At 36.9% G+C, this 144,179-nt stretch overlaps 5 protein-coding genes across 6 annotated transcripts in view; 3 read left to right on the forward strand and 2 right to left on the reverse strand.

The window, feature by feature from the left end:
* Positions 1-3,750: 3,750 nt before the first annotated feature.
* On the reverse strand, positions 3,751-9,354 carry LOC140326835 (uncharacterized). The gene is made up of 5 exons (XM_072405795.1): positions 9,081-9,354; positions 7,512-7,664; positions 6,417-6,545; positions 6,192-6,329; positions 3,751-4,587 (listed from the first exon to the last, which is right to left on the reverse strand). Exons 1-5 carry the CDS (start codon positions 9,081-9,083, stop codon positions 4,498-4,500), a joined length of 513 nt encoding a protein of 170 aa, XP_072261896.1. The 5' UTR covers positions 9,084-9,354; the 3' UTR covers positions 3,751-4,497.
* On the forward strand, positions 9,346-14,245 carry BBS12 (Bardet-Biedl syndrome 12). The gene is made up of 2 exons (XM_072405793.1): positions 9,346-9,540; positions 12,013-14,245. The coding sequence occupies exon 2, from the start codon at positions 12,034-12,036 to the stop codon at positions 14,035-14,037; it is 2,004 nt and encodes a 667-aa protein (XP_072261894.1). The 5' UTR covers positions 9,346-9,540; positions 12,013-12,033; the 3' UTR covers positions 14,038-14,245.
* A 25,243-nt stretch (positions 14,246-39,488) lies between these two features.
* FGF2 (fibroblast growth factor 2) lies at positions 39,489-77,710 on the forward strand. The gene is made up of 3 exons (XM_072405796.1): positions 39,489-41,627; positions 55,743-55,846; positions 72,260-77,710. The coding sequence occupies exons 1-3, from the start codon at positions 41,450-41,452 to the stop codon at positions 72,443-72,445; spliced, it is 468 nt and encodes a 155-aa protein (XP_072261897.1). The 5' UTR covers positions 39,489-41,449; the 3' UTR covers positions 72,446-77,710.
* Positions 70,535-89,094, reverse strand: NUDT6 (nudix hydrolase 6). The gene is made up of 5 exons (XM_072405794.1): positions 88,867-89,094; positions 87,022-87,225; positions 81,752-81,807; positions 74,839-74,893; positions 70,535-73,146 (listed from the first exon to the last, which is right to left on the reverse strand). Exons 1-5 carry the CDS (start codon positions 89,048-89,050, stop codon positions 72,749-72,751), a joined length of 897 nt encoding a protein of 298 aa, XP_072261895.1. The 5' UTR covers positions 89,051-89,094; the 3' UTR covers positions 70,535-72,748.
* Positions 89,095-91,972: 2,878 nt separating this feature from the next.
* Positions 91,973-144,179, forward strand: part of AFG2A (AFG2 AAA ATPase homolog A) — a 210,471-nt gene continuing 158,264 nt past the window's right edge. Inside the window, exons 1-13 of one of the 2 annotated variants that reach the window (XM_072405798.1) lie at positions 91,973-92,135; positions 97,796-97,920; positions 98,164-98,321; positions 100,659-100,720; positions 101,347-101,919; positions 103,327-103,456; positions 105,055-105,111; positions 106,110-106,233; positions 107,886-108,141; positions 123,135-123,289; positions 127,040-127,249; positions 135,586-135,639; positions 138,112-138,191. In XM_072405798.1, the coding sequence (XP_072261899.1) occupies positions 92,012-92,135; positions 97,796-97,920; positions 98,164-98,321; positions 100,659-100,720; positions 101,347-101,919; positions 103,327-103,456; positions 105,055-105,111; positions 106,110-106,233; positions 107,886-108,141; positions 123,135-123,289; positions 127,040-127,249; positions 135,586-135,639; positions 138,112-138,191 (2,108 nt within the window). In that variant the 5' untranslated portion in view covers positions 91,973-92,011. The remainder of the gene's footprint in view (positions 92,136-97,795; positions 97,921-98,163; positions 98,322-100,658; positions 100,721-101,346; positions 101,920-103,326; positions 103,457-105,054; positions 105,112-106,109; positions 106,234-107,885; positions 108,142-123,134; positions 123,290-127,039; positions 127,250-135,585; positions 135,640-138,111; positions 138,192-144,179) is intronic. The other variant, XM_072405799.1, reaches the window with a different exon arrangement.

The following is a 144,179-nucleotide window of genomic DNA, read 5'->3' on the forward strand; positions in this document are numbered from 1 at the left end:
TGCAGAAGTCACGTCATGTCATTAAGTCACTGTTACTAGACTGTGGGATAGAAGTATTAGCAAGTTATTTGCAATGAAATAGAAATTCATACAAATAGGTTTGTTTGTAGCAGCTTGTTAGAAACAAGAAAACCACATCCTTCTACACTGAAATATAACTGAATCATGAAAAATATGACTGCTTATAATAAAATATAACACAGATACATCAAAACAAAAATCTATATTTTTATGATTGGCAATATGTCACACTGTATATTGATTACTTTAAGTGGAAGCCCCGGGGTTCTACAATATCATACAATATGCACAGCAGCAGATTCCCCAAAAAATAATTCAGTTTGTTAAAGGAGTGTATACAGAAAGGGATGATGCCAAACATAATATATATATACATATATATATATATATATATATATATACATACATACATATATATATATATATATATATATATATATATATATATATATATACCGTATATATAATTTGAGTGGGGAGCAGGAATCTTTGATGGACCCCAGATTTGGAAACTGATAAATGATTCAAATTTCACAAGTTACATGACTGCCTGGCACAGCTATGTCATGGTTGTCAAGAACTTCTTGAGTAACCATAAAATACAAAATATAAAGAACTGGCACAAAAATTGCTCTTAAACATTAAAAATGTGGGTGCTACTATGAGCATAAAGGTACCATATTTCCATAGCCATTTGCAAAAATTTGCGGAAAACCTTGGCAATTTCAGTGAGGAACAAGGAGAGGTTCTATCAAGATATAAAGGTGATGGAAGAAGGTATCAGGACACATGGGATAGACACATGATGGCAGACTACTGCTGGAGCCTTCAATGTGATTGTCCTGATCATCAGCATAAAAGGAAATCATGCAAACTGAGTTTTTCAATGAATTATAATCAGTAACTATACTGAATATAGAATATATTGACATTAAGTATTTCAAAAATTTGATTTTGTATACGTAGGCATATCTAGTTTATTTTTGCTTTATTTTCATGTTTCATTAGGTCTTTGAGGTTATTATTGAGGTCAATCTTTGAAAAACTAGTGCCAATCTAGCAAAACCAATACCATATTTGGAATCTGTGCATCAAATATAACCTTTGTAATTATGACTTAAATCTGTTTGGCAAGAAAATGTTTGTTGACCAGTGAAATACATGAAATACAGTGAATATACATGGCAAACATGGCATTGCTCTCCGGCTCCCCCTAGTGACTAATTAGGGATGTGCCAACAAAATTACCTAAATGTGACTGCAAGAAAATGAAAAGCAGATGTCTAGGCAAACGCACGCTTCTTTATCCAACCATTACGCACCACAGATATGTCATCTTTTTAAAATAAGGTTTAATTGTCTTTTAAAAGGAAACCCTAACAACAAAAAATTCACCTTTTATCCCAAAACCCAACATTGGTATCTCTAATGTGAAATACCACAAAACAGCACCTTGTTTTAATAATTAACATCATAATAATAAAAAGTGAATTTAGATGCAAAAGAATCAAACTTCAATTCACACATTTACATCTCTTCAGATTTGCAGCTTCCACAGTCACTGTAATCAACCCCTAGCAGTACTGGAATAGTTTGGGGTATCCCTAAAGGATATAGAACGTGTCCACATCTGTCACAATAAAGTGCATGGACTGCACCAGCAGGATGTAGAATTTTCAGAGTGCGATACTCTCTGGCCAATATAAAAAGCCATTGAAGTCTTTGAAGAGGATAATGAGACTTAAGGGACCAATTCCAGCTCATGGATTCATAGATCACTGGAAACAGTCAGCCTCTGCTTTCCATTTCACTTTGCATTGCATTTCAATTAAATTTGCAACTTAAGCCAACCATAAAATTCAGATATTAACCCTACAGTTGTTTTAATGGGAGTCACCTAAAATTTAGTCCTTTACTTGAATAAAAAAATGTACAAATGTCCAGCACAATGCAGAAGAGTCATTTCGGGAGATTGGTGACTCAAAAGCTCCTAGGATCTTGATGGAAGAACCATGCTGCCATACTTGAGTATTAGCTGGGTAAAGCATGTTACAGATATAATGCAGTTTTTTAGGTGGGGAAAGGGGCTGTGTGTAAGATGTTGACTGTGCACTTAGGAAAAGGTTTGCTTTATTGCATTAAAGGTTTTAGCACGTCCCCAAGCTCATTGGCAAACGCTTGGAAGAGAAAGTTAAGTATTTTCAAGTCTAGTGTGAAAATAAGAATTTCTTTTCTATGCATAGTATATATATAGGGGAAAAAATGAGTGGAGGGGGGAAAAAAGGATTCACTGTTCCAAAGCTAAAAGCTAGAAACCATACAAAAGCAGAATCTGAATCTATGTCCTGTTGGTACCTATTATTCAGCAGTGTAACAAAGCTCCTCTCCAGACCCCCTTTAACATGTTTTATCCCACAAAGAGCTGACCTGGAGAGGAAATGATCTGTTTTTTCTCTTTTGTATGATAATCTGTTATGAGGAGCCAAGGACAGACCACATAATTCAACACATACAGTGAGCACAGAAGCCAGTTAGGTGGAGCTTAGGAATAGCAATACTCTGTTCATATTGAACATCAGCGGGCACAACATTCTCTTTTACAACCCTGAATAGCCTGGTTAGATGCAATATTTTACATTCTGTTTTGTGTTTAGTTATCCTTTGAATTATCACCTCCCTAACTGGTGGTCACACAAGCCCATATTTCTGTTTGTGAGTTCATTTGAGAAACTACTTGTTTACTTTGTGATGAGCTAATGAACACAAAGGAATTATATAGATGCACGCCATTCTCAATTTAACCACTAGGCAGTGTTGTGTTCACTTATTTACATAGAATACAACTGTACTACTTGTCAATCTTAAAAAAAAAAAAAAAAAAAAAAAAAAAAAAAACACACTGTACAGCACTATTTAATCCGTATTTCATGTACTGCGTTGTGTATTATGTTTTTGCTATATAAATACTGTTTAATAATAATTGTACATACACTAGGGATTTAAAATAAACTTAGCACCACCTAGTGGGAGAATTGAGAATGACCCAAAATTAAACCAACATATCTCTATTTTTGATCAACTCTGGTAAATAAATTCAAGCATATTAAAGTATATCCTACCATCTCTAGTTAAATGTTACGTTCATTTTCCTATTTCATTTTACAAATAATGATACAACAGAAATTTTTGATAAATAAAGGACTATAGTTGTTTATAAATGCACCCCTTGGTGTGGACGGTGTGCTGAGATAACAGTGTGGGTATTTGGGAAGTGATGTTCAATTGGAAGCCAGGCCCCAGAATTGGACATTACAGTCCAACAGATGTTTGATGTTTTCTCAAGGAGGCTCTAAGTTTGAGTGTTTTGTCAGGGTTTGTAAGCCTGTGTGCCCCAAGAAAAGGTCTTCTCTGTGCTTCAGCAGTTCCATCAGTGATGATGTTGGATGAGTTGTTGTGTACTCCCATTGGGAGGAAAACCTTGCACTTCTATAGGTCAGGTGCAGAATTATATTGTATAGTATAGCTTAGTGAACAATATGTAATGTAATTCTGCACCCTAGGTACTTTCTGTACCTTAGGCTGGTGGTAAAGCTTTATTTATTGAACCTTTTGCAGTGAATAGAAAAAATGTCTGGATACCAAGAGCCACAGATAAAGAATTGCTTTGAGAGCAATTATAGGTATGGGTACATACATGCAAGATAGATACCCCATTTAAGTACTCCACAATTAACATATCTATAAAAATATTTTATTAGAAAATATTTAATCAATATGCTACAATATACTTTAACAAAAACCTAAAACAAAGCTAAATGACTTTCAGCCATCTACAACAATAAATTTAGAAAAAGAACAAAAACAACATTCAAAAATAGACAAAAGTGATCCCTACAATGATTCATGGATACATTCAGTTAGTGTATCTACCTACACTGCTGGATCTTTGCACACATTACAAGGTGTCAATGGTGTTCATTCATAAAAAAACAATAGCAAAAAAATTAAATATGTTACCCATAATCACCAATGAAATGCTGAAACGCAGCTGGTTGCAATGGGTAAACATATCTACTGTTTCTTTCTATTTTGAAATGCTATTTACCAAGGATATAAAAAATGCTAAATGAAAATATAATTTTATTTAATATAGATTTAACTTGCCTTTAGTTGGGATTCAAATGCAAAGATTTAAGTAAGGAACACATCAAAGTAGCCAGAATAAACTTTGTATTGGTTTTACCTTATAAAGAACCAATTTTGATTGGTTGCTATGGATACTGCATTTAGGAACTCTTTATTGAATAAAGCCAACTGCACAGAATGTCTGGACATATTTATATAGAGGCACATTTCAGCAAAAATGCAGGATTTTAATAAACTTTCAAATGCTAGTCCTGAAATGATGTCATGACACGTGTTTTTTTTCATCATAGTTTGTATGCAGAGAGTGTTTTGGCATACCCTGTTTTTTTTCTAATAAAGACTGGTTTTTCGCATGATCCTAAGAAATTCTTGTTCGTTAATTTCACCATCACCATCTCGGTCAGCTTCATCAATCATTTCCTTGAACACATAACATTTAAAATCAGGGTCAGCAGAACTAACATACAGTTGCAGTCAGAAAATAAATATATTCATACACAAACACACTTACAGTATATACTCTAGAGACACCTGTATATTCATCTCCAAAGGGGATTGCAAGAGATTGCAAATGTATCCAGTTAACCATTTATAAAGAAAGTATAATTCCCATTATCCCAATTACCAGTCAAGGGTGTTTTTTTGCTTTTTGATTATTGGTTTTTTTACTCAAAAACATTATTTGTTTTGTGCAGTACCCAGAATGTCTGTAGTGTTTTCTTAGAAGTATCCACCACCTTGGACTATTTACAATGTTTCAGTGTTACATTAAAATGAATTAAACTTATGTATCCCCCTCCTTTATACAATATAGACCATATTGTGTAAATAGGGAAAGCAATCACTTAGACCAGGGGTGTCAAACTCTGGCCCCCAAAGGAAGTCTAAATATGAACTGCAGCTGCACCCCCGGCTGCTTTGAAATAACCCTGCTACTACAAATATCGGCATCCCTCTCGTCCATAGACAAAGCGGGCTCTCTGCCTATTTGCGTGGCCCCGCATTGAACTGTTTTATAGACGCAAATAATGCGGGAATTTTAGTAGCGGTGCTATTTCAATGAAGAGGGACAATCAATAAAATTTAGCTGCACACTGGACATGTCTGAGATTTCCAGCACTCCTCCTTAGCTGTATTTTTTCTTGCTACTCCAAGGAATGGACATGAATAGTTGGATTTTCATAGAAGAATATTGGTATTATTATTGTTAGCCTGTGCAGAAAGGTTACCACTGAAATTTACCTCAGAAGGCTACAAACAGAGAAAGTGGCATAAGATTTTTTTCCTAACAAAAATAAAAAATATATATTATATATATGCCTCTTTCTCTATTATAAGCTTTTTCCAGATTAAATGTGAAGCAAAACCTCTTTGTTTCCATATGAAAAGGGTTTATATCTAATGAGAAGGAAACATTTCCTAAATGTTTTCAATAAATTTCAAGGTTGGCCCGCAACTTTGTATAAGTTTTTTAATTTTGGCCCTTTGTGTATTTCAGTTTGACACCTCTGACTTAAGACACTATAGGATATTGTATGTATTGTATTAAAGACCCACAGAGTCATATTCTATCAAACTTCTAAGTATAATCAGTAAAGAAAGACAACCTAACATTTTTGGGTACCTTAAAGTGCCTGTTCAACCCTCAGAAAGCAAGGGGTTTATATTAGGGCTGTCCAACTTTAGCTTTGAGGTCCAAGAGCCCACATTTTTTTTAGTCTGAAAACCTGGCCTGTATGTGGTCCTTAAGGACTGTAATTGGATAGCTTAAATTTTCCTTTTCCACTTGAGCATACCTGAAGCAAAGGCACTCAGAATACTATGTAATTGCAGCAGTGAGTGTGTGAGCCTCCCATGTAGACAGAAGGGGAGAGAGTCACATGCTCCCCATACCTGAAGTATCAAGTATTACTCTTTTTTCCAAGTGGTAAAATGGTGCAATGGGGAACAAAGGTTTGGGAAGAGCATACAGAATGCACCAAAAAAGGTCAGTTTATTTTAGGTGAATATCTTTCTGAAATTACCTGCAATTCCTCATCTGTAAGGTTCTCTCCCAACTCCTTGGCAACCCTCTTTAAGTTTTTGAAAGAAATTTTGCCTGTGCCATCATCATCAAATAGTCTGAAAGCTTTCATGATTTCCTCTTTGGAATCCTTCTCACTCTGGGAATAAATTTAAAAAATTGTGATAAGTATTTTTAATTGACAGAAAAAAGTCAAAAGCATAATAAACAACATAGCAGGACTTGCCATTTTTTGTGTCATTAAAGCCAAGAAATCTTCAAAGTCAATAGTGCCAGAGCCATCCTTATCAATATCAGAAATCATCTTCTTCATCTCTTCCTTCTTTGGCTCAAAACCTAAAGCACGCATAGCAACCTGTTGAAGGATAAATGTATAAAATAATATGTAACCGTACTTTCTACCAAAGGGTAAGCAATAGGCCATATGCATTATTTTTTACTACACCTGGCTCTTGCAATGGCCTGAATTAAATTTACAGTGTACCTCTTCGAACTTAAGCTGCTCTCCATTTCACTTGCCAAAGCAAGAAATTGGATTTGGGCTCATGCTGTGTGTTCATGCAGTAGGACCTCAGCTGACTAAAGTGAGGAAAGGGGTAGAATATTTTCCTTACAGAACAGGAGAGAACTGCCCAAAGAACTATTAAAATAGTTGCCTAGTGTTCCTTAAGGATGGAAGACTGGTAACAGAAACTACAATGTTTAAATAGTAGCCAGGTAAAAAGACCTCTCTGCTTAACCCTTATATACATGTAACCCCTATATACATTGACATGTAATAGATGGCAACCAGGTACTACTGCTCTAATTAGAAAAACAAAATCAGGAAAAAATTCAGCCACAAACTGCTATCCTGATATTTTCTTCTAAATGATGATCTGGGCTGGTAAAATAAAAGGTTGTGAAGTCTATGGGAACCCGTTTTCAAAACAAATTTTAATTATGTCATATTATGTTAGCCTTGTAACTATGCATAGTTTGCAATAATAGGCAAGTACAGGAACGATGACTTTCATTCATTAGTTGCTGGGCTATCCATAGGTTTTACCCAGTTTATGATTTAACAGTTGTCTGAATCTGACTATGTGTTATTATTGGGTATTATCAACAATTACCTTGTACCTGTATGGGCCTTTAGATAGCTGGCCTAAACTGTAAGTGGCTAATAAAGCTACAGATAATGTAGAAAAGACTCCAATTTGATGTGTGCATACATAATTCTGGCAGACAGAATCCATACTGGGCACATTAAAAAAATAAACCCCTAGGTTAGCTATTGTTAACAGCAATATCAATGTGCATTCAGAGAACTCCACCTTACCTTCAATTCTTTGACATCAATTGTGCCAGTTCCATCTGTATCAAACAGGTCAAAGGCTTCACGGATTTCTTGTTTCTGTTCTTCTGTTAATTCAGGCTTTGCACCAGTTTTTCTACGGTGGGCAGCACCCAGACCAGGTTTTCTACTTGTTGCCTAAAACAAAAGCAATGTAACCTAATTAAAGCATTTTGCTACCGTTTTACAAATAATGGCCAACCATTAGTGATATTACTACCCCCTCCCTCAAAAAAAAAAAAAAAATTACTTTTTGGTCAGGATACATTTCTTAGATCAGATCTGGAGTAACTGATTCATAGTTGCTGAGGCTACAAGTGGCAGCTTTCTCTTCCATCGGGCAGCATTGCAAACTGAAGTACTACCACCGACTGGTAAGTACTGCCATCCATTTATAAGGAAAATAATTCAGGTATGTGCAATGGGCTAATATACAAATATAGATAAAACTGCCACTTCTGAAATGCATCATCATTTAGTCTTTGTAAAAATACAGAATTACCATCATTCCAGGATACATCGGTCGTATGGGTGCCATAAACAAACGCGGAGGAGGATCAACTGGTTGGGAATCACAAAATAGTGATGACGAGGATCCCATATTGATTCTGTGGTGTGCTAGGCTCATTTATAGTTGTACAATGATACTCTGCTGACTTGGAAAGAATTGTTCCATGACTCCACAATCCTTGGGGATCAATAACTCCAAGCAACTAAATCACTGACAGTTCTGAAGGTTGCAGCTATGGCAGCCTAACTATATGCTGTATGAGCCATACGGAGGAGTACTGTGTGCAGAAAAGGCAGACGCAGAGAGGGACTACAGGTACGACTGTCCTAGAACACTGGGGATTGAAGAAGTGGTTATGTAGCTTCTTATGGGAATTATTCTCTGTGATCCGATAACATACAGAAATGCAGGTGGCAATACAATGCACTTCATTTATACATCATTTACATACTATACATATTTTTGTTTCTAGATTACCTAAAAACACTCTTTATTAAAAAAATGAACATTTTCAATAATTTTTAAGGGGCGAATGGGAAAAGCATCTTATTTGGTGGAAAGGATCCCCCATACAATGGTGCTATTTATTTACCTTTATAGACACCTAAACACATCATTAGAGTCATGCAGCACCAAGGTGGTGGCCCCAGAGATAGGCAGCCATCTTTACATGGAAGGTCAATCAGTCACTGTTCTATGAAGCCCTAGAAAGTTCTGGAAGAACTCTGGAGTTATACTGGGTGAGAATAGCTTTAGATGAAGAAACTGATGCAAGTTCAGATGAAATGCCTGGCATGATGCCATCCTATATATTGGGTACATGCCATGTGACATGTCTTGTTTCTGCCAGCCATATGAATACATTACATGCAAGTTATATAAAGCTGACCCCCATACTGTCAATGCACACGTCATGTATCCGTTCATCTCAGTAAGACATGGAGGAGAACACTTGTCTATGCCTCTAAAGCAGCCATGGGGTGACGATGCATTCTAATACAATCCACAGGCTGCCCATTACAATGTACTGTGATGAGACCTACCATTTCCTGGACAGCAGCTGTGCGCACAACGTACGAATGGTGTGTCAGCCTCCTCACACTCGGTGCACGGATAACTCTGGTCTCTGTTACTGGGTTACGGACACCAACATACGTTTACCCCGGGGAGGCGCCTATAGCTGCAGCTCCCGCCCCGTCCCGCGTGTTTACGTCTAGGGGCAGCACGCCTGGGGCTCTACTATATCGCAACAACAATAGGCGCCCATTCTGCCCGCCATATTAGCACAACGTTAGTACAACAGACGCTGATTGGAACGTATCCATGGCAACACCCCGCCCACACAACATGCCTGGCGCAGGCCTGACCCGCCTATCTTTTATGTAGCGTTCCTAGGCTCGGGCGGACTCCGCCCATTGGCAGATTTACAGGGGGAGGAGTTTGTTCTGAGAATGGAGGAAGATGTGAGGATGAGTGATTAGCGAGTGGTATTTTACCGATCAGGTCAGTCCTGGTGCTATGGTGGTTATCACTACGGAGTGTATATAATATATAATCACTACATATGTGCTACTTAGCGCCTGGGCATGTTTTTCCTGCAAATACATGCAAAATAGTTGCAAAGTACAGACAATAATGTAATATTGCTGTGTGAGGTTATATGGGGGTATGTTCTGTTGGAAGCTTTGCAGCTTAATATTATTATTATTATTAATAAACAGGATGATGTGAGGGAAGTCCCCTGGGTTCCGATGTGGCTGCTTCTCAGGTATGTACTGCTTTAAAGAGAAAGTAAACTGAAAAATGCCCAAAACTAAAAAAGATTCCACTTACCTTCAATGCTGCAGTGTAGTTGATTGATCCAGAGGTGTCTTCCATCGAGTCCCGTGTCATCCTGGTACCCGCCCACGAGCCAGGCGCCGCCATTCTCACCCCTTTTTCCGAGTTCTTCTTATTACGTCACACGACCCAGATGTGAGATCCGGTGACGTAGTATGGGAAAAAACTTGCCAATCTCACTGCGCATGCGTGGGATTGGCTATTTTTTTCCCTTTTCACGAAAAGGCTCTTTGTGCACATGCCTGAGATGCTCGGGCATGCGTAGAAGGAGCCGCCAAGAGCCTCCCGGGATGTGTGGCGTTGGTATCCTGGGGGCCTCTACGCTCTGATTCATTCTCAATCGGTTGTGTACCCTTTTATGTAAAGTGAAGTTTCTGAGTTTAGGTATGCTTTAATATGTGGTACAAACTACAGTTACATAAAGCTGTCTATTGAGATGAATAAGAAATGCAGGGTAACACACCGGTTATATTACATTGTAAAGCCCAACCCCAGGGTATCTCCCACCTCAGACATGTATTTACTCCAGGCATGGCTGCATTACCTAGGGTGTGTTGTCTGACGACCGTATGCCATACCAGAGGAAAGTCTTCATCACAAGCCTCTGTGACAACCCTGGATTCCTATAACAGGAAATGCCTGAATAAAGATGTTTAGGGCAGGATCACCAAGTATTGTACAGTGCTGTATATCATGTTGGCAGGTTTTTAGGGAATCTGCACAAACCATGAGCATCAGGGACGCCAAAGGGTTGGTATATACCAATCAGATCTGCTGCAGTACTTTTTATATAAGTGCATTACGGTAAAGCAGTGTGTTCATTTGAATGGCCTGTATATTGTGCCAAAACATGGCAAACATCAGATCTGCATTTTTGCTAGTACATCACATTTGTAAAATAGCTCTGCAATGCCGGTGTGTTAGGGTTCCACATGCATATGCAGTGCTATAATGGTCTGCATGGATCTTCAATGTTTTGGGGCCAATAATTTTTTTTATAGCTTTTTAAATAGCTATGTATGAATATTTGTTTTGTTTTACCAATGGCAAAGTATGGCACAATTGTAGCTGCCTACCTGTGGGTAAGACAACTGATTAGGCAGAAGTCACTGGTATGTATGTAACTGTAACCTGAGCTATGTACAGATACACTAAGCAAATATCAAATACAATAAAAATGTATAGCATGTTCCAAACTGGCAGTGGGAAGAGCAGCATGCCAGTGAGCATACAAATGTGTTGACTATGGACATGCTGCTTGGATGAGTGAGCAGAAAGCTGACCTACATCAGTCTACTTCTGCTTTCACTTTCCAGCAAGAATGCTGAAAGTGGAGCGAGGACACCACTGCATTTCCTATTTAGTTTTAAACTCTCCAAATAAAACTTGGTCATCGTTTTGCCTTCACCTCCGGAGCTGAGGTAACCTGTTCTCACTCTCTAAACTCCTATATATACCAAGTCATTCCGGTCTCCAAAATCGATGGGGTTTACAACGCACATGTTGACAAAGGACATATATACGAAATCATTATACATTTTAATATTTAAATTGTTGGATGCACATTCAAAATTTAGGATCAAGCTGGGTTTTAATGCAAAATGAGATAAAACATACCTGCCTCTTCTGTCTGCTTCTACACTCTCCTCATCTGTCAAATATTGGTAAACTGCATGGCACATTCCAGCTTACGTTGCAGCTTCTGGGACTTAATGAATGACTTTATCCCAGCCTGGCTATTCAAGATGGCCAAACATCAAAACCAATAAGAGAAGGAAGAAGATAAAAGTACCTGCGATGGAACAGAAAAGAGTAAGTGCATGTTTAAAAATTTGCAATCTAGCAGGTAAGGATATTTTATTGTACAAAGGACATCACCTGTTTTTCTTCAACAAAAAACCTGCCTGAGTTTTTTTTTTTTTTTTTATATATAAGGTATTAGTTCTACTTTAAGGCAATTTTAAATAAGAAGTACTCATAACACAGGAGGGCTAATTGTTCCCAGTTTTCTTATATATTTCCATTCACTAGAAAGACCTTTAGGCTCAGCCAAGTTAAGTATGTGTTGGGCTGACCCGCAAGGTTACTGGAAACGGAATCTGCTGTTTGTAATAATTGTTTTCTGTTTAATGACAGGTATAAATTGCAAGCTATACAATGGCTGCTATGACAGTCCGAGCTCATATTGGACTCAAAGAATTATGCACCCTGTCCTCCTCAGTAAAGTCTTTCCTTGGACCTATTAAATCATACAAGTTTATTTATGACCAAGATACCCAAGAGAGTGCCCTAACTTGCTCAGCGTTTCGACTTCTAGAAAATTTAGATTTGACTGGGGCGATTGGTCAACTTCTTTATGAAACAATTCAATCCCATCATAAGGCTTACCAGACTGGTACAACAACTTTATGTTTTCTTGTTGGAGCTTGGAGCAAAGCTGTACTAGAATGTCTTCACCAAGGAGTTCCTGTTTCACTAATTGTTTCAGTAATGCTAGAAGGACTCAACTCTTGTATTGAAATTGTTGAATCTTTATACATAAAACTTGATAATGTACATCTATCCAACATAAACTCAAACAACCAGGTACTTGTCAAGGATGAAGGCAATGCTTGTGTTACGAGTAGCAAAAATCAGTCCGTTTCCTGCACAGATCAACCTGTCCCATCTGGTTTTCATCATTCAAATCACCTGCCTAAAAACAGGATGCAAAGGCAATTTACATCTCACGCTGGAAGTGTGGAAGGAAAGACTTGTCACATGAATAGGCTCTCTCATAGCAGACACTTTTCAGTCCCAAACAGAAGCTGTTTTCTCAGTTCAGCATCAACACTTCCCACCAATTTTCATACTTTATTAGATCTGACACAATCCTTAAGTCATGGAAATTCAGAAGCCATGAAGCTGGTGCAAGAAGCTGTACATCATCTCTGTGAAAGTGCTGAGACAAATTCTGTCACTAAAAATCTGTTTGGGGCATCACAGCTTGAACTTTGTGTTTTAAAAAGTCAATCGGCATTCTCAAATGCTTTCCTTGGCTTCACTACATTAGTGACAGTGGATAATTATGCATTGGTCAAAAATCTAGAAGGCAAATCGTTAAAAGCCATTCTTGTGGATGGAGATGTGAGTGAGAATTATCGACATATAGGTTTCAATAAGGCAACAAATGTAAAGTCAATAGCTGAGTTCAAAAGAATTGGGAAATGTGAACATGATCAGTCATGGATAAGTATTGCATTTAAGAAAATAATTGATGCCAGTATTGATTTAATTTTAGTGAGAGGTGATGTCTGTCAACAGTTTCTGATGCAGTGCCATGGTAGAGGTATTCTGGTTATCCCACATGTACGACCAAATGTTCTGCAGGCATTCAGTGAATGCACAGGCGCAGAACCTGTGACTTACCTAACACAGATTAATTGTAACAGTTTAGGCTGTGATGTGTATATAAGTTTATGTATGATAGGAAGTTCCATATTGGAATCCAGTCAGAAGATTGCTCTCAACCTGAAGGCCAGAGGTTTGAATCTTGTCACAGTTGTTATAAGCTGCAGATTGCCAGCAAAAGAGCAATTACTAGAAGATACATTTCGGGCCTGCTCTTTTAGATTACATCATGCTCTTTATGACCAAAAAGTGTTTCCTGGTGGGGGTGCAGTTGAACTGTTGTGTCTCAGCCATCTTAGAAAACATGAAGAAACAGTTAAAATGTTTGGTTTGGACTGTAAAGACTTTAATCCTTCATTATGGCTTTCGTATTCTGCCATACATTACAAAGGTTTTATATACAAGTGCCTTGCTGATGGTTTCTACAAATATCTTTCTGCTCTTCTCTGTAATATGAGTGAATATTCTTCAGAGCTGGAAGCCATGACTTTCATAGAAAACCAACTAAAGAAAATTAGGGATTTTTCCTCTCCCTCTTCCTATATATTAAATGAGTATGTCAAAAGTATTGTTACAGTTGATGATCAAGAACTTCCTTCATCACATAGACCCATAGTATATGATAATGTGACACCAAAGGTGGAAGCATGGCGTAGAGCCTTGCATTTAGTTCTTCTTGTTCTTCAGTCAGATGCAGAGATCATCACAGGGTCAGCTGCTCACACGCAGATAGTAAAGGGAGATCTAACTGGAGAGCTTCTTTTTTTGTAACTTGATGTATCAGGGATAAGTGTTCGTATATATAGGCAGATATATGCTACTGATCTGGATTTAATCCTGTAGTTTATTCCAAGGTCTTATTTTATTTTTTGTTGTAAGGTAGTTTCCTACACAATTTGGTATTTCCTTTAAATATATTTGCAATATTGGATTTCTCCTCCCTTTAAATACATACCGTATTTTACGGCGTATAGGACGACTGGGCGTATAAGACGACCCCCAACTGATTGGTTAGAGTGGTCTGCCAATTAATTGGCAGACCACTCTAACCAATCAGTTGGGGGTCGTCTTATACGCCCAGTATTGTACTGTTCCTTCTGCCTGCCAGATCTCGCTATTGTGCGAGAACTGAGAGGCAGAAGGAACAGTACAGTACTGGTAATTGGAGGAGGGATACAGGAGGAGGTAACAGCCACTCCCGCGCTCCACACTCCTCCTCTGCTGGAGATCCAATCCAGGCTCATGTTCTCCTCTGTGTACAGCTTGCTTCCCCTTGCTTCATACTCCCCGCACAGAGTGGGGACTCGGCCGCACTGGACATATGAAGCAAGGGTAAGCAAGCTGCAGGTAAGTACCCGACGTATAAGACAACCCCCGACTTTGGCACAGATTTTTCGGGGTTAAAAATTTGTCTTATACGCCGGAAAATACGGTAGTTTTTTTAAGCTGTGTACCTTTTAAGGAAGCAAAAAAAAAAAAAAAATACTACTTCTGCTGCTTAACACTCCAAACTCTGCTCTGTTCAAATGCTACTTAATCTTCACAGTTCCTGGGACCCAGGTGATCCACACCCCTAGAAGTGTTGGTCTGGGAGGGCACTTAAGCCAGGAGTTACTCAGCATCAAACTGGTGTTTGTTGGTGTGGCCAGTAGACTAGGTACATTATCACCATTACAAAGAAATCACCTGGCGTAAACTCGCAATTATTGATTGTGGCATGTTTTCTATGGGGTTTTTCATCTGTCACAGGAGGACATTGATGGAGACAGTAAGCAATAATTTCAGTCAGCAGTTTGACATTTGGTGTGTAAAATATGCTAGGTTTTTATATTAGTTTTATAACGTTTTATTAAATTCCACCACTTGACATTTAGATGTAACTGATGTTATTCTTCATTTTTCTGTAACTGTGTTTCCAGACCTAAATGTTGTACTCAGAGTTGCAAGTAGTCTCTAAAAATTGTTAAAGCATACGTGGACTTAATATGTGTTGTTTACCTAATGGCCAGGTATATGTTCTCCTCTGAAGCAGGATCACATACATACTTAAATTTATTCAGTTTCTAAATATTCCGTAGATTTTCTAATTTCCTGGTTCTCATATCTGTCCTAGACAGTAAGCAGAAAGTAACACTGTACCTGCCCTCATCTTGTATGTCAGCCTTTTCAATTTTACAAGCATGAGACACAACTGGGGGCATTATATGGGTATGGGTGGGTTTACTGCAATGGTTTTTTTGCAGATGCATTGACGAATGCTCTACTATGGTCCTGCTACTTCAGGTAATATAGGAAATACAACAGAGTGAATTTGGACTAGAATTGCAACAGTATGGGTTTGCTTTATATAGATGTAGCCTATAATAAATTAAATATATATTTATGAGATCAATTTTGTTTAAAAAAAATTGAAACAAGTAAACGTTAATAAATAAGCTTGACTGATAATCATATAAATTCTGCTTTATTGTTATTATACTGCCTAGGGGGAATACATTTGGGGGAGTCAGAAATGGAAAAGGATCTGGGGGTTCTGGTAGATCATAGACTTAATAACAGCATGCAATGCCATAAACTTGAAAATGACATAAATGACATCAGTTTACCTATATCAGTTACAAAGATAAAATAGAAATACTAAAACAAGAAAAAGACAAGAAAAGAAAAGAAATAAAACAACAATACAATGGCTAATATTTTTAACATTCTATAAAAAAAACAGACCTAGGATATTGTAAGAATAATTTGTTTGTATTGATCTAAGCAGGCAGAAATTTTTCCCACAGCTTCCAGTTATTATGAAATTTATGTGCTTGAAATTGGCTGTAGGCCAATGAACGTTCATAAAAATAATTGGTATGAATCATTGAAATAATATCAGAAATATTGGATGTTGTAGGGTGGTTCCATTTGGTAACTATAGATAGTCGGGCTGCAATCAAGATATGTATAACAATAATACGTAAATTAGAAGGGAAACGTTCAATTCCCAGATTAAGTAGTGCCAATGCTACATTAGGACTAGTGAAAAAGCCAGTCACTTTCGAGATTAATACAAAGATTGAGTTCCAGAAGCTTCGTATATTTTTACAATCCCAAAACATATGTAGAAATGTACCTAAATCACCACATTTCCTCCAACACAGAGGTGAATATTGTGGCACATATTTAGAAAGTCTAAGTGGTGTTCTATACCATCTATATAGTATCTTCTGATACGATTCCCAGTGGGAAATACATTTAGATGCCTTGGAAGCATAGCCAATTGCAGTTTTCCACTGGTAAAGAGTAAATACCATTTGTAAATCCTGTTCCCAAATAGAGAAAATATAAATTCTCTGCCATTCACTTTTCTTGTGAAATAAATTATAGTATACAGAAATACCTCCTTTACTTAGGGTACTCTTTTGGCTTCTGTTCCAAAACACTGTAGGTACTTCAATTTCTTTTTTTGAAAGAGATTTCTGAAGATGATTTATTTGACAAAGTTTATATAGGTTAGTAAATGTATGAAACTGTGGTAAGTCAGACAAATATTTATATCCTGAGTTGTACCAATTTTGAATATTAAAGTTTGGTATAAGAAGTTCAAAAAATTGTAAGGGTACAGGAATTGGTGTTATGCTAGAATCAATACATTTTTTACTTTGTATTTTTTTCCAAATAAAAATCATAGCATCAATCGTTGGTAGACGTTGTTGTAAGGATATGGTAGTATGCAAATTAGCCATTAAAAAGGCTAAATAATCCCCAGTGGGTATATACCTTTTTTCAATCTCTAACCAGCTTTTATCTACCTCTGGTTTAATACTGGTTTCCAAGTGGTCTACTAAGGAAGCTAAATAGTAATCTGTTAAATTGGGTACACCCATTCCTCCTACTTTCTTTGCTCTAAAGCAATAGGATTGGGCTATGCGTGATTTCTTGTCCTTCCAAATAAATTTGTGCATCAAATTTTGTAAGAAAAGAAGAGTAGTGTTAGGAAGGATCACTGGCAATGTTCGAAACAAATATAGCACTTTAGGTAGTACTGCCATTTTAAAGGCCGCTATTCTTCCTAACCAAGACAGTTCCACCCTTGCTAGGCCAAGAATATCCTTCTTTATCACTTCAGATAATGCCGAAAAATTAACCTTAATCAGATCAGTTAAAGAGGAAGTTAGTTGAATACCCAAGTAGGTAACACTGTTTTTGGCCCAGCAAAAATGAAACTTCTTCATAATTTGCTCTTTTAATGTCGAAGGCACTCCCACTGGTAAGATATTACATTTAGCATCATTAATTTTATAATAACTCACAGCCCCAAATAATTCGATCATTAGCTCAACGTTAGTAAGTGAAGACAGTGGATTTATCAATGAGAGAATCACATCATCTGCAAATAAACTTATAACATACGGTGTTTTGTCTACTAGGATTCCCTTTATATGAGAATTATGTCTAATAATATATGCAAAGGGCTCTATAATTAGTGTGAAAAGCGTAGGGGATAAGGGACAGCCTTGGCGTGTTCCATTCGTTATGTTAAAAGGAGAAGACATCATACCTGACAAAAATACCTGAGCTGAAGGGTTAGTATATAATGCCATAATAGCAGAGAAAATAAAACCACTCAGTCCAAATTTTTGTAGGACCGCACTCAAGTAACCCCAATGTACTCTATCAAAGGCTTTCTCCGCATCTAATGTGAGAAATAATGTCGGGATTTCAGAATTTTCCGCAATTTTCAAGAGATTTATCATGCGGCGAGTCGCATCTGAGGCCTGTCGACCTTTAACAAATCCTACTTGGTCACTATGAATCAAGAGGGGTATAACCTCTTGGAGTCCTATTGCAAGTAATTTTGCAAAAATTTTAAGATCAGTGTTTAAGAGAGAGATAGGTCTAAAATTTTGAGGGTGTGCCGATGACTTCCCCTCTTTAGGAATAGTGATGATAATAGCTTTAAGCATTTCTTCTGGAAAATAACCATCCACAACAACATTATTAAATAACGTAAGTAAATGTGGTATAAGTACTTCTTTAAAGGTTTTATAGTACTCAGCTGTAAAACCATCGATCCCTGGTGCTTTATGAGCTGGTAAGCCTTTAATAATTTTTTCAATTTCTATGATAGAGATCGGCCTGTTGAGAATCTCCCTCTGTTCCTCGGAGATATTAGGCAAATGTATTGATTTCAAAAATTTATCAATCATTGTGGGAGTAGGATGGTTGATCTGTAAATCTTCTTTGAGATTATACAGTTCCTGATAATAGTCCCTAAAGGCATTGGCCATGTCACGAGGATTAAACAGCTGAGTCTTCAGTTTATGGTGAAATAGAAAGGGTACTGAACCTTTGGAACGTTTAGATTTAAGTTTTGATGCTAATAACTTACTTGCTCTATTACCTTGGGCATAATAGGTAGTTTTGTTACGCTGGAAAATTTTCTCTTGTTTTTCTATAAGAACCAAACGTAATTCTTGCCTATATTTAAACAATTGTTGGGAAAGAAGGGGAGTTATCTTATTTTTATGAAGACTTTCCAATTCCCTTATTTTCTCTAATAATTTGTTTATATGATGTCCTCTCCTTTTTCTTTCAATTGATGCAAGTTGAATTAGAATGCCCCTAATACACGCTTTATGCGCACACCATAACATAGTTGAAGTTACATCTGGAGTCTCATTAATTGCAAAGAACTCCTTTAACTCATGTAGAATTTTAGTTTTAGTAGGTGAATGTGCAAACAAGGATATATCATTTCTCCACCGCCAAAAATTCGGAGGCTTGTTCCCTACATCAATACACATAGACACCGGTGCATGATCTGACCAGGTAATATTATAGATAGAAGATGATGACACTTGCTGTAATGTCCATTTATCTACAAGGAACAAGTCAATTCTCGAGTATGATTGATGAGGAGAAGAAAAGAAGGTATAGTCTTTCTCTGCTGAGTGGAGACAACGCCATGCATCATAAAGATCCTCCTTTCTTAATAATGAACGAAGCGTTGGTCTTGTGTATTTCTTGCTGTTGGAAGTGTCTAAAGAGACGTCTGGAATGCAATTAAAATCACCACAGATTATAAGCGAACCTTCCTGAACTTTCTTTGTTTTTTTGATGATCTTAGCCAAAAATTTTACTGAAAAGGTATTTGGGGCATACACAGAAACCAATGTCCTAGTTACGTTGTTAAATTTAGCCACAAGAATTATATACCTTCCTTCCGGGTCAATATCCTTATGTATCAGGGAGAAGGATATATCAGACTTAATTACAATTGTCACTCCTTTTTTCTTCTGCAATGATGTGGCATGAAAAATATATGGAAAGTCCTTATGTGAGAAATATGGCAAATTATCTGATTTAAAATGTGTCTCCTGGATACATATGATGTTGGATCTATGCCGTTTCACTTCAGCCCAAAAGGCATGCCTTTTAAAAGGACTGTTAAGTCCTTTAGCATTTATAGAGAGAATATTAAGACTCATTGTCCAAACTTTTTGTTTCTAATATAGTAACTACTGGAAGTACAGACAGTTGCCTGGTTGTCAAGCTAGTCACCTTTTCACTCTGGTTAGGGAACACACATATAAGCCATTGTAAAAAAAAACAAAAATTAAACAAAGATAGAATTAGAGGAGAGTACCTCTTATTGTGGTACAAAAAATAAAAAACAAGATCCATAACAGATCTATAAAGCAGTAACTCACTGCACATTTGGAAATTTGGGGAACAAGTCGTGGCATCGAGCTCCGGGTGTATTTCTCCTCTGACCGCCTTCCCTCCACGCAAAGCTTATATTCAGGCTACCTTCCACTCTGGTGATAGGCGTCCCAGGGTTTGCCCTGATTTAGAGGTGATAGGATGAGAGGCTGGCTGAATGCCCCAGCTTTCAAGTAAATCACATCCCAACTGAGGGTTCTTCACCGTATGAGTAGCTCCATTCCGAATCACAATCAGTTTCACTGGGAATCCCCACCGGTATTGGATATGATGCTCCCTTAACGCTTGCGTAACTGATAAAAACTTTTTCCTCGCTAGTATTGTAGCTTGAGAAATATCTGAGAATAGGGTAATGTTAGAATATGGATCTGGAAGTTTGGATTCCTGTCTCGATTTGGCCATTAGCTGCTCTTTGACATGAAAGAAATGAATACGTGCTAAGACATCTCTAGGAACTTTCTCTGCCAAGTGCGCCGGTTTAGGTAGCCTATGAGCTCTGTCAATCAGTAATTCAAAGGGAGCAGCCCCAGGAATCAATGTTGAGATAAGCTGTGATAAATAACTACCCAGCTCTGAGGTGGAAATGCTTTCAGGGATCCCCCTAAATTTGATGTTATTTCTTCTTGAGTGATCTTCCATATTGGTCAATTTTTGTTGTACTTGTTGCAAGGTATCTTGCGATTCAGTAATCGAATCAACCAACTCATTATGTGCCTCTGCGTATTCACCCATTTTATGCTCAATATGATCCACTCTGTCTCCTATTTTATGTACATCATTCTTAATTTGATGAACTAATGCTAGAAAATCATGGTGTAAGGAGCTACGCAGGGAAATCAGCATTTCTTTAAGAGTAGTATCCGAGACTGGACAGTCAGAAGTAGGAAAAGTTCCTATGGGATCATTAAGTACTGTTTCTTCCGAAATGGGAAAAATGGCAGTGCTTACCCCATTCACGTTGTCTTCTGGGATCATCAACTTCACTTTAGACTTAACAGGGCTGTTGTGAGTAGAAGAGGATCGAGATGTGGTCTCCGAATCGCCATCTCTCCCTCTCATTAAGACTCCTTCAGCATGCTCACTGTTAGCGTGTGTACTCCTGCTGTGTCTGGGGGCCCGCCTACCCGCGCCATCTTGGCTAGTGTGGTCCGACTGTGTAAAGAATTCTGTTAATTTTCGCGGGGTAGCTCCGGTTTTCCGCTTGCCCATCTTAATCACCGTGTGCTAGGTGATTTAAGGAGTGAAGCTGGGGAGAGAGAGGTGCTTGCTAATAGCCGCTATTTGTCCCGGTGCTCGGTCACGCTCTGGAGCCTCAGGCGAAAGCTACCATTCGCTTCCGCTTCCGGCCACGCCCCCCTTCTTATAGGGTTTTATATCTTGGATATGTTTATTTCCCTAGTGGTTGAACTTGATGGACTTATGTCTTTTTTCAACCTAACCTACTATGTAACTATTGAAAATGATCAAAATGAGCAGTAAAATACTTTTGGGAGTGTCCATCTGCTGCGCCTCCCACAACTGTCACTGGTTCCCACTATTAACATCGACATAACTGCTGTTTTGATTTCCTAGTTGACAAGCTGGTTAATGGATAAAAACAATGAGAGCCCGCTGGTCAGCCCATAAATTTTATCTGTGGAGCGATAAACCGGGTAGTCTCTTGGTTAATAAACTCACCCCCTGACCCAAATCACAAGCGTTCCCCAAAATTAAGGTCAGGGATGGCAGGCTATCTCAAAACCCGGAAAAAATACTGGCGGCTTTTGAAGATTTCTATGGTCGTTTGTATAGCTCTGATGACTCCATCACCGATATAAGCATTGACAGGTTTCTTAATAGGCTCGACTTACCTAAACTGCATCCTAAACACAAGACAATTTTGGAACGACCATTTACGATTGAGGAAATGAATAGGGTGCTTAAATTTCTTAAGTTGGGAAGTTCACCTGGCCCGGATGGCTTTTCTAATTTATACTACAAAACGTTCAGCCCTATTTTGGCGCCACACTTGATAGCCTACTTTAATTATCTGCGTGAAGGATACTCCCTTTTAAGAGACGCCAATAGAGCATATATTAGTGTGATTCCTAAGCCTGGTAAAGATGCATCGGAAGTGGCCAATTACAGGCCCATCTCGTTAATTAATTGTGATCTTAAAATTATGACGAAGATTATGTCAATGAGACTGGGCTCATTTCTGGGAGTGTATGTTCATCCGGACCAGGTGGGCTTTCTGCAACACAGACAGGCCCCGGATCAAACGAGAAGAGCAATAGACCTCATCTCAGTAGTTAATTCCAATTGGGATGGGGGGCCTCCCACGTAAGGCTATGTTGCTTTCCCTCGATCTTCAAAAGGCATTTGATAGCATATCTTGGAAATACTTGTTTCAGGTTCTTACTAGGATGGATTTTGGGGTCCACTTTGTTAACATGTTGTTGGCATTGTATGACTCACCTGAAGCAAGGATATCGTTAGGGGGAATTCTTTCCACTGCCATTCCAATCAAAAGAGGGACCAGACAGGGCTGTCCGCTTTCTCCACTCCTGTTTGCCCTAGCTATTGAGCCCTTGGCTATTACTATGTGTACGGACCCTAATATTAAGGGGATTAGCTGTGACCGGGCAGAGCATAAATGTGCCCTCTTCGCTGATGACATATTGATGTTTATTACCTCCCCAACCACCACTTTGCCCAATTTATTGAAACTATTGGATGATTTCTCTTTGTGCTCTGGCCTGAAGGTGAATAAATCTAAGTCCCAGGCCCTCAATATAAATATTCCCTTGGGGGCGCTGGAGGGCGTGAAGAAGAGGTTTGATTTTAGTTGGCAAGAGGAGTCCATTCAGTATCTGGGCATAAGGTTGACTCCTACGTACAATAGTCTTTATAAGGCTAATTACACAATTTTGTTTAAAAAACTCCATGCGGATATTCGTAGGTGGTCTCTTGCCCCTCCATCGTGGCTGGGACGGATAGCGGCTATCAAAATGAACTTACTCCCTAGATTACTTTATTTGTTTCGCACTCTCCCAATTCAGGTCCCTGTAAAGGAGTTGGAATTCCTACAGTCTAAAATAATGCAATTTATCTGGGCTGGGAAGAAGGCCAGAATACGAAAGAACACTCTTTTGGCACCAAAGCAAAGGGGGGGTCTGGGGGTCCCAAATCTGAAGTATTATTATGTGGCGGCACAGGTCGCACAAACCTCATTGAGCACTTTGTACGGAGCTCGTCCCCAATGGGTGGAAATAGAGAATCAAGATAAATTCTCGGGTTCCATAGAATCCCTTATGTGGTGTAAAAAAAGTGGGCGAGGGACTGTGTTCGGTTCGGCTTTGTCCCACTCCATTCAGGTATGGGATAAATTCAAACACTGTCCGCAACTAATCTCACCTCATAAACCTCTAACCCCATTATGGAATAATCCGGAGTTACCGCCGGGCTTAGGCTTAGCTAACTTTCATTGGTGGATCTCCAAGGGTTTCAGGAGGGTGAAGGGTTTGATTGATGTTCGCGCAGTATTTTCCTGGGAACATTTAGTCAGAAATTTTGAAATTCCTCAAACAGAACATTTTCGCTATAGACAATTGTCCTCATACATCAATATGGTAATTAAAGCAGCCCCGAGACCCATGCTCTCCTCTGTATTTGAAAGCACGTGCTTCTCTTTAGCTTCAACCAAAGGGCAAATCTCAGTGATTTACTCGGCCTTAGTAGCCCCTACCAGCAAATTGCAATATATGCGGGACTGGGAATCTGAATTTGGCATTACCTGGGATTTGGAAGAATGGTGGGATAGGATGGATTCCCTCTCCAGGATCTCCCTGGTGGTCATGTCCAATAGCCAGGAGGTTTTGGGACGAGGTATTTAACCTGATCTCTAGAATTTTCCAACAAACGATTGGTAGCACTGTTGAAGCAGCCCTGTTTGGAAAGCTTGACATGTCCCTTTCCGGTCCCTCAAAAAGGTTGATTAGACTGATATTACTAGCGGGCAGAATCTCCCTAGCCAAAGCATGGAAGTCACCTTCGATATCTTTGGATCCTATACACACAAAATTGAACTGGATTATGGTCAATGATAGACTAACTCACACCCTAAAGAACTCGTTGGACAAATTCGAAGATATATGGGAGCCTTGGATTGTATTTAACAACAAGTAATTTACGGTTTCAGCTAACCTAATGGGATATAACACACTAGTGTTAATTGCCCGATCAACTTCCTCTTCCTCCCCCCCTCCCTCTTCCTTGTAGTCTATTCGTTCTATGTTTGTTCATGTCTTTGTTTCATAACGGGGACGCTGGCTTGGTTTATTTACTGTTTAAATTTAGCTGTGTATGGCTTTGCCTTTTACTAATGATTTCAGATGGTATATCACGTTACCTACTTATTTGATTCCAAGATGTTTCCCTTATTAGATGTACCAGGACTATAGAAATTATATGGTCCAGGCATTGTTTGTTTTGAAAATCATTGTTAAGTTGCGTACACACCATATTTTGTCCCTCGTTATAATTTTGTTATTGTCTTGTTGTTAATGTTTTATCTATTTGTAACTTCACTTGTAAAATTCAATAAAAATATTGAAAGATAAAACAATGAGAGCCATGGGGGACCTAAAGGATTTAATTTCATTGAGGTGTCCATTTCCAGCAGACTTCACAGGGCCAATTCTCATAATCAAAGCAAACTCAGTACAACATGGACCCATAAAAAGATAAATATGTACCTTGTTGTTTTACATGTCTGTATAAAGGTACAGGGTAACTTTAAAAGCATATTTATTGAAACAAACAAGCTTCAGATTTAATTGCAACATTTAGATGTGTGCACACATTTAAGTACAGTATTTATATATTTTAGTAGCAAAACTAATCCCATAAATCGTAGTGCAAGGCATTTATTGGGCTTAAAGCTTGCTTTTTATAGATTTAGTCCATGAAGGGTTGTATAATGAAAGGTAGATAAAAAATTTTTCTCTATGCTGGTAAAGTATTTCTTTCTGGGTATCTAAAGAGACCATTGTCCATCAGATATGGGTGCTTTGGGTGGGAAACCTATTTTTGGAACGCCTTTAATAGCATCTTCTAAATGTTAAAGGGTATGTAGGCTGGAATTAGGATAGCTGAAGGCTGCAGACATTCACCATTTCCCACTGTAAAAAAAAAAAAAAGATATCAGCAAATCCTATATAAAATTAAGCTTTGAGTTATAGAAGAGGCATGACTTTCACTGGTGAATGTGTTTATGCCTATCTTTTAGCAAGAATTTCTAGATCAAAATAGTTAATACTGTATTCAAAAAAATGTTACAAGGAATGCAAGAACTGGGGTGCCACATTAATATTTATTCTAAGTTAAACATACAGTAGCCATAGAAATATTGATGATCGACCTGGAAATATAGAAATTTCACCCTAAATGTTTGTTGTGTTGTATGTGTTTGTTACCACTGGGTGGTGCAAATCCCAAAGTTAAATTAAAAACAATTTTTGAGTGATAACCCTAAGCCTATACTGCCTGACTGCATGCAAGTGTAGGACAACAGATACAAAAGGTGTGTATATCCCAGAAGTAGACAGTTGGTTGGCAGACCTCCTCAGCTGACATTGCCTAGACCTGGTACAGTAATCACTATATTTGGAGGTGTTTCAAGACCTGTGTTGCAGGTAGGGAATGCCAGCTGTGGACCTCATGAACAAGTTTGTCTCCAAGTTCAGGGGTCCTCTAGTGGAAGCAGTGTATGTTCTGGTTGCTCAGTGAGATTGGTACACCCATATTATCCTTTGCTCCCTTTAAGATTCTTCTAGTAAAATAGAAGAAGCGTTTATTAAAATACTATAAAGCTTTACTGGGTAATCAGGTTAAGCCTAAAGTGCTGACCTACATGTACTGTATAAGGCAACACATACTGTAGACAAGCAAATTTTAATTTGACCACTGAGTGTGAATCCCATACTCCTGCACAAAGTCCCACTGCATTTATTTTTGTCCTCTGGTAGATGGAGCGCATTTTGGTGTTCAATGATCCAGACTGGCCTAGGCAGATGAGATATGTAGACTTAAAAAGACATCTGCCAGCCATGCCATGGGTTCTGCCAGATTATCAGCATCTTCTGTAAAGGTACAGATAGATTTACAGATAGGAACAGATAGAACATACTGTTTCAGTCTCTGGCTTTACCAGCTTTGCTGAGACAGGAGCATCTCAGACTTTGTAATGTATAGAATGATAATGGCTCAGAAGTTAATTTCCTATGAAGTGATTTATTATAAGACACAAAAGGTGTACCTCACTTGTGAGCCTCAGGACTTCCATCCTAATTTCTCCATGAATACATCCTCTCCTTCCCGCTGTTTGATCCAGACCAAAATTGGCCTCCAGTTAACCCAAATACATTTTCCTCTTCATTGTATGTGGTTTGAGTTGAGAGGTTTTCAGATGCTGCCATCTTAAGAAAGACTGATTCTCATAAGGATGTCATGGTCCACCATCTGTAGATGGCTCGGGTGAACCATCATTTGAGCCTATGATTTTAGGAATCAGGTTTGACTGATCTGAAGCAACTATTTTCCAGATTTTTAAGGGTGTCACTTGGCCACCAGTTCACACATTCTGTAAGTTCTGTATAGTGGTGGGCATTTTGGCTGCAACCTTTAGGTACTTCAGGTAACCTTTTGAGCTTCAGGCGTTTTTTTTCTTTGGCCTGTTAGTGTTTGTCCTGTTGCTTTGAATGTCCTAAAAGTGAGGGACACTGTTTCTTCTAATAGATAATAGATAATGAAAATTGGATTTCTGTTCTCACAATAAAACCTCTTGAAATCTATTAAGGGACACAGGTCCCACCCTCTTGTTTTTATAATCATGCTTTCTCTATTTTTTCTACAAAATTGAGGCATATCAATATTTATAATATTGTTGAATATATAGGTAAAGTCTGATGTCCATAAAGGTTGTCTTTTATGGTCAGGTAGTGCCTACAAATATATGAACATTAAACAGCTGGAGCAGGAAAATGTTTCCAGATTGTAGGGGATTGCCTAATGCACACTGAGGATGTTCAGTGCACACTGCCAACAAGCATGTAGTGAATGAATCCTAATTATTAGGTTTAACTTCAACTTCTTGGTTTGTAAAGTTAATAATTTATGTCCTTTTATTTAACTATGGCTTCACAGGCACTACTGTTGTTCAGTAATTTTGCAACATATGCTCAAAAATTTACTAAAGAAAATATTTTGTAAGGAAACAACATTTCCATATATGAATGTGTTTAATTAGTGGTTATGGGAAAATACTTTATCATTACATTAAATAAGTTTGCAATCTCCATTCTGTATTAGAGAAAGTCATGAATACCTTTGTTTATTCTAATCCTTCTCTATGTTTACACAAAGGGAGTCCCAGTTGCTGCATATAACATAAAGATCTTTCTTCAGTTGTGTTTGTAGCAGACTAAAGACAACTGAAGCAGATAAAATCACACATATGTACACATATGTAGGACTAAAGTTCCAAAACTATGGATCAGACAGGACATTATTGCAAAAAGAGACAGGCTATGTCCCTTCTGCAAAAAGCTCTCTTATCTGCCTAATCATTCCGGGAACTGTGCACAGCTCATTGTTGATTGCCAGGATACCCAACAATCCAAGCTTCCCTTGCACTTGCTAAGACTAAATTAACTACGTCATCCTGGTCTGGCCAATTAAGATGGTCAAAGTTGGTTGTTTCTACGTAAAGGAAGAAGATGGTGGCACCATGTTATGGAATGGGGACAGATGAGTATAGCTGGGTTAAGGTCTGCTTTAAAGACACAATTCACATTATAAGATTGACTTTATTTATAAGATTGACTTGTATTTAGAGAGATGACCCGCCCACCGCCGGGAGCCTGTGATCAGTAAGCAGACATGGTCCGCGGCTCTGGCCAGTGTGCCCCCCAGCGGGGTCCTTCCCCTGAACCCCTGGGGGGGTGGACCAGCAGGATCCACAAACCACCAAATACTTCTTCGTACTTCACCAAATACTCCCGAAAAAGGTGAGGGCCCACCGTTCCCACCCGTGCCCTCCCCACTATACCTGATCACCAGTCTCCCTTTAGTTGTTCCACCTTTCTTGGTCTGTGCACAGCTGAGAGGGACTTTAAAGTATGTACTACAGACAATGTGAAGATTGATTCCTGGATTCATTCTTGTCTTGCTAATGGCTGCGTGCCCTATTTAAACCATACTAGTTCCAGGTTTTGATCCTGGATCCACAGCTTGTTTCCTGCTACTTGTCCAGCATATACTGCCTGTTTGACCCTGACTGTTTCTCTGCCCCTGGCCTGTTCTAACTACAATTATTGCCTGCTGCTTGCCCTTACCTCTGTCTGTCCTGACTACGAGTATTGCCTGCCATCTGCCCTACCCTGGTGCATGATCTCTGGCTGTGCCTACACTGTGAAGCACTTTGTACTACTTGCCCCTTGTAGAAAATGCCTGGGGGCTGCAACCTGGTGTTCTCTCTGCAGAAGTAGTCTGGTGATCACTAGGGTCACTGGCGATTCACCCTTTGTTGGGTGCTGTAGTGAAAATTTGGAGACACCTAGACTCTGTGCCCCAGGTAATCACCTGCCAGGGGGCATAGCCTCAACAGATTTTTTTTTTTATTTAAGGCTAGGTACACATGCAATTGTTCTCGTCCGATAATTGGCTCAGGGCGGATATCAGACTATAATCTTACGTGTGTACTATGCTCGTCGTCCATCATCCGAACGACTGTCCTGGGGGAACCGAACCAGGGACGATGGACGACGAACGATCTTCATGGAAGTGAAGGGGCAGAGATCGCAATGGGGTGCCGCTCCATCGTTCTCCCCCTCCTCTCTCCATAGAGCAGAATGTTGCTGTAAGTTCAGCACGCGTTCATGCATCGTGTAGTCAATAGTCATTGGAAAAGATTGTGAAGGATCCTTTCCGACAATGATTGCACCTGTGTACATGGCCTAAGTGAACAGGTTTATTAGCAGTACTTGCAGTTGATGCATTAACTTTAGCTGATGTAGAATGCATTTTAACATTAAAATTAAACCTCAAATCCTAAAATCCACTTCTTTACTGCATACAAAGTCTGCTAGACTCCCTACAAATGATTTAACAGAGTAGCTTGTCCTGGTCTAATACAAATAGGTATTATAATAATAAAGTGAGCAATAAGAAAAACATTGTGGAAAGGCTCATTAAATGTTAATGTCTTAACAAACATATTCATTTTTTTTGTGCTGCCATACTCTTCTCTGCAGTATACAGACACAGAACAATGTTAAACAATTTGCCTTACATTTCAAGTTTATATTGAACAGGTTTGTCTCTAAAAAATAACACATTTTAAGTATTTTAGTCATATAACACACACTCCACCCTCTACAAATAAACAGAATTAGGAACTCTGTCCTGCAGAAAACCCAAGTCTACTGCAGTGCCAGTGCCAATGTTTCCTAGCTCTGGCACCCCATAGCTCTTTATTTTAATTAGATACACATGCTAAGCTGAGGAAGAAAGGGTCTGGCCCAAGAAATATTGGCCTGACTTCATGTTTAAATGAACTGCTTTATTCCTGAAATAGCTCTGGGTTTTATTCATAGTTTTTGGATAGACCATTAGTGGATATGCTTTCTAAAATGCATTATTTAAAATAGAATAAGAAATGGGTAAAGTCCTGTCAGGATTTTGTTTCTGTCCACTGTCTACTTCCATCCTTTGACACAATAAAGTTAAAGAGAACCTATCTTTGATACTTGATCACTGGAACATGCATCTTAATTGAAACATTTTTACTCTGTTCCTGTTCTGATGAAAACTCCAACTCTTTTCAACTCAAATTCAACGAAGAGCCTGTTCAGTTACTTTTATTGGAAAGCTCTGGTAGTGAGCTGTAAAGCCTTCAATAATGTACCTTTAAAGCAGGTGTTAGAAGGCAATGAAGACTGAGCATTAAAGTCCATTTATGTCTGCCCTGTTCACAGCATACCAATCTTGCCATGCAAAGTTCTATTATTTATTTTATTATTTACAAAAAATATTTTACTTAGATTCTTTTTATCTCCCAGGTCAGCCCTCTCATGCAGAAATTGCAATGCTATCCTACTCCCTCTGTTGGATTTTTTAATTATGTTGAAGAAGACATATATATTTGAAGACATATATAGAATACCAAAGCCTGCTGGTAAACAAGTCAGTGACAGTTTATTTTATTGCGTGTTAAGAAAAAAAATAATACTTGTGTTTCAGCGCATGTTAGGTGCAATCAAAGCATTGAATAAAATACTGCAGAAAATACTTTTTGCCTCTAAAGGACCAGTTTCCATGAACTTTTTAGCTCCAGTCTGATGAACTGAGCAATCAACTGACTTCTTTTTGACTACCAAGGCAAAATCTACCTGCCTTTAGAATTTGGAAATTATTGTATGTCCACAGGTTCATATACATTTTTTTTAAAAAGAGATGATTGTTTTTAAATAGAGCCACTCTTGACTGAAGAGTTAATATTTGCTCCTTGTAATTCTAGCAATAATAGCAGGATCTCTGATGCCATTATAGTTGTACTTTCCATTTGCTTAGAATCAGAGGAAAGTCATATTATTCTTGTTCGAAATAAAAGCCACTAGCACACTATTTGTATTATTGCAAACCAATAATTAAATCATAATTGCAGCCTAATTGATGGCACACAGCTAAGATTATGTACATCAGATATTGAAATGTTTCCAGACTGTCTGCACACAAAAAAGCAAACAGGATAAAATAAGCTCATATTCCAAAACATAGTCTATTTGGGAAAGTGTTTTTCTGCTTGGCTCCAGGAATAAAGAGACAATAAAAACCAGTAAATGTCATATGGACATCTGCAAATGTAAAGTTTACAAAAAAGTAAAATAGTTACTTTGCTTAGTGCAAAGATAAAAAAGATATTAAACCATAACAATATTACACTAAAACTTGGCATTATGATGGTTAACTGGCAATCACCCTCACCTTTTAGTGCTAAATGTCTAAAATGTAATTACTGACCTGGATACTTACTGTATGTGTTTGTCTATTTTGCTTGTGTATCTTCTGGGCTCTTCGGTTTCCTCCAACAACCAAAAAACATACTGGTAGATTATGTCACTTCCATCAAGAATGTGGCCCTAGACTGTGGTAGACTATGACTGTTCTAGGGACATTGTGACTATGCTGGGTACAGACAGTGGGTCACCTAGCAATTAACCTTTAAAATTAACAACAAAAGTACTGAAGTCATTCTTACAGATGCTCAACTCGCCAATCTGCCTTGAAATAAATTGTGTCACAGTGCCTGCAGCTACAGATGTCAGTAACAAACTGTTTTAACACTGTACTCCAGAATTTCTTTTTTTTACCTTCCCTACTTTAGGAGAGTGCCTTTACCTTTCACACAGGATACAGATATACATATGTCTTACTGTTGTGCTGTTCCACAGAAACCTTTCAGACTGAAAATGTGTAAACTAAATTACGAACAGCTTTTAAAAGGTGTGCTGGTAGTCTCAGATAAATCAGTAGCTGGAAACAATCATGTTCATACCATGATATGTATATTAATATTCTGGCCAGTCATTCATAAAAAAAAAAGTGGAGCAGACTCCATCAAAATTATTTTAGGAATGGCAGCTACTTTATTTTATTCCTAACTCATTTCCCCTGAGAACTTTATAATTATCAGTGCAGAGAATTATAATATTCCTGTATATATTTTTCCTTACCAATGCTTGGATTAAATATACAATTTATTCTTGTTTTTTCTTTAGTAAACAATTGCACATTTGTATGTCCATATGTGGCCAGAAGGTGGACCTTTCTGCTCCTTTGTGGATATAAGCTTACTGTTTATAGATCTTAGTAGCTAAAGCCACACATATTCACCTGACTTATCTCCCCCACCCCCATATCTCATCTCGGAGTACTTCTATAGACTTCTAGAGACAGTGTGAAGGTATACAGCTTCAGCTCTTCCCTCACATTAGAAGATACATGTTCCTGTATTAGAGGGTTATGTGTAAAACAAAGATTGTATATACAAAGTTGGAACAAGACAACAGTTAACAAAAGAAAAGGAATGTAGAATAACATTGACCCAAAACTGTTACAATTTCCCTTTAAAATAACATTGTAACTACTTGTATTACTCAGTGAATCTATTTTTAACATCTGTTCCTCTGGAATATTATACCTGTAATGTTTAGTTTCCAGTTAAATGAAGTGCTGGTATAGGAGCCCTGCATGGAAAAATATTCTACAAAGCTGGAAAACTAGCCAGAATTTATATCTCTAGGCACACACTGGCAACATTTCCAGCCACAATGACATGTCAGCTAATTGCGTTACTATGATCGTGTTTCAACAGAGCACTGTTTCTCCTCTACAATTTCATAGAAAGTATCAATTCTACATAACTGAAAAATAATAAGAGGTTCCAATTCAGCATCATCAATGTACAGCAACATTAGTGCTTCTAAAAATATCTCAGCAGTTGTAGAATTCCAGTGTGAAGTGAGACAACACTCCCGTTTAATTGCCTGCTCAAAATGTTGTGTTTGGTCGGAGGAAGCTGTTTCTCGCCTTCCTACTTTGCTACTTAAGTTAACTTACCATTAGACTGTGTTTTAATTGGATGCTTTGAGCAGCCCCCTTGTTTGCTATGACTGCCAATGATAGGCAGTCATTGTTACAAGGTTGTATATGTACTGCATTTGATGACTGGCAAGTTGACTTGGTGGCTAGGACTTTTGCTCACTAACAATATTAATTATTGTTAGGGACTTGCGTTACACATTCTTCAGTGCTAAACTGAACAAGGTGTGGGTTAACACTGTAAGGGTTTGTTAGGACAAACGTTTTAAAATTGGTTTCCTAGTATTTTGCTGCTGAGAAAACATTAGGGAACCACCAAACCCCTTTGATTATCATCGACTAGCATAGAAACCCAACACTGCCCAAATAAACCCAAAATGGTTTCTCCCACCCTGTGGCGACAGAGTCAATTAATGGTCACTGTAATAAAATAATTTGGGATTTCTAGAATATTTACACGCATCCATGGTAGGTATATTGTTAAAAGTTGACATAACTGCTGGTAGCAAACCAACTGCTGCTTTAATGAAAATTTGTATTACACACACCGGTGAGCTGTGACCACCTACCATCAGCTTCCAGTATCGAAACACAGTTAAAAAGACTGGGTTGAAGCAGCTGTCCACCTGTACAGAAGCATACACCAAGTAAGTTGGCAGGCAGTATATATTTGGTTGTTAGTGGTGTGTGTGTTGGGGGTGCTGATGTAACACTGTTTTGATACACTTCAGTTGTTGTGACTTGTTCTGTAACAACTGTTTCTAAATACCAGAGTGAAATTTTCCACATTGTTAATATTACAGCTGCTTAGGTTGGAACAGCCACCTGTTCAATTAAAAAAAAAAAAAAAAAACACATTTTAGTTCTAAATTTAAATCAGGGCAAAGCGATAGGTTTTCTAAAATGCTTCCCTCAGTAGAAGCAAATATTTCTCAGATATCACATTCTCCACCAAATCAGGAAGTACTTGGTCATTTCCTTGCTGCTGGTGGCTGATCAAACCCTTAGAAAAACAAAATAAATGTTCTGTTATTTACATTGTTTTTCACTACTTGGCCGAACATGGGTTTCTTTTACAGAAAGTTAATCAGAAAGGAGTTCTACTCTTGTCCTTGCTATTGGGGGCTGTTCCATAGTTTGCAGTGCTCAACATATTGGGCCTGATTTATTAAAACTCTCCAAAGCTGGAAAGGATACACTTTCATCAGTGAAGCAGCGTGATCCAGCAAACTTGGAATGGATTTCTTAAAAATCATTTTCTATTTGCTAGCAAATGTTTTGAATTCTGGACAGATCCATTCCAGGTTTGCTGGATCGCCCAGCTTCACTGATGAAAATGTATCCTCTCCAGACATAGAGAGCTTTAAAAAATCAGGCCCATTGACTTTAAAGTGTTAATTTATGTCAGAGGGGTCATCAGGAGAGGTGCCTTTTGGAGTTCATTTAGCTCTCTCATGGAGGTGAATGGTCACCATTGAACATTAAACACATGAACCTAGAAGATTCTCCAACAGGGGATGTTTCAGTGAGTGTGACCCCTTTGTATCTGAGCTAATGAGTTAAACAAATATGAAGTGCCTATGAATTTGTTAAGTGAGCACTGAATGAACACTGTGCAAGTTAATAATGCATTTGTCATCTCAGGGTTAGTAAAATGCTTAGGCAGATTCATATTTTTCCTAATAAAATGTTGTGGATGTTTTTGTTTCTAAGCTTTCACAGCATCATCCATCCCACTAATAGTATTTGTCTTGCTGTCTCTTTTTGGGGGAAATCATAAGTGTATGTGTACAAATATTCCTAATGTCAGGCTGAGAGACGAGCCCAAACAAATAGTCATAGCCTTGCGTGTCACAGGGAATGACTTTTCCAGAATTCTTCATGCCATATGTCTGACTGAGGTCCACCCAATAGTCCCAGTGTTCAAAATACTATATTAACGTCTGGAGATAACAGTCTCATACATCATTATTTTTTATATTTCTGGCGGCGTATTGATAGGAGAATAAAAGTGAAAGATTAGTGGCAAATATTACATGACAGTACAGAAATAGGATCCTTCTACCATATAAGGGTATGTCTATATATTGTACTAAACAGGCTACATACTGTATTAGTGCAAATAATCAGTATATTATAATGTAATGTGATTACTCACAATCCTCTTACCTCATTGTCAGTGACATTAGGAACACACAGATGGTGTAACTATTTAGTCAAATCCCAAAGATGGGTTCGGTACAGACATACCAGTGAGGTCAGAAAAATACGCTCATTCCTAAGAGGTGAGTGGATGAGTTGTGTGGGACTTGGCAGCCAATCAGAAAGGATGTAGCTGAATTCCGGGCCAAGATCATGATGAAATGTTTTCCTTCAGTCAGCAGGTAGACCTAATAATGCTGATACATAGATATATTCAGCTGCATGAACTGTTACATTTTGGTTTTATTTATTGCTGGTGAAAATGATAAAACGGTGAAGAGTTGCTTTATAGTATAATTATGCAGGCGCAGCCTATGACTGTATTTTTCATAGGCATCTATGAAGCTATAAAATCATGCAATTGCAAGGATTACTTGGACAACTTTAAAAACTTTACCTTAACTCTAACGTTGAACTTTTATTTTGGTATTGCATTTTGTTATATTAGTTTGAGGCTGATAAATTCCTTTTCTCTTTGCCTCTGCTATCATTATTTTGGTTGGCAATGTTACTGCTGCATAGATGAAGTGCACTAGGTGAGTGTTGTCTCTTAGGGCTGGAAGTCTGTGGCAGGATCAAATGATGAAAATAAAGGAAATAAAGGCCTGAACATGAACAATTGCAAATGGATGCAGCCACTATATCTATAAAATGGTAAGCTGCATTATAATACACTTTTGTTTATATGTTTATGTATCACCTATTGTAATATATAAAATTTACAAAGCACTATGTAGTTTGGAACAATACTATGTAGTCAGAAGTCCATAATCACTAACCTTTGGAGTGTGCAGTATGTTTGAATAGTATTGGGTATTGCTTTTTACAGTATGGTAATGAATAAGCCTGTATATCTACTGTTTGTAATTCTTTAAAACTGATTGAGAGCACAAGGTCTACATTTCATGGTATGGGAGGGCATCCTATAGCACACCCATTGTACAATAGTTGCTTCTTGTAATATGTTTTTTCTAGCTCTTTTTGACATTTTGGTTATGACACTGTGTGTGAATTTTTAGTATGTAACATAAGAGGGCCTTCTTAATGGTGAAAGTATTTGCAGGTCTCACAGCACAGATACAAAACATAGAGGGTTTATTCCTCATTTTAGGATAGTGGGCAACGCAACTAATTGCTTTTTGCCCCTGGAACCAACTGCACATCTATACCTGATGGTTTATAGTATAGATACAGCCTAACATTACAGTCTCAACAAGTGTGCAACAAAAAAAGTGCATGTGAAGCATATACCAAATGTACACAGGGTTTGTCACTTGGCCTTCTTTCAAAGAGAAACAACCCTTCCCTGACCCTGTGGAGAGTAAGGCTCCTGACAAGGGCAAAGCACTGTGGTTCACCTAACCAAAGCGAGACAGTCCCCTTTCCCTATGTTTATTAAAACATTCAGTATCATGGCCAAAGAACATTTTATATAGTGGGTTCCTAAACATAATACTATTAATAAGACACCCCCAGGATGCCTCCCCTTGGGCATGCTTGACATCCTATACTCAGACTAGGTAGACCGGCTCTAACCCAAAACAAATAGGTCACCCAGTATTCCCAAACACTTAGGAGTACTCCTGACCCCTCGCTTAGTGCTTCTCAGCATATAACAGCATAACATTTCAGACTACAACCACTCAAAGATGGGCAAATCTGAATTATCTGTCCTTTATGTGCTAACACAGCACACCTTTAACACTAAAACTAGTGTTTTTAATCATAGAATCATCCACCAACTGTTAAAAAGCTGAGAAGATTCTGTGAAGAAAAGCTTAAAGACTGACCCAACAAGATAACCAGATGCATGTATTTATATACTGATCATTGATTTGTTGTTAAATATTGCTTTATTTATTGAGTTGAAAAGAACAAAAATCATAGAACTGTGTTTTTTTGGCCAGGGATGTCAAATATATTATTCAAAAACAAATGGTGATAACAATATATACATTTACATTTGGACAATCTACACAAAATAAATAATTATATTGAGCATGCCTTGTTACATTATATGAGATGGGAGTTAAAGGCCAATGTCTAGACAGATAATTCTCTGACTGATTTATTTCATCAATATATATGCTTTACTTCCTACCCATGTATGGTATGGGCGGAGTTGAAGTATATTTTCGGTTTCTACCTAACGCATTTCGCCCTTAGAGCTTCTTCAGGGGTATTGATGCAAAGCTAATGAAAAAGTTGATGTAAGAGAACTATGGTTAGATATGTCTACATGTATATAATTTAAATTAATATATATATGAGAGAATGTTCGTTTAAACTTACTTATACTCTATAGTGAGTGATGAACAAAATGAATAAATTAAATTGAATGATTCTCACTGATAATTGGTAGTCTGTTGAATAAAGAAATTATATAATAAAATGATTAAAGAAAAGGATCAAATATTAAATAATATAGGGGGTTGGTGTCTAATAATAATAATAATAATAATGTCAGATACAATAGTAGAAATAAATATATATGGATACTATATAAATGTGTTAAAATTGTCCACTTACTTAGAGAGTAAGCCTAATTTGATGAACGGAGAAATTGAGATATGAGAGCGCTGGAAGTTCTAATAGGGTGAAAAAAGACAGACACATTATTCATCATTAGGATTAGGTTGATGATGTTGCAAAGCACAACAAAATGTAGCTATGATATTTAAAATAAATTAAATCCTACTTGGTGATGCAGTATTCCTGAAGTTCCATAAGCTTCTTAGTAGAAGTTTTTATCAGAATGTGCGTGGAGATTATTTATTGAGCTGTATAATGGTATATGTGGCATGCAATGGGGAGGGGTCTAAATTTGTGAATGTGGATTAAGTTAGGAGCAGTTAGTTTTACCCTAGCGAACATGTTAATTAAAACTTTAGACTGTATGAATGTGCTCTATGGGCTTTAATGATACTGGGAGGAGGGCAGTGCACTTACTGAACACTGACCCCACTTAGCACTAATGAGATGTGACTGGTGAGAATTCATACATAGAGTCTTTAGGCTCCTTTCCCACTTGCTGTCAAATACCATGCAGCTAGCCTCTTCCAACCACCCCATTCAACTATTTTGCATTTTGTTTGGGACAACCACTTGCATTTGACAACCACTTTGCTGTACGTTTGAGTTTGGTTGAGGTGCAGTTCTCCCTACAGAGGAGCAAAAGCAACCAAGCAGACAGAAGCGACTTGTCAGTTTCAGTAACTGCTCTGCAATCCGTTGCAACAGTATGCAAACTCATGCACAAAATTCAGTGAAAGCATTTGGAACATGGTTAAGAATGTGGTGGAATGTTGCAGTCAACCCAAGTCTGAAATGGCCTTAGAAACGTGAGTTTGTGAGCACATTCCTGATCAAGAATGTGCTACAATACAACCAAAGGATTAGCAGATTACCAAGAAGCAGTGTGTTAGGGTAAGCAGCCTTGGTAACATTTAAAATGGGACAATCTTATATTATATTACATATTCAAGAAAAAATTGCAGAGATCAGAAAATCATACTTCTATAATATTCTCCTTCCTGTTTTGTGGTCTCTGAAAAAAAGGCTGCAGGGAATAATGATCAAAGAAATACCATCAGTGATCTGAACATTGGGTCTTGCTTTTGTTAGGAGACAACTAACTGGTAGTGGATAGGAATTCCAAGGAGAAAGGTTAATCTTTCTGTTATAAGAAAAACATTTGCAATTTCTTACAGGGGTACATTTTGTATAATAAACTTTTGTTGGCAGGATGAGACTGATCTTGAAGGTGTTAAGGATCTTACTAAAATAAATTGTGTGAATTTTTACTTCAGTTATACAATTATGTAAAAAAGCTAATTTTTGAATATTAATTGCATCTGAACATGAATGGTCACTTCATGGAGTGAACAGAGATGATTATTGTGGAGTATGAATGGCTTAACAATGTGGATAGCACTGTTACTAGGTCTATGTTCACATTTGGCACGTGTACCTGGATGTTCTTAGCAGTGAGGATATATTGTCATATCATGGATCATTTTAAAGCAAACTCAGGGGCATGGTAAGTACGCCAATGAAAAATACTTTTTTCAGCCTGTAACTTCTTGGGCACCAACTCATTAACCTCTCTCTTCCACTGCCTCTATCTTTTTTTTCCGGTTATCCACTGTCATGAGTGTTCATTGCCCCTTTTACAATAATTTCTGTAAATTAAAAGGGAGTACAGCCTTCATATGTAGAGGCTAGCTGTTTGTTTAGGAGGATTTTGGATACAAACATACAACATTTAAAGTAAACAATTATTGGTTAATTATAATTTGGAACCCAGGCAATCTGAGTGTTAAAATAGTTGCTGGTTCTCTTGTGTGTATGTAAACTTATTTAGTGATGAGAGTTCATAGCTATGTCACTGTCCAATGTTCCTTTCCATAGTCATAAAAAAATAACACATTTTTTAGGGGGTGGATTAACCTACTATTATTTTTTTGTAGGAGGAAACCGATGAAAACAAGAGGATACACACTCCATGCAGACAATGACCTTGCCAAGATGCAGGCCTGGAACCCCTATTTCTGTAAAGCTGGAGTGGTAGCCACTGTGCCATGTGCCACCAAGTGAACATCACTTCTTTAGATCAAGAATAGGTAACCCCTCCGTTTCCCTCTGGGGTATGAGATTTTAAATGAAGGAAAGTCTACAATTTAGTGTCTTCACTGGAATGGAAATTGAGGTAAAGTACTTCAAAGGGCACACCTGATCTGGTGACTTAAGCTGAGTACACACGTGCAATTATTGTTGGAAAGGATCTTTCACGTTCCATTCCTATGACTAGCACTGCACGATGCATGAACGGTGCTGTACATACAGCACCGTTCTGCTCTATGGAGAGGGGAGGGGGAGGTCGACGAAGTGGCACCCGCTGCGTGCTCTCCCCCTTCTTTTGCATTAGGAACGTCCGTCATCCATCTTCCATGGATCCGCCAGGACGGTCGTTCGGGCAATGGACGGCGGGCGCTGTACACATGCCAGATTCTTGTCCGATATCGGCCCTGAGCCAATTATCGGGCGAGAACCATTGGACGTGTGTACGTAGCCTAATGCTACAATACAGACATAAAATAATTATCACTGGAAACAATAATTAGTGATTGTTTCCAGCAACAGTAGAACAAACGTGCACTGTGCATTCTATTGTAAGTGGGAAGGGGTAAGAAGCCCTGCATTAGGAAGGAATAGTGGTTCTTCCTGTTGGTTTCTTGGTAATGTGGCAGGATAGATAAATACAAAATGTTGGAAGAGACGTTACAGTTTGTTCCATCTTATACCACTTTTTTTTAGACAGATGGGTCTGCTATCATAAATGCATTAGACATATACAATTATCAGATTACCATATTTTCTTGAATAGTGGTCCTTTAAGCTAAACCATGGTATAACTGTGCCTAAGCCACTTTGGGTAATAAGATTATAAAGTTATAAGTTTATAAAAGAGACTAGTATGAGTGCAGTCTTTATTTTTCTTTTCTTTTAAGTATAAACTAAAATTTTTTAGGACATATTTACATGTCATGTATCATTTGCAGTTCTACAATAAATATATTTAAATCAGAGTTTAATCACTCTTTTTAGCGCATATGTTACAGATGTAATGGCATGTATAAATGTAAAATATTTTAGCTGATCCGCTAAACTGAATTAAACATTTACAAACTAGTCTGTGTGAGGTAGGACTGCTTTATAGGATCCAGATGATAAAAGATCTGGTATTGGTACTTTGAGAGCTTTGGAGCCTGCCTGCCACCTCAAACAGAGTTCTTTAGAAAGTTTAATAATAAAAGATCTGGCAGTCTCTGCTCTGTAGCACAAACCCCCCCATCTCCTCTCCTGTCTCTGCCTCCTCCCTGGATTGCCCTGCAAAGTAATTCAGTGCTGGGGGAGGGAACCAAATGCTGAGAAGTGACTGGCAGAGCCTGTCTAAGAAAATACCCAGGAACACTATACCGCTTCTTATAGTCCATTTGCTTTTTGGCACTGAGCTTTCATTTAGCTTCCTACTCTTGAGGGGCTGGGAAAATGCGTGCTGGCTGAGAGACTGCTCACAACATCACTGAGACATTCTGGCTGTTAGTTGCCCTGAACTTAGCAGCAGGAAGAAAAAGAGGTGGGGAAGGAGGGCTTCACCTATACAAATAAATAAGCCCATTATGACATAACAAGTCTTGATGGTAGAGGGCTGGATCAGGATGAAGAACAGCCTGCACAGTGCCCCTGGCTCCAGCCACCTCTGCTCTCATTTATAAAGCAGGCACTACGCACTTTTCTATTGAAGCATGGCTAAAACACTTACAGGCTTACCAGAAGAGCAGAGCTGAAGTCAAAGGACAGAGCATCCCATGTACAGATTTCTTATTTACAGTATGTGTCTACAGTACAGTGGCCTTTAGATTCTGGTGACGATGGAAATACCTAAAACAGCGTAAGCTGGTACTACTTCCAGCTGTTAGTAATTGAATGAACAGCGAGGAGGCCCAGACAAGGGAAAGACGCAGAAGAAACAACTACTATTTAGGAGTCACCGCTACCTCTTGGACCCTTCCTTAACAAGTACCATTGTGCCAGGAAAAGGGTATTCTGCACTCTGGACTTGGCAATGGCAGCTGGGAGCATCACTACCCTCCCAACAGGGTCAGATGATGGAAGCGGCAGCCCATTTCCCCCAGGAAACTTCAAGGACCCAAAAAGACTCTATTGTAAGAATGGGGGCTTCTTCCTAAGGATCAATTCAGATGGAAAAGTGGATGGATCTCGAGAAAAGGGTGATTCGCATAGTAAGTGCATTAGAAATTGGCTTGGGGCATGACATTGGTGTGTTTATGTGCACTGTATAAGATACGATAGATAGATAGATAGATAGATAGATAGATAGATAGATAGATAGATAGATAGATAGATAGATAGATAATTTGTCTTCGCTGATTGGCAGTGGTCAGATACAGTAGCATCGTAAAGTGTTAAAATAACTTGGCTTTCTAAACCACTAGTAGTAAAAAGTGACACGTTTGAAAACTGAAGTTTGTTTGTTTTAATAACTAGTTATGAAAACATTCAGATCAAACCAATTATGACAAATCTGTGTCATCTGGCACAGCAAACATGCCGGCTGGTTAGTTTACAGAGGCCTGGCTGCCAACTACAGAGGATAAAATATTGCATTTGGTTTTTGTGTCAGCACTTTACTGTAAAAACAATCGTTCACCAGCAATCCTATGCTAACCTTAAAATAAGAGAAATTAATAAAGTATTGCCTTCCCACATTTATTATTACTATACAGCACCTGCCATTAGCTTTAAAAGACTCCTTGTATGCAGTGATTGATGCCTGTCTGTTCTGTCCATGTTGCTTTGCTCCAATACAAGAAATGGAGGTTGCGTCATACTCAGGACAAGCCTGGACACACTTCGGCAGAATGGAATTGATAATCACTGTACTGTAGTTTTTGCCTTTATTTCTGTATTTGAGCCCACACCTGCATATACCAAAGAGAATAGAAAATAAAATATGTATTAAACACAAAACAAGATGACTATACATGATAAAACTGAAAGACGAGTGGCACACCACCAACAGAGCATACTGACATAGGCCTAAAAGGCACCATGGCCTTGCGAAAGCATCCTGTTCACTTCTATAGTTATGGAATTTGGAAACTGGCACTTTCTGACCCTAGTTGCTCATATTTTAAATTTCGTTAAAAGTTATTTTGATAACTTGTGTTCTAGGTTGGTTAAATATTTTGAATATGTACCGACTTTTTATTATTTTGTCATTATATAGCCCTTTTTGGAAATCCTTTTGACCACAAAAATCATGAGACAAGAGAGCAGTTGTATGGTACTTGTGGGTCATTATTTCACACCCAGTTATGTGTGGTGCCTTTTCTTTCGTCTCTGTTAATACTTTTGTTACAAATTGTAATAATTTTGATAATACTTTGTGTAAAGAAAAATATTATATACAATATAGTAAAATATTAAACTATAGACAAACATCCTAAATAAGCCTAAATCAAGAAAGGAAAATGCATTTCTTGTATTAAAACCACATAGTGAACATATGAACATCCCCATAACTTCTAGGACTATTGACATAGGAAACCTTAATCATAGCCACAAGCATACCATCAAGGCAGCTGAACATTGTTATTCATTACTTTTGACATATTTAGTATCACATGAGGTCTACCAATTGCTAAAATTAAAAAAAATCAAGGCACAAATATTACCAGTGACTTAAATGAATCAGGTCCTTTGGTTGATCCTGTCTTGTAGAAATATCTAATGTATACCTGGTTTTGTGTTATATGTTTATAGAAGTTTTTCCTTGACATATGTTCTCAATATAAGGATTTATTTTCACTTTCCTACATATAATGAGGAATGGAGGAATTACATTAAAAGCTGGACCTACCCTAAAGGGTCTTGTGACCAAATGTATTAATGATATAAATAATAATATCAAGTAATATTGATATAATTCGGAAATAGCTGAGAAGTAATTTAAGGACTCAGAACAACCTGGATTTTTCTCTTCATAGTATTTAGTTTAACCCTATGAAAATTGTTGATTTATTAACTGAATCATTAACACACACAACAAATAACCCAGATCATTTTTTTTCTAATGAAAGTTAAAAACACTTGAAAAGCAACTCTCAATAACTCTCAATAAGATGCACAAAAGTCAGTCAATCTCATAAATATTTTCCGAAATGTTAAGTCTTTTTAAACTTAGAAGTCCTACAAGGAATAGTAAACACAGGGCACCTGCCTTGCAGATTATTAACCACACAAACCTCAAAGTACATCACCTGTGATCCTGTGAACACTCAGTTATTATGGCCTTAGCTTTACCCTTACATCTGAAGTTAAGCTCAATCCAGATGTCTCACTATACCATCTACTATTAACTACTGAGGGGCTGCTATTACATGGGGAATAGTAGGAGGATGTACGTTCAGTTATAGAAACAAGGCTGAACCCTGATGTCAGGGAAATAAAGGTCCTGGTAACAGATTATGTCCATGATCAGGGGATGCAGAGAACCAGATGTTTTTTTGTGGATAAATAATGATAGGAAATGGCAAGCCCTTCATGCTGCCTGCTCTTAGGCTGAACTTCATAGGGGCATGTGTAACAAGGATTGATATTTTAATTTATACTATCCATACATGGTGGCTGGATATGCAGAAACTAGCCAATTATGTAACATTAGGTAAATTAAAATGTATGGGTTGTAATACCCTGTATAACAGGCATTTCATTGTCTGTTGTATGAAAAACAATTAGTATGGTTTTTCAGCTGATTTGAAAGCCTTTTACTGTGTTTAAAGCCACATAACAAACCCCATAGTAAAATGCAGTATAGCACTTTGGTCCTTAGATGTGGTGGCTGCATTTATTTTCATTATTTTTGAGGCATTTTTCTTTATTTTCACCTAGTAATCCTTGCTAAGGGGGTGGCTAAATTTACTAACTCTAATATATCTATGGAAGGAGCCATGATGGACTTGAACCATACAAAAAGTGCTATTCTGCACACAATCTCAGGGAACCAGTAGTGGGTACATGGTGGCAATGTATCGATAGTAGTCAAAACAGCTAGCACACCAAAGTCCGGTCAATGGAATGGTGTCCTTTACTTAGTTAGGACCTAACTTAGTTAGTTGGGACACCACTGTTTTTTTAAGTACTTAACATTACCTTACTTTACTTTTCCATGTACCCTACAAATAAGTCTTATGTTTGGCATTATTTTAACCCTGAACTGATATGAGACATTATTCTATTATTATAATGGTGTTTCTAGATATCATGTATTTGTATATATATGTATCTCTATATGTTTGTTTTTTCTGGTGACTTCTCATTTGGCCTGTCTGTGAATGTGTGTCTTCAAAATGTCATGTTATACGATAGATTATCCAGAAACTTGTAGTTTGCCTGAAATTTGGTGCTCTGCTTCTCTTGATTTCTACTTTCACATCTACCTTTATCTCCATTACATCGGAGATGTGGAGATTAGTAGCCTTCAGAATGAAGATAAGATTTTTTTTTCTTTTACTGCAGTTTAGAGAGTGACCAGAACACTGTATTTCTGGCTAGATAGTAGGCATTTTGTGTACTTCCTGAAAATGTTCTTAAAATAAAATAAAGCCTAAAATAAAAACTAATGCAGCCACCATGCTAAGAGCTAACAGTTTGTATATACCAAATTTGGCAAGCCAAGTGTATGATTAATTATTACAGCTGGCAATGCAAGCTGTTTGTGCGGTGTGTTCTGCTACCATTTAGCATATGTCTTGTTTGTCCGGAAATACAGTATGTGTTAGTATACAACTAACAAATCTCTACTAATATTTTAAACAATGTAAAGCTAAACTCCAACCAGATCAAAAAAATAGTTATTAATTGATCTGACCTGACAGATCCATGAATGACTGATGGTGAATGATCGCATACAAGTGAAGGGAGGAGAGCACAGCGGGGTGCTGCTTGCTCATACTCTGCCCTCCCCTCTTCACAGACCAGAACAGCGCTGTGTGTACAGCACTCATTCATCTTTTACATTTTGTACAATAATTGAACGTGTGTATGAAGCCTAACTGTGCAATTTGGTTCAGATGACTATAGTTATGTAAAGAAAAATGCAACCATGCTATGGTTTTGCAAGTGATATCAAAAAATTATAAATTATAAATTAGAATATGTTACAGGACACTCTATAAAAATCATTAAAAAACCTAGCATAAAAACATTTCAGAAAGAGCCAAAATTGTGCTTGGCTAGAACTGGTTTGGAACTGTAAATTGTAAACAATGTGGAGTGCAAATGATAACCTGAAAGTGACAGTGCCAAGTTGGGTTGCAAGAAGATCCATCATAATGAGGATTTTACTGCTATCAAGAGCAACATTAGAAAGATTTACCTTTATTTTCTGTCATTCTGACAGAGAGGAATGGCAGAACATTTACAATACAAACAGAAACAGCTGGCTCCAGCCTTTCACTACCAAAGAAATACACATTTGTGTTTCTGTTGCAGTCTCCCTCATTTCCTACCTGGATTACAAAAGCTGTAGTATATTTTAGGAACTTGCATGGCACATGCCAATATCAAAAGATAAACTCCTGTACTGTGCTGTAGCATACTCCCACAAGATTTAGGATACCCAGAGGGATTTTTCCAGCAGATCTTCGAGGATCTTGTGAAGCACTGTACATGGCTTGGCCCTGTTTGGTCCAAAGTTTATCTGTGTAAATAAGAACGTACATTTTAAAAATGACATGATTTCTTTAACATTTTCATGATCAGAATTTGGTGGCTGTAAAGGTAAATCTTGTGATAAAAAAGTATTTATGTAAATGTAAAAATTTGCATTACACCTAATTCTATATTGTTTTATAAGTGGGTTTGTTCTTGTTGAAGCTCAGTTTGTAATATCAGGAACAAGATATTCCTAAACAAAGTCAGGGTGAAAAAAAAGTGAATGGTTTAGTGAACATGGACCTGAGAATAGAGCATTCATTCTTCCTGCTGCTGCTCACATATTCTGACAGGAAACTACTAAACAAACAGGTCTTCAGGTTAGTATTACTACTACAGGTTACAGTACTACTGTAGAGGGCCTCAGTCCTGAAGGATTCATTCAAAATTTCTTCAAATAAGTAAACAGGCGAATATGGCTTTTGCAGGAGGGATGCTATGTCAAGAGCTGGAATGTCCAAGAGAATAATTCAATACCCATTTTATCAATTCATTATAACTATGGTAAAATTATAATAATTAAAGTAATTCATCCAACCTCCTGTAGGAGAAGACGCAACAAGTTTGATTTATTAAAGGCTTCCAAAACTAGGTTGAATTTCTTAAAATCAAACCAGATCAGTTCCAGGTTTGCTGGATCACCCAGTCTATCTTCTCCAGTCTTAGAGAGCTTTCCTAAATCAGGCCCAATGTTCATGAGTCCCCACTGAACTAATGGACTCCAGTCTGTATGGCTCCCCTGCATGTGGTCAAGAAGTTTACTTTCAAGACACCTACAGTCATTGTAGGTGTCATTGTCATTCTAAATTAGGCAAATAAAAGGCCTAGAGTTGACTGGGGGGTGGGGGGGTGCGCTTGTATGTGGAAGGTTTTGCTGTGAACAGACAACATGCGGTCAAAGGAACTCTCCATGCAGGTGAAACAAGCTATCATTAGGCTGAAAAAAAAAAAAAACATCCAAGAAATTGCTACAATATTAGGAGTGGCAAAAACATGGCGGAGGCAGTGTGATGGCTTGGGCGTACATGGCTGGGACACTAGTGTTTATCGATGATGTGACACAGAAGCAGCCGAATGAATTCTGAGGTGTTCAGAGACATACTGTCTGCTCAAATCCAGCTAAATGCAGTCACATTGATTGGGAGGCGTTTCATAATACAGATGGACAATGACCCAAAACATACAGCCCAAGCAACCCAGCTGTCATTGCCAGCTAAGGGTTTTCAACCAAGTATTAGAAATGAACATTTTATTTTCAGCTTTTTCATTTGTCCAATTACTTTTGAGCCCCTGAAATGAAGTAATTGTGTTACAAAAAAGGCTTTAGTTCCTCACATTTTTATGCAATCTTTTTGTTCAACCCACTGAATAAAAACTGAAAGTTTGCAGTTCAACTGCATCTGAGTTGTTTCATTTAAAATTAATTGTGGTAAGGTACAGAACCAAAATTAGAAAAAGTTGTCTCAGGTTGTAGGGCTTCCCTGTGGCACATTATTGGGTATTTCCATTATTTTGATTGCTTGATATCACTGTAAAACATTGGACAGGGAGCAGTCTAATCTTCAGAAAATAAATTAAATATTTATGGTCCTAACTGTACGCCATGTAGGCTTTAACAGCAATTCATACTTTTGAATTACTCAAACATTTGTCATGCATTCCTAAAAAAATGTATTGTTACATGGAAATGTATAGGCAAGTTTAAATCCCTTGTGACTCTCCAAATGGGAAAATTGTAATTTTTGCCAAGCTTTATGTGATATACTACATGACTTCCAGAACTCCCGATTTTACTTGGAAGTTTCATAACAGTGTTTATGTCTGATGACATGTCCTGTCAAACTACTAACACTTAGTAACCCATAACTGTGTAACATTTCCTATTAAATATACTTTAAAGGAAGTGTTACCTTAGACTTGCTAAGGTGACCTTTTCCCCAAATAAATTCATATTCTGGAAAATGTTGAAATCCTTAAATTTAAATTTGATAGGCCCATTCCATTTCCAGAAATGAGCTCATGTTGCTGATGCTAAGATTTAGCCTTCTGCAATACTTGTTCTCATAATTCACATTAAAGGTACTTTAGTGTACAGTATATATATATATATATATATATATATATATATATATATAGGTGTGTGATTCATGTTTTGGATCCAAAGAACATTTCTCATTAAATCTAAGGGCATACAAAGTAGAGAGCCACTATCTGACTCAAGGTATGTAGGCAAATGGGACACCCCTGCCACTCTGTTGCCACCTATTTTGTAGACCAAAAGTACAAATTGTTTTCCGTAGAAAAAAACAATGAACAACAATGATTGGGTAAAGCAGCAAGTGCTTTTTCACAACTAAAAAACAAACTGAATATTTTAATAGCACTTTTTATTAGGGAAATAATACATTTTATGTATATAAATAAATACTACCAAAAATGAGCGACAACTAAAGAGGGGCAGTTCCTCCAAATCTGGGACAGTTGGGATGTACAGGTATGTGTTCCTGCTTGGGATATCCTTTGTTTTTATGATGACCAATTTCACTGGAACAGAAAGTACATCCAAATGTTCATAACTGTAGGAGAAGGGAATTATGTCATCTGAGACATTGGTTCCAATCGGTCTAAAAGGAGATTTCCCCTTGTTTAGAATTTTTTTGGGTACAAAAAGTAAGGGAAATTAATTAAAGCTCTCCATGCCCGGAGAGGATACACTTTTATTTGTGAAGCTTGGTGATTCAGCAAACCTGGAATGGATCTGGTGCAGGATTGAAAACATTTGCTAACAGAACGTTTGCTAAGAAATCCATTCCATGTTTGCTGGATCACCCAGCATCACTGATGAAAGTGTATCTTCTCCAGCATTGGAAAGCTTTAACAAATCAGACCTAATGTCTTTACGATTACATAAACTTAACCTATTTCATGGAGGAGAATAATTTTGTAAAGTCTGTGTTTTATAATTTAGCTCCAGCTATGTGGGATCAAGGTTACAGATCGAGGTTACAGTGTCTGGTTACGCAAAGGAAGAAAAAATAGGGAAACTAAGACAGGAGATAACCTCTACTCATTTTACCACTTTAACCAATTGTGTGCCATTTTAAAAGGGCAGACAAACAGCAATTGTTTGTCCAAGTGCCATTTCAAATTTAGCTCCTGTCTGTTCTGGACACTTCTGGTGCTGGAACTACCAGCTGTCAGTGATAGCAAGGGGTCCAGTGCTAATCCCATTTTGTTATCACTGGAAGGAATGTGAAGTCATGAGGGTCATAAACACAGCACTTCCTCCCAGTAAGGAGTCTTAAAAAGAAATGAGGTGTGCTCATTTACTTTATCTCATTTACTGTAGCATCCATTGCACATTGCAAGAAACCTTCAGTGTGGGATAAAATTAAAATAACCAATTTCAGTACAGAAGAGAAGCCTTGACAACTCTTCAAGACCGAAGGTTAGGCTGGAGTTCGGCTTTGAAGCTCCAAATAAAAGAAAATTGAAAATCATTTCTGAAATTACATCAACATGTTAAAGCTTATATTTTAATTATTTAGTATAGGTATGTTTTAACTATGCTTACCCTACATAATTAGTTACGCAGTTTCTACATTTTAGAATTTTTCCATTCAATGCAAATGGTTAAAAACTTAATGCTGTAGTTTTGCACTTTTGAGTAAGCTTAAAAAGAGAATTAATCTTCCATTTCATGGAAATATGTAATATGACAGTCCATTGACGTTTGTTTAATGGATTTTACATTGTTCCAGGTTTTGATTAACTGGGAAATACTAGCAATTCCATCTGGAAAGTTTTGATAATGTCTGCATGCATAATCTCAAAGGTTTTGAGTTTCTGTTTTTCTCTATATATACATCACTTTTAAACTTTAGAATAGGAAACTACTTAGAAATCCTTTAGCTAACCTCTCCCTATAGCTCAGCTACATTTTTTATGCTCAAAATGAACTAGCCCATGCAATGGATGAATGGGGTTCGTGGTTAAAGTGTTGGCCTTAAATACACAATTTTGTGGGTTTGTATTCAGCGTGAGCCACTTAACCATCCTGTGATGTTGGGCAAATCATTTTCCCACTCTCTTCCTCGGCTTACCCACCTGCACTTGAGAATTAAAAACTGTTTTCTTAAGGCCTTCTGGGATTTTACCATGCAGAGCAAAATATGCAGCTGTGTAAATGCCACATAAGGACAAGAGGTCAGCCAAATGTACATACGTTTATGAATTTTTCATTCTTTGGTAACTGTAGGAAGAACCGATAATATTTGTTGTTATCATGCTACAATTTATTTATTTTGGAATTATTCCCAGATGAATGCAATGAGGGGTCATATCAGTATTTTGTTTATTGCAGCTTAAGCAGACAAGTACTAATACCTAACATTTTATAGCATTAAAAGATAGCTGCCGTTTTAGTATAGCTATCTTGTAAAAGCACAATCAACCCCAGCAAACCCACCAAGGTCAAAATTGACTGTCCTAAAATATCACTGCTGTGTACCATCAGTGCATATTGTTATCATCTAAACTTTTCTGCAAAAATCTCTATTCATCTCTATCACCATCGTAATGCAGAAAAAAAGCATAGTCAGGGCATTGTCCAGTAACTACCACAGGCACAATGAAGACCTATGTGGAGCAGGGATAAATGGGAATGAAAAGAAAAAAAGGGGTACTTGATCGGGGGATGGGCTAAATATATATAAAGCCCGGTCCTGGGACTATCAGAGGAACACACTTAAGTTAAAATATACAGTCCAGAACCCATGTTAGCCTGTTGGCTGTACAATGACTGATTAGTATCTGAAATATGTGCAGAGACTCTGAGATTTCTGTTTTGCCCTGACTTGCCCCTTAATTGTAATTCTAAACTTTTTAAATGTAAATGTAAATAGGGGGCCAAATATAACCTTTTAAATATGATAAAGCCTAAATATTTTAGATCATTGCATGAGCCAAATTGTGATTACCTTTAATAACTGAAAACTACTAGATAATATTTAGGAAAATGTTCAACCTTTCATTGGAATAAAATGTTCATACCTCTGGTTACAGAATAACAAATGGCTTGGAGAATACCAGTACCTTTCATGTATCATTAAACTAACCATTCTCTGCAATTCTAATCCTTGTTTTACAGTTAGCATATATGAAGTCAAGACTGATTGATTTTTTTATATTCTTTTTTCAAATTGTATTTTTATTTTATGAAAAGAATTGCAAAACAGAACCACATTCAGATATTAAAATATGTACCGGTAATTGACCTTTAGCATTGCCTAAAACAGGGCTCTTCATGAACAAGAAATACATAATAGGAGTCTAGCTAAAACAATGCAATACCTTAAGGGGAATGTAGTAGCCAAAGACATTCTTAGAATATACAAATCTAAGATACGTCAATGGAAAGTTTATATTACTTCTCCCAGGATTTTTAAGCAGATGGGGTAGAGGGAGAACAAAAAGCAAAAGGAACTGAATAGAAAGGTTGAGAAAAAAAGACAAAGAGAAGATCCCAGATGCCAGAAGTTACCATGGAGACAAAGGAGTTATCCCAAACCTCACAGATTTTATTGAAGTTGTCTAATAAATAGGCTGGAGAAGGGCTGAAAGATATTCTTTATTGTACTATCATTAATAGTTAGGAAAAGATGATTTCTGTATGGATACTGTAAGTGTGCAGGCTGCCATAAGCATAATGGAGGAAAGTTTATGTACCAGAGGAAACAGGTTTGAAATTAAGACTAACAAATGAGTGAGAGGGTTTTATAATGTGATATGGTAATGTGTTGCATCCCTAGTAAAGAGAATACCTTTTGCTCAATAGTTTTGTATAGGAGTACAATGCCAGAAGATATGTTTCAGCATACCTCTGTGAACACCACAGCAGCAATATCAAGCATTAGTGCTAGGACAGGGACAAAGAACCACCAGATTATATTGTCATCAACTAAACCTTTCTGCAAAAATCTCTATTCATCTCTGTCAACCATGGAAGTAATACTTTATATATATATTCTTTGAAGGTGGTACAAATAGAGCTTATATGAGCATTTTGAATCTTTTTTCATATTTCTAATAGTCAATGGGTCTTTTCGACAGTTAATAAAATGTAAACAGATGTTTTGTTTTATACTTTCACAAAATTCTGTACTTTAATCTCAATCTTGAATCTAATACGAGTTAGTTACCTGTGCTCAGCCCTTGTGGATGTAGTGGCTGAAAGAAAACATTGTAAGGCCTATAGCAGGAATTAAAGCCTTTCCCAGACAGCGTTCTGCTTCCAAAAACTCATCTAGACATTACACACGGTAACTTTCCATCTAGCAGCAAACCTGTTACCATTATCAATTGGAGATGCATTGTAATGTATAGTTTGTCAGCAGTTTTATAAATCATATCAACTATAGCATTTCTGCTACCTACTGCACTAAAATGTACACACACTTACCACTAACCAGAGATTTTGTTGAACTCTCTTGCACAGAAAAAAGGCTTTAGGTATTCTACAACTTAAAGAGGAAGTAAACTGAAAAATGCCCAAAACAAAAAAATACCCTTACCTTCAATCCCACAGCAAAGTCGATCGGTTCAGAGGTGCTTTCCATCAGGGGCCGGCATTGTCCCGGTATCAATGTCCGAGCCAGCACATCGGGCGCCGCTATCTTCGCCTCTTCTTCTGGGTTCTTCTTCCTATGTCACCCGACCCAGACGCAAGATCGGGTAACGTAGGTTGGAAAAAAACCAACTGCCCATGCGTGAGATCAGCAATTTTTTTCCTATATCACAGAAAGCACCCAAGAGCCTCCTGGGATCTGTGAAAAAGGGTTTCCGGGAGCCTTTGCACTCCCATTCATTCTCAAACGCCTAGGGTGTTGCACTTAAAAAAAAAATACAAACAACCAGAGGTTTTACTTAACATAAAAGGGTTGTGTAGTGAAATTTCTGAGTTTAGGTACACTTTAACTATTATCAGCTATAACTAATTGAACATTTCTGGCAAAGAAAACCTCAGTTAGGTAATGTTGCTGTTCAATTGTGGGTTCACATTATTACTCCTGAGGTCTAATGACTCAACACTTCTTTTTTCATATAGGTAATTTTTTCCATCCTTCTTCTTTGTGTCTTTACTTTCTAAAGCGGAACAACACTTTATAAGGCTCCTCACAAGGATGCTGAAGCACACACATTATTAGTGGTTTCCTCTGGCTGGTTACTGCCTAGAGGTGTGGGGGCAGGATCTGCATCACACAATTACAAGCCTTGGAACCAAATGAAAAACAATACTACCACAGCATGCTGCATTAGGGAGAATTACTCATACAAGTCGTTAACCCCTGGAAAGATGAAGAAACTACTCCTAATTGTTCCCTGTTGTGCCTTCCTTGCCATGCTATACTGAAGCAAAGGAAATGGCATGAGACAAAAGTTATATTTGTATTTACCATACATTTTTTACTCTGTAACTAAATGGATTAGGCTTCCAAGATGTTATCCTCCCTAGCCTCCAGCTAATATCTTTGTAGGACAGGGAACATGTTCCCTTTGATAAGCATCTTCACTATACAGTTGTAAATATTTTGTTTTTCCTAATTGGCTAATTAATTATTATCATTAAAACAGATTGTGGGGCCAAACCAGCAAAACTTTGATGTCCCCCTTTGTTGCCCCTCCATCCTGGTGACCCCAGTTGCTTTGGAACTAGTCCCCCAAGAACTATTTAACATGTGCAGCCACTATGATCCCCCCTTTACCACATGCACAGTAGCACATCAGCAGTGGGTTTAAAATATATTGCATCCTCTAGGATACGATCCTCCTTCTGTGCTACTGCCTGAACCAAACATGGAGTCACACCACTAGCCACGCAGAACACAGTGTTTCCCCACCAGACTTCCACCCTCATTCTCCAGGGTGGCTCATGGAAGAGGAGGACCTGATGCTAGAATAATATACTTTTAATCTATCACTGTGCTACTGTTACAGCTCTTTTCATCCATCTCCCTCCAGTAAACCCACGGTGGTTGCCTTGATTGCCACCTGCCCTGACCACATCCTGTTCTCTAACTCTACGATGACTTGCTGTGTTCCAGACTTTTTGCCATTCCTACATGGTAGCTGTCAGATCCCTGTTACTTCTGATGGGAAGAGCCTGGGGGCCCCAACCTGGTTACACAGCAAAGCACTTTGGTGGCCACTAGGGTTACTGGCCCATCACCCTTTGTGGGGTACTCTGGTGAAGAACTGGACTCTGTGGCTTAGGTAGTGTCCTATTATCTGCCAGGGGCTGACCTGTACCAGCTATTTTGCATGGGAGAAGTACTAGGGGAGCAGCAGCTACCAGGGAGGTTCCAGAAAGTTGGTTCATGTTGAAGGGATAATAAGAATTAGGGTTTCCGGCCCATCCCTTGGTCCCCTTGCAGTGCCAAGGGATGCTCCCATACCACTACAAGGTTACTTACAAAGAAAGACCAGCCCTGATGCACTGTGCTTTTCTGTCTGGTAGTCTATGTCTTCAAACAATTCTCACACTCAGTGCTGTAGATATTTCACCTACATAATCATCATCAAGCCAATAAGTCTTTTATGCCATTTATTTTCTTTTACACTTATGTTTGAAAATAGCTAGCACAATACTTAATGATTATGGTTAAAATGTTATTTACACTCTGACACTTCTAGTAGTGCATATTTTGTACTACTATGTAGTAGTCTATGCATCAAAAGACAGATAACTTAGAAGGAAAGTGGGACAGAAGAATTTGATTCCAAACATGTGACCTTTGGGGTATATTGCAATATATATTGAACACAACACAGCAAGCTATCCCAATATCTGTGTCTTTACTCACAGAAGGAACTTGTAAAAAAGTTGTTCCTGTGTTATTAAGCAATTTAAGTTTTTTGTTTACAGTGATTTGTAACTGTATGCAAAAGTAAAAGTTATGTTTCTTTAAATGGAATATTTAAATATCACAAGTTTTTAGAGAAACCAAAGTTAGGATAATAATCTCTTACCATAGGAGCATAGCACTGTTCTATTACCTAAACATTTTGTTTTTGTGTAGTAATAAGACTTATGCTGTTCTATTTGAATCTCCAAGAGCTTTATTTATAAAACAGCAATCAGACATTTCCTTAAACATTCCCTCATGGGAATCAAACATTGCCATTGTAACACATGGACCTGGAAGATTCCCAGGAGGGAATGTCTGATTCCTTGTTTTATAACTAGAGCCCCAAATGTTTGGGTGTCCCTTTTCTGTCACTAACTAACTGATTTTTTTGTTTACTGTGTAGTGTGTTTGAATTTGCAAATTGTGGTTAATATTTGCATAGTATTAAGGCCCGGATTTTTAACTTAAAGGTATTCTGATTCTGCAAAACTGAGGACTCTGTGGATATACAGCTAGCCACTTTATAAGATAAAAAGAAACCACAAATTCATTTTAATGTAGGGGGTGGCTGTGGTTTGGCAAGCATAAAGGAGAAAAAGGTGTTCTAAGCTTGGTGCTAGCTTGTAATTGAAGAACCATGATAGTGTTGCAGCATTTATGTAATTGGTCATCTGACGTTATATGTTTTTTTTGTTTTTTTATTTATTTCTGCAGTTAAATTGCAACTTCAAGCAGAAGAGAGAGGTGTTGTTTCAATCAAGGGAATCAGTGCAAATCGCTATCTTGCCATGAAGGAAGATGGCAGGTTAATGGCATTAGTGAGTATTTTATTAACGTATTATGTGTACTGATTGTGATTGTACTAAATATACATACATCATAAAGACTTTGTACCAGAATACAAATAATAAAATGGGCAACATTTACCACCTTATGTGTCCTACAGGCTTGAATGCGCTTATTTAATAAAGCAACACACAAAAAGTAGTATCCTACGGCAGGCAAATATTATTTTGATTGTTTTGACTGATTATGCTTGTATAAGAAGGAAATCTGATTCTACTTATGGACTGGTAAATTAAGCAGAGTAATTGCTAAACAGGTCTGCTGAGAGAATGCATAATGTTGGAACTCTGCTTCTTGCACTAAGGATAATTATTCCACATAGCCAAGCCTAGGGCAAGTTTTGTATTTATTAATCCAGACACTGACAGACTAATTCAAACATTTAGTCTGCTAATTACTACACCTAGATATGTCCAAACATTCTTCTTTGATACAGTTTTTGTAAAAAGTGGGAAATAAAACTTAGCAAAATCACTTGGAGAACCACAGTGACTGTGTTGTGTTTTACATCTTCCTTTCTTAAAACTTCCCTCCTAAACTCACCCATGTGTTACAACATCACAATCTCTTTTTGATCTGCCAAGAACTAATTTAGGTGCAAGGCTCTGCCTGTGTACATTCAAACTGGTTGAACAATTTAGGAAAATCCTCAAAATAATTTTTTTCTGGTAAATTTAAAGGAGATTGTTCAGTGAAATCAAACTGTATGTGTTAAGCTATGTTGTATAGTTATATGTTTAGCAAACAGCACTTTTCACATCATAACCTGTGTAAGGAAAGTGCTGCAAATACAAACCAGGATTTATGTTAAATTGGATTTACCAATATAATGTTAAAACATTATGGCACTGAACTTGCCCTTTAGAATTGGTTAAAAATGAAATTTATTTTCAAAACTCTACATAGCTGTATTTGCATTTTTTTTTAAATAATGTAACAAATATAACTTTCTGTGCAACTCCCAGTCCTACCAGAATGGATCTCTTTAATCCTCTGAGCATTATGGCAATATGTGGCAAACATTCTTTAAGTCTGCTACAAATCTGGGTTTGGCCAAACCAGTTTAATCTTTCCTTTTTATCTATTTTACATGACTAAATTGATCTGGGATCCCAGGTTCAAAACAGGCTTTTTGGTGACGTAAGCACCCTATGTAATTAGACAATATAATAAAAGAGTTGAGAATATTTACAGTAAATTATGTGAATGTTTACCTAAATTATCCATTTTTGTAAAAAAGAAATTCCCAATTACATTCTAGTTTTATCTACACATTATTAGACAATTGAAGTCAATGTTCTTTCAATTTATTGTGTTAGGATTCTCCACTCCTTTACTAAACAATCTTATTATGAGAATATGTGTTGACTATTCAGTGCTCATTATTTTCTACTGTTGCTGGAAACAATCACTAATGATCCTTTCCAGATGCTATAATTGCATGTCTGTACACAGCTTTAATTTGGCTTTGCTGAGAGCATCTGCATGTTACACTAAAGACATCCAATGTATGTTACTCTAAAGGCATCTAATTTCACATGCTATTAACTAAACTGTCTACTCAATTGCCTTATTGCAGGACTCTCTATTCTTAATGATAGCAAGGCAGGGCAAGACAACATAATATTATGGTTGTTCACTTTAGGAAACTTCTAAATCCTATAAACCTCCTTGTCACGGTGCCGGTGAACCCTCCATGACACAAGCCCAGTTGGTAGAGTCTAAACAGCTGCCCAGTCTTCACCAAAGCCTTTAGAGGTGAGGATGTTAGGCTGGCAGCTGCCAGGTTGTGACCCTCATGTATGTAGAGGCAGGTGACACAGGAGAATGGAGATGCAGACAGGAATATCTGTAACCAGGAAACAGAGCCTAGGATACCTCCTTGTTCAAGCAACTTCATGTTGCCAATCACTTCCTTTTATAGGGAAAGTCATCAGGCAGATTGAATCACATGATCCACAGGTAAAAGTACCCACCACCAGACGAAGTGTGGGAGGAGAGTGGTGTTCGCACTTCTGCCAGCAGATTGAGTGCTTCTGTTGAATATTCTGGTTCTCTGGGGTAAAGGGGCAGCTCTCAGGGGTTCATGTGACTCAGACCAAGAAGTGACCAGTGGACAGGGTTCCTGAACAGGGCTGCTGCTGGCTGCAGAGGAATGTGAGTTGGGTGGTACTGACAAAAATCCCCTGGTCCTGTGGGAATCTGTGACAATTCTCTAATTTCTATTGTATAGGATTAGCCTAATGGAAGCACAAAATGGCACATCCAATTCTTATTTTGGTGCAAACACACATGTGGTTTATTTATACTATATACAAACAAAAAACAGAACCATGAAAAAAATTAGTCATGTCCATTTAGCTTAACATAATGGTTCTTGACTAACAGCTATGACAACCTAGCTTGTGCTCTAACCAGCAAAGTTAATCACACAGGTTGTTTGCTCACCACACAGGTAAATGTCTGATTCCCAGATCTTAGGACACTGAACTGGTCCCAGGGTGGAGCAGCTACCAAAGCAAGCTCAATGTTTGATAAGAGCAATGTATTTATTACCAGTCCTGCTTCAGCTGAGTTCATTAACCCAGCAACTGGCCCAACTGCATTTCTTCTAGTCAACAGTTTCTGCAAACTGCCCCAAATCTGAAAGTGACACACCTCCCAGCCTGTTGCCACAATATGCTGTATGTATGTATGCTGTTAGTCTCTTTATCAGGTCAAAATTAATTATTACTGCCTGGCATACCACATCCTAATTTCTATAAAGAATTAATAATGTGAATTTCACATGTATCTTTATATGCATTTTAGTATTGTATTTTATAAACAAATGTGTGTATTTGTTTGTGTTTCTTTCATTATATACCACCAAACAATTGATGACACCTAAAGTAGCATGACAAGCTCTTAGAGAGAAAATTTTATTTAGGTTTAAATAGACCAAGAGATGTGCTCTGACAGAATAGATTAGAAAATAAAATATCCTTCACTACAGCTAATAAAGAAGCAAAGCCTATTTTTACAGTTGTGCTCATGAGTTTACATACTCTGACACAGTTTGTAGGAGGTGTACCATTGTACACCATGTGATCAGGCAAAACACATTTACTTTTAATGGAATAATTATAAGGCATCACAGAATAATACCATTTAAAACCATAAAACACAATTTAGCAATAACGATGATACTGAAATGGTCATTCTTCAAAAGTTTGCTTATCCTTCATTATTAATACTGTGTATTGCCCCCTTTAGCATCAATGATAACATGCAGTCCTTTGTGACAGATGAGGCCCGTTTTTTTCAGGTGATTCACCATTTTTGGTTCGCCATTCTCCTTTGCAAAAATACTCCAGGTCTGGGTCATAACCACTCCAGCACTTTCCTTTTTTTTTGTTTCAATCAGTTTTATTGAGTTTTCAGATGAAAAAACAAACAAAAAAAAAAGGATAACAGATAAACATACAAAAGGAATCAGATATACAACATATACATCAAATCAAACCTAACAGTGTAGGCTTCATATGAACAGACATATAATTTTTAAAAACAACCTAGGAATTTTACGAAGGTATGGGGTTGGCAAGAATATAGGGACCGATTGAAAAAGATATAGCAGTCTGGGGATTATATCCATCTTAACAGTGTTTATACGGGCAAACCAGGAGAGAGGCAAGGAATCATATTTCTGAAGGTCAGATTGAAGTTTACTGTACATTGAGGAATATTTAAGGGAGAACAATTTGGAGGGATCCGATGAAACCATTATACCCAGGAATTTAATGGCATCAGAGCAGATCCGGAATGGCACATTAGAACGCATGACTGACATTTGAGTAGAGTCCGAGGTAATATTAAGAATTTCAGATTTGGAACACTTTCCTTTTTTTTTGTTGTAGCTACCAAAAGGTTGACTTAGCCTTGTTTTTATTTTTAGATCCTTGTCATTTTGGAGGATCTAAATGTGTTCCATGCACAGCTTCTAGACTGATTAATTTTCTGGTAACTTACTGCATTCATTATGCCATCATTTACAAAACATTTTTTCATATTTTTTTTCTGATATGTACAATTCAAAAGGCTTTTCCCACTGGTCCATTGACCTTTTTTGTTTGGTATCTAGCAGAGATAATGTAGCTCTGAGTTAATTGAAATTTGCCATTTTTACACAGGCATTTTTTTTATAATCAGTTACAGGTATGGACAGTCTCCATTAATTACCCTTAAGTGGAACTTATCTGTGTATCAGTGTTTGTCAGCCAACCCTTTGGTTCTCTCAGAGGTTGCTAGGGGTTCCCTGATCAATGAGTAATTTGTGCCTCTCAGGTCAGTTATTACTGACACCAATGAACTTATTGGCTAAATGTAAGGATGACAATTTTTCCCACTGGTCAACAATGTAAGAGGTATTTTTCTTTCTGACCTCCACACTAATGTACTGTAAACTGTGGAATTAGTATGTTTAGCAGGAGTTTCTTAAGACCTGAACGTATTTCAGTCGGTTCCTCCATGTTGATAGGTTTGAGAAACATTGGTGTATATTATCAGTTCCAACATTCAAAGGCATGAAAACTTTTAATCAGCTCAATTTAGGTGATTTCAGTTATTATGATAAAATGTATGTGATAATAAATTGCTTAATCTGAGCTCACTGGCTAAATAAAAGTTACCCTTCTGCGTGATCACACATACTTTCCAAACAATAACTAATATTTTAGAAATTTTAAAAATATATTTACAAACTTTATTTTTAACCACCCTTAAAAACATTAACAAAAACATTAATCAGTAGGATTTAAATGAAGTGGATCACATTCACATTTGAGTGAAAAAAATTCAAGTGAAAAAAATATATAATAATAATCTTTTCGAAATTGTCATGAGCTTTGAAAACTGAGGAACACTGGTCATATAATACTTGATTCAAAGATGCCAGGAGAGCAAATAAAATGATCAAATCCAAAGTTTGGAAGATTCTGCCAAAGCTAAATAGAGAAGGTGACGTTTCAATCTCACTACATAACTGCACAATGTCCCCCTTGTTCTATAGTGAGAACCTTTCGCTGCCTGTGTCCGTTACCGTGCTTTGACGGAAATTTTCTATATATAATTTATAACTAACTTGATGTAGGAGTAAGCTATGATTTCCTATGTAATGTTAATAATTGTTCTGTATTTAGAATTTTCTGTTTTGGAAAGGCCTAAATAAATTTTCTTGTTATCGCGTCAGCATAAGTTACAAATTGTGCCTTGCTAGAAGGTCCTGAAAAAAGAGAGGAAAACGAATGTAAAAGAATGTAGGAAAAACTGTGGCTATTAACTAAAAACTGTATGAAACATCATATACACACATAAGACAAAAAGGTTTCTGTATCAGTTCTGAGGACTCCAAAATTGTAGTTTGAGACATTTTTTATTCACTCACAGTTTGAAGCCTTTGCTAAGTGCAACACTTTACACCAGTCATTGACAAATACTTTATCATCAAATAGCTAAGTTTAAACTAAATTACCTAGTTGGTTGCTAAAACAAGTCTTATATTGCTTTTGATATTTTGGATAACATCAATCAAATTAAGGAGCACAAACTGAGAAAGAGTTAGCAGGTTTGTGGTCCACTCACCTCAGTCTGTCAAATAGGGATTTATCTGCAAATTTGTTTTGGCCAATGATAAAGAGCAAATAGGAATGTAAGGGTGAAGAAGAAAGCAGCAATTTGAAAGTGTTGGAGCCTGTCAGGGATTTAGAGGTTGCTGTAGGTGTGCAGGTGCTGCAAGGTATACCTGAAGTTCCCCTCCATAATAATCTCTTTAGGGCTTGCTTAGACAGGTGTTTTTTTTTTTTGTTTTTTTTTTTAAGAGTAACTAAACCTGTGATACTTACCTATGCCTGTTCCTTTGGAGGATGCTGCTATACTTCTTTCTGCAATAACCACCAGCCTGATAAAGGATTTTTCAAAGTGGGATTTTAGTTCCCCTTTAGGTGGTTCCAATGTGGTTCACCTCTGTCAATCAGTCCTCAACTGCCCCAAAGTCCTGGTTTCCTCTGAAATTAATTGAAGCAGTTGAAATCCCTATCTGAGCAGGCATTTACTGTGGTGCTGTTTTTGGGACACATTATATGCCATCTCAGGGCGTTGTCCCTTTGAAGTGCTCCTATAATTTTAATTGGAACTCTTTTAAACACTTTTACCTGTGGTTGCAAGTGTTTAAACTGTGTTTTCCAGTATTTTGGAAGACAGAAAAACTGCAGTGCTCCCATAAGCACATAAAAAGTGTTTCCTAATGTCAAAAATCTTACCCAAACTGCCCATGGCCACTCCTATGTGGTAAGGAGACGAGAATAGATGCTTGGAAGTGGTTAACCACACAGTTAACCACTCCTAGCTAAACAAGCCTATGCTCACCAGATTACTGTTTTAATAAATGACAATAAACAGTTAATGTTCAAAAAATGTTTGTATTTGTTTGTTAAAGAGTTACACATACTATACATTTTTATCAATTTATTAAGAAAACAGATAAAAAAATCATCAGTATGCTCAACACTGATGGGAGATGTGTTGTTTGTTGTTAAAAAAGTGTTGTTTGCTGGATATGGAGTCATGACAGCTGGGTTCCAGTACTGAGTACTGCCAGATCTGTGACAGCTGAGGGAGACAAGCCCTCTTTAGCTGGTGCATGACTGTAAAATTGTTAAGTGGTTTCCTGTTTACAGCATTTTAGATTTTTTTTTTAGCACACAGAAGCAATAAAATCTGTATTAACACATAATGTTTTTTATTAAAAAAAAAAAAGTATATTGTGGTGGTAAGAAATACATTTGTGTCACGGAAATAATTTTGCGCTCTGGGCTTGAATAGACAGAGAGGATCAACCTCAGGCTTTGGCTGAAAGACAATGGCGAGCTGTCTTGAAAACATTCCCAATATTTCCAGTAACATCTAATACATCTGGGAGAGTGAATGCTGCTTTGACCTACAGTTTGTGTGCCATGGCATTTAAAATACAATTGTAAGTACAAAGCCACATCATTTAAGATGACTAACATGGAAACAGACACTTAACATAGAAGAGTTTTATGGTACACAAATACTTTTTCTTAATGAATTAGGTTATGAGATTTTTCTGCATCAACGTATAAGTGTTTTGAGTTTGCTGCAGAATGCAATAAAAGTAAATTAGGAGTTTATTTATAAATCAGTGAATCTGACATTCACTGACATTTCTTGATAGAGAATCTTCTACGTCAATGTGTTTTAATGGCAGTAATTGATTCTCAACCAGGGAATGTTTCAGTGAATGTCAAACTCACTGCTTTATAACTAGACCCTTTACAGTAACATATTAAATGTAAATCATATAACAACTAAGGCAAAATGTCCTTTGTCTTTCTGTCAATGTTTAGTTTACCTTACAGGTATTAAATTAATGAAAATGACACTAGTTATTAGCTTCTTCTCAACACCTTGGGACTGTACAAAAAGGTCTACATTACCTTCATACAACAGAATTTGTATAAATTCTTGTTTAAAGCAGAACTAAAGTACAAAAAAAAAAAGCACACTTTAATTCTACAGATCCCTTGATGGCGCTGGACCTTTCCTCAATGCGGTCCTGCACCATTATGGAAATCTTCTTCATCCCGGCATCGGGGAAGCAATAGGCGCCTACATCTTCAGTCTTCTCTTCCGGTCTTCTTGATACGTCACCCGATCTTGCACCTGCGTAGGTGATGTAGATCGGGTGATGTAGCCTGCTGTAAATGGGGGAAAAAAAGAGCCGATCTCACTGCGCATGCAAGATCAGGCCTCAGCAGAAGAAGCAGACTGAATGGTTGTCTACCATTTTATGATAAATGAAAATGTTGAGTTTAGGTCTGCTTTAAGGAATGGCAAATTTGGGATTGAGGGATTTGCTCATGTGACCAATGCCTATTTGTTGCCTACATGCACTTTATCACATTTGTTGCCTGCATATAGCCATATAGTCAGAGATAGCAGATTTCTGCCCATGTATTGCAACAATTGACTATTATTTGACCATGTACTGTATATGGAAATGCTTACCCAGTAGTTGTCAGCATCTTACTGTCCATGTTGGCAGCTCCTTAGACCAAATGGTGGTGCCCAGCAGCAGTCTTTGGGTATTTAAATGTCTACATAGAGAAGGCTTTTAAATACCATGAATAAAATATGTTAATTGCAAATAAAAAGTTATGGGAAGGCCTGGTTACAGAACCTTCCTAGAACCTTTTACATTCTACCTGCTCAACCTTACAAATGATTGGTGCCTTCACTTCGGTTTTCTACTATACAGTGGTGAAATTAGAACAAAGAAAGGACAGAAAGGTTTTTTTAGGCAAAATTTGATATATATTTCAATACCATTTAAAGAAAATACAGTAATACAGTGCTCAGTATATAAAATATGAATATATTTTATATACCAAGATTAATGGTTCTTCTGTAATCATTTTTTATTCCAACCACTGTATTACTGTATTTTCATTAAATGGTATTGAAATATATATCAAAGAATTTGCCTAAAAAAACCTTTATGTCCTTTCCTTGTTTTTATTTGTCTATATAATTGGGGTTGGCAAATATCCAGTTGAAGGGCATCTTTATGCAATATACAGTTAGGTCCATAAATATTTACCACATTATTAATATTTACATTTACCACAATTAATTCATTACCTCAGAATTCACTCGGCTGCTTCCGTCCTGTGTCACATCATGGATAAACACTAGTGTCCCAGTGTTACTGGCAGCCATGCACGCTCAAGCCATCACACTGCCTCCGCCATGTTTTACAGATGATGTGCTATGCTTTGGATATTGAGCTGTTCCACGCCTTCTCCATACTTTTTTCTTGCCATCATTCTGGTAAAGGTTGATCTTGGTTTCATCTGTCCAAAAAATGTTTTTCCAGAACTGTGCTGTATTTTTTTTAAATGTTTTTGAGCAAAGTCCAATCTAGCCTTTCTATTCTTGAGGCTTATGAGTGGCTTGCACCTTGCCGTGCACCCTCTGTATTTACTTTCATGCAGTCTTCTCTTTATGGTAGACTTGGATATCGATACACCTACTTCCTGTAGAGTGTTGGTCACTTGGTTGGCTGTTGTGAATGGGGTTTCTCTTCACCATGGAAATGATTCTGCGATCATCCACCACTGTTGTCTTCTGTGGACGTCCAGGTCTTTTGACATTGCCGAGTTCACCAGTGCTTTGTTTCTTTCTCATGATGTACCAAACTGTAGATTTTGCCCCTCCTAATATTGTAGCAATTTCTCAGATGTTTTTTTTCTGTTTGTGCAGTTTAGGGATGGCTTGTTTCACCTGCATGGAGAGCTCCTTTAACCGCATGTTGTCTGTTCACAGCAAAATCTTCCACATACAAGCACCGGCCCCTCAAATTAACTAGCTTAATTGAGAATGACATAATGAAGGCATTGCCCACACCAGCCCATGAAATAGCATTTGAGTCAATTGTCCAATTACTTTTGAGCCCCTGAAATGAAGTGTAAAAAATGCCTTAGTTTCTCACATTTTTATGCAATCTTTTTGTTCAACCCACTGAATTAAAGCTGAAAGTTTGCAGTTCAACTGCATCTGAGTTGTTTCGTTTAAAATTAATTGTGGTAATGTACAGAACCATAATTAGAAAAAAGTTGTCTCTGTCCAAATATTTATGGACCTAACTGTATTTATATCATGCCACTACTACTCTCTTCACTTCATTTACTATACAGTGGTGCTTGAAAGTTTGTGAGAAAACCCTAAAAGTAGATGGAAGGAACCTAGTTAAACAAATGGAACAAAAATAATAAATCATGTACTTTTTGAAAAAAGATCTAATAACATACAGTATATGCATAAAAGTAGATAAAGAAAACCTAGTTAAATAAACACCATTTTATTAGGTGATATACTTATTGAAAAAAAAAATCTAACAACATATATGCAAAAACAGAGATAAAGAAAACCCAGGTAAACCAAAATCATTACATTAGGTCATGCACTTTTTAAAAAAAAGATCTAATAACATAAAATAGATGAAGAAAACCTAGGTAAACAAATGACACAACATTTTATTTGGTCATGTATTTTGTTAAAAGATCAGAAAACTTGAAAGGGTTCACAAACTTTCAAGCATCACTGTAGGTGTTTGTACAGTTTAGTACTATAATGATAATTTATGTATGGCATAGATAGGAAAGCCCTTTGTCTAATCCAGTAACATCTGGCTTGTTCAGCTAATGATTACCTCCTCTTCTGTACTTTCTGAGATCGCCCCGGTGTAATTATGCACAGCTTGTACAAAAAATAAATATTATAAACTGCTCCAAAATTCAAATGAAATTCAAAAACAATTATCATTTGTTTCCAAAATCATTTCTATGATATATGACATGCATGTAGTAAACACAAATTGCACATGAAACACTCAAAAAATACATTACAGCAATGAACAGCCTGTAATGACAAAATAAATTAGGCTGTTCATAAAAGGACATGAATTTGCCAGTAATAATATTAAATCCCCTTACCATACAAACTAGAAAGATGTGCTATTGTTTACACAAAATGATTATGCAATTTCTTAAGAATATTGAAAAAAAAACTACATTGTTGTACAAATAAACAAAATCAACAGTTACATCAACACTGCACGCAAGTGTTAGCAAAATTGCTTAGAATTACTCAGTGCTTGGATACTGAATAATCACTTTATGTTTACAGACTGCCGAGCATATCATGATGTCTAATGCTGGCACTGGAATAGACACCTTTTACTATACAGTTACTATTGCATAGGAATGCTTCTCGGGATTTAAGAAGCCTTACATGCCATTTGAGTACCGTGTCACACTATTTTCCCTAAACATTTCACTCACAAAGATTTCCATAAGTTTCATTTTAATTGGTAAGTACTGTACAAAAAAAAAATAAATAAGGATCTGAGTAGTGTTACAAAGATCTGTGGCTAGCAAACTATTCTAATACAGTGAGAAAATATTTGGGAAGGATGTAAAAGGACTAGTGTATCAATCTTATTGTTGGCAATGAATGATTTTTTTTTTAATATTCCAGTTTTAAAAACCATTTAGAAGAATAATACCAATGTAAGCTTAACAGAAAACTTACCTCTAACTTGAAACCCCCCCCCCCCCCCCTCCGCAACTGCTGATACACATTTTTCCCAAAAGCAAGTGCAATACTGACCAAACAAGGATTCCTGAAAATGTTTTTAATATCTTATTTGCCTTTATTTCAGCTGCAACATATTGACAAGACTTCATAATTAACTGGTATTTATATATAGCAACGATATATAGTCCATAGTCACATCACTAACTGTCCCCCAGCGGGGCTTACAATCTAGTGCCCCTACCATAGTCATCTGTCATTACCACAATCTAAGGACAATTTTTGAGGGGACACCATTTAACCTACAGTAATTGCATGCATTTGGAATGTGGGAAGAAGCTGGAGTACCTGAAGGAAACCTGCCCAAACACAGGGAGAACATGCAAACTCCATGCAGAAAGTGTCTTGGATGAGATTCAAATCTGGGACCTAGCGCTGCAAAGAGTGCTAGCCACTGAGCCAACCTAAAGCAGAACTAAACCCCTGCTAAATACACCTGTTTCTGTTCCTTTGCAGGGCACTGCCATTTTCCTTCTTTCTTATATTCATTGTCATGATCTTTTCCTCTGCTGCACTTAAGAGTACTTACAAGTAAAAAACGCTTTTAGCTATTATCTTTCTGCTGCTGATTTTTTTTTTACATTTTTGTAATTTCGATTTTTTGTTTTCCAACTTTTTTGCGTTTTTTTTTTTTTTTGCCAACAGCTTTGCCATGTTTTGTACCAGAAATATCATAAGGAACAAAATATAAAAAAAAATTGGAAAACAAAGTATTTTTTTTCAAAACAATATTGCTGAAAGGATACATAGTTTGACCCTCAATATTTAATGTATATGTTTCTTTGTTATCTAAAGTAATGACAAAGCTATCACTGAATAAACAGAACTATATGGAAATGTAAAAAATGTTCTGGTTAATAGTAGTAACATTTCCAGTGATATATCTGTCTAGACAGTGACAAGTGAGTGTGGGATTGGTGATGCACTTTTCCCCAGTCAAGGTGTACTCCCTGAGGTTTGGAAAACATTCTCTAATTAACAGGAAACACTTCAGTATCTGGTTTTACTATTACTGAATCATTGAGATGACCTATTGTTACTCTCCAAATGTGAACTATACCATGAACCTAGCAATTAGACCAGTATGATTTACCTAAATTTAGGTGCCAGGTTTCCAAAAATAATGCAAATATCAGGCTGAACTGGAGATTGGGATGACTGGCCCATCCATGGAAAAAAAAGACTTGGGAAGATGTTTTGTTGACATTTTGAGTTGATATTGTAGTTATGTAAACATCTTATATCAACATCAGCAGCAATGTTTTATTAAAGGAAATGCTTTGAGGCAAACTGGCTAGTGCCCTAATAGGCTGCCTCAAATGCCATTCTTTTCCTTACAGCTCATTAGTATATTCAATTATGGTAAACTGCATATTTAACTGCATTGTACTTCAAGGTTACCTTTCTGTTAACAACTTCAGAATCATTTCCTGTGATGTCTAAACCCCTAAAACCAGGCATGTCAAAGTATATATGGAAACAGTGGGTCTAATTAAGTGGAATATATTTGCAAGGGGTCACATTATGTCTGGTGAGAACCACAAATATTTATTTGCAACAAAGAGATCACTTTGATAATCATTATTATAGTAATAACTGACAATGATTATTTCTGAGAAAGGGTTCATAAATTTGTTATGAAGCATTCAGCCGAAATTGTTTGTGGGCAGCAAGAAGGAAACTAGTGGGACGCATACAGCCCAAAAAAACAGTATGACATGTCTGCCCTGGACCAAATGTTGATTTTTCATCACTTGTAATAATCATCAAATATGTTTTATTATGTAAGGCGATTTCAGAAAGTATTCAGACTCTCATCAATTTTTTTAAGTTTTGTTATGTTGATGCTACAGTCGCCTTTTTTTTTTAGTACCTCCTAATGATAAATTGAAAACAGAATTTTACACATGAAAAAAAACTATGTACTTAGTACTTGGTTGAAGCAACTTTGGCAGCAATTACAGCATTGAGTCTCTTTGTGAATGATGCAACAAACACACCTGGATTGGGGGATTTTCTGCCATTCTTCTTTGCAAATCCTCTCAAACTCAGACAGGTTGGATTGGATAGCCATTTTCAGGTCTGTCCATGGATGTTTGATAGGGTTCAGGCCAGAGCTCTGGATGAGTCACTCTAGGAAATTCACAGAATTGCTTCTTAGCCACTCCTTTTTCTCTGTGCTCCGTGCTTTAGGTCTTTGTCATGTTGGAAGGTGAAACTCTGGCACAGTATGAGGTTCTGAGCACTATGGAAGAGGTTTTTTTATTGAGGATATCTCTATAGTTTACTCCATTCAGCTTTCCCTCAACCCTGACCAGTCTCACGGTCCCTGCTGCTGAAAAACACCCCCACAGTATGATGCTGCCACCACCATGCTTCACTGATAGTATTGGGCAGGTGATGAGCTATGATTGGTTTTCTCCAGACATAATGTTTAAAACTCAGCCTGAGAGTCTCTCAGGTACTTTCATTTATTTTGCACTGAGGAGAGGCTTCCGTCTAGCCATAAAACCCAGATAAGTGGAATGCTGCAGTTATGATTATCCTTCCTGAACTTGGTCCTAACTCCACATGGAAACTCTTGAGTTCAGAGTGACCATTGGTTTATTGGTCACCTCTCTCACTAAGGCACTTCTCCCTCGATTGCTTAGTTTGGCCAGATGACCAGCTTTTGAAAGAGTCATTGGTATGCCAAATTTCCTCTATTTGAGAATTATGGAGGCCACTGTACTCTTGGGAACCTTCAGTGTTTTTTTTGTAGCCTTTCCAGATCTGTGCTTGGCAACAATCCTGTTTCTGTGTTCTACAAGCAGTTCATTTGACCTTATAGCTTGGTTTTTGCTCTGATATGCATAGTGAGCTATGAGGTCTTCTATAGAGATATGTGTACCTTTCCAAATCATGTCTGATCAACCTAATTTACCACAAGTGGACTTCAATTAAGGTGTAGAAACATCTTGTGATCAAGAGAAATGAAATGGGAGGCACCTGAACAAAATGTAAGTGTTGTCGCAATAGGCCTTACAGATAACCAAAAATATTATAGGTACCAGCTAAACTGACATGAGAACACAAATTGCTCATTGCTCAAAGAACCCCCAAGCCACCATGGTTGAAAAACACTGAACTAACATGTCAAAAGGTGTCAGGAATAACAATACAGACATGTCCCCAATATAAAAATGCTATAAAAAAAATAGAAAGAACAGGAATAATGTCTAAACAAGGGACTAAACATTCTTACACTGTTCTTATTCTTATAGTAACAATAGGATATAATAAAGTTAACGCTAATAGTAAACGAGGTATCAATATTGTTTTTAGAAAATTACATATTTGAAAAAAAAAAGCAGAAAACTGTTTAGTATTTCCATTCACTTTCAATATTCCTAAGCATCTGTCTTTGCAAAGTAAGATCAACAAATGATGTTCTACAGATTCAAACGCTCTAGTAAACAAACTTTTATTTAACACAGAATAATAAGCAATAATGCAATTGAAATACAACTATGTTTATGGAAACTTTCCGGATTTTAGAAACAGATTTCAGAAGCCTTTTATGTGTAGTGTTCTTTCAGATATTAAAAATGATTAGTTTAAATATTTAAATGTCATTGACTCAACTTGTTTACGCAAAGCGCTTATCTCTGGTACATGACAAATACCATAGATATATGTGTCATTTTTGACTGTAACCAGGCCACTAATTATTTATAAAGGAATGTCCTAGTGATAAATTAACTATAATACTTTGTTATAAGTACTTAGTAAAACATTGCACTGTCCTATACTGTATGCTAAGTTTTTTTTAATAGAGCAAAAGGCTAAATATATAGATGAAGTACATAAAGGAGCTGTTTTACCTACCAAAAGATTTGCATTTTTGTCTATCCAGTCCTGAGACCCACACAGTAAAGCCCTATCTGGAAAGGTAGAAGACATGTTTTTCTCTGTTTCAGATAAGTTAAGCTGCGTACACACGTGCAATTTTTGTCGTTGGAAATGATCTTTTACGATCCTTTCCAACGACAAAGGACTACACGATGCATGAACGGTGCTGTACATACAGCACCGTTCTGCTCTATGGAGAGGGGAGGGGGAGAGCGACGGAGCGGCACCCTGCTGCGCGCTCTCCCCCTTCCCTTGCATTAGGATCGGTCGTCGTTCTTGGTCCGTGGATCCGCCAGGACGGTCTTTCGGACGATGGGCGACGCCGACTGTACACATGCCAGATTTTCACCCGATATCTTGCCGATGCCGATTATTGGGCAAGAAAAATCTGACGTGTGTACGTAGCTTTACTCTTACAGGTCTTGTGTTTCCCCACCTTGTGCCTGGACAGTGAATGTAGAAGCAACAGATGGATGCATCGAACTTTATTCACAACTAAAAGAAGAAATGCTTTCAATACACTTTAAATATATATTAATTAATGCTAATGTGTGTTATTTAGTGTGTTTTTATCTGCTTGAAGTTCAGCTTTAATTCTGTCAACTTTATACATTTCACATACACATCAAAGACCCATGACAATAAGTGAGCATGTATTTATAAAATCTCCTCTAGTATGTATGCAAGAATGCATAAACACTGACAATAACTTATTTGCTCCCTTTTTTTGTTAAAAATAGTTTTGGTCTCTACTGATTTTACAAAGTAGCACCATTCCCAGCCATCCCTGCAGACTACAAAACAGCGCTAGCCTGGGTTATGGGGATAAGTATGATGTCCTAGGATGAAAAAGCTGCTCTTTCATAGATATATAGATTTATTAAAACTCTCAAAGATTGGCAAAGACCCAATCAGGACAATGAACATTGAAGAGCTAGATGTAATTAGTGGAACCATGTTGTGTCTTGGTAAATATACATATATAGAGAGGGAGGGGGGTTATTTTAGGATTCGGGATAATTGCTCTTTTAATTTCATTTTGTATAACACAGTGATTAGCAAGAATTTGTGTGACAAAACAAGATTTGGGGGGAAATCTCTAAGAAAGGGGACACATACAACGATATTAAAAAGGTTTTGGTTGAAGTTAGGCTTCAAGATCGTTGTAATTTAGATTCTAAATAAAAATACAACAATGGAAATCCCATATACTGCAAGAAATGGGTTCATGATGTATTGCATGTTTTATATGTAAATTTCTGCTTTAATTTCTATTTCAGAAATATATAACTGACGAATGTTTCTTCGTTGAGCGTCTGGAAGCAAACAACTACAATACTTATCGATCTCGCAAATACAGTGACTGGTATGTGGCACTAAAGAGAACTGGGCAGTACAAAAATGGATCCCAAACTGGGCCAGGACAGAAAGCTATCCTATTTCTTCCCATGTCAGCAAAACGCTGATCCTAATGAACATTTGCCTTTGTAGTAAACAGGAATTTTATTTTTTAAAAAAGGTTAAAATATAATGATATATTTTCAGTTAATAAATGTGACTTCAATTATTAATTACTATTCACAATTGCGCCAGTGTGTAAAATTTATAAAGTTATATTATTCATGTTTTAATATATTTCTAAGTAAAATAATGTATGTACGTAGTATGTATTGCAAGTATTGCCCTGAGGTATTTTTCATTCTTGAAGAGTTCATTAGATATAAATGACAATATTAATTTCTTTTTATGACACTGTTTCAATGTGAAGCTCACTGGAGATCAGTTTTTGCTTCATAAAAAGCTGGTAATTCCTTGTGGTACAGAGAGTAGAACAAACCTGAGTAAACAGCTGGTAATGTCTTCACAGGTAGGTCAATATTGTGAAAGCCTTCCTTATAGCCGTAGAAAAGAAGCTTGGCAATTCTACTTGTGATGGGTGTAGTATGACTTGTGTATGCGAGCTCCTGCAAGTCCATCCATTCACACTTAAGACACTCATGAGGGCAGAAGTTTATACTGTAGGACAAAGGCTTCAAACGACATATAATATACATGTCTGATTTTCCAAAGGCCCCGGGGTGATTATGCTGCTGTCTTATGCTCAGGAGAGACTTAAACTCTGACTTAATGCCAGTCTCTTCCAGAACTTCTCGAACTGCTGTGGCTCCTACAGAGAAAAGTGAAACAAAAGCGTATTGGGTATTTTTCCAATTTAAATTAAAAACATAAAATAAACTATTGTATTCTGTTATGACAAGGTCCAATGTAGTATGTCATACTTTAATTTTACAAAGAAACACCGCACACTACATATAATACACTCCATTCAAAAGTTTTACATCTGAGGTATAACTGAAGTCCTTTGGGCCCTGATACATAAAGTGGAGCTAAACTCTGTTATACTTTCTCCACAGGCAGGCTGGAGTTTATTCAGACGTGGCAAGCACAGGGGAAGCCAGGATTGCCAGTTATTTTGACAGTTCCCAAGATCGAACAGGCAGGTAAGAGTGCTTATTGCAGAAGAGACATCACCTGCCTCTTTCTGCAATAATGACCTGCCTGATGGAACATTTTTAAAAGTGGAACTTTAGTTTTGCTTTAATGGGACTTTGTCATCTTCCCATATAGTCTGGACGCAACCTGCTCCCACCCATGCATATTGGTCCATGATCCATCATTAGCCTCCCAGCTCCATCAGAGCTCTCACTCTGATTCAAATTGCTTCCTTTGATGGAGAATATGGCCTCTTCCTCGTGATAGCACTATTTACATGCCGAAACCCTGTCACAATGGTTTGGGAACGATTTAATTTATGTTATCCTTGGTAGGTTTCTACAATATTAAAAAATAAACACTATCCATGGTGGACACCTAAAGTTGGGTGGCAGTTAGGGAAGATAGATCCCTGGGTATTCCTAACTGAGGTTGTACGCTATCACCAGCCACTGTCACCCACTGCCTTTTAAGTGGTAATAAAAGTTACAAATAAAAAAATGCAACCCAGTTGGTCCTTTATTGCGGAAAGGACAGGCAATGACCCTTTACAGGGATTTTGTCCCTGCAATAAAATACATTTTACTGCTTGCTTACAATTTTTCATTGTGGAACTAAAGTTCCACTTTAATGAGCAGTTCACAGTGTCTCTTTGAATCAGTTACATAATATAAGAAACCAGAGCTGTAGCCCACTATGGGATCCTAATGTTTTACATAGTGGTACAAGTAGAGGATAAACAGACAAGCATACAAAAGTTCAAAATTGAGCGCTGAGTACCACAAACTTAATAGCAGTTGCCTTCTCTGTTATCCCTGTTGGTATGCAATTTCATTTGAATGTTTTAATATAGCCCATTATAGTCTCAAGCAACTAAAAGAAGACATACATGCTCAATAACAGTCACAATTTTTCACTAGATTAAAAAAGCATTTTCTGTATTAGTTTTAGCGTGTAAATATCAAATATAATTGCTGGTATAAAACCAAATTTGGAATCAATATAAGCAAGAAGCACCCCAAGTTAAGTTTTTCTAGGGCCTAAAAAGATATCAAAATTGTAAGGGAATAAGTTGTAGAATATAGACTCAATTTACAAATGTGTTTATAAAACACCAGATTAAGTATTTTCACAAAAAGTAACAAGTGTAGGTCACACAGATGAAAATAGGGCACCCTAGAATGAGGTTTAAACTTTGTACATGTGATGTGTGTGTCCTTCGTATCTATATATGATCACAATGACACTTTTTTCATATAAGGACAGACATCACTCTATCTTTAAACCCATATGACTAAAATACTTGAACAACATCAGAACAAACAAAAGGTTCCATGTTATAAAAGGAAATGAGGCATATACCAACCAATATCTTCTCCTGGATCAGACAGTCCTCCTGGAAACTTCCATGCATTTAAAGTCTGGAATGCAAAATGTGTTATTGCTTGTTTACTACATTTATATGTTCTTTAAATATGGTATGGCATTTATTGACATTAAAGACATTACATTAGGTAGAAGCTACATGTGTTATTAGTAATTATAATAAAGAAAAATAGGGTGCTGCCATTGCTCGCTAATTCTGAAACTTCTAGCTAATTTGGACATGATTTATTAAAGCTCTTTAGGGCAGGAGAAGATACACTTTCATCAGTGATCCAGCAAACCTGTAATGATCTGGAGCGGGATTGAAAACATTTGCTAACAACTATTTATTAGTATTAATATAAATAGTTTAATAATATTAATAGCAAATTATTTTTAATAAACCCATTCTAGGTTTGCTGGATCACCTAGGCACAGTGGAAAGTATCTTCTCCAGTCTTGGAGAGCTTTAATCAACCAGGCCCAATGACACAGAAGTATGCGGATCAGAAAAGTTAAAGTTAAGAATCTTTAGCTGCATTCTTATACAATGTCAATAAGTCAAAGCACTGAAGTAACATAAAGTAGTATAAAGTGTATCAAAAACTTTTTGGTTCAATATTTGTATTGACCTAATAAAACATCAGAAACACAACCCTTTTTTAGTCTGTTCTGTAGGGTTTTTTGAACATAGAATTAGGGTTTCTTTACTAGCACAGATAATGGCACAACTAGATTTGTATGTACTTGACAGTAAAATCCAAGAATATGACATATTTTGTGAGAGAAACCTGGACCAAAACATTTTGTTTTGTATAAAATGGGGAAAGTTTAGAACCCGTGAGGATTTACTGCTTACACAAAAATCCACTCACTTTATGTAGTTGGGACAACTTGTACCAGAGAGAGAAAATCTGTGCCAGGATAACACAAAAGACAACAAGAAAGGTTACAAGGTTCTAGCAATGCCCTACCAAGTGTACGTGAGCTCTGAATGTTTATTTAACTACACTTACCCACTTCATACTATGGGCCTGATTTACTAAAGCTCACCAAGGCTGGAGAGAATACACTTTGATCAATGAAGCTGGTTGATTCAGCTAAGCTCGAATGTATCTGGTCTAGAATTGAAAACATTTGCTAACTTTTAAAGACAGAAGTGTAGTGATTAGTTAAAACAAATCCAACACGACCCTTTAAATTAGGAATGGGGGTGATTGTAATAATTCGGTAGTGCCTTCAGCTATAAAAACATTTCCCAATCTAAAAGATTGGTGGACTTGGAGAAAATGTGTGTAGGCATCTTTATCCTGGCCCTGGGAAATCATAAAAATTGAAGTGCCAAGTGGGTGAACAATGTATCGCCACACACAGCAAAAGTGAAGTGTGAGGATTGCATAGGAAATTATAGAGAAATATAAAATGCACAATGTGCTTGTTAGTGTCTGAGAAGAGGAAGGGGGAATGCTCTAGCATCAGTGGAAATCTTTATTAGCAATTGTTTGTGTATTTTATGTTGACTTTTTTTTAGCTGGGACAGGGCAGACTGTGGTATCTGATACATTATTCTAAAAGTATTTACGAAACATTATTAGTTTTAATCTATATTGTATATGACTTGAAAGAATAATTTAGATTTTATAGCGCTCTAGATTTTTTTGACAAATGTGTGTATTACAACTATTACTGGAACTGTATCCCAGGAGTTAGACAAAAGAAAAGAAAAGTGACGGATTTAAAGGCTACCAGGCAACTGGAGATGTTTCCACAAATGATGCTGCTAGTTTATTCAAAGGGAATACTTCACTGTTATAACCATACATTTAACCTGCATATCTATTTTTCTATTAATAAAATGCTCCACATTTTAATTCATTTTTTCAAGGTTTTTTGGTTAAAGCATTAAGTGCAGTACTGTATAAGGACAGCTTTTATGTTGTATGTGTTTAGTCCCTAAACGGACAGTTTTTACAATAGGACAGTCGGTAGGTTATCTTTAAGCTCTCGGAGAACTTGCTGAGGTTAGGATACAAAGAACGTTCTGTGCTTATAGCTCAGGGTACACATGTGCATCAAAGCAAACATTCTTTTAGGCTTGAGCACCTGGAAAGAGTATTACAGTGAAATGGAATGTGGGGCAGGAGCCATTGGTGCTGACATTCCAGCCCTTTGGATACCAGTTATATCACAATCATAAAAATGGTAAATATCAAAAATAAAAGCCACAGTTTTACTGTTAAGTAAGAGCTGCACTGCTCATTTAAATGTGATTTTAGAAGCTGCTATATGAAGGGTTATATGTGCCTTGTATTACCTAAAATTTGATCAAAATTACATATTTAAACATTTGGAGAAAGCTTATTTGTAGTAATGTACTATTACACATTGCACTGATTTCAGTGTTTTCCTTTTAACATATTAAATTGTATATATTTAATTCAGTATTCACCACATTGTTTGTGATTTATTTAAGATATATTGTGTTGTTTTACATCTTTCTTTTTTATTAAATAAATATAAAGAATACTTAATGCAAATCTTAACCCAAACACAATAATATAAAGTATTGCATTCTACTAGTTCATAGTTGTGGTGGCTGCATTAGTTTTTTTTTTTTTTGTATTTCATTTTTATTAGAGGAACCTGCCAGTAACACATGATCTTAGCCTAAAAAAGAAAACAAATGCATCCATCACATTTATGGACTGGTATACTATAATATATTACAGTTTTGCTCTAGGTTTTAGATATATCAAGACTGGACACCAATAACTTAAGATGATTTGTTTTCCAAATGTTAAAATGCGTTGTATAGATAATTGTTATACTGTATGTTGCACTGTGTATAATAAAAACATAAAATAAATACTGTACATACTTCTTAGTAATTTAAAATGCCATACAATCTAGATTTTTTCTAAATTCTATTTTTGTCTATATATATATATATATATATATATATATATATATAGTTTAAAAAACAAAAAAAGTCTTTATGTTTAGGTTGTTTTATATGAGCACACAGTTGCTCATTCTGTGTACTCACTACACATGTCATACAATACAGTTCGAAGCATGAAGCATGAAGCATGCAAGGCAGCCAGAAGTTCTAATCATTCCCTGCTCTGTCTAGGGATTGCCTCCAAAAAACTCATTAGAAGTCCAGATTTCAGGGAAAGCAGAATAGAAGTTTTGCATTATTCATGGTTGCTCATACTTTTTTTCACCCAAATATAGGCGGTACGTAACACAAAATGCATAGCTGTAATCAGGATTGTACTACTTACTAGCACTACGACACTGAAATGTTTAATAAAATGGGATGAGGCTGAACCAAGCCCCTTTTGTTGGTCCTTGCCATATCTAATTCAACAGACATTAGGAAAAACAGAACAGAATTGCAGATTCTTTATTTCTGTATAGCAACTTCTGTGATAGACAGGTGAGTAGCCAGCGTTGGTGGTGATCTACTATTCTCAAGAGGAATGGTAATTTGTTAATTATGGTTAATTGGGAAATATATAGTTCATGGTTAAATAGCCACATGTCTTCCAGAAATGTATTGCCAGAGGATAAAAGTTCTGAACTTTATTGAAGTATGTACCTTTTTATAAAAGCAAAGTAAATTGTTTTTTGAGCATTTCCTGGTATGGGTCAGTTACCAATAGTATATCATATCACCCAACAACAGAAGAATATATAACTCAACACTGGTATATCAATCTGCACCAGCCTATTCTATCAACGGAACACATAACCCAGCAGGGGCATATCACTCATCAACAGCACATTATATCATGACACAACAGCACATTTTATCACCTAGCATAACCACATGATCCACACCCACCACCTTGCAGCAAATATTTACCTCTTACCAATACCATCTGCCTACTTAGAAACAATGGATCCTACTCTGTACCAGGTTACTAACTATAGAATGATTTTACTTGTTCTCATCAAGCAGGAGGTACTCCTGATGTTGTGAAAGTGATAGACTAGACCACTGTGAGATCCAGGTGGAATGGGAATAATGGGGAGGGCAGAGTAGGAAAGCACAATGTGGTGTCCAAGGTTTCAGACCAGATCAGAGAGCAGGTGTACCCCTTTCAAAGTATGGTCATCTTAGGGCAGGAGACCCCAGGAGCCTGATGTTTTTAGGTCTTGAGATACTACTGATAGGGAGCCTCTGAAGACAATGTTTTTATGAAATCAAAATCTCAACTCCAACTTTTTTTTATTTTTTGTAAGTAAATTTGTTCCTACTAGAGTTATTTCCCTTTGATTTCATCCTTGTGACAAGACAAGAATTGATGAAAATATGGGTCACCAGGACAGCAAAATACAGATTTAAACCTATAAGAGGTTGTATTTGCCTCGCCAGTAAGGAAAATCCCTCAAGATTGGAGGAAAAAACAACAAAAAATAGAGATTTTAACCCTTTTACATTTGTCAAAAAAGGAGTTGGATTTAGTGACAAGAACAACCATGGCTTTAACACATAATTTCATGACATACTATACAGGTACGTGACAGGTAGGTACAGAGATAAGGGCCAAGCGGCTGACTTTTGAAAAAAGTTGGACGTGTATATCAGTAACAGTACTGTTCAGTTTTCTCAGAATTCATACTTTGAGCCAAGAATAAGCTTTTGGAAAAAATTATGAAAGCGTTATTAATAGACTGAGAAAGATTTTACTTAAGATTGGAGTTCTGCATTGTTTCTACAAAAAAACAATGATAAATATCCTTAATAATATTGTTAAAAATATGAGAAAAAAGTTATTAGCACAACTGTAGTTTGAATTTTTTTAACCTTTATATTTAAGTGGCACACTGGTATTAAACAAGAACATGGAGTAATCAAAACAAGCAACAACACTGCAGATTACAGTTTCCAAGACTAATTTTTATCATGACTTAATTTAGTCTGTGAGACAAAAGAAGTTCTTTCTAGTCACTGCCAAATGTAGTTCTCATCATGAATGAAGGCCAGAAAAGACTTGGGGCCCTGCTAAAGGATTTATACTCAGCTGCCTACACAAACAAAAGTATACATTTTTTGCACTGTTGCATCTTTTCAAACACCACAAAGTTTAACAAATGTGTGTCCGTTGTTTTAAAACACACGTTAAAGATTGCACTTGTACAATAAGCAATGAGGTACATTCATCCGGTCAATGAAAAATTAGTAAAAACCTTGTAATGGCTGGAGGAGAGCTTCAGGCAGAGAGCAAAGATCAGCAAATATGTAAATAAAAAGCGATATACATGTGTATCCTTTTTACTTTGGAAATGGAAATAATGGTACATAAAGCTCTGGCATGTTGCAGGGAATAAAGCTATTTAGAGATGGCACACTGCAATAACTTATTCATTGTCATCGTCTCTAGATTAAAATAACTTGCTCCTACATTCTTCATGGTATTTCTGTTTGATTTTAAAAGTGATTCTTAAGACAAACAAAAAATATTTATGTACCAGCTACTTTCAATGTGTGAATTTCAATCAGTATTTTGACGGATTTCACTATTAAGTCAAGATAATGATTATGACACAAATGATTTACCATAATGCTTGTGACAGGTAAGTGTTTTTTTTTTAATTATTATTTATGTTATGTCAGCTAAAAATGATTAACAAAAAATATCCCTTTAAAAAAAATAACTGTTGAATTGCCAGGAATCCTGTGAGCTCCTACTTTTCATTTTGGAAAAAAGTGCACCTTTGCTGTTCCTACTGGACAAAAGAACTCTTCCTATACCCCACCCCAACGTGTTTCATTCCACATACACTGATTTATTTTCCAGACAAAAACAACACAGCTGTATTGACTCCTAAGAGCTGTCCCACAGACCACGCCACATTTTAAAGCTCTCCAAGACTGAAGCAGATCGACTTTTATGGGGGAACTTGGGTAATCCAGCACATCTGGATTTCTTTAAAAAAAAAAAAATTAAAACTCTTGCTGTTATTTAAAATGTGTTGATGCTGTATCAGATCCATTCCAGGTTTGCTGGATAATCCAAGTTCACCCATATTAGTCTTTCATCTTGGCAATCTGTAATAAATCGGACCCAGTGTACAGAGAAAGATATTGGGGGTGTGCTCAACTTCCAGCAGCTAACACTGAAGACTTTCACAATTATTGTGCAGAAGACACACAGTAATAAAAGTTTGGGGAAATGTCTGGACATACCTTTTCGGGCCTTGTCTACAACTCCCTATGTGTCCTGCAGTACATAATGTATTTGTGCTGTAGTGCCATTCATGTGCAATAGTACTCCAAAACACCTTCACATCACACCTGTATTGCAGCACATTGCTATTAGGTTTTGTTTGGTTGTGTAAGTGCCAAAATAAATGAGGATAAACAAACATATAAGACTAAAATATGGTCTTAAACTGGTAACCAAATAATTTTACAGTGCCAACATAGTACGCAGCTCATTAGATTCTATAGTCATGTAAACCAAATGTCCCTCAGAAGAGCTCACAAATAAATGTCCTTAGCAGAGTCCAAGGCCAGCTTTAAGTCAACTATCTAATCAGTATATTTATGGGATGTGGGAAGAAATGTAGTGCCTGGATGAAACCCACACAGAACATACAAGATCCATGCAGAAAGCCCCTGAGCTGTCATGTTTACATGTAGTTAGCAGGATAAGAATTGAAAGGCAAATGTCACTAAAGGGGTCACAGATAGCAGGAAAAATGTGTCAGGGGGCTCCAACTCTTCCCTACTGTACAAAAAATGAAAAAAGAACATTTTGGCATGACATACAGAATAACATTATCATTAATAACAATTTATGGTCAGGTTTGTGAATGTGTAATGAAACCTGACAATATGCTTCTAACAGCCTTTATTTATACAATACAGAAAATTGTAATAATTCTTTTAATTTGTTTACCTTATTTTTGTCCTGTACAACCAGAACTCTGCCGGTGTCCTCATCTAAAACAGCCCCTGGAAGAAATCAAACTTAATAGTTCGTATACAAAATGACACAGTTGTCAGGTGTAACTCAGCTGCAATGCACCTCAAAGCACAGTATTTATTCAGTTTTACTAGCCAAAAAATGTGTACTTGATTCTTTTACATCCTAAGATTTACACATGTTCATACCATATCTACAGGAAGGGACCTAGGCTTTCTCTGCTGCAGTTTCAAGGAGAAGTAACACACTGAGCTTAACTGTCCCTCTGTTTTCTCATTCTATCATCATGCTTCTTTACTGCGGCTCACTTGATTTGCTTCTTCTCCTTGTGCTGCTTCTTCCTACCCATTTTGAACACTCCTCTAAGAACTGTTCAGTACACTGCAAAAAGTTGATAACAATGCATGCATTAAAATTATATCATATAGGGTCTATCTGAACCTAAAAACAAAAATGTCATATATTGAAGCTTACCAGTCATTAAATGTGGTGGTTGCATTAGTCTTAATTTTTCAGACTTAGAACATTTTTAGCAAATACAGAAAACACATGTTTATCTTGCCAGAAATGTCATGTCCTTGGCACTTTCTTTGTTAACTACTTAATCCACCATGTCATGGATATAAACAAAGGCAGACAAGTTTGGAGTCCAGCCTGTGTGACAACGATGGCTGCCTTCATAGATGCAATGTAGAAATGAATGAGGATGTGAAGAAACAGGAACTGTGTAATATGCAGGTTCATTAGGTAAAAACATGGGAAAAGCCTGAGAAATAGAGATGAATGCAAAAAAGCACATCTAAGGACTGGTTATCAGCATCACATTTTTGTTTCTGGGTCAAGGTATGCTTTAATGATTACAGAGCGCCATTAATTTGTGCCTTTATGTATCTGCAATGGAGGTTTAAAATGGTCATTAAAAGTGATTTAACCATAATTTATATATATATATATATATATATATATATATTTATTATTCTATAGTACCCTTTTATTAGGTTTTGTAACTTTGATTACTGGTATGTTAATGAGAGAAGAAACATGTAGAAACATGTCTCCCCATCCTGGGATTCAGCAAGTGTACCATCTGCATGATCTGCCCTCTGCTGGTCAAAATCTAAAGCAACAATAAAAACATACATAATGTTCAGTAATTAAAGCAGCTTCTTTTTTTTTTTTTTTTTTTTTTTTTTTAAGTAAATAACGTGTTTCTTGGACTCACAAACGATGACTAACATTAACCTTCTTATTGAAGCAAGCCTGCTTACCTGATAAATCAGCTTACTGTATTGGCTAAAGGCACAGTCACAGAACAGTTATTTGGAGAGAAAAAAGCAAATAAAATGTCCTGCAGTTTTACTATAGAAATTATTTGACATGTGTAGCTATGTTTCATACAGTTAGGCTGCAGATTCAAAAATATGAAGGTAAAGATAGTCACATGCTCTTGGTAACCAGCCAGATTACTGTTTACTCTTTTCACATGCTTCTGAATAAATGACAGCTGGGGTCTGGCTGTTTACTTTGTCAGCCCAGACATGAATTATATCTTCCAGTTCATATTATGCACAGCATACCTGATGAGCAGCAGTGTTTCTTCTCTGCAAAAATACTCTGCCCCTGGCTGCCCTTGTGACTTAATCCTTAGTGCTAGTATCCTTCCATCGAATGACTATCAGCCTGCCAAAATGCAGATCCCAGGACGGCAATAAAGTAACTCTGTCATTTGGTTACATAAGATGTAAAAAAGCAGAACTTGTAAAAGATGATGTTTTATACTCACTGGTATCACCCAGTTTAAGACTAAAACTGCCTAAAGAACCTTCACTTATGAGCATGTTGGATGCCTGCAACACCTCTACAAAAGTCGTAGTTCCTTCCCATGACTCCTCAGTCACTAGAGTCCCGTAATAGGTCTGTGATAGGAACTAAGACTGAATATCCAATACTCACTAAAGAGTTTTTAATATGAAGTGGCCATTGTTTTGAAAGGAAAGGGTAGAGGGCAGGTGAGGATAAAGCCTCTACTTACATAGGTCTCACTTCCAGCTCTGTAGACTTTTGAAAATGAGGAAAATGTCCTCTAAGACAAGTATAACTGGGACGAGGGGACAACAGCGGTTTTGGATTTTTTCCCACTCACTCATGTTGACAGTAATAAATAGAGAAAGTACATTTCCTTAAAGCAAAACTAAAGTCCCATTTTGAATGTTACACGATCAGGCAGGTCATTATTGCAGAAAGAGACAGGCAATGTCCCTTCTGCAATGATGTCTCCTACCTGCCGGATTGCTCCAGGCTTTGTGTCCAAAAAGCTGAACTGTGCAAATGCAACATCTGCTTTGGTTACCAGGATACCCGGCATTCCTAACTTCCTCTGCGCTGGCCAGGAATGATTAAACTCCTACACTCCTGCAAGGGTGTTACCCAATTCTGGCCCAGCCAATCACGATAGCTGAAAATTGTAAGGAGGAAATGAAGATAGAAGAAGGTGGTGGCAATTAATAGTAATGCCGGGTTTAGTTCCACTTGAAGGACTCCTAATGATGCCTTTGAAACAAAAAGTTGGGTCAGCAAAATCAAATTGACCTTTGAGAAATGTACATGGCAGTTCAGAGGCTTAATTTGACGTAATTCGTGTTGTGCTTTGTTTTTTATCAAGGTGCATTCAAACCAGAAACAAAGCAGGACAAAACACAATACAACCAGCCATGTATGTACCATAATGTAATGTATATTTGTGATACTTTCCCTTACATTGTTATTAGCATTGAAAACACTAAATTGTGCAGTCATTTATTTCCTGTAAAATGACCTAACATACGTTTTTAAATTTTTTTCAGAGCATTGAAGATCACTAAGGGTCGGGTAACAAATTTACATTTTCTGAAAATATTTGCATATAGATATGTTTGGTCAGAGGAGAATCATGGTTTAGAAAACCAGACACTTTTGATTCATGCAATCTATGCTTCTTTCCATACCGATCATATCTGCATGCACAGATTCAGACTAATTTTGAATTTAAACTGGTTGGATCATAATTGGTAGTTATGGTATACTTTTTTTTAAATGTCAATGTACTGTTCTCACTCCGTCCACTGAAGCCTTGTACACAAACATTGAAGCATGAAAAGATTAACCCACAGCACAGAGTTGAGTTGTAAATTTATTTGAGAAAAACCTAGCTAGCAGGAAAGCTTTTTATTGCAAAAAAGAGATGTTGTAAGTCTTTTCTGCAATATATATGCCCATCTGCAATATGCCAAAAACAACAAAGTCAGACAATGTCCTGGTAAATGGAAAAATGACAGCGGTAGGTGGGATTTTTATGTGGCAAAGTAACGAGAATTAGGTGAATTTTAAATTCACATCTCCCATTATTGGGAAGGACCAATTCTGCTTTGTATCTATGTGTACTACCATATTACGTGCTATGTACAATGCATTTAAAATTTACCTAATTTATGTTACTTTGCCAAAAAAAATACCCCCGCCTTTCTTTGCCATTTTTCCATATACTTAAGATTTAATCTGAGGTTGGCAAAACAGACCTACTAGTTGAGGATAGCTGGAATCATTTCTCTCACTTGTATGTCTTGGAGCAGTGCTAAGCACTATTCACTGTAATTTCACCTTAAGTGCAAGCAAGCATAAATTCCACAAGAGCTGTAAAAAAAGAAACTGGAGGAATTAGACTGCAAGTAGAACTGAACTAGTTGGTGTGGGTGAGATTATGCTATTATATGTAACAGGCTTGCCAATCATGGATCACTTATCTGTTTGCAGGTACACTGCAGCAATAACAGGTGAAAGAATCTGTAACTGCATCCTGCGTGCCTGCCACCTTTATAGCAGACTTATAGGTCCTGCCATCCTCTTCAGGCTTTGGATGGAAACTGATAATGTAAATACTCTGGGCGGCTGTTGCTGATATTGTGCAAAGGCTGACAGAAGTGTCGATACGGGATAAACCAGAGCTCGTCTTGCTTCATGTATCAGCAATGTCGAGGAAATGCTATAAAAGGTCGCTGCTGCGACATTTGTTGAATGCAGCCAAGGCTTGCATCCCCCCGCTATGGAGACAAACTGCTCCACCTACTGTGCAGCAATGGTTGACCAGGGTAAATGATATTCAATACATGGAGGAGCTTATGAGTGCAGGAGACCGTTCAGCACGTAGACCTATACGCACCTGGTATTATTGGGACGAATTTAAGACCACTGCAGATTATTTGCGGCTGCTCTGCCCACTACCGTGAGCATACAGCGCCTCCACTGTGCACCAATCCCTACTCCCCCTGCCTCCCCCTCCCCACTACCATCTTTTCTGTTTTATCCCTATACAGCACCTCCCCCCCTCCTCTTTCTCTCTCCTCTCTTTTTCTATACTCTTTAATATAAAATCAGCGACCAATGAAACCTAATGGTAGATTGCTTACTGCTATAACGGAAATGTTCTTATACGTATACGTATGTATACAATTTATTTCTCTTTTCCATTTATCATTACGTGGCATGTTATATGTTCTCTCGAGTTACTGGATATGACTATTTCTGTAAAACTGTATGCCTTTTCACGCTTTTATTTGCTTTTGCCATCTGTATACACTGGTTTGAGTTCTGTAATTGTCTGTTTTTATTGGTTGCTAATAAAAAATAAATATAAAAAAAAAAAAAATAATGTAAATACTGCGCATGTGTGTCCCTGGCGGCTGGGTCTATACGCAGCACCGTCTAGCTCGACATCATGCAGCTTTGTGCAGCACAGAGATAAAAAAAAAAAAAGCCAACAGAGCCCAGGGCTTTATTTATTTTGGCAAAAGAGATCTTGCATGTTCTATTTTTGTGAAAAACTTCTACCTCCTGGTGACTAAAGGTCCATTTATAAGGACATGTACGTATTGCTTACTCTATAACATTGGTCATTTACTGGTTCTTTATAGAATAACTTTAAACAGAACCATATACAGTACATGAGTAGCAAAACCAGGCTGGTCTGCTCGTTGTTCCCAGCATGACCAATACTGGTATTGCATGATGTAATGATGCCACACAGAGCACATTCCAGGCATCACAAAACCAATTTCTATCCTGCTAGCTTGATATCTGCATTGATATAAACAGATGCCAACAGTGGGACCATACTGCTCTCAGCCTCATCTCTTTAATAAATGCCATTTCATGAACAACATGAAAATCTGTTGATACCAAAAAAAAAAAAAAAAAAAAGGTGAACTAACCTGCAACACCCACTTGGTGTGTCGCAAATCCAGGAAGTCTGCTTGGACCTTCTTTTAACCAAAGGGTCAGTGTAGAAGTGTCATTTTCTGCATGATGGAAGTGAAATCCTTCCATGGCAGCGTATGTTATCAGTCCGCTCAAAGTGATTGGAATGTGCAACCATACTGCAGTCCTGCCTTCTTCCTTCCATCTCCGAACAGCATCTGCAATCAACACAACACATTGCAAATAAAATTACTGGATATTCTACGGGTGCATTTATTGGCAGATTTCAGGGTATAAACATCTCTGACTTTGCTTTGGGCTGTTCAACTCTCGTGTCACTGTAGGCCCTTACTAAAACAAGATGATACAAGCGATGTTATTAATGGAATCAAATGATATAAAAAATAAAACCAAAACCCTTCACCCCTCTCCCTCTGTTTTATTAAATTATGGGCCAGTATGAACCAAAACTAATTTTTAAAGATCAAAAAAAGGAATAGACACTTGTCATATTTGTGTGTAGTCTGTGTCTTGTTAGGGAGATTTCCCTCACTCTGTTTGGACAGAAAGTTGTAGGTATGTAGGTACATTAGGCCCACAGACTGATAAAATAATAAAAAAAAACACTTCTTCCATAAAAAAAAAAAGAAGAGGAATGTTTGAATCTCTGTGAGATTATTACTACTCCGTCTCATCCTCTCCGATTTCCAGCCTTGCTATCATGGGGTCTGTGGTGTGATATTATAAAATCTCATAAACTTTAAATATACAGTAGCAGGATATTTAGTTAGGGTGATGTCCCTTACAAATGTAAAACAGGTGTCAGTTCACTGTTACTGGGAACACTATTTTGTAATCTTTTCCAGTGAAAGATGAATGAGTTCTATAAGCTTTGTGTGTAGTGTGCAACATGTGTAATATACAAATGCTGTTGTGTTCTACAGAGAGCAGAACTCCTTCATGGGAAAGCACAGTTATCATTCCACATTAGTTGTTCATCGATCTGCCAGGGCGTAGTAATAAACAAGGTTGGGGGGCAGAGCTCTGTGCATGTTTATTCACTCTTTAACACCATATGTACATGGTGAATACTGGTCTGTAAACTGTCAGGATGGAATACACCCGAGAATCATAGAGGGTTGTATGTAGTGTGTGTACACAATATTATGGACATGGCCAGCTCTGAATTATATTTTCTATAATACAGTATGGTGTGTCACCATGTGATATATATTGGGCAGTATGGTGTGTCACCGTGTAATATATATTGGGCAGTATGGTGTGTCACCGTGTAATATATATTGGGCAGTATGGTGTGTCANNGTGTAATATATATTGGGCAGTATGGTGTGTCACCGTGTAATATATATTGGGCAGTATGGTGTGTCACCGTGTAATATATATTGGGCAGTATGGTGGCTCAGTGACTAGCAGTCTAGCATTTGTAGCGCTAGGTCCCGAGTTTGAATCTCAGCCAGCACACGATCTGCATGGAGTTTGCAGGTTCTCCCCATGTTTGTACAGGTTTCCTCACACATTCCAAAAACATGCAGTAAGGTTAATTGGCTTCCCCCCAAAATTGACCTTAGACTTTAATAATGACATATGACTATGGTAAGGACATTGGATTGTGAGGGACAGCCAGTAAAATGACTATGGACTTTGTGCAGCGCTGCATAATATGTTGGTGCTATATAAATACTTTGTAATATTATTATATTCTCTCCTGTATAGGACCCAGGCTGATAACACTGAGATAAAGCAGCACAGGTGAGTGAATGTATTTATTGGCTGCATGCCATAGACTGGGCTGTGTATAGAAGCAATGCCCCCTCCCCCAGCACACATATGACACTTGCCCCTCAGCCAGCTCTTGAAGGAAGCCTCTTCTCTGTGCTCTGAGGGCAGAAGCCGGACACTGACACCCCCAAACCGGTCCACTTTCCCCTGAGGCCAAGTCGCCGAGCAGAGAGCCCGCCCGTACACCCTTCTGGCGTACCGGTACACAGTACCAAGAGCCCACAGCGCCCCGCACCGCTGCATCCCACCGTCCTCTGTGCACAAACTTATACAACACCGGGGACGTCACAGTCATGTGACCCGGGAATCACCTCAGTGTGTCACGTGACCCGAGATCGCCTCTTCGTGTCATGTGACCTCCCTCTGCGGGGTCTTGAAATAAGGCGGGAACTAGCTGAAAGCATGGCGAATATCTCTTATCTATAAACCAGTCCCTCTCTCATTCGTTGCTAGTCTATAGTTCAATTTGAGGTATGAAAGTGAAATAAATAGAGTACATATAAGATTTTATAAAAAAAACAATAAACCTTATTGCTAAAGGGCTTTTCGCCTTGTTATCTGTAGATGAGGTCCTTATCCTTTTACTTCTAGGGTGACAATGCTGCCAGAGTCAATCAATGTATGCTCAGCATTACTGCCCTAGTACATACATGGTATGATTGAAGTGAAAATGCTCACATTTATTTACATGATTTCCAGGCATCTTTCAGGAGCCATAAATAGGTCGGTTAAAATGTGAACAGTTTAAAGGTTACAAAAACCCCACAAACTTTCAACTGCCTCCCAATTCCTGGCAGTTAAATTGCATTACAATTTACCTGCCAACAGTGGTATAGTGCACACCTTCCATCCAACCGCTAAATGATTCCATTAGTTATGTTTAAAATCCAGGGTAAAGGAAAAGTAAGACTAGAAAGCACTCATAAGCTTACCTAAGCCGTTCTGGTTTCTTCCCGGTCCAAGGCAGGGCCATTTCACACCCCTCTGTTTAAGGTGTGCTGTATTTTTTATGCATTATACTCGGGTTACGTTACTTTCTTAAGAAAAGTGTGTTTTGCTAAACTCATCAATAAGAAACAACTTGCAGCTATGAATTGTCCCAGCAAGTGCAGCTAAAAAGAACTCAGAAATCACTTAAAGTAGCTTAGGCCAATCTCATGCAACGTAAAGGCAAAGCAACACAGAGTATGTCTGTGAAGGTCCTATTTATTCAGGTCATTGTATAACTAGTAGTTTATCACGTTTAACTGGACTTGTCCTTGTAAAGTTGAAGATTAAAGAGGAACTAAACTCAAAAGTCCCCCAAACCAAAAAAAAAAAAATCCACTTACCTTTTTTCCCGCAGGGCTGACGATCGGTCCGCAGATCTCTTTCTTTGGGTTCTGCGTCGTCCCGGTATCCTTCTTCGTGCCATCTTCGCCTCTTCTTCCGGGTTCTTCTTTTTTGGAAAAACATTGCCGATCTCATACATGTGCAGTGAAATGTCTATACATGCGCAGCAAATATCTTTCTTTTTATGTAAAGTGAAAATTGTAAATGTAGGTACGCTTTAACAGCTTCTTCAAGCTACCCTAACAGATGAAGAACAAATCCTCAACATTACAAAACAAATCCAGGTAAATGTGACAAACTAACATTAGACACTAAAACACACTGCATTTGGCTTGCTTGCCAAATATCCCACAAGGACAATCCTTCATAATTTCAGTACCCTTATTTTAACCAGATTTGCAGTTCACATGCTTGCCTTCAGTTACTCTTGTGTGTTTAATGTTGCCCTTTTCTGTTGAAAAAAAAATACCAACCTGAACATCTTGCCCTCATAATGATCCCAATACAAAATGGTACAATAACAATTCCTTTTTTTTTTCTAATTGTAACCCAGTGCATAAACTTTTTTTGCAGTAAATAGGAATCAAGGTATTTTACTACTTAGAAAATGTTCCTAGTCATTCCACCCTGAAGACTGAGAATAGGGGATTACAGCCTCAGCTGCTTCTTTATTTTAAATCCGTACTCCAGGTAAATGAAAAACTACAAGACCCCAACAGTGGAAGGGTTAAATGCTTGTTTTTGCTGCTCAGAAATACCCTTTAGTGAGGTCATCTCTATCCTTTTCTTTCTGTAATATTACTACTTCCCACCACTACATCTCCCCCTTCTATTGTGTGGTAATTCCCCCACCTCCTAGATTAGAAGCTCTTCGGGGCAGGGGTCTTCTCCTCCTGTGTCACTGTCTGTATTTGTCTGTCATTTCCAACAAATATTTAATGTACAGCGCTGTGTAATATTTTGGCGCTTTATAAATCCTGTTTTAATATTATTAATAAAATAATTAGAATAAATACTTAGAGGTAACTAAAAGAAGGGTAGACAACCTTGTTGATGTTTGTTTTTATTTTAAGTGCAACACGCCACAGCGATCAAGACTTAATGGGAGCGCAGAGCCTCCCCGTATACCTTTATCACACATCCCGGGAGTCTCTGGCTGCTCTTTCTGCACATGTCCTGATCTCAGGCATGTGCAGAAGAAGCATTTTCCTCCTAAGGGAAAGAGATGCTGATCTCACGTATGCGCAGTTAGATCGGCTATCTTTTTTTTCCCCTTCACAGCTGCTATGTCACCAAATCTCACACCTGCACAGTGCGAGATTGAGTGACAAAGAAAAAAAAACAAAAAGAAGACGGAAGTGAGGAATAAAGATGGCTGCACCTGGTGCTGCCTCCAAGAAGTCCAGGACGACGCACAACCGGATCAAAGGAAGAGTCAGCCCCATCTAGGCACATGCCAGATTAAAGGTAAGTGTGATTTTTTGGTTTTTAGTTTAGTTCCCCTTTAAACCACAGAATGGCAAAAAAAAGCTTCTTTTAACAAAGTGTTAATAAAAAGTAATTCTAATAAAACTTATTAGTAGGAAAATAGATATTTGGCACACGTTTTCTGCAAACCTGGTCATCATCTCTCTTTGCCATATTTAAAGATGGCAGCTCTGGCTTCTACCATTACTGCGATATTAGCCAATAATAACCCCGGAGCTGAAAAATGTCGTCACACCGTAATCTTTGTAATAGAGGCAGCTTGGTAGTATTATGGCAGATTAAAACTGCGTGGCTATGAGAAACATTACGGCTGCCCCGGGAACTGTGACCTGCGTGTGAGGAAGTTGTCGCCGCACACATTGGATTCCTGAACAGCATACACACATGTCTTCCAGCAAGAAGAAGAGCAGAGGGAAGGCCGGGTCACTGGGCGCCTCCCCGGGCCCAGAACCCTCCGCTCACAGCAGCCATCCATCGCTGTTTAAAGTTAGCGACTTCTTAGAGAAAGGTAGTGATGTCTGCCCTGAATTGTATGAGAATGCCGCATTCCTTCCATGCCAGTGTCTGTCAGTACAGCTATATAAGGGGCAGCATATTTACAGTGTATGGAAACCATAGCAATGATCTGCTTCTGTACCACTGAATGTTCTGATATCAATGTGCTAGGTGCAACCAAATACATATTGCTCAGCTGTCACCTTCCTGTGCTGCACTGCTATCAGCTGTGTTATCTCTGTACAGAACTATTCCCCTCTATGTTATAGAGAAGATGGGAAGTGTTCAGTTTTGGGTGACAACATTGCTTATGCGTTGATTACATTGATTGAGCGTTGTCACTCAGGGTCATCATATGAAAATAAAATATTTTTTAGATACAATTTGAACCCAAACCTAACATCAGTGTGGGGTAAAGAAAGCCATTTCCAGGTCAAGTTTAGATACTTACAGTGCTTGCATGTAAAATGTACAATTAATGACGTAATAATGAATGCATTTATCCTCCCACCAAAGTTGCTTACTTTGCAAGATCCAATGGGCTGCAGATTTGTGCTTGTTTACATTCCCCGATCACAACTCCTCTGAGCTGTGCAGTACTGCACTTGTAGGGTTCCCCTATAGAAGTTTGAGGCAGCGGTTGCCAACCTTTCAGGCCTCTGAATTCCTAAATTTAAATCCTGCAGACCATTATTATGAATTTTTGTAAAATGATCAATACATTTGTAAAATAATGATTTTCCTAATGGTGCCTGACAAGGACTGTGGAGGCTCTGACTCATTGATCAGCTCATGGTTAAGTGAAGTAATACTATTGTTACTATTATTAGTTGCATTACCTTTGGTATTACTAAAGCAAATGCAAATGCAAAATATTTGTTTGCTTTTGGGTTTATTTCATTCGAAGAAATGATAGTTATCAGAGTCAAACTATTTGATGCCATTATATTTAACAGTTAAAGAAAAATCACAGTTAATGTCATACTTACCTAAAAGAGCATCTGAGAAAAAAACAAATAATAAAAAAAAAACGGATGAGAATCGGTATTGGGGGAGCGGTGACTGTTGTAATGGTGGAAGCAATACTGAAGCGTACGGCTCGGCAGCGGTTGCCTCATACAACTTAAGATTACACTGACGTCACGCTGCGCCTCCCTTGTTTTCCTGTCTCTAGTACAGGTCATAAATTTAGTGCAATATAAAACCGAAATTGTAATTCAGAATTTAAGAATTTATTAGTGATTCATTGTGTTTTTACATCTTCCTAAATTGTAACTGTAATCAAGTGTTAACCTGATAGTAAATATGTATTATTGGTTGTTGTGAGGCATGATTGACAATCCTATCCAATACATTTTAACATCTTTCTACCACAATTTATAGAAATCAACTCAAAGGCAAAAGTTGCATTCACAATGCTAGAGTGTGAGCATGATGGCCAGTCAACCTGTTATTTCAAAGGAAAAGGTCAGCTTTTAAACAAAACTTGTAAAGAGAGAGTGTTGATCAAATACATCAAATCCATTTACTTTGGTTGGAAAAAAATAGGCATAAAAGTCTAGAGGTCAGCATAACAGTCAGGAATCTGGCAGTTTCAGACATGTCAGTTGAAGGATCCTCGAATATATTGATACCTAACTTTACGGGAACAAAGTACAGATTACTGCAGAGAATAAATCCTATAGGTTTGTAACATTGAGGTGCTACATATACCAGCACCACTCCACCCACCTCTCTAGAGTGCTTCTCCACCACCTCAAGATCAAGTTCAAATATTTAATTTCCGAAAGTCTGTATTTTTATAACCACTGGGCACATCTTCATGTTTAATATTTGGGAAAGGCAATAGGTAATAGGTGGAATGTTGGAAGTGCTTCATAGTTTACTGTAGAGCAGGGGTGACAAACTCTGGCCCGGCACATCCTTTTTTTGGCCCCCAAAAGAATTCTAATTATGAATTGCAGCTTGCCCACCGCTACTGCAATCCGTAGTAACAGCGGGCCAGCTTCAATTCATATTAAGCTGCTGCTCTATGGACGTGAGTACAATGCCGCTACAAAAATCACGGGCATCACTCGCGTCTCTAGACCAGCGGCCTCTGCCTGTGCGTTGACACACATTTTTTAGACACAAGTGGTGCTGGGAATTGTAGTAGTGGCATCGCTCGTGTCTATTGAACAGCAGCCTATGCGTGGACCCTGCGGAGTTTATACTGACAGGTAAACTTAATAATTAGGAATGGTGGGAATTAATATTATCAGGAATTATCATAGAGCTATTGCTATAATAAATGTTTTACTGTCCTAGAGAATGCAATGTGAAACCAAATGAATGCAGCAATTTATTTGGTTTCACTTTGCATTCTCTGGCAAAGTAAATAATTTAGATCAATTGAGATTAATTGTTTTTTCAATAAATTTCAAGTTTGGCCCATGACTTAGTCTAAATTTTTAATTTCAGTAGTCTGTATTTGAGTTTGACACCCCTGCTGTAGATAGATTACTAGATATCTTTGTGGACATTTATGTTAATAGCAGAAGTTGACTTTCAATCCTTTCGGTAGGTAGATTTTTAATTTTTTTTAATTGTGTTTTGTAAATCTATAGTTTTTGGGGGGTTATTAGTAATGCTGTATTGCAAAATACTTTCCACATTGTCAGTTATTTTATGTACAATAACATTTTAATAAAAGTGTTGCTTTAAAAATAAAGCTGCATCAGATTTATTATTTTGAATCAAGTTTTGATCATCTTTACTGTTGCAATGTTTAAACATTAAAATATAGTATGAAGTACTTAGTTGTGTGACTCATTTTTTTCTGATAGAAATATTCCACTCTGGACATAAAAGATCAGGTAGTCTGTGAGAAGTTGATGCATACCTAACTTCCAATATTTAGTCATTGGACAAGACATAGGAAAGAATGCTCCTCTCACCTGAAATACAAATCACAGACGCACACAAGGCTATCCTCACACCATGTTAAAATAAACTTGTCTTGAAAGATGCATTGCATTCTGAAAATGCTAGCTTCCTAAATGTCATGCTGACCTACCTTCAATACTCTCGTAGTCGCTAACAGGAAACCAATTGAGATCAAAAAATCAGAAGTAGATGTCCAAGATATTTAGTAATCCATTCCTGACATTTATTAAGTGTTTGATAAAGCTGTCCAAATGTTTGAAAGTTTTTGTGAAACTCTCCACCCCCATGTTAAAAAGTTCTAGGTGAAAGATGCAGGGTTTATACAGAATACAGGTGAGAGTTTGTAGAAGAAGACAAAATTGTGTAAAGTAGCCAATACTACTTGGAAGCTCCTGTTCATTGCCTGTAAGAACTGATCTATAAAACTAAACATGTTTAGCAGTGTTTTAAAAGGTAAGGGCCTGATCGCATTATTCTTTTCTGCTGCAAGCAGTTTTACCACTCCACACTGCTTGCATGAAATGGTTAACTTTGGACGATATGGGTCACTTCGTTTTTCCTTTATTTGACTGGTGGTGGGAAGCTGTATTATTGCCATTCTTTTTCTGGAAGGAAAAAAAAAAATCCCAATGTCATTTTTTTCAGCCACCCAAAGACACCTAGCTTTGACAGCCTGTTACCAGTTCCAGGAACCTAGTGTTTGACAGAAGGTGTCTGGATGCAGAAAACACAGCTCATTTAAATATGCCCTTCGCGAAATGCTATTTTATTTCAGTAGCATTCTAATGAACTTTTATTAGAATTGAACTGTTTTTTAATAGATTTGAACACACTGGATATGTTGTTTAATGCCCCAGAAAATGTAATTTTATACCAGAATGTTATTGCAAATTAGCACATTATTGCAAAATCATAAACAGAGCAGGTGGGTTGTAATCCCATTAGGAATCTGGAATTCTACATTTAAAGGGAGCCCTGCAAGACTCACACATAGTGGTCATTTATAGTATTTGTTTTCCAATTCCATTCCCTATCGATAGGATCAGCCTGCACCAAGGTTTCTAGTTGATTCCAGATGAAAACACATTGTATTGTACCATGGATCATGGTGTGTGCGTAAGATAGAGCTGTAAGATAACCCTGAGTCATATGTTGAATTTGCAGGGGCTTTTTGTAGTCCTGGGTATTGTTTACTATCGTAAGTTATACTTAAACAAAATTGTTTTGTTCACTACCATGGCTAAAGGGGGAGCAATTTTGGCTGCAACCTTGGACCTCACACATACAGAAGCTGGTTACAGATCTATGTTTGTGGAAGAAATTAATAGGAAGTTGTTGCATCCACACTTTATATGTGTTTCAGCTATATTACATTACCTAAAGGGCACCTGACAATTTTTTTCTTTTTTGATGTGTCTGTCCTAACAGAATCTAAGATAGGTGCTCAAGAAAGGCAAGCAGAGTGCAAAGTTCCCCGTTTTGTCTGTAGGCCCCTTTCAACTAAGCTGTTCCACATTACTGACTTGCCATGCTTTACTACAAACAGAGCCTTGCATCCTGATATCAGAGCTGCCTCTGTGAGTGGTGAATAAATGATCCACAGGCATTAGGAAAGGCACAGAAAAAACACAGAACCACTGGATGATGCAGGGAGATCCTTTCATTTCTGTCCCTTTGTACAGCCTTTCTCCTGCAAGCCAACAGGAGAGCACATGGTGGCATCATCAATAATATCTGCAAATCCTGAGACAAACAGGAGTTCCTGGACACCTTAAAAGAGGGTGTGCATTGCTTTTTCTCAGGAAGAATTCAAGGCAAAATGTACATTTCAGGGAACTACATAATACCAATTCATATCTTCTCTATACATTTAGCTAGCAAGCCTTGTTGTTTTGCTGGTGTTTGGTTCACCAGCTCATCCTGCAGTTTCTCTGCCCTCTAGCAATACAAAGTCACATACCTGAATGATTTCAGTAGACCCAGTAATTGTCATGTTGGAGTATATCTATTCATTTAGTTTAGATTTTACTATAGGAAATTTCAAGTCAGGTATATAAAACATATATAAATATGAAATCTACATTATGCTGACAACACAATACATGGTTCTCTGATAAACATGTTACACCGGATATGTAAAATGAGGTACCTACACAAGCAATGTCATTTATAATGAAAAACTTACATAGCATAAAAAACATTGGGTTGTATTTAAAATGTTCCACCAATTAACTCTGCTGTATATTCCTGCACAGCCATTCAAATGTCTATGCATTGCTTAGTTCAATTCTGCTGTCTAGTGGCCAATTATAAAAAGAGCACAGCAGTCACTATAGGTAATGCAATATATTTTAAATAAATGGCTTCAATTGAAAGGTGAGTGATTTATAAATACATTCCTTTGTGTGCTTTCAAACTTCTGACAACAGTTTGGAGAAGGTCCTTAATTTTTCAGTATATTTGCACTAAGCCAAATACACAAATTTCCCCACATGCTCCAAAAGTTGATTCTGGAAGAGCTGATGCTAGCTGAAAATAGGAAAGGGTGCTAACTAAATTTATACACATAGTTTTGCTATGGGATGACCTAAAAGCTTATATAGGTGATGGTCATGTGTTCACAAACTTTTCCCCTTGAAACTTAGTATGTGCACGCAGGGAGATGAGAATGTTCGCACAATAAGGTGATTTTTCTTCCTCTTCTTCTAAAAAATGTAGTATTTGTTTTTTATTTTTTGATGTTTCTAGTAGAAGACAAAGTACCAAAGTCTTACAGAAGCTCATTTGTGCAGCTTGGACTGACCAGTATGAAATTGGCCGATCTCTGTATTGGACGTCCGGTCTTACTTACCAGCACAGATGGGAGGCAAGAGGTATAAATACACTTCAATTTTGCTTTGTCATACTATTCATACTATTTTAATCATACTATTTTTACTGTAAATATATATATATATATATATATATATATATATATGTCTTATTTTCGGAGAAACACGGTATATATATATATATATATATATATATATATATATATATATATATATATTGGGCCTAATTCATATAGGGAATGTGCTTAAAATATATTATATATATAATGTATGTACGTTTTGTAGGTGTGCACCGCTTGGCCTGTCAGTGGGTTTCCTTCTGGTAAAGTAGGAATTGGACCAACAGCACAAAAGAACCTCAAGGTAAAGCCTGGTGATTCAGTTAATGTTGAGCCTGTGACTGGACCAGTGTTACAAGCAGAAGAAATAGAAGTCACATTAAGGTATATATAGAGTTAAACAGCTTTGACATTTGAAGGTATAAATATGATTTTCTTTTAACCTGAGTTCCTTATAAAGTTTTTTTTTATTAGTAATTAAGTTTTATTCTGATGCACCAGGAGAAGATAAATGAGAAAACTTTGCTATGAGGTTGTAACATGATGTAACTGCATTATAGAAGCCGGAATATTTAGATGGCACCATTGCACCATCTAGTGGTAAAATTGGTTATTACTTGATTCCTTTCTTCTACTGTATAAACATTTTGCTCAACTGTGCATTTTTAATCAGCACACATATAAGTAATACAAAGAAATGTATTTACCAGTGTTTCCACCTTGGATTTTAGGTGATATACATACGTAGAGGAATGTGTGAATCTTGGTTAAAAGTTGTATGACTCATGGGAGTAAAAATTGATGATAGATGTTGTCAGATGTTTCCCGCTTCAAGTTGCTGCTTCTTTTAGAAGAATTTTTTATAGTAAATTATTATACAGTTAAAATTATTTTATTATTAACAACTATTATGTGTTATAAACACATAATTCAAGGGGTTATTGTAAAGAAATATTTCCTTTCTTACTCATAACCATTGGTAAACTGTCAGGACTATTGAGGTGCAAGAAATTTACAGCAGGCATTAAAAAATGTAAAAGTATAACCCACTGCAATCAGCAGGTATATTATATGATTTTTTTCTAGGTACTGTGTGCCCCTAAAAGCATATTGTTAGCTGAGGTGAATTTACCCATTTGCCTACAGTGTGCTTTAAGGTTTGTTAGATTTCATTTCCTAAGGTTTTTGTATTTAAGCACTTTTGTATTTTGATGTTTGGATCACATGTTTGGCAGTACTGTCAGCTACTAGTAGTATTATATTTAAATCAATATTAGAATTAGCAGTTACCTAGTATTTTGGGACTTCTGATACAAATAATTTTAATTTGATCAAACCTTTTACTAGTGGTGCGGGTTCAATACAATATCATAGTCAGCTGCAATTTTTTTGCTTTGTGGTACACATATGGTGCAGTAGCAGAGTTGATAACATCTGTATTACTAATGCTAACACATACTGGTGCTTTAAAATCAGTAATTCTATGTTACATATTTAAATTAGGAGATAAAATATTTTACATCATTGTTTTGATACCTGGCTTGGTTTTGTGTGTCAGTAAAAGCCTGCATGAATTGCCGTTTAAAAAGTGTACTATATCAAGTGATCCTTACCTGAAATATTTCTAACTGTGTACACTAGATAATTGTTCATCTTGGGGTAAAATCCACCATGTGTACAACTGTCATGAGTTACCAATCTATACTGCCAGATAAATGAACAACTTTGTGTAGAAGTCAACTGTACTTTTCCATGAAGGAGAGCTCAGAGGGGTAACACTTCCTTCTCCCCACTACATTGACAGAAATGTACTGTGTGTATATAATAACAGCAATTCCACGAGCCCTAACCTTCTTACCCAATCCCTTTTTGCTCCTGGCTGTGTCAATGCCCCATGAATAGGCACCGGATAGTTGACTTACCAGGACAAGATGAGGGAAGACCTTAAAGTAGATTTAAAGTGGATCCAATGCAGAAAGTACTTAAACAGGAACCTTGATAGCAGAATTACCAGGTATTTGTTCAATTAAAGCCCCGTATTTAAAAGTATTAAATGCAACCTTTAAAAAATTATAATTTTTAGTTTTTATGAGATAAGGCAGTACCTGTGTAAAGCCTGGTCCTAGGATCCAAAGTGCTTCACAGAGACAAAAGCATAATCTAAAGACTTACACTTCAGTAGTTGTGTTACCTCTGAAACAAATAAGGTCAGGTTCCTTGTCTGCATACTTTAAAAAAAAACTTTTGTTATGCAGATGAAGGAGGATAGAAACACAAAAACGACAACAAAATACACCATCAGTTTAATATATATTTAGCTGTGGTTTACAGTTGTCAGTGTTGAACATATCTACATTCTAATATCTAACATATTTATCTAACATATCTAATCTATACTTTATTTTTCCTGTAGAACATTACAGGATATTATGCACCCTTTGGCACAGTATGTTTCAGACACAAAATGGGATGTTGATCTGAATAAATTACTTTATATGGTATTATTAGTTTTGTATGAAATACAAATTTTCTCTAGGATGGCTTCCTAATGTGTGTTCCCCTTCTGCACAAGTACATAGAGCATACTAAATTGAGTTAAGCCTGTTACCACAAAGACTGATAAAGCCTAAACAGTAACATCTGTGGTACACAATGCCAGCTCTTATAATATGTAAAGTATCTTTATTCACCATGTCGGTTTGTTTCCATTCAACACTATAGGGAAAAGGATGCTGATACTGTCAATGTGGAAGAGCTGTCTTCATTTCTGCTAAGGCTCATGGGTAAGATGTTTGGAGTTTTCTGAATGGTTCATGGGCTCACGTTTATGGTGTATAAAGTTATTTTTATACACTGGTATGGGTATTAAAAATAGTTGCTTCTTTTTGTGGAGTTCATTATGTTTCTCAGTTCCCATTGTGAATGTATCCTAAATCCAGTTTCAGGAGCAACTTCTTCCTGGAGTAAATTATTGTCCAACACTTGGCCTAAAACCGGCATCAGCTATGTAATACACAAAAGCCACAACACTTTTTATTGTTAATTTTTCCCTTTACCTCTCCTACATCCTCAAGTCTATAGCAGAAAACTTAGGCATTTTTTTCACCAAGTATTGTCGCACTTAGGTGGTTAGTTAGAATTGGTGTACTCTACCAGTGTATGCTCTTGTATATGGCTAATTTGAATTAGCTAGCTGTTTATAGTTAGGTGAATGCATCTCAAGCAACGCTGTGCACAGAGTTTACTGTATTTCTTGTAGAAAAGTTTATTAATGTAGTGTTTTCCCAGTGAATGTTGCATGAACTAGTCTATGTGCATAGACACTTGTATTCTGTATTTATTGTGTTGTTTTTGCGTGTTTTCTTCATTTTGGAAATTGTTAGTTTTTGTTTTACAAATTCCATTTCAGATGGGAAGATTGTATTACCTGGAAATCTTATGAACTTGAGTTTCTTTGGTCGACCATGTTCCCTGCAAGTGACAAGCATTAAAGGACCCAATGGGATGGTGCAGGAACCCTTTTCAAGCAGCGCACTTGAAACAACTCTGGAAAAGACCACTGTGGATAGCAGTAGTTTGGATTTGTCCCTACAGCTTAGCCTACTTGACATTGACTGTCAGGATGAGGCTGTCACAAGTACCCCATGCAAATTTAGTTATGACAGGATATCATTGTCTTCTGACAAGGAAGCTGTAAATGAACATGTGGACCCAGAGGCCTCTCAAAGTATCTCTAGTACTGATGACAGTCAAAAAATTCTATGCAGGAAACCTGGACTTAAATGCAACACAGATGTTTTTTACCACTTATCTCCCCAAACTAAAATCAAATGCAAATTTCCAAAGTCAGTTTCCCATCTGGAAGATGATATCAAAAATAAGGTTACCTATGATATGATTGGTGGATTAAACACCCAATTGAAAGAGATCCGGGACACAATAGAGTTGCCACTAAAACAACCTGAACTTTTTAGGACATATGGTAAGTTGAGGAATGATACTGTGATGTTGGGCATATTTTTGTCTAAATATAATGACAACAATCTATTTAAACATATGTAGCACAATCACAAGATATAATTTTACAGATCATTCTATACCAGTTGTGCACATGTAGACATAAAGATATAATGAGCTGTTTGTCACAATTAAAATAATAAAATACAGAGACAAATGATGGGATTAGGGGATCCCTGTTATGTGATCTGTCATAGTCATGTGACCACCGTTCCTCAATTCATGGAATTCTCCCTGTGGTGTTTACTAGAAACAGCTCTGTTAGATAGTGCAGGCTATACACCATAGTTAGCATTTTAATACTTACAGTGTGAAGTCATTCTGCAATGTATGCAGAATACATACTCTCCTCCCTTTACTTCTATTGTGGTCGTTCATTGCTTGTCGTTCATGGGTCTGTCAGGACAGATCCATGAAGGACATAAGACGACTGCTGTACATGTCAGAATCTTGCCTGAGATGGGTCTGACAATTTGTATCAGGTGAGAATCATCTGATGTGCATACAAAGTCTGGTTTTAGAAAGAGAAAGCTGCTCTTTGAGAAGCTTTAGACTCAACTGCATTATAGTTGCTTTATTGTCCATTCAGCAAGCTGGTGGTGGAGAAGTGCTGCAAATCTATTAGTTGACTGTAAGCGAGTAAATTAGGTAATCTGTCAGTATGATTGAGGCATGAGAAGCACAAAGCTAGCTGATCAGAATCACAAATCCATGGCAGACAGAACACTATTTATGTGTTTATGTCCTTTCAGCTGTGTACTATGCTGGTTTGCCAGATTACAGCTTTACAGAAGACCTATGGAGAAATTTTAAAGTATATAGTTGAAAGACATCAGTAAAAACTTTTTTTCTTGACAAAAGATTTATTTTATGTTCAGCCACATTTGAGATTCACCACATAGAATTGCCAAATCCCTGCTCTTTTATTTCTCAACAGCTTGGTCAATGATTTTCCATTATCTGACAAGTAATTACAGTAGACTAAAATTAAGTCAAATTAAAGAAGCACTTTAACACCTAAGGTCTTCCTAATAATTAGCTGGCTTCTGAATAACTTTTACAGATTCTGTTGTGGTCTTGTGACTAATAGGTATTCCATTCATGCTTCTTCCTCACATCTTTTATGTGTACCCCTTCACCTACATCTACAACCTGCCGTTGTGGAAGGGATTAGAAAGCTGCTGTAACTACATACCTTTGTAAATTATTTTGGCATTTTATTTTACTGTATCAAATAAGCAATATCAGTATATATGAAATCATAACAGTCTGATTTATATTTGCTTACGTATATGAATTCCTGTTGGAATTTATTACTGTTGTCTGGTAAATCACACATCCTTCATACAGTTTCTCTTTGTTGAATTCACAGGTATTCCTCCTCCACGTGGGGTTCTACTTTATGGGCCTCCAGGAACAGGCAAGACATTGATAGCTAGAGCAATTGCTAATGAAGTTGGAGCTCATGTTTCAGTCATCAATGGTCCAGAAATAATGAGCAAGTAAGATGAACCTCCATGCTTTTTTTTTTGCTTTGTGGTTGTGTATTGGTAAATGAATCTGTATACTGTGACTTTATTCCTGGCTTGCTTCCTTGTAGTCTATTTGCACCACAAACAAAAAATTCTGTGATCAAATGAAGTAGTCTGCTGTATGCTAACTGCATCAGAAAAGTCAGATTAAAATACACATTCTTTTTTTAAACAATATTCCAAGGGAAGTGTAGTTGCAGTTATAGTTTTATCATATGCTCCCAATGGTATTATATTTCCCCTGACACAAATACTCTTTTTTATTTATCATCTGCGTCTGCTTTTCTATATGAACGGCTAATTCCCTGTTTGGTAAAGTAATATATTACATAGTTACTAAACTGTAAACAGATAGTGATAGTCTAAGTATTGTAACAGAAATGCTCTTCTGCAGAAGCTTTCAAGAGTTTCCCTGGAATGTCTGGAATAATTGGATACTCTGAACAGTAGGAAATAATAGCAACATCCCCTTCTTTGGCACTGATTTTCAGAGAGCGGACAAGAGTGTTGCGATGGTTATCGGTGGAACAAATTAAAGATACATTGTAGTTAAATTAAAACCATTTTTCCTGCTAAGTGATCCATTTGAATAGTTTATGTGTTTGGTTTTCACCACATTTTTTCTTTAATTACTCTTAGAAATCCAGGATTTATTCCATATTACAGCCATGATGCTTTTAAAAGGACTCTGACAAAAAACCTTTTTGTTCTAGGCAGAATGGGCCTAATGTATTAAAGCTCTCCAAGGCTGGAGAGGATACACTTTCATCAGTGAAGCTGGGTGATGCAGCAAACCTGGAATGGATTTCTTAAGAGTCATTTGCTTAGCAAATGTTTGTTAGCAAATGTTTTCAATCCTGGACCAGATCCGTTCTAGGTTTGCTGGATCACCAAGCTTCACTGATGAAAGTGAATCCTCTCCAGCCTTGAAGAGCTCTAATAACTCAGGCCCAATGACTTCAGTCATATTTTAATATTGCAGACTTTCCCTCACTTCTTTTCTTGGTAATACAGCAGGTGAAAAGCTTTTACTGGTTTCAATGTAAATAAACTATGGAGGTCTACCATTGCAAACTTTTTCCTAAAACTAAAACTGCTAAATGTGATATGTGGCATATGCACATTTTTTATTTTCTGCAACACATAAATGCAACATTCTACTATGCAATGTATGTGAAAATGTAAACCAAAGCTGCAGACTATTTTAAAAGCATGTCAATAAAATCAGGACATTTTCTCCAAAGAGTACCAAGTCACTTCTTTTGTCTGCTTGTGACCCAATACATCTTTCACTTGCACCACTTTTACCTCATGTTTGTTGGTTAAAACTTCTCTATACCAGTTTATTGTCTCTCTGTTCACTTGTCAGCTCTACCTTCTACCCACTCTGAGTTTCATTTTCCAGACACTTTATTTATTTATTTTCTACCTACTCTACTTCTTTTCTGTTTAAAATTTCTACCCACTCCATACTTCTGTTCTATTGATCTTCTTCATCTCTTGAAAATGTAAGCTGCTAAAGCAACCAAAGCACTGCCTGCTTAAACATTCATCCTTTTTAATTTTAGGTATTTTGGAGAGTCAGAAGCCAGGCTGCGGCAAATATTTGCTGAGGCATCAGAACGGTAAAACTATATCTACAACATTTTTATTTAAGTGTTCATTTTAAATTGTATACCTTTACTAAAGTGTACTGCAATATGCCAAGAATGTAGGTTTCTTCAATTATGAAGGATATCTTAAACTCATACAGGTAATTCCTGTCCTTTTTTAATATGACCATTTTAAGGAAGGTGGTTCTTAGATCTATTGTGCTGAATGGAAGGTAAAACGTTTACACTCAGCTTTGTTTGGACCTATCAGCTAGTGCAGTTCCTACATGGCATTTTCTTATATCTATACTGAGCAAAGTGAACGGTTCCCTTAATGTAGGTACCTTAAGAGCATCAATTTACCTCACACTTGCATTGCTGCCACTGCTATTTGAGACAGATGCTGTTTTTCATGGTTCCCCATACCCCATATTTTTTAAGGTCCCAGCAATAGATGTGGGAAGCAAGGAAGCGAGTCAAAGATAGGTATAGGCTTTCAGATCTCTCCAGTAAACAGGACCTGTTAATTTGTGTGATATCAGTGTAACCAAAGTAAAAAAAAAGTATTGCTGTATTTTAAAGCTGACTTCTAAAATGTGCTATTGTGAAACCTATGAGGAGGGCAGTAGAGCTTAGTGAATAAAATCCATAGAGTGCAATTAGATGTTTTTTGCATCAAAGCACATGTCCTATTAAGCACTTCCATAGTATACAGCTGGTTTCTATCTATTTCTTCAGGAATTTACCATGTTAATAAAGGTTTCACCCTTAGAATAATAAAAAGATGGATAAAAGCCAGAACAGCTCCCCTAAGAATACCCCAGCCTATCTTGAGGCAATGCTGTCATACTGAGCCTCTTGTTCAGCCAAGGTCAGTACAAAGCACAGCCTAACAAAGTGCAGCTTCAAGAGGAATGCAACAAGGAGATTTTCTTTACCTTTGTATGCAAACAGAAAAGTTTTGATTTGCCCTGTAAATTCATAGTTCTACCACTGAATTATACATTTGCTTTATTTTCTTATCGTTGTAGTCATCCTTCCATTATATTCATTGATGAATTGGATGCCCTATGCCCAAAAAGAGAAGGGGCGCAGAATGAAGTAGAGAAAAGGGTTGTGGCTTCATTGCTTACACTTATGGATGGAATTGGCTCGGTAAGAACTATAATGAGACAGACACATTTATTATTTTTTAATATTATTATTATCTTGTAGGTATATAGAATCCACATACAAACAATTACAAAGTTCATAGTCACATTATATATCTACAACAACATGTTCTAGTTCGATGTTTAGGATTATACCCTGTTATAAATTCATTATTTAGATGAAAGGAAGCTAATTGATCTAATATTTTTGACCTTTGACAGTTGTCACTACTTAAGCCTCAGTTTTATGAAATATAGTGTAAAAGATAAAATGTACAGAAAAAGAGAAATCGATGTTCTTTTTCTATACTGATTTTGTAGCCTGCTGCAATGACCAAGGTACAGTCAGGTCCATAAATATTTGGACAAAGACAGCTTTTTTCTCATTTTGGTTCTGTACATTACCACAATTAATTTTAAATGAAACAACTTAGATGCAGTTGAACTGCAGACTTTCAGCTTTAATTCAGTGGGTTGAATAAAAATATTGCATAAAAAATGAGGAACTAAAGCCTTTTTTTACACAATCCCTTCATTTCAGGGGCTCAAAAGTAATTGGACAAATTAAAAAGCTGAAAATAAAATGTTCATTTCTAATACTTGGTTGTAAAACCCTTTGCTGGCAATGACAGCTCTCATTTTTATGCAATCTTTTTGTTCAACCCACTGAATTAAAGCTGAAAGTCTGCAGTTCAACTGCATCTTAGTTGTTTCATTTAAAATTTATTGTGGTAATATACAGAACCAAAATTAGAAAAAAGTTGTCTCAGGTTGTAGGGCTTCCCTGTGGCACATTATTGGGTATTTCCATTATTTCGATTGCTTGATATCACTGTAAAACATTGGACAGGGAGCAGTCTAATCTTCAGAAAATTAATTAGGGACACCAGACACCAGAGACCATTAAAGAAAGCAGATACCATTTACTTGCAAAAAAAAATTCTTTGCATGTTGATATATCTTACACATTTGACAACTCACTACAGAAGTACCTTGATTCTACCATCTAACCATACCGAATTTACCTGTACTGTATTCCTCTCTTAGCTGCTGTAGCTATTATCTTTTCTGTAGTAAAAGGCTATGTGGGTGGCCCATCTGACATGGATCACCTCTTAAATATTATTATTAATATTAATTAATTAATATTATAGCGCCAACATATTACGCAACGCTGTACATTAAATAGGGGTTGCAAATGACAGACTAATACAGTGATACAGGAGGAGAGGACCCTGCCCCGAAGAGCTTACAATCTAGTAGATGGCTCCGACAGTAGCCTTTTTTCAGCCACTAAAAAGGCAAGTTATCAAGTGTTCCTGTACCTTGCAGTTCCAGTGCATTTACCAATGCAACTCTCTTTTGAAATGTGGCTAAAATTTTAGGCACAGGGGTTGTGATCTTTCTAGTGGTTTGTGCATTATTGGTAATAAAAAAATGCTGCTGTAATTGTGAGTGTGAATTTTGGTAACATAAAATGTAGTACATTAGGAAAAAAAAATCTCATTACGCTAGAAATAACACATTTATAACACCTAAAACTGCATCTTTTACAAATGCAGGCTGCCTTTAGTTCTTCAGGGGCAAAAGCTTTGTATATACACTTTTTTTTAAATTGAATAAAGGACTGACTATTTTACCTTGTTAATCTTGTAGGAAGAAAGTCAAGGACAACTTTTGGTTCTAGGTGCAACTAATCGTCCTCATTCATTGGACCCTGCATTACGCAGACCAGGGAGGTTTGACAAAGAAATAGAAATTGGAGTTCCTAATTCTCAGGGACGTCTAGACATTCTAAGACGCATACTTCTCAATGTTCCACATCAGCTTTCAGTGGAGGACCTTACACAACTAGCAGACAGTGCCCATGGCTACGTGGGGGCAGATTTAGCAGCTTTGTGCAAGGAGGCTGGTAAGTAGCTGTTGTATTATTCATTAACAACAGAGTTTGCTGTGCAGTGCCTTATAAAATGCATGTTACGGTTCCTGTAATAAAGCATTGTGGCTTTTGAAGAATCACAAATTTCCTACAGCATTATAATAACATGAAAAGGGATTCAAATCCTAATGCAGCAAAAGAACTCATAATGATAGTTGACATTAGGCATAAGCAACCATTTGATGAATACAAAAACAAGTTCTCTGTGGCCTGATCATTCAAAGTGTTAAAGTCGCTACCAGTTTTCACTGAGTAACATTTAGTTAGCATATGCATATGCATTTATTACAAATGGTTTTATCATTTTTTAGTTTTGTTGTTCCATCTCAGTGCTGTTGATGTCCTGCAACCACTTCCTGTCTACATGCATTTATTCAGCTATTGGCTGCATGGCATTTTTAATAGGAAGCCTTTGTGACAACATGAGGAGCATATCTGCCATGCTGTCACCACCATAACAAAAAGTGCCTTGTATTATTTTGAGAACTTCATTAGAAAATGAAGTTGACTTTACATTATATTTTTAGAACTTATATTAGATTATAGTAACACACCAGCAGAAAAATAAAGGGAACATGTGCTTTTGAATATAATGTTAGTCTGTAAGGTTATATCAGATCTAGTGCCTAAGGTACTGACATTTAATATTGGAATGACATTGAAAAAAAGTCAAGACTGTGGAGTACAACCTGGCCCATAGCATGCAAGACACCCCACAGGGATCCATTTAAACACCATCACATTTAGTTATCAGTGTTGTCACCTTTTTTACATTTCTTACAGCCAGATGAAGGTAATTTGCTTAGAGAAATGTATTCATAATTTTCCTGCTGTAATTTTAAAGCATCAAATCTGACTGGGTTTAGAGAAGCTGAAGTGCAATATCAGTTTATGTTAGGTTGCTTTTTTTCTGGTTTACTTTTGTATCTATTTTGGCAACTGTGAAGGCAGGGTTTTAACTTTACAGTAAATGTACAAAACACTCCACTCCTCTTGGAGCATTTTTTTACAGCTTGTTGGCATGCGTCTGTGTTTTAGAAATAACATATAATTTTTCTTTTTTCAAATTATTACTGCTGAAAATATACTTTAAAACTACTTTTTATAAATATCTCTTTCCTAGGGATACCACAATAGGTTTATATATCAGAAGTAAAAAATGCATATGTATACTATTGTATATGGTATTAGCAAAGTGAAGCCAGTGATTTGATCTGACCTGACACTTGTTGTGCTGGCTCATATGTATGTCAGCATCCCATAAGGGAAAGGAAATCTTGCACTTTTTTACATTTGATTACTTTTCTATTAGTGCAAAAATCTAATTTGCATTAAAAATATATGTCCTTCAAATTTTATGTTTAATTGCAAAGTACCTATACATAGTAACATCACAAAAAGAGTTGTGAAGGAGGGGTTCCAGATGTTGAGGCAGCATATCCCAAATGTAAAGTGTTTTTTTATTGTGGATTGAATGGCATCATAATTTTACCTATTTGCATCCAAATGTTTTTGTATACATTAGTTGTTTTTACAGTCCATTTGGTACTATCCCTTCAAATGTTGTATTACTTTATTTCTTATCATTTATTCACAAACTGTGAAACTGTGTGTGGACCACATCCCCTGTACGGATCACAGGCTCAGGGCGGTGGGCGGATTATGTCACTGGACAAAAATTGCCCACTCTCCCATCGCAGGCTCAGACCTGAGATTGGAGAGTGGGTGGGTTCTGACATCATGACGTCACTATGGGGGAAGTTTCTCCCAGAGCCGGTAAATTCAGTGGTCTGTGGGTCAGAAAAGGTTGGCGCCCACTGGTAAAGAACGTAGACATTTAGGCCCTGCTTTATTTAAGTTCTCCAAGGCTGGAGAGAATACACTTTCATCTGTGAAGCTGGGTACTCCAGCAAACCTGGAATGGATTTCCTAAAAGTCATTAGCTATTTGTTAGCAAATGTTTCCAATTCTGGACTAGATCCATTTCAGGTTTGCTGGATCACCCAGCTTCAAGTGCAATCCTCTCCAGCCTTGGAGAACTTTATTAAATCAGGGCCTTTGACTTAGAACATAGCAACATAAATACATAAATCCTTGAAATATTGTGATTGGAAGACACAAAATATTTATATACCATGTGTAGATAATGTCTTAAGATGCACATGTGATTTACCTAATTTTCACTACAAAATTGAAAAAGAAGAAAAAAAAAAAGACCACCCCCATTGTCAAACCAGACCCATCTCCAGCTATGGAACCCTGGGTGGTCAAAAAAAGGGGGTAAGCAGGTGTTTGCCTCCTACTTCATACCGGTCACTATTTCTTTGCATAGTGGGGGTGCTTTAAGTGAGTCACAGAGCGTTTTCTACTCAACTTAATCCCAAAATGATTATGAAGGTTTGTGGTGGAAGTCTTATGGTGAAAACTGGAATCTTTAAATAAAGCAATCACAAGTAGCCATCCCTTCACCCAATAGAAAGGCATATTTCACAAATGTGGAAATAACACCATTGTGTTCTATTGTGATATTGGCGTAACACTGGGCAATCTGTTATTTAGCATGAAAGTGGCCTATCGCACATTATACTATTATATCTGGCTGTATTCCTTGATTTATCATTATTTGAAAAAAATTTACACTGCAAGGACCCCATTTGTAAATTGTGTTTATTGTAAGTCAATTTCAAGTTAGGGTTTTGGATGACTTCCAAAGTGAATACTTTATTACCTTTATCTTCACTATATTTCTGATTTATTTTTGATGTCCCTAGTGGTATTTTTGCCTGCCCTAATTATCATTATCACTACAGGATTTGCATAATACTTTTTCCCACTGTAAAATATTGCTGGAAGCTTGGGAGGCTGAGCTAATATTAGTACTTTTCTTTGTGGGTTCAGTTCCACTTATGTGACATCAGGTCATGTTTGTAATGCTAAATAAGCTGTGGCAAGCAATAGGATAAATGCAGGTAGTATAATAATTAACAATCAGTTTATAAAATTATGTTCAGTGTCTGTTTTCTGGCTAGAGCATGACTTACAGTAGCGATTATAAACAGCTTCTGCAAGAATAATTTCCCTTATACTGTCAAGTACATGACTTTTAGCTTGTACGATGCAATGAGATTGGTAACCCAAATCTCTTGACATTCAAAAGCCAGCAACATAGGGAAAATATTGCACATATCATTAAATATACTTCAGTCTTTTTTCAACCTCTTTTCCTAGCATGTGGCATGGTTCATTGATATGCAAGGTAATATTATCATTATCCGCTGCCCACTAGAATGGTGGAAAGGGTACATGCACTCAATCCTGGTTTGTTCAGTCAAATGACACTATGTTATAGCTCTTCAGGACCCAGAATAAAAGATTCGCATTCCCTTACTCTGATGCCTACCCAGCTATTAGGATTATGATTAGGTCAGTTTATTAGCTCTATGCCATATGACATTTTAACTGCACCTATGATGAATATTTTTGTACTTCTGTGGAGATTGAAGCAGGGTCCAGCAATACCAGTTTTCCTCTATTTAGAGCTCCAAGTTCCATAAGGCTTTACGTGTGATCAGCTATAATACAAGCAATTTAAGGTTTGTAAGTTTGGTTGTGGGCTGACATTAGCAAAACGAGACAGAGCCATTCATTCCGTATAATCTTTAGGGATACAGTCAAGTGTATTTAGCACCACTTTAACGTGAACCTACACAGAGGTTATGGAAGCTGCCATTGCTGAACTCATTGTAAATAATGGTAATTGCCTAGGTGTAGGGTTCAGTAGTATCATTCACTCACTTGAAACAAGCATGCAGATAACAGAATTACAGGACAGGAATGGTTTCTTACATAATCCAAAAGGAAGAGCTAAGCTTTAACTGGACAGTGGTTAACTGAGCTGAATATTATATATTGTTTGTAAACTTGTAGTGGTCAGCAGACAAATGTTGGCAGGATGGCAGAGATAAACCAGAAAGAACAACACCCCAATGTATCACAGAGCTGCACATTTATATGTTTTTCAGAATTTTCTGCTTTGTATTAAAAAAAAATTACAATTACAATCTAGTTTCCCATTGATTTATGTTATGATCATTTTGTATGATTGAAGACTTAGTTTGTTATGCGCAAGTATAATATTACTTTGCTAATAAGTATTGAAGCTGTATCATTAGCTAAAATAATATCTTTTTATTAATCTGTTCATTGTGTTTACAGTAGGTAAGTTGTATGATGCATTTTATCACAGTTACTACCCTGTTTCCCCGATTATAAGGCACTGTCTTATATTTTTTGTGCCGTTCATATTCCCCTTCTGATCACTCTATGCCATTGATTGTCCCCTTCTGATCACTCTATGCCATTGACTGTCCCCTTCTGATCACTCTATGCAATGACTGTCCCCTTCTGATCACTCTATGCCATTGATTGTCCCCTTCTGATCACTCTATGCCATTGATTGTCCCCTTCTGTTCACTTACCGGTAATTAAGTGTAGGGATCTCTGTTAGGCAGGTAACTCCGTTAGGGCAGGGATCAGCAGCTTGCTTCCTGGTTCAGAATGCCGGCTTGTTACTTTCAGTTTCACTCTGCACTGCAGCCAGGAGCAGACACGTGCTGCAGCCAGCATCGAGGAGACACACACAGGATCAAATATTGGGGGATGTCTTATTCACGGGTGAGTGTCTTATTTTAATTATTTTTTCAAAAATCGGGGCGGGCTTATTTAATGGGGATGTCTTAAAATCGGGGAAACACGGTAAGTAGAGTAGTTTAATATTATTCTATTATATGAAGTCCATATAAACCTTTGCCCCATACTTCTAGCTACTTTACTGTTTTTGTGTAGACTGCAGATGGTGTAACTTCTGTGCACTTGTATGTTGTGATTCAGCACAGAAATGAAAACTGCAGCTGCCATCTGCCATAATTCTAAACCAACAGTAAAGTGGTAGATAAAGCTCTGACTACAAGAATGAAGTCACTATTTACATAATAGTTTGCTTTAAATTTCAGTACTCTCCTGGGCACTCTAGGAGTTCATGCCGACATCTCTTTATGCCTGCATTAAATTTTTATACCTATCCTTTCTTATAGGCTCCTTCCAAAATTTAGGCTAATACTGTAAACATACTGAAAAATGTTTAACATGCAATAAAGCATAGGAGAGTTTACATTTCATAGAATCATATACGGTAGTACAATACATATAGTACAATAGTAGTAAACTGCAAAGAATTACGTATTATTAACATTGAAGGTGAATTGAGTGGGTGCTCTGAGTCTAGGCACAGTTGTATCTACACAGTTATCCAGAGTCTGTGGATAACACTAGCAGGTCACTAGTTGTCCTTTTTGTCCATTATTTTAATCGTATTATTACTGTAATTATTAGAAATAACACAGAAAGTTGGGTTTCTCTTTTCTCAATGTAATAATCTGCAGGACCGATTGCTGAGCCCTCAGGATATTAATCTCTCGTGCTTGCATAAATTTGTAATGTCACAAGAAAGATAAGCCTTGTTTTTTTCAAAACCACACGGAAATGTTAATAATTGAGCAGGGAACAAGCCGTGGAGTTCACTGGCTGGCAATCTAGCTTTCCTAATATAGGGATTTATTGCGATCGTGGCCTTCTAAGGCAGCCTGCGCAGCTGCAACAGAGTGAATGTAAATAGAGCCTGATTTCTTCAAGAAGGGGATTCATGTGATTTGTTTAGAGTGGAAGGAAGTATTTAGTTTGTATTGCTTAAAATTAATCTTCAATATCCGCACGATCTGCACACCATTTTGGCGTGCTGTTATGAAACACTGGGCCTCTGATGTGATAGCATCATGGGGGCCAGTGAGGTTTCAAGTCATTGTTTAAAGAGTAAGACTAGACAGTGAAAGTCTAATTGAATCCAGACTGGACTGTATTATTTGAAAGTTTATTATCATTTAAAAGAAGGAGGGGGGGGGGGTGCTACAGGAAAATGAATGACTAAGGCATGCTTTTTTCCCTCCTGACTATATATCCTGAAGATTACAGCAATCATCATCTTAAAGGAACACCGCACTGAAATAATGAACTGTGCTTCTAACATGTTATTCTTGTCATAAAGTGACTCTTTACTAAATAACATGCAGGGGAATTCAACAGGTTTACATTAACCCCAGCAGCCAATACTCCTCCTCCCTTTGCACTCTTGTCACTCCATTCAGGCACTGGCAGTAAAGAGGGGATCCGCTTAACCCTACGTGGCATTACCAAGTGCTATAACCAGTGGACAAGCTGATGTTTTAACTCATAAGCTGATTATTTTGAAAGAAGCTGTCACTATGGGCCTGATTTATTAAGTGTAGCTAAGTGTATCTTCTCTAAGGTTGGAGAGGATATACTTTCATCAGTGAACCATAGTGATCCCTCAAACCTGGAATGGATCTGGTCCAGGATTGAAAACATTTGCTAACAAATAGCAAATTACTTTTAAAAATCCATTCCAGGTTTATTGAATCACCCAGGTTTACTGATAAAAGTGTATCCACTCCAGCCTTGGAGACTAATAAATCAGACTCTATGTCTCTTTAAGCCTATGTGAATTAGAATGTACTACATGTAACAACTGTTTTAAATGGAAACAGTTTTTATATTATTGTCTTTTTGGGAATTATTGGGAAGATCTTGTGTTTGTAGATGTCTCTCTGTTGGGGACAGGTGAATAACTTTGCTTGTGAAGGTAAAAATAAGGTGATTGTTTAGCATCTTATTTTAAAGAATGCCTGATGTGTATGTTGAGCAGAGCTGGCTTGTTAATAGAGGGAAGTAGTGTTGCTGAATATAATTACCCTTAAGCTGCGTACACACTTCCAATTTTTATCGTTCAAAATGAACGACGAATGATCGATTGGGCAAAAATCGTTCGTAAAAAAAGTAACCAACGACGCCGACGAACGAGGAAAGTCGTTGGAAATGAACGACCGGACCGGCGGATCGGATTGGACGACGATCGTTGACCATCGTTCGTGTGTACGATCGTTCATTGATCGTCCATGGTCTGAGCATGCGTGATGAACGAACGTTCCTGTGGTGCACGTAACTTCCTGTATCGTTCAAACGATCGCATCTATTGTGTGTACAATATCTACGAACGATCGTGTCGTTATCTGTATGTACAGGATCGGTGCTATACGATCGTTCGCAGATATCGTGCAGGATCGTTCGTCGTTCGTTTACCAACGATAATAATTGGAAGTGTGTACGTAGCTTAAGACATTAAGCTGTATATTGTTTTCTAACAACTTGTGGACAGGTGTAATTAATTTCAAACAAACAGATAAAGAATGGTGCACCAAACCACTTCTTGAAGTCAACAATTTATTATCCAACAGCAACAAATATATACAACACATTTCAGGGGCCAAGAAAAGTTTCCTTTCATCAGGGCTCAGTTGTTTGGTAATAATGTCTCCCCAACAAACATGTACAGAAATGATACTTACAAAAAGGTGCCTCTACTAAAACAGGTCCACTTTAAAAGAATAGGGAAAAGTAAACCAATATATGCAATGTCTTTGTCAGACTGCTGTCTCCTATTTATATATTTATTTTTTAACAGGACAAAAACAAGGTAATGAAGAACAGATACATTGTTCTTAGTTAATGGAAATTAAATAACATTTGTCCCAGTTTGCAAATGAATAAACCACCAGTTTTTTTCTGGCCGGAAAAGGATTGCACACTTGAGTTGTTCAACAACAAAGAAAAATAAAAAGTTTGTGTTCTGCCAAATCTCTTTCCTTGTAAGAAATGTTTCGTCAAACATTTAGATTAGTTACAAGTTAACTATCATTAACCAATGACGATTGTAGAAAATGTCTTTATTCCACATTTTGTCAGTTCACTGAGGGAGATATCTCAAAAGTAATGTTAGATTTATTTATTAAAGTATATGAAAGAAAATTTGTCCCAACAGTCCAGATTCAAACCTTAAGGAGATTCAGGGCAAAGTGTCAGTTCCACCAGTCCTTATTACCAAATTTATATTTGACCAATAGGCTCAGTAAAAACGATCCCAACATACCTAGATACCTTGGTTTTGTCATGAAAATTAGGAGCTGCATATGTGCTACCAGGTGTTGCCTAACTAAAATGTGGTGCCTCCATGTCAGCTAAAGTTAATTCATTTTTCTCCAATCTTTTGCACCTTTTAGTTTCGCCTCCACTTTCTTTGGAGTGATGAAATCATGTTATGAGTTAAGGGCATGATGCCATCACTCCCAAAGCCATAGCATCAGTAGTACTACTCTCCTGTTAAATGGGAGTGGGATTGTGGCATTAAGTGAACTTAACATGTGGTAGTGGTGAAATGTTGTCTTCATCATTGGAATGCTCAGCAAGGTTACATCCAGTTAGATTAGAGCACATGTTATAGTGTAAGTCAAAGCACAAAAAAGATGTTGTATATTCATTAAAATTTTCACCTTAAAAACATCTAAAATCATGTAACATGTTCCTTCTGGTATGGTTCCTTTCCACTTTAAAAAGATGGAGTTGAGGGAAAGTAATCACCTCACACCCCCATCTGGTAATATTTGATACAGTCACATGATACTAAGGGCCATTTCACACCTGAAGTTAGCAATCCTAACCTCTGCCATTCAAGTCCCTTTTGTCCCTGGGGTTGTTTGAAGCCCCCAGGCACACAATCAGCAATTTCCTGTGCATCCTGGAGCTGTCAATTATGTGGTTTCACACCACAGGTGTGAAGGAAACTAAGAGGAGATTTGCTCTTTATGACATTTGTATGACAAAGGAAGATACCATTATGCCAAATTAACCTCAATGAGTGGAGTAAAGATTAGAGAGTTAGTGTTGTAACTGAAAGTCTCTCCTTACTATTTATATTGCAAGGTATGCTGACGCTGGAGTAATCAATACATCTCATATATAGGGTTATCCAGATGAGGACTGAGATTTAATACCTGATATATATTGAAGCAGAACTAAACCCATGCTACTCACTTATCCTGGTTCCATTGCAGGGTGCCACCATCATCCTTTTCTTCTTCCTCCTTACAATCTTCAGCCATCTTGACTGCCCGTGCCTTGTTGACATAAGTTCACTCACTCGTTCATTCACTTCCGGCACACACAAAGGAAGCTGGAATTGCCAGGATGAGCAGCTCTATGTTTTAATAACGACCCGCCTGATTATGTATTTTTAAAAGTGGGAGTTTTAAAATGCTGCGTGCAAATTAAAGGTGTAAAAGATTGAGCACATTAAATAAGGGTAATTATGGCTAGAGAAAAACAGTAAATATTTTTTTATGTTTACGGTATATTTGGCTTTCTTAATTTTTTTTCAATTTGATGGTGGTGAACAATATTTTTTGTGGTTGTGAGTCTTTAATAATATGTCTGTTGTTCGTGATTGTGTTGTCTGTTGGGAGCAGAACAATTATTTGCTGGGGGCTGTTGGCAGTCCTGGCTTCTTACTGGTACAAATTGTTGAGCTTCCTGCCCCATAAAAAATGGTGAAAGCACTACACATCCACCCACAGTATCTTGCCAGCCAAATAAACATCCTAGTACTTAAGGAGTTTACTAAGTTGTCAAGGGTTGCATTCATATTTAATATAAAAGTAATTGCATTTTAGGAAACCATAATTGTTCAGAAAAGAATTATGCGCCCTTACAAAATGTATAACATGTAATAAGCATCCACATAAAGCTGAGGCTACCAGGAAAGAAAATGAACAAACCACAAAACCACATCCTCTTTCAGTAGGGTAACCTAGGGCAAATGGACACGTATTAAAGGAAGGAGCGGATTTCAGAGTGATTGCAGCTCACTAATATTAAATCCAGACATGAAAAAAAAAATCACCGTGGGGAAGTTATTTGACTGCATACTTTCCTGTCAGCTAATAGCTCTCTGTATCCTCAGTAACATTCTGCATTCAAAAATAGCAATAGTTTCTGTACGATGCTTACAATTTGCTATGGTTTACCTACAAAGAAAAACATTATTTTCTAGTATTTACTGCTATCTTTTAGGAGTTTTTTAATGCTTGTGCCTTGCTAGCTTAGAGACCAAAGACCCTAAATAACCTTATTGTACAGTAATTTGATTAATGTTAGAATTCAGCAGCCACTAGCATAGATCATATGCCACATGTCATATACTTCCTATGCTCTGGTCTCTCTCTAAAGCTGTCATAAGGTTGCATCGGACACCCTAAAAACTGCTTTTCTTACTCACATATGCATACCATGGATCATTCATATCCGTAGATCTTTACATAGGGAATTCATGTTGCGCCTGGTTTACCTCTTCTTAAAAGGAAACAATAAATTTTGGGGCCAGTTAGAAATGTATTTTTTGGCCAATTTATTATGGGATGAATTGTGTATGGAATGCTGTGAATCCTCAGTTATAACAACTGGCTTCTTTTCCAACATTGTTTTTAAGTAATTAAACATGTACAAAAACACTTTTTACTGCCAGGGTATGCAGCCCACCTTTAAGAGATTCACTTCTTCATCCAGACATTGCTTTAGTACAATAGGCCACCCACTGCCTATTTTTAACAATATGAAGATTCCAATTTGATGGAATTTCTTTTTATTCCCAAACATGGCTGTATCCTGTCCCATAAACCCCTGTTTCTGGACACCACCCGCCCACTCTCAGACCTCACTCCCAATGCGCAGTCCGGATTCCGTAAATTTAGTGGTCCGTGATGTTGAAAAAGTTGGGGACCACTGCTATAGATCAATGTGCAGATTTCTATTGATAGTACCAAAGGCTCATGCATTTCTTTTTTATTTGCTGGGATATCATATTTGCCTTTATTCAAAGCATGTTGACCTAGTGGCTTTGAGTATGATTGTGGACTCTTCTTATTTTTTATAGGCATTCTGAACAATTTTCCTTTTTATAAAGAGGTGAAATAAATAGGAAAATTACAGTTTTCCTTTCGATAGACACTAATTATGTGGTTATAGTAAAAAGAAACGTTAACCTAAGTAAACCCACACAAACGACTCCTATCTGTGTCCTACCTTCCTCCTCTTCTTCCTTCCTGAGACTATCAGTTGCCATCTTGATTTGCCATCACAGGATGAAATAACTTATGCACAAGCGTGTGGGAGTTTGTTCATCCCCGGCACATGCAAGTAAAGCTGGCATTGCTGGGTTTCCTGGCAACCAAAGTTTCATCAGAGACTAGAGCGATCAGACAGGTAAGACATATTGCAGAAAGAACATTCCCCGTCCCTTTCTGCAATAATACCCTGCCTGATCTATCATTTGTAAAACTCTTAAATCACATTTGAAATCTTTTCTGAAAAGAGTGTCTACAAAGTTAAGTTACTTATGGCCTTGCAAATATAATCTGGTAGTGTCAGAGGTGTTACATGTGATTTTACTTGCAGTGGCTTTCCGAAAAGAAAATATACTTCTGTTGCACGCACATCTGAGATTAGTTGTGGGTTGTTGTGGTACGCTATACAACTCGATGCATCCTATTAAGTTTTGTGTAGTCTGGTTTCAGCACAAGACTAATGTGGGAGGAGGGAATGATTCTGAAAACAGTACAAGGAAACAGAAAAAACATGCTTTTATTCTGTCTGTTTTTTATTATCTTTCAATGTTAAAAATATTTCCAGCAAGATGATGGCCCCAGAACTGACTATTGTATGAACATTTTACTCAAATTTCTTCAGGCTTTGTTTGAAGAGAGAAGGGGAAACTGGATTTTTAAAGACATATTTTTGGACTGGGCATAAATACATTTGCATTGCAAAGGGAAGTGTTTATTATCTTTTTAGAATTAATTTTTATATTTCTGGAAATTTTAGGTGCATACAATAATTATTACCTTTTCACCTATTGATTGCTGTGTACAACGGGAATTGGCCACACTTCTGGCTTGCATCAGTTTTTTCTTGTGTCCCAGCAGGATAAACATATTTTTTGTCAATTCTGCTATGTAAAAGACTAATGGTTTCATTTATAACAAAGAGCTAATTGGTCTAATTTTGTAAAGCTTTTCAAGACTAGAGAAGATTGACTATCATGGGAGAACCTGGGTAATTCAGCAAACCTGGAATGGATTTCTTAAAAATCCCTTGCTAATAGTTGGGAAATCTTTTCAATCCTGGACGACATCCTTTTTCCAGTCTTAGAGAACATCAATGAATCAGGCCCAATATCTCTATTTGCTCTCTATTATTCTGCTTTTTACTGAACATACCATGAGCCAAATCCATTTAAAAAAATCAGTCTGTGTTGCTTAAGGACTAAATGCCCACAGAGTGCTTTTTGGTAAACAGAGCTATTGGATTGGAGGAGATCTGGTCATTTGTCCAGGCTCTCCTTAGTCACTTAGCTCTGTTAGCTTCATTTGTTTTACCTATGCAGTTGCATATTCTAGATAAAGAGGGAAATCCAAGGGCAAATCCAAGAGATTGTAGACAAAGAGGGGGTGGGTAGTTTCATTACTACATGTTACTAGCTTACATTCCCCTAATGGTCCTGGGACTGTTTACTCAGTGTGCCCTGATGACCCCATCCCTGGAGTCTCTTTACCTGCGAGCCGCCTGTCAATAAATATGCAGCCCATAAAAGAGAGGCAATGTCTGTCAGTCTATAGGAGAGAGTCTATGCAACAACAAAACACCCCTACTCTGCACATGTGCACCTTCCAAACCCTTTTAGCCTTTCTGGAATATATATAATGCATTTTACACAATTTATGCACACATGCAAAGGCTACATTGTGGATCTTGCTTTGTGCATAATATCTGGAAGGGGTATAGGAAACCTTTGGTCATTTTTTTTCACAAACACCTTCAACATGCTTTTTGAATGTTAACAAACATTTAGTAGGTGTTGGTAATGTGTTTACATTGAAGTTTATAGAAATTGTTGAGGATATAAACAACCATTGGAAGCTTTATGAAGTGTTTTACATGTTTTAGTTTGTATTTCTGAACATAGCCCTGAAGTGGTTACACTTGTGAGTTTTATCTGATTTGCATGCATATTCCCTCATCTTTCTACTACATAATAAATGGGTATAGAAACCTTTTGAAAGACAGCATTACATCCTTAAAATTCTGATGTGTAAAAAATGCTGAATAACCCTGTCACAAGAAGTTAGAATGAAGTTTCCCTATATAGCCCAAGCAATTTGGAAAAAACAGTTCAGTTGGGCACTTGTTAATAATTTGAATTCATGTGGCTGTCTGTGTACTGTTTCAACTCGCTTGTCATTGCCATTGGGCTTCCGTGGATAATGAGCTTAAAAATATGATCTGCGGTCACAATAGGGAAGATATTTGTAGCATTTCCTTAGCCTGCAGCCTGTAGCACTCTCCTTGTTCTCCAGCTGGCCTCCTGGAATGTTTTTATTGATATTGTACCGTATCCTGTTCATTATGAATGTGCCACATTACAGGAAGTCTGTATTGCAAATATTTGTGATTCTGTTACAGAGCCTGGGGAGTGAAGGCAGGTGTTCATGCCCTTTTATAGCTCTCATGTCTTTGTAGACACCATATGCTACATAGTACACTTACATTTTAACTGGCCATAGACATTATGGTCAGATGTACATGCATAAGTCGGCTGTCCCACCATATCACTTCTGCTTATTTTTCATCTAAACAGAAGTACTTTAGTTGAACAAGTGTGCAAAAGGGCATAGAGAGGATTACTTTCAGACAGCTAAAAGTGCCTGTTGCTGTCTTGTGCACATTGGATCATCATTAAACTATCCAGCTGGTCCTCATGCCCTGGTTGGACTTTCATTTGTTGTTCTAATTGTTCTTAAGTAAGAAAAAAATAAAAGTCAGTTGCTTAGAATTCCTGGCCATGTGTAAAACTACCAGAGGGCCGACTACTTAGGTTCTGCCCCCTTTGCATGTGATCTATTCAGATAAAACAGTAGTATTTGACTTGGAATATAGACACTGCATCCTCTGACATCATGAAGGGTTGGCATCAATTGTTTAATATAGGTAACTGTCAGAGACTGCAAACATACTAGATAAAATAATGGTCATAGACTTTGGACGTAGTGCAGGTTTGGTTGCAGACTGGTGGTGTGCTGCAGAATACAGTGGCAGTTTGTGGACATTTAACATAAAGCTTCCAAAGATTACTGCAAGTACCCTTTTAAAGATCATACTTCCCTCCTTCTCCAAGGGCCTGGTTTATTAAAGCTCTCCAAGGCTGGAGAGCATACACTTTCATCAGTGAACCTGGGTTATCGAGTAGACCTGGAATGGATTACTTAAAATTAATTCGCTATTTGTTAGCAATTTTTTTCAATCCTGGACCAGATCCATTTCAGGTTTGCTGAATCACCCAGCTTCACAGTCTTGGAGAGCTTTAATAAATGTAAGTCCATTATCTGTGTTAGTTAAGGTGACATTTATGTTGTTTACCACCTATATTATGAACCTATGTTTGTATAGATCAACAGATGATGATGGTGCCAAAATAAGTTAAGTATAAATTAATATGAATAATGCCCCCACTGCCACTACAAATTGCTGGAGTCTAGGGGCCACACAACAAGTTTCAAAAGGCCATATGTATACTTAGGTTGTGTACCAGAGAATTAGAGCATCCCTAAACTCTGGATATTTAATCCAGTTATAAAAAGGTAATTATACAAAGCACTGGTGTACAGTACTAGTTAAATAAATTATTTTGTTTATTCCTAAATAGGCCCTATTTTGTTTGTGAAGGTGTAGAATTTTATTAAAAATAAAAGTTATCTGCATTTGTTATTTCTACCACAACTTAATAGGGACGTAATCCTTCATTTTAGAATAGTGAAGCATGTGGATTTTTCCTTTTGTTTTGTTTTTGTTGTAGACCACTTCGCTGATTGTAAGGGGAATAAATTATCATCTAGTTTTTTTAATGACAGTAAATTATTTTAGTACATTTTGACTTTTCACTTTGTTTACAGGCTTGAATGCAATGCTGAGAAAATTGGGGGAACTGAATAGCCCATCAGACAGTAAAGTGGCTGGCCTGGTAGTAATCACTCTGAATGACTTCCTGAAGGCTATGAGTGATGTCAGGCCAAGTGCAATGAGAGAGGTTGCAGTGGATGTACCAAAGGTAAGTAATATTTAGCACTCTCCTAAAGAAAACAAGTCACGATTGGATGTATGCAGAAATCACTCAAAGACATACAAACCAGAAGCAGAGAGACACCTGATAACATCTTAGGATTAAAGCTTATCTCTAAGATAGTATAATTGCTTTTTTAAAGATTTCCTTTTCCCAAACACCATTTTTGGCTGTAATGTGTTTCTATAAAATCCTATGATCTCACCTTTGTTCCGAAAGACACTTTGAAAAAGAGTATGTGCACATTTGGGGGGCTTACATAGGCCTAGAAAATTTTTTAAAAAACAAAAAAAGTTGAATAATGACTTAATAGGTATGTTTGTGTAGTACATATGTATGTTATTTAAACTTTTCCATTTTATGATCTTTGTTTTACAACAAGTTGCCATCTGTACTAACAGGTGGAAAAGTTTTTTTTCTTTCTCAGACTTTCTTCAGATTTGACAGGGGTTTATTTTATAGCTGAATAGTTGGTCCAACTCACAAGTGCATGTGTAGCAAGTTTATCATAGGGAAATGTTCATATTAATGTGTATTCACTGGACACTGCAGCCCTTTTACTGACAAAGAAAGTACTCACTGTCTTTTTGTAAAAGTTTCCTAGTTTTAAAAAAGTGGGAAAGATGAAGAAACAAAAATCAGATAACTTAAATGTGTAAACTAGTTTGGTATAAGTAACAGTTACAGCAGCACTTATGCTTTTACTTGGTCGCAAATAGCAGTGGATAATGTATCTGTTTTTGTGTGAAAGGAAACATTATTACAATTATCATTTACAAAAAGTAGCTCATTATTTATAGATTGATAACATTTGTGTACCCTTTGCTTAAAGGTTAGTTTAGGTGAGTACTTGGCAGACAACATTGTAAACAGTTTTTAGGCAATGGGAACACGCAGGTATGTATCTGCATGACAATTTAAAGATAGGATACTGGAATACCAGAATAAAAAGCAGTGAAATTAAACAAGCAGACTATGCCTTTTGTCAGTTTGTTAATGTCTGACAGAAATGCACCTAAAATATTGCATGTAATGTGCTAATTGCTGTCCATGGGGGTGCATAAAAAAGTAAACTATTATTTACATGTGTCACATTCCATATCTTAAGGCAGTAAATAAACAAAAAGGGGATTTTTTAGGCACATATCGAGAAGATATTTGTAATTCCAAAATAGTGTTAAAAACTGATAATAATAGTATAATATTGTAATAGTGTTAAAAACTGATAATAATAGTATAATATTGTAATAGTGTTAAAAACTGATAATAAAATTCCTTTACAACAAATATACAGAAGTGGGCAGCACGGTGGCTCAGGGGTTAGCACTCCGGCCTTTGCAGCACTAGGTCCCAGGTTCGATTCCCAGCTAGGACATTATCTGCATGGAGTTTGCAGGTTCTCCCCGTGTCTGCGTGGGTTTCCTCCGGGTACTCCGGTTTCCTCCCACATCCCAAAAACATGCAGTTAGGTTAATTGGCTTCTCCCTAACAATTGACCTTAGACTACATTAATCACATATGACTATGGTAGGGAAATTAGATTGTGAGCTCCTTTGAGGGACAGTTAGTGACACGACTATGGAGTTTGTACAGCGCTGCGTAATATGATGGCGCTATATAAATACTGTATAATAGTAATAATAAAAGTGAGGTACAGAATTCTCCATCTGTTTTTACAACGTAGCATGACACTCACTTGGTACCCACCACACTTCTATGCGTTTTGCATGAATATTTATTAAGTTCATAGTTTTCAACCAAAAATTGGAATTACAATTATTTTCTCCTAATACAATCCCATTTGGAGCATTTATTCTATGCATGGATTTGTATACCTAAATCACCTGGCAGAATGTTGCAATCTAGAAAGGCAGTGATATAACCACCATATGTTGACCACTGCTATCAGTCTGCAGATTTTACAAAAGGGAAAAATAATTTCCTCCTCTGGAATAAATTCTCCTTTCCTGTAAAGTTTCAGATTCCAGTAACTGGACGCCGCAAACTTAAACTGTTTGGCTTTCCAACCTGCACATCTGGAGATGCTGTTGCATGTCTAGTCATTTTTGAGCAATTAATCCATGTAGACTTTTTCTCCCGTAAACTCCTGTTCAGGAAAGACTTTTGAAGCTAGTTAAATAAGCAGGTGATCCCTATGTGTTGCCTTTTGGTAAAAGCAGGATTAAGTTTCCTTTGTGGAAGTGTGTGTGCTATTCTGTTTGACACATGAAACACCCAGTGTAAAAATACCACACGAGATCACATATGGCCTCGAAGTTTGACATTACCAGAGCTCACTGCTCATTATAGGTCCACAGTTGGTCTTGCATGGTTTAAATACCAGATACTTAGCATCAGGGGAAATCAGCCTCAGTGTAAAGTCTTTATGGTTAAGAGTTGTAAGGTTAGAAGAAGCAACATGTGGACAATTATTGCACATCTGCACAAGATTTTAAAAGTATTTTGTGATTATTTTGCTTTTGTATAATCATCCGTTTGTTGCTGTGGTCCATTGGTCTATTTGTTTGTTGCTCTGGTCCCCAAAGTTCATAATTCATATATAGATATAGTGGAACTTTTTATGTAGGAAAGTAGAGATTAGCTAAAATTGTTAATACACATATAACATTAGCATCTAACACATTAAATTTGTGGTTCTGTAGCAAATCAGTTTCCAGGAACCTATGACATTGATGCTTAACTTGTTGTATACACATCAGGGGTTACTGTGTTTCAATTAGTTTCTATTTTTTCCCTAAGTTTTAATGGCTGATATGTGTTGCTAATCATTCAGATTTTTGCTCTCTTACTTGTTGAAACTTGTATTATCTTGTATCTGCTCTTTCATGTGCTTAGGTGAGAGGTGTATGTTAATCAATCTAAAATTTTAAAAGAACTAGTCCCCAGTGTTTTTTTAAATATATTTTGCCCTTTTGAGAGCAGAAATGTTGGAGGCTAACATACATGAAGGATTTTGTAAAAGTACACTAAACATTTTGTTTAAGTAAAATCTTGCTAATCGACTCCAGTGTAGATGTGGTTGAGTCACTTTACTCCAGGTTGACCTAATGAGCCATAATGGCTAAACTCCCCATAATGCAGAAAATGATGAAAGAATCAGCAAGGCATCTCATATTGCTGTAGGGTAGGTAGTTATTCCAGATGTTTGCTAGATTTAGCCTTTTCCAGCATTCTGGACAGAGTATCTCTCAGTTTGAGCTCAAGTGGGAGACATTTCTGCCTAAAAGGAAACCTTATAACCTGACACTGGGCTAACATTTCTGCTCTGACAAGGAAACAATATAGTGAATACCAGCAGACACATAACCTTAATTAAAAGGTTTACTATTATAAAAACTGAAAGTTTTTTCCGTAAATATAATATACATTACTATGTAAGCTTTGATGGCTACGTGAATTTGTCCTCTATTCTGAGGTATACGGAAGGGAAACCACTAAGTGTGAGAATGGACAAGACAGGCTGCTAGTTTATTTATTTGCAGTAAAGTTTTACTTTAGTGTACTTTTAATCCCTGTCTTTTTCTGCTTAGCTGCTACCTATTTGATCACATTTGTGCAAAATTGTGGTTCTGAACACTAAAATACCTAATGTTCTGAAGAAGCGGGAAAAGCACTTTAATAGCCATCTCTATTTACACCTTTAGCTATAGGCATTGCAATAACATTACCTGATGTTTTATGTGATATTCAATTGTATCTTTTTTTCTTTCCTTCCAGGTATCATGGTCTGACATTGGAGGACTAGAAAATGTTAAGCTTAAACTAAAACAAGCAGTAGAGTGGCCTCTGAAACACCCTGAATCTTTTATTCATATGGGAATACAACCACCAAAAGGTGTCCTACTGTATGGTCCTCCAGGCTGCTCTAAAACCATGATTGCAAAAGCATTAGCGAATGAAAGTGGCTTGAATTTCTTGACGGTAAAGGTATGGGATAAGGTCTTTATTTTATTATTTTTTTATATTGCCAAAAAACCTGTTTTAATTAGGTATGCTAGGGGAATGGTCTGTAAGCCATATTTCTACACATGTCTGCTATTAAATGGTCACACATGCACAACAGTAAATAAGCTTAGAGGAGCAGGATGACATTTAACTCTCTACGTTTGTACTGTAGTGGGTGGGCACATCTGGTCTACAATAACATAGCACAGCTACTGTACATGTACAGTAGCAGAATGTGTATACAGGAATGCAGGGATCCTGTGCATATACTCTGCAGATCTGGTGGCATGTTTGGGTCAAGAAGAAAGTGGAAATTGACATGCATCTGTATAGTAGGTGGGGCTTTGCATGGAGGTATTGTCTTCCATTTATTTCCAGCTTCAGCATTTAAAAACCTTGTTCCTGGGTTACATTGGTTACTAGGTATTATGTTGTGCCAATAAGTTTTGTGTAAGAATTGAAATGTCCATATTTATAAACAGGCAACTTTTTAGCTGATAATGCTTTGGTTGTTTTTAATGGGAAGCAAAATAATATTAGAAATGATTTATTTATATGATGAGGATGAGAACAGTTACCAGTCATATTCATGCACGTATAAAACTTTGCCTTTAAAATAAGAAAAATTACTACATGCATGTCCAAGTTTTATTCTACAATAAATATCCCAAGCATGCTATTAAAATAATTTCGAGCTGTATCATGGGCTGTTTATAGAAATGTCACAGCATTGTAGGATTTTGAACTTCCTGTGTTTTTTTTTACTTAGACATAACTATGATTAAAAAAAAAATAGCCATATGTATGGATTAGGACATATTATATTATCACAGATTATTTGCGACAAACATTTTGTCAAATCCCTTTTTACCTAAGTCCAAAACCTTTTCTCTGACTACTGTTTTGCTTGATATTCCCATTCTGACTCCTGATGAACAAAAAGAGGCCACTTAAACATACAGTTAGGTCCATAAATATTTGGACAGAGACAACTTTTTTCAAATTTTGGTTCTGTACATTACCACAAATGATTTTAAATGAAAGAAATCAGATGCAGTTGAACTGCAGACTTTCAGCTTTAATTCAGTGAGTTGAACAAAAAGATTGCATAAAAATGTGAGGAACTAAAGCCTTTTTTTAAACACAATTACTTCATTTCTAGGGCTCAAAAGTAATTGGACTAATTAAAAAGCTGAAAATAAAATGTTCATTTCTAATACTTGGTTGAAAACCCTTTGCTGGCAATGACAGCCTGTAGTCTTGAACTCATGGACATCACCAGATGCTGGGTTTCCTCCTTTTTAATGCTCTGCCAGGCCTTTACTGCAGCGGCTTTCAGTTGCTGTTTGTTTGTGGGCCTTTCTGTCCGAAATTTAGTCTTCAACAAGTGAAATACATGCTCAATTGGGTTCAGACTGACTTGCCATTCAGGAATATTCCACTTTTTTGCTTTAATAAAACTCCTGGGTTGGTTTGGCTGTATGTTTTGAGTCATTGTCCATCTGTATTATAAAACGCCTCCCAATCAATGTGACTGCATTTAGCTGGATTTGAACAGACAGTATGTCTCTGAACACCTCAGAATTCATTTGGCTGCTTCTGTCCTGTGTCACATCATGGATAAACACTAGTGTGCCAGTGCCACTGGCATCCATGCACGCCCAAGCCATCACACTGCCTCCGCCATGTTTTACAGATCATGTGGTATGCTTTGGTCATGAGCTGTTCCACGCCTTCTCCACCTTTTTCTTGCCATCATTCTGGTAAAGGTTGATCTTGGTTTCATCTGTCCAAAGAGTGTTTTTCCAGAAATGTGCTGGCTTTTTTAGATGTTTTTGAGCAAAGTCTATCTAGCCTTTATATTCTTGAGGCTTATGAGTATTTACTTTCATGCAGTCTTCTCTTTATGGTAGACTTGGATATCGATACGCATACTTCCTGGAGAGTGTTGGTCACTTGGTTGGCTGTTGTGAAGTGGTTTCTCTTCACCATGGAAATGATTCTGCGATCATCCACCACTGTTGTCTTCCTTGGACATCGAGGTCTTTTGGCATTGCTGAATTCACCAGTGCTTTGTTTCTTTTCCATGATGTACCAAACTGTAGATTTTGCCACTCTTAATATTGTAGCAATTTCTTGGATGGGTTTTTTCTGTTTTTGCAGCTTAAGGATGGCTTGTTTCACCTGCATGGAGAGCTCATTTGACCGCATGTTGTCAAAATCTTCCACTTACAAACCCCCCCCCCCCCCCTCCAAATCAACCCAAGGCCTTTTATCTGCCTAATTGATAATGACATAAAGAAGGAATTGCCCACACCAGCCCATGAAATAGCCTTTGAGCCTTGAGCCCTAAGGCTGGAACTACACAGACAATTTTAAAAAGGCATATAAATGTTCCTACCACGTTTATATGCGTTTTTATGCACTTTTCAAGCCTTTTAAAGCTTGACAGCTCAAGCATCATCAGGATTTCCCTTTCCTCAGCCAATCAGGGAGCAGAGCAATTAGCGGACCTCTGCTCCCCTGATTACTCCTGCAGCCCTAGAGGAGCTGTGACATGTTCTGTATCCAAGAACACATACTACAGTTCTGCTAGGGCTGCAGGAGTAATCAGGGAAGAGTTGTTACACAAACACACATACATTTAATAAAATAATTTACCATTAAAGCCTGGTCCTATTTTTTACACATATTGTAACCCTTTAGGGTGATGGAGATCTGGATCTCATTTTTAAAGGGGGCTTCCAGATTCCAAAGTCCTGCTAAAAACGCTTATAAAGGCCCCCATGGTTTTCAATGTAAGCTTTCATAAAAAGCTTGAAATTGCTTGAAAAAGCCTCCATTAAATTCAATGTGAGCTTTTTCAAGCGTTTTCCGGCGATTACCCTGCATTTTAATTTTTTTTTAAAGCTCGTAAATGTACCTCAATGAAATGTCCTGGTGTAGATTAGCCCATTGGAATGCATGGGGATTTCAAACATGGGCTTTAAAAGCCTCAGGTTAAACGCTGGGGAAACAGTCCGTGTAGACTAAGCCTAACGCTGAAAGTCTGCAGTTCAACTGCATCTGAGTTGTTTAATTTAAATCTCATTGTGGTAATATACAGAACCAAAATTAGAAAAAAGTTGTCTCTGTCCAAATATTTATGGACCTAACTGTATATTGGTCTCTTCTGGATATTCGCTTATATTGGACAGCAGTTTAAATTGTGTAAAAAAATATAATATTTTTTATTTCCAACCCAAGGGTAAGGCAGTGCATTTATTATTATACATTTATACGTGAAGAACTATTAAACCTTGTGGAAATTTTTGAATTTTTTAAACATTTTTGAACTGGCAAATATTAGATTTTCATTTAGTATGTGTCTATTAATGCAGTTAATATACTTGAACAAATATCACATAAAATTTACATTTTTGGCTTTATGGTTTAAAGGTTTAAAGGCTTTAAGGTTCTCCATAACTAGAGAAGAAATACTATCATGGGTAAACTTTAAATCCTTGGCCAAATACATTCCGGGTTTGCTGGGTCACCCTGGTTCTCCCATGAAACTCTATCTTCGCCAATCTCTGAGAAATTTAATAAATTAGGCCCTGTGTATTTATTCTCATAAACTTTATGCATGGTACTCTACATTTACAATTGTAAACTCCTGAAATTAAAATAGGGTGTTCCAGATTGGATTTCAGTGGTTAGAGCCTCCTTAGATATTATGTGGATCCTGTCTCAGGTATAAGGGGTCTGGAATGTCCTTGCTATTGTTGTGTGTCATCATGCCAAGATCCAAAGAACACTCTAGTGACCATGTCATATAGTCAACCTCGGTGCACTTAGTTATGACCCGACTTTGTGATGGCTGTATTAGAAGCACCATTTAGTCTCCCTAAACTTTTTTTTTTTTTTTTTATAGTAAACTTTGTTACTATCTTCTTCTGTCACTGCCAGACAACACAAAACATTTTCTTTATTGCATTTGTGCATGCACATCAGTAAAGCAGGAAGTACAACCCTGTAGTACCATTACTCACTGAACTTCTTTTATACTCTACTATGTGTGAATATTACACTATGACAGCAAATATAAATTTCAGGAAGGTGATTTTTCGCCCTACACCACTGACTCATTAGCCCTGATTTATTAAAGTTCTCCAAGAATACACTTTCATCTGTGAAGCTGAGTAATCCAGCAAACCTGGAATGGATTTCCTAAAGGTCATTAGCCATTTGTTAGCAAATGTTTGCAATCCTGGATCAGATCCATTACAGGTTTGCTGGATCACCCAGCTTCACTGATGAAAGTGCATTCTTTCTAGCCTTGGAGAACTTTAATAAATCAGGCCCATTCACTCTAGCAACACACCGACGGGACGGACTTCATTTCCTTGTTTATTACCCCCAGCAAAAGCAAACATATGAAGCTAAAACTAAATGATTGAACAGACAGAAAAAATCTGAAAGGGGATGGCAAGGACATCACAGATGAGGAATAGTCTCAATGACCCTATAGTCTATCAGACAGGCGAGGTGGGCTCAATATACTTTTCTGTAGCTTTTAATGCTTGTTGTGAGAAAGGAGTGTGTAGGAAAATAGAAATAATCACTTTCAGCACAGGGTAGGACGATCTACAGGTGTGCAGTAAGGAAAGGTTAAACTGGACTTCAGCTTTAAAAGCACAGTTCTGAAGCAACAGAGAAATACAAATGTATGCAAAGATACGTTGTAACTTTTTTCTTCACTTTATTTCATGCATCTGCATATATTTTTGATCTGCATATGAATAAACCAATAGAAATGCCAGATAAAACAATCTGACAAGTAAAACATAAATAAATAAACAAATTGTTTTTCATTATTCCCTCTCTATTTTCCCTTAATTTACCATTTACTAATTCTTTAATATTTCTTGCTATTTTGCAATGACAAAGACGATCTCCAAGTTGTTAACACACAAGGATAGCCTTCATTGTTCACACAGTTTTACCTTCTGAAGTAAAAACATGTGTTTTGTTTTGCAGTTTATGTTTGAACTGTGTATTTTGTTTTCATCTTGATGTTTAGTTGTGCGTTTCCTGTGGTAATTGTTAGCTTTAATTTTATACAAGTTAAAAGTTGTTCTGGCATTACATCAAAGTACTCTAGTTATCAGTGTCCACATCTGGTCCTGCAATGACATCTCTGCAGGTATCCTCCTACAATGGCCAGGTTAGTAATTATTGTAGCATTTCATTGTATTGCACCTGGAAGTTTCTAAACAAACTTACCCACTTGTTACATAGTATTTTCCCTTCATAGTAATAACCATAAAGACTTGAATTGCAGTGTTCCATTCTACAAAACTGTTTAGGATATTTTGGGAAATGCAGGTTATTGATTTGCAAGATTGATAAAATCATGCCCAATGAGTGTGTTTCTTCAGTGGTCATTATGTACACAGTGTGTTACAACATATGAGTGGTTACATTTCAATGAATCAAGGCTATGTGCCTGCACTGCAATGTACTGTAACACCTGTGCATTTCCATGAGTTTTATTCTTGAAAAAAGGTCAGGTACAGTTGTACACTAATTCGAGGTGTTGATATCCCTTGTAAAAAGTGTGGGTTGCCTTCATGTAAAACACAAATGTAAACCTGGCCTTAGATTTCTGGATTTCAGGTCTGAGTAAGTCATTAAGGATTTCTCAACACAGTTGTAGTTGCAGTAGCAGTCTTTTTTTAGAACTGCCCCATCATGTTTGAAAGTCACTGTATGGCAGGACCTTAGTCTGTTCTCTGAGCACTACTCAATGCGATTTTTCCTGCAATTATGAGCCCTTTTTAATCCATGGGTATTCAGTAATGCACATTTATGTGACATATCACTTCATGTATTTTTACTGCATGTGCTTTTGACATGCAATTTTGCGTGTTTGTAAATTTTAAACATGCATTTTGGTACTATATAATACAAACAGGAAGAAGATTACAGGATAAAAAAGTGTAGAATGGGTGTTTTATTGTGCATTTATCTTCAGTTTCAATTAATCTGTTTAACAAGTAGTTATGCACAAAACATATATATATATAACAAATATCTTATTTTTTTATAGTGCAGTGAACTAAAGATTTGTTCAAGAAATGAACTTTAGGTTACTAAAACAAACTAAAGCATTTTAGACAGACCAGTATCCCAGATCTATTTGAAAAATGGTAAATTTTAATATTTATATACTAGCATAATGTTACACAAGGATATACAGAGCAATGTCTGAAGTTTCCATATTGCGTTGCAGTGCATTTTGTCAACACACTGTTGCACACATTTCTATCCGCTCTCATATAGTGTGAAGGAAGCCTTAGGCTCCAAATGTGTCAATTATCTATTCATTAGATTTTAAGTTTATGTCTGGTTACACACTGTTTCTCAGTATGAGTGTTCAACTTATATAATAGATGCCAGCTTGTGTATTCTCTCTAGAAAAAGTCTACTTCTGCCCATCTATCATCCTTCAATCATCCATCCCACAAGACTTGTATAATTCTTTTGCCATTTTAGATTTATCATAGACCTAAGGTAAAAATAGCCTAACCTGGCTGGCAATCTCATGTCTGGGACAGACTAATCCTACTATGATCCAGATTTAAGGTCGAATTAGGTGTATTGCTAGCACAATAAAATCACTAGACTTAGTGTCCGGTTTGAAGTCTGTGTCAAATTCGACCAAAACATTGGTCATTCAGCCCAAAGGGAAGAAAACCGAACATCACTGATGCTCTGAGATCAGATTTAGCACCAAGGTAAATGATGGGTATGTTGTGCCTGTCATTGTCTGTTTGAAGAAGCAGGGATAACGTAGCACTCATAAAGGCTCTTTCATGAACATGTGCACTGTAGCCCTGACAATATAATTTTCCATAGGGTGTTGTCAATGTGACTATACGAAACTGGAACATATAGAGCTCTCATGGAGCTGTTTTTGCTTGTCAAGCTGAAGCAGATATATATTGTGTCATTTTCAGGTACAGTGTACAGTTCAGCCAATGCAGTTGGCAGACTATTACAGGCTTTTATTGGCCATCTGCTGGATTTGATTAACTGTACACTATATCTGTCATTAACTTTATCGGCATTCTAATTGGCTACATAATCACCCTGAGTACTGGAGTCAATTTGGGTAAACTGAACAAGGCAAGTTCAACCAATACTAATAATCACTTAATAGTTTGCTCCTCTCTGTTCATGGATATTTCTTGATGTAAGTTTTATTGCCTATACTTGTTGTCTTTGTTTCAGAAGTACATAGTAGACATTCATGTTCATTTACTGGGCTTGATTTATTAAAGTTCTCCAAGGATGGAGAGGATACACTTTCATCAGTGAAGCTAAGCGATCCAGCAAATCTGGAATGGATCTAGTCCAGGATTGAAAACATTTGCTAACAAATGGCAAATTACTTTGAGGAAATCCATTCCAGGTTTTCTGGATCATCCAGCTTTCCTGATGAAAGTGTATCTTCTCCAGCCTTGGTGAGCTTTCATAAATCAGGCCCACCATTGTTAATGTTCTATTCTAAACTGTTACAAAATTGGAGCAATGCTTGAAAACCCGAACAGGCTATATCTGAAGCCAAAAAGAAGAGTTATGGCAATAGCTTTCTCCAGGATTATAGCTGGTTGTACAGAGTGTTCTTAGTGACCTTGTGGAACATTTTGGGAGGCGCTGTCCAAAGAATACTTACATTTCCTTTGAGGTTTAAAAATGTCTTTTAAAATAGATGTGTATTATACAAGATAGCCATCAAAGCTATTCCAAATGGACCCAGATTTTACATTTTGAACTGGGAGTTGATAAAGATAATAAGTAAAAACATTGAATAGCGGAAAAGATAAGAAGCAGACTTCAACCTCATGCCAGATATACAGAGCAGCTGCACAAATATTGTCTAACTATAAAACCTTGTTTTGACATTTTTTGTAAACTCTTGATGTATGAGACATTGATAAAAAGACCAAATTATTTGCAAGAACTAGAAGAAGAGAAACGGATTAGTTTGATGTTGACTTTGGAGTTGTTCTGACACCTTTCCTTAATTTAAACAATTTGTAAAGCCAATATGGGGATTCAGTTTTATGTCCTAAATATTGCTATGGTTGACTTGATAGTATGTTAACAGATATAACAATTTTTTTTCAGCCATATGACTTTCTATGGCAGCAGCTAAAAATGCAGCTAAAAAATAAAAAAGTGGGACCTTCCAGGAAAAAAAATGTATGAATAAAATAAATTCTACAGTATGCAACTTCATTACTAATTGCATAACTTTTAAATATTTTTAGGGGCCAGAGCTAATGAACAAATATGTTGGTGAATCTGAAAGAGCAGTTCGGGAGGTAAGTTTAAATATTGCTTGCAGTTGATTGTTTGGGTATGTTGAATACAATATTTTATCTACCAGCTTTGCTGGTAATTAACTAATAGTTGACATGAAACGTTTGGACTGCTTGGTGTGAAGTGGGATAACCCCACACTATATCTGAATATTAATTAGATGTCTTGTGACGGTAGTATACATTTTATAGTTTTCTTTAAATCCCCAATCAAGTCTGATGGGCTGGTCCTTCAATTTTCCCTGAGTTAGAGAACTTTGTAATGTCTTTTATAGGCCTATTTTTCTGTACAGAGCGTTAGAGGAGTATACTACAAGCACTGTTTTGCTCTATTGAATATCTAAAATTATTCATTTCTAAATCATATGTACACTCAGCTCTGCAAATTATTAAATACAGTAAAATATTGAGAAATGTCCTGAGCTTCCCTTTATTGTTTCTCTTATGACCTTTTAAAATATGTGTTTTTAATATGCTTAGTATAAATAAATGGCTTTTATTGCTCTTTTATGTGCAAAAATAAAATACTGCTGGGCTATTGTCATTAAAAATGAATCCAGAATAATTCAGTTCATACTTGTTATTGTTTTTGCTAAAATCTGAGAACATTTTTTTTGAACATATTACTGCAAGACATTGGAACATTTTTGTTAATAATTTAAAATGATTCATGCTTTGCGAGGATAATAGCTTATTCTTTAAAAGGAAAGTATGAAGCTTGTTAAATCATTTTTAAAGCTCAAACATTATCATTTTTTTGAATTAAATTTGGATAGAAGAGGGGAAGGTTTTTTTTTACTATCTGGTTCTGCTTAAGGAAATTTACCCTCACTTCCTGTCATGTAGACTAAATAGGAAAGGAAAGCATATCTTTCCAAAGATCATGTTTAACCAAGGGGAACATCATGGGAACATGTCCTCTCTTTTAGAATATTTCTCCTGTATACCTTTTCTGGTGGCTACTTAAAATGTTGTATTTATTCCTATTATCACTGCCAATGACACTGGTAATTAGGACATTTATAGAGAATGAATCCTCCTAAGAGAAAACCAAAATCTGAAAATAAAGTTTGACCTTGTTATAGTTTGACAGCAAGGTGTTATGTACTGTAAATCATTTTCAGAGATTAAAGCAAATCCTTTACTCATTTTACTCATTGTCAATTTAAATCTGAATTCCTGGCAAACAGCTAAATACACTTTTTTCAAATATACATATGGAAGCTGCCTTGGCTTCCAGATGATTTTTATTTTTGTTTATGTAGTCACATGACATACATAGTTCTGACACAAAGCATTGGAAGCATGTAGATATCTGCTAAAATAACCTTACTGCCATCCACTGTAATTGGACTGGTAATTAGCAGAATGAGCCTGCATAAAAAGTAAGTAATAGTGGCACCACTCTAATTGTAAATGTCCAGGATAAATGTTTTATTGAAATTCATTCAGTATAAGCCAGCATGTTTCAGTGGTTCTGAAATTCCTCTTTTTTTAGGAGTAGAAAAATATATAATGGTAGCAATAGATACAATGGGCCTGATGAAAGTGTATCTTCTTCAGCTTTGGAGAGCTTTATTAAATCAGGTCCAAAATCTGGTAAAAAGAGCATTTAAAGATGGTATGGATCACGATTAAGGTTAAAAAAAAGGATTACTTCATATAAAAGATTAATATCTAATTTCTGGGTCTATCATAATAATACAGGGATTTAACATTAGGAATTAGGACATCAGGAGATAATAGATAGGATAAAAATCATCAATCATCAAATTAGAGTAATAATTTTCTCACCTTACTTTACCTGCATGTTTTTTTGAGTAAACTAAAGACGCCAACCGACGTTAACTAATTGCACACATTGTGCATTGTAAAAGATACCAGTTCATCACTTCCTACCATTAGCACACTTTTTAGAATTAGCAGAAGAAGATAGGTGAAGTCATCTTTTGTCCTTTCCTCTTGACAATGGTTCAGGGTGCTTTAAGAATTTTTACTTAACTTCATTAGGAAGTCTGTTCATAGCTATTAATATAGATATATTAAAACAAGCCATTACTGCCCTTTGTAGCTGCAGTCACTGTGGAAGAATTCATCCTGAAATTTTACAACTGGAGCACTGGGGACATCTCAGATGTTTAGAATCTTACATAATACATACAGGTCTGATGGGAAATGTTAATATTGATTTTTCAATGCCTGCTATCTTAGTTTTTTCAAACCTGACTTGAATACAGAGATGCTTTTAGGAAGTGCATTGATAGTATGTTTTTACATACTCTTATTGCAGGGGTGTGTAATTATTGTGAAAGGTGGGTGTTAATCAGAACTTTTTTGGTACAAAGAGGGCATTATGTGACTTGAGCTCAGTTGCTTTGTTTAGACGATAGCAAGAGAAGAGCAGCAAATAATTGTAGCTTTGGTCTAAAATTGTTTATAGTAACATTTCTAACACAATACTTTTATTTTTTGTAGATATTCAGAAAAGCAAGAGCTGTTGCACCAGCAATTCTTTTCTTTGACGAAATTGATGCTTTGGCTGTTGAGAGAGGGAGGTAAGATACTGATGTCTAAAAACTAGAAGTGAATTGTGTGAAAATCTCTATTCTAAATTCTAATATTTTGTTTGCTATGACACATTCTACTTCTTATTGCTCTACTAATTTACTTTATTTTTTTGTTGGCTTACAAATAATATTTTATCTAAAAGTCCACAACATATAGAATTAAAAAAGTGTCAAAGTCAGTTTTGAAAGTATCAGACCTAGTAGTTTGCTCCAAGTAGGTTGCGTTTATTTTTACTACATAATCGCTTTGGTGTTATACTAAAGCAATGCCCCATAATAATTTATGTGGGAAATCCTAATGAATATAGTGTAAAATGTGGTATATGTATTGTCACCTGACATTGAATCCAGAAACCCCAGTCAGAGAACTTCCAAGTTCATTCACAATCCAAAGGAGATTTGTGAACATAAACCTTATAGTCGACAATCTCTCACCATCCTGATGATCAAAAATGATGATACCAGGAACAAAAATGGGCCACTTAGCAGCTAGACTGTTTTCATAAGGAATTATACATAGAGTGTGCCTTGGGTTAATTAGATCTTTTTTTTATTAACCACCATCCCTCCACTGCAGGAAAAAATGATCATTGAAGAAATTTTATTTGTTAAAATATTTTTCTTTATTTTTCCTCTTGTTTAACATGTTTATTATGTTTAAAAAGAATAAGATATTATCTGAGATACATGGGCTGCTCTTTTCATAGTGTAACTAGTGTAGATAGTATAAAAATGATATTTTATAGACAAAAACTGCAGGCATTATGTTTAGGAGGACATATCCGTTGTTTTAGCCAGTTGCCCAAGTAGAAAAGTACAAATCCTTATTTGCAAAACATGCAGGAGCCTAGACAAGGCCTGTTTTTACAAGCAGATTTTACACAGTAGGAATTTGAGCATGCATTACAGATACTAACACTCTGCTCCCTCTGAAGATCAATTTCCTGTTGTGTTAGTGCTAACCATTCTGAAGTTTTTAGGGAAACACCTGTCTGTTTTGTCTCCGCCATCCCTTCTCCCCTAATTCACTATGCCATAACTTAGTTTTTCATGCTTTAAACATGTTCACTGAAACGTGCAAGGTATTATGTGAAAATGTAAAAGTCACGTAAATACTATCAATGAATAAAACAAACACTAAAGCACTTTATGTGTCTGATCCTAATAGGCTGTGGACAATTGGTCTTGCGTAGATTTTCAGTGAGCAGAATAATGGGAATGTACCATGGTTGTGCCTTTCCATTATTTGTTAGTTAGAAATAAGTGAAAAATTGCATAAAAATAATGATAATAAAATGCAGTCTTCTCTTTAGTCATTAGGTGGTCATATGTAAATCACTGTATCTCTTTGCAGAAAGAATCCTTTATTCATATAACTCAAATTGCCAGCTATTCATCCTTAATCAGATATCTTGCCTTCATATTTTACCAGAACCTCAGATTTCTAAATCTGCTGTGCTGTCTTTTTAGATAACCCCATAGTTATTTGAGAACTCCTAAATATTCTGTATTCATAACAGTAATACACTTAAATACATACACATATACATACACTTAAAAAGTATAATATAAATTGACCAAAACTATTACAGTTTCCCTTTAAAATGAAATGTTGATATAGTTTTATACCCCATTCCATCTCCAATCACCCCAATCACCCCAATCACCCCAGACTGTCCTCATCAAAGCTAGAAATTAAAATCAGAAGCTGACAGACTAGTCTAACAATCCCGGACCACAAATGTTTGTAATACCCAGCTGTACCAGTTATAATAGGATGATGATGAAGTGGGGTGGAGTTCCATTCATTGGACTGAATATATTTCTAACCCCTGCACTTTATACATTACATACACCTGATCCCTGCACTTTTATTACTTTATATACAAATCATGATGTGTGCTAAGCATTCTTGGCTAGACTGAGCTTATATTATTCACTTATTAACTTATATTTTATTTACCACACACATCCCTTTAAATCGTCACTACCATCTATCTCATTACATCATCATTACTGCCATCATTACATCCACCTTAGTGACACCGCTGTGGGTCCAAATACAATAATATTTTTCATATTTGGGTCACAAGATTTAGGTCCCCTGCTCCATACAACTAAAATTACATATGCATCAATAAAATCAAGGCTGACCTGGCAAAACGTATGTATTCACTGCCACTACCACCTAAGGAAATGAAGGAGGAAGATAAGAATATGGCTCTTTAAAGTATGAGAGTGCTAGGCATTGCGTCTAAATTATTGTATAATTTTATTGGTAGCTGTGCTGGAAATATAGAGCTCTAGGGTGGGGAGGTGGATGGGGTAAAATTTGCAACTACAATTACACTTTACTTATTATACTAACTTTTTAGACATAGGTGTCTATAGTTTTATTGTTGCATAGTTCTTTCCTTACTCAAATTCGAAGCTGTGCCCAAGTAGGCATCACAAACTTGTATTTGTATGTCGTTATTTGAACAGCAAGAAAAACATGCAAAATGATATGAATTTCATGTGTTTTCTTGAAAAATACATAAAAACTTTGGGGAATTAAAAAAATAATAAGAAAAAAAAAGTTTTAGAAGCAGTTTCAAGAAAAAACATTCTGAAACATTTATAATTTTATTTGTGAAATCATTTGGAAACTATTAAAATAGTTTTGATCATCCATCTGTATTTTACATAGTTAGACCAGACTGGTATGACTGCATGCAGCTTGGCAAATTGTTCTCAATCTATAATACGTTCTACAGTAAGATGCTCCCTTTCAAGCATTGGATTTAAAGGAAAACACATTTTTTTTTAATAATAGTTTTAACAGTTGAGTGTGTTACCGCATAGGGATTTATCAATGCATACTAAGAAAAGGGCTCACCAACATATTTATGATATATACTTATACATATATACTTTATGTGCATGTATTACTAGTAAAGAAAATCAAATTAAAAGGAAGAAATCACCAAAATTAAATATAAATAGCAATGTCAAATAACAATTTACTGGCATTATATTACACTGCTTTTCCTTGATATGTCATAACTGTTGATCTGCAGTAGAAAGACAGAAGATGGTTTCCATGATGCAGTTTCCGTGCTGTGCAAACTGTGCTGTGATTTAGTGTCATAAAATAAATAATTATTGCATTTTAAGCACTTTCTTACAGCAAGGAAAGCATGTCAGCATACTGATTATAATGGCTATACTTGGGGATTTCAGGTTCCCTTTTCTAAATAATTTATTATTAAAAAAACAGGAAAAGGTTTGTCTTCCAAGTGTAAAGGACTTGGACTATTTGTCATTTTTTACTAAAGGATGATATAATTTCTGATAAAGATAAAGGGCATATCAATCTCTAGATCAGTGTTTCTTGACTATTTTAACATGGGGGAACCCCTTAAAATAATCAGGTTTTCAGGGAACCCCGTTTATAATTAATATATCCACATCTCACAGTACATTAGTGTAGAGGTCACTAGGAAGAATATTTCCTACAGTGCTGCCCATTGGGAGGGTTGTCACCTTTACAGACAAAAAGATCATTGGTGTCCCTTAAATGGACCTTAGATGCACAAATTCCTCACTGCTCAAGGAACCCCTAGCAACCTCTAGAGGAACCCTGGTTGAAAAACACTGATCAAGAGGGTACAGGTACATATCCTATGATAGATTCATTGACATTTTCTGTAATTGTAACTTGGTTTATGTACTCAGTAAAAGTAAAAGTTTAAATTGACTTTGCCACCTAAAAAAAAACAGGTAATAAATGTAGGTACCTTAAAACAATTCATCAGGAAACTTTGTTATCATTGTAGTCATGATAATTAACTGTAAAAGGAGCTTTATTTGTGTCTGCAGCTAGTGCATCAACAATTTTTCAGGTGAACTTGTTTGTGCATGCATGTTATAGCAGCACCCACACATCCCTTTGACAGACAGAAGTCCAGTTGTTTAAATCCCATAAATCGCCTTGATTTATAACTCATTTCCAAATGCTCGGTAAAACAGATCAGAATGGGAAGGTGTGCAGGAATTGGATTGGTCTTGGATTAGAAAGAACTGTTACCAGAGAGGGATGTGAAAAAGAAACTACACCCTTTTTAAATTATAAGGTTTTACATATCATTATATAATTTAAAAAAATAATAACTTGGTCCTTAGCAGGTTCCAAAATTGCACACAACATAAAGTATTGTGTCATCATTTATTTTACATAATAGAGACAAATAGAGGCAAATAGAGGCTACACAGGCTACACTGTACACAAATACTTTACACCCATTTTGAAAAAAAAAACAGAAAACAATGAAAGCAATGTTAAAGCGGAATTAAACTGGAAAAAAAACCACATATGCAGATCCCTCGATCACGCTGGACCTTTCGTCGATCGGCTTCCCCACTGTCCCGGAATTCTTCTTCCAGGACGGCGCGAGATTGAGGGAAGTAGTCTGCTGTAAAGGGGGAAAAAAAGAGAGCTGATCTCACTTAGTGAAGAAAATGTATGCGCAGAAAGAGCAGCCAAGAGCCTCCCAGGATGTGTGACATAGGTATCCTGGGAGCCTCTGGACTCCCATTCAGTCTTAATCGCTGTGGTGATCTGAAATTTGTACTGCTCAGAAATAGTGACTGTTTCCATTACATTATTTTTTTTCTTTCTTTTTTCATTATTTGTAAGGTAGACCTATATACTCCGTGAGAATCTGACATCCGTACTGCCTGACGCCGTTCATGGATCCATTCTGATGTATCCATGAACAACTGAACCAAAGTAAAGGGAGGAGAGCACAGTGGGGTGCTGCTCACTTATTCTCCCTAATCCATAGAACAGAATAGTATGTACAGTGCTCGTTCATCTTTCAGTCTTTTGTCCCTGGAAACGATCATGAAAGTTGGTTTCCAATGACAATAATTGTGTGTATGCATTTAGAATCGTAGACATTTGGTCACATGGTCCCTAGTAAAGGAAGAGTATCAGAGTTAAACCACATAGATATTAAAATTTTTTTGGCAAATAAAGAATGCATAGAAAATATAGTCAATTCAATTTTGTTTTAGTTGGGCACTGTATTTTTTTTTCTTTATTTGTGCACTGGTTGCTGGCAGGGTACATTCTCATGTATGTAATATGAGTGTTTTATTATTGCCTAAAAACTTCTACTATTTCACAGCAAATCTATACCCCTGTAAATTACTTTCACATCACATCACTCTATTTAAGAAGATAAATTAGCCCATTTTATCCTTTAATTACAGACTCTTTTTACAAGCTTCCTTAGGTTTCCCCCACAGTTGTTGTAATTATGGGATACTTTTGCTATAAATAACCAGAAAGTGTTTAGTCTCGGCACTCTGTGATTAAGCTTTTCTCAAGCATGAAACATGTAGGAGTTGTTTCCTTAATCACTATTTCCGTTGTTCCTGCTGCACGGTTTCTTCGAATTCTTCATACTTTTTTTCCAGCCAGTATTTGGTTTTGGTATGGCTAACGTCCATGCAAGTGTTTACACTCAAAATATCTCTCACTAATATGTGTTTTTTTTCTTGTATTGTATAAAACAAATGTTGGAAAACTATTGAAAATAATACACAATTTAGTTAATAGAAATTGCATTTTTAATGAAACCTGTTATGAGAAAATTGTGGAAGCTTTAATTGGTAATGTTACCCATGTGTTATGTAAAAAAAACAAAAATGCAAATTAGGACTTCTTAATTTTTTGTGACACTGCTAGGTCTGCATATCTGCTCCATTGGTTAAGTTTTTAAAGACAGTGGTCCTGCTTTAATAAAATTGTCCAAGGCTGGAGAGGATACACTTTCATCAGTGAAGCTGGGTGATCCAGTAAACCTGGAATGGATCTGGTCCAGGAATCAAAACATTAGCATAGTAAACATAGCAAATGACTTTAAAGAAATACATTCCAGGTTTGCTGGATTACCCAGCTTCACTGATAAAATTGTATCCTCTCCAGCC

The sequence above is a fragment of the Pyxicephalus adspersus genome, chromosome 3 (genome assembly GCF_032062135.1).
Source record: "Pyxicephalus adspersus chromosome 3, UCB_Pads_2.0, whole genome shotgun sequence".
Lineage (NCBI taxonomy): Eukaryota > Metazoa > Chordata > Amphibia > Anura > Pyxicephalidae > Pyxicephalus > Pyxicephalus adspersus.

Bases quoted from the DNA above. Each gene is read 5' to 3' on its own strand.
- NUDT6 (XM_072405794.1), bottom strand. From the start codon at position 89,050: ATGCAGCGGTGCGGGGCGCTGTGGGCTCTTGGTACTGTGTACCGGTAC. The intron at 87,226-88,866 runs GCAAGTGTCATA...TGTTGATTGCAG, and splicing joins CTTCAAGAGCTGGCTGAGGG to ATGCTGTTCGGAGATGGAAG. The intron at 74,894-81,751 runs GTAAACAAATTA...TTTGCATTCCAG, and splicing joins TTGTACAGGACAAAAATAAG to ACTTTAAATGCATGGAAGTT.
- FGF2 (XM_072405796.1), top strand. From the start codon at position 41,450: ATGGCAGCTGGGAGCATCACTACCCTCCCAACAGGGTCAGATGATGGA. The intron at 41,628-55,742 runs GTAAGTGCATTA...TTATTTCTGCAG, and splicing joins AGAAAAGGGTGATTCGCATA to TTAAATTGCAACTTCAAGCA. The intron at 55,847-72,259 runs GTGAGTATTTTA...TTTCTATTTCAG, and splicing joins ATGGCAGGTTAATGGCATTA to AAATATATAACTGACGAATG.
- BBS12 (XM_072405793.1), top strand. From the start codon at position 12,034: ATGGCTGCTATGACAGTCCGAGCTCATATTGGACTCAAAGAATTATGC.
- LOC140326835 (XM_072405795.1), bottom strand. The intron at 6,330-6,416 runs GCAAGTCCTGCT...ATTTATTCCCAG, and splicing joins CTTTAATGACACAAAAAATG to AGTGAGAAGGATTCCAAAGA. The intron at 4,588-6,191 runs GTAATTTCAGAA...TATGTGTTCAAG, and splicing joins TTACAGATGAGGAATTGCAG to GAAATGATTGATGAAGCTGA.